General features: G+C 43.2%; 1 protein-coding gene and 1 long non-coding RNA gene across 11 annotated transcripts; one reads left to right on the forward strand and one right to left on the reverse strand.

Moving 5' to 3' along the window:
• The first annotated feature begins 13013 nt into the window (after positions 1-13013).
• Positions 13014-102521, forward strand: USP40 (ubiquitin specific peptidase 40). 10 transcript variants are annotated; one of them, XM_047086083.1, is made up of 33 exons: positions 13014-13106; positions 13437-13544; positions 14467-14684; positions 17472-17539; positions 18929-19042; positions 21715-21879; positions 23525-23671; positions 25700-25843; positions 27224-27352; positions 34012-34095; positions 35533-35640; positions 51337-51637; positions 54914-54995; positions 56742-56913; positions 59169-59253; positions 60353-60423; positions 61147-61466; positions 62755-62878; positions 64313-64370; positions 70532-70585; positions 71306-71394; positions 73003-73089; positions 78313-78349; positions 79942-80006; positions 81761-81835; positions 84490-84616; positions 86601-86695; positions 87982-88097; positions 92622-92687; positions 94881-95091; positions 95232-95327; positions 98869-98963; positions 100466-102521. In XM_047086083.1, exons 3-33 carry the CDS (start codon positions 14486-14488, stop codon positions 100575-100577), a joined length of 3696 nt encoding a protein of 1231 aa, XP_046942039.1. In that variant the 5' UTR covers positions 13014-13106; positions 13437-13544; positions 14467-14485; the 3' UTR covers positions 100578-102521. The 10 variants fall into 10 exon arrangements, with proteins under 10 accessions (XP_046942039.1, XP_046942040.1, XP_046942037.1 ...); XM_047086084.1 differs by having other exon boundaries at positions 14472-14684; XM_047086081.1 differs by lacking the exon at positions 13437-13544.
• On the reverse strand, positions 98158-99341 carry LOC124516641 (uncharacterized). The gene is made up of 2 exons (XR_006963079.1): positions 99028-99341; positions 98158-98916 (listed from the first exon to the last, which is right to left on the reverse strand). It is a non-coding gene; the product is annotated as an uncharacterized LOC124516641 (long non-coding RNA).
• Positions 102522-105041: the final 2520 nt, after the last annotated feature.

Genomic DNA, 105041 nt, shown 5'->3' on the forward strand with positions numbered 1-105041 from the left:
AAGTAGTGAGTATGGGGCTTGCCCTACCACATATTAAAACCTACTACAAAGCTATTATAAGCAAAATAGGATACTGGCACATGAGTAAACAAATAAATTGAGAGAATAAAACTGAGAGTTCAAAAGTAGATGCAAGGGCACCTGGGTGGCTCAGTCGGTTGAGAGACCAACTCTTGATTTCAGCTCAGGTCATGATCTCACAGTTCATGGGTTCAAGCCCCACACTGGGCTCTGCACTGTCAGTGCAGAGCCTTCTTGGGATTCTCTCTCTCCCTCGCTCTCTGCCCCTCCCCCATTCTCTCTCTCTCTCTCTCTCTCTCTCTCTCTCTCAAAAAAAAAAAAAAAAACTTTAAAAAGTAGATGCTAATAAATATGGAAATTTAAAATATGGTAAAGGTGCACTTCAGCTCAACAGATGAAGAATGGATTTCTTATTAAATGATGTTGGGACAATGGACTATCCAATTAGAAAAATAATGAAGTTAGATCCTTACACCATGTAAATTCCTCACGTAAAAAATATAACTATTAACACTGGAGGAATTAAAAACACTAAGACATAGTATGGAAAAAACTTTTCCAAGGTCGTAAAAACAATGAAAGTCTGAGAAACCTGTCACTATTTAGAGGAGCCACTAACTATAATATTTTATTCTGGATGGTATCTTGGAAAAGAAAAGGAAATTAGGTAAAAATTAATGAAATCTGCATATAATACAGACTTTAATCATAACTTATCAATATTGGTTCATTCGTTGTGACAAATGCATCATAAACAGAAGTTATTAACAATAGGAACCTGGACGCAAAATATATGGGAGTTTTTTCAACTACTTTTTGCAATTTTGTTGTAAATCTAAGTCTATTCTAAAATTAAAATTTTATTTTTAAAAAAGGAGACTCCACAGACTGGGAGAAAATATTTGTGGCGCATATATCTGATAAAGAACTTACATACAGAATATATAAAGAACTCTTGAACCTCAGTAATAGGGAAAAAAAATTTTTTTAATAGGCAAAGACTTGAACAGATATTTCACCAGAAAATATAAAGGTATGGAACAGGTACATGAAAAGGTGTTCCACATCATTAGTCATTACAGAAGTCAAATTAAAACTATAATTTATTTGCAAACCTATTAGCATGGTTAAAATTTTTTTAAATTAATTTATTGTTTCTAATTTTTATTTAAACCTAGTTAGTTAACATACAGTGTAATATTGGTTTCAAGAGTAGAATTTAGTGGTTCATCACTAACATATAACACCCAGTGTTCATCATAACAAGCTCCTTCCTTAATGCCCATCACCCATTTAGCCCATCCCCCCACCCACCTCCCTCCACCAACCTTCAGTTTGTTCTCTATAGTTAAGAGTCTCTTATGCTTTGCTTCCCTCTCTCTCTCTCTCTGTTTTTTTTCCTTCCCATATGTTCATCTGTTTTGTTAACTACATTCCATGTATGAGTGAAACATATGAGTTGTCTTTCTCTGACTTATTTCACTTAGCATAATACCCTCCAGTTCCATCCACATTGTTGCAAATGGCAAGATTTCATTCTTTCTGATGCCTGAGGAATTGTGTGTGTGTGTGTGTGTGTGTGTGTGTGTGTGTGTGTGTGTGTGTATTTCTTTCTTCCTTCATCAGTCAATGGACATTTGGGTTCTTTCCAGAGTTTGGCTATTGTTGATAGTGCTGCTATAAACATCAGGGTGCATGTGTCCCTTCAATTCTGTATTTTTGTATCCTTTGGCTAAGTACCTAGTAGTGCAATTGCTGGATCATAAAGTAGTTCTATTTTTAACTTTTTGAGGAACCTCCATACTGTTCTCCAGAGTGGTTGCACCGGGTTGCATTCCCACCATCAGTGGAAGGTGCATCCCATCAGGTGCATTCCCACCTTTCTCCATACCCTCGCCAACGTCTGTTGTTTCCTGTGTTGTTAATTTTAGAGCACAGCTGAAATTTGAAAGATGGACCACACCAATTGTTGGTGAGGGTGCGAAAGAGCTAGACCTCTTGGATGCTGCCAGTGAGACCTTGCAATAGTTTGGCAGTTTCTTGGGAATGTAAACAAACATACACCTGCCATATAACCCCAAGTTTGCCATTCCTAGGTATTTATCCATGAGAAAAGAACGCATACTTCCTGAATTGCTTATATTTTCCATTTTCCATATATGGTGAAGTTTTGACATCTTAAAAAACCTTCTGGCTGGGGAGACTACCCCTTCCCACACTTTCACTAGCACTAATTCTTAGAGATAGCAACGTGCCCAGCCCAGTGCACGACTTTAATATCCAAAGTAACCAATCTAGAACCATAGGAGGCAATATTCCCCTGCCATAATCATCCCAGGGCTAGAGACCAGGTAACCAAGGAATACCCCTATAGCTTATAGCCTACCAAAAGTATTCAAACTAGGCAGTCCTAAGCTGTTTGCCCTGCCCTGCCCTGCCTTGCCATTCCATGGCCTGGGTCCTCCCCTGGCTCTTCTGCGTCCTGAACAAACCTGGTACTTCCCCCACGTAGCCCTGCATGGCATGCCTGTTGTCTGTAGGACTTGTGAGTATAATACACTTTGTTTTCCTGAGCTTCTCCTGTGTCTCCTCTTGTGGCCGTACCTAAGGGAACACCATATAAGAGGACGCAGAACTCTGCCATACACAAACTGGCATATTGTGGAGTTATTTCTAGAGCCCTGTATCATGAGCCCTGGAGGGTGAATGGGGTCATAGCTGAAACGTCAACAATATTCTGGTCTCAAGGCTGTTGAACACAATATGCGATAGTGTTATGAGATACGGAGCCCTATGATCCCACAGAGGACAGTTAGATCCAAAACCCTCTGTAACTTCCTGACACTCCTGGGAGTTGCACATGCCCCCTGCATGCTTTCACTAAGATCCTTTGTGTTCTCTTCCAAGACTTTGACACCCTCTAATACTTATATCTGATAAAATATAAAATAAAAGCTACATACAATCTAATGCTGCTGCTGCTGCTGCTGCTGCTGTCTCACAGGGGCAACCCTGCATGCTCGCTCAGTCTAGTGTCTGAGAACTTTGTCTTCAGTGCGCGGCCACAAGTGGCCCTCTAACGGGGACCAGAAGAGTCTGACTGGTTCCTGGCCACGTACCTCGTCTCTCAAGTCTGACGAAGGGAAAGGACGTCCACTCATCCAGGTGGGAACTATGGCACTCAATGCCTGTGATGAGATGATAAGAGCATCCCTAATCTCTTCTGTTCCAATCAGGCGTGCAGAATCCCTTGTCTTCTTGTTTCTTTTACTTTCTCTTTCACTTCTGAAATTCTGCTTCTGCTCATCTGTCCAAGCTGACAGGCTTGAGCTCTTTCTCTGTCCTCTGGCCTTTTATCTGCCTCCAGGCTTCTTGGCAACACCTCACCTCTTCTGCCTTCCCCTCCCCCTCCACCTGTTTCTACATCATCTCAGGTACCACCTGCGTAACTCACTCCTCTACCATCTGGGTGTCTCTGGCACCGTGGGTTCCTCCTCTTTCTTCCCCTCACTGTCAAGGAACAAAGAACACCCCCTTGGACCTACACCGCCCACTTCAGATCTCCCCACCAATGTCCCAGGTAAAAATTGACAATGGTGAACAAATTTCTTGATTTTTAAATGGACACAAATGCAACATATTTGGTATTGTATTTAAAGTAATTTAAGTTTGTTGGTTTAACTAAGACAGACCTGTCTTTAGAATTATCAACATTAAATGTAAACCTTTTTCTACCTATGTTTACTGAAGGTCAAATAAGCTCGTGTTATCTCTGTTGCAATTTGTTAACAAAAAGATGACTTAAAATGATGGTTAATTCTGTCTCAAAAGTTTTCATGGGTAATTGTTGAGATAGCTTTCAAGGTTTTTGTAACCTGAAACTTTACAGTTTTGTTTGGATGATACACTAGATTAAATTCATTGGACATTTAGGCCTTTTCCAAATTGGATGGAATGCTGAAACACTGATTATTAAACATAGGTTTGTATTTTTAACTTATTGCAGAAAGACTAAGGATATTTGCATCTGTTAAAAAACATGCTTTGTGCTTAATTGATTCAGAAATTTGGCATCTAAAAAATTCTAATGCAGCAGACAGTTCACTATTGGTTACTACCTATTTTTCACTGGAGACTAAGGTTTCTAAGAGTTAAGATTCTGCCAAATGTAATTAAGACTGACGGAAATAAGGAAAGCAACTCTGCATGTAGAAAAGAAGGAGATATGTAAAAAAGATATAAGAAATGGGAACACATTTTTGTTGAATATAAAGTAATTTTGTCCTAAATGAGACTGGCTATTTGGAGAGAAATGGCTTGGGACAAAATCTAAATGCAAAGGAAAGTTGTAGACGTTTCATGAAGGGAAATCTTTGGGAAAAATTTTTTATATGTGGTTCAGATGGATTAGGGTTGACTTTATGAAGCATGGAGCCATAAAGCCCCTTGGAAATGTTGGCCTGATACCTTGCTTACTGAGTTCCCAGCAGCCTTACAAGGTGATAAAGAATGGCACTTCCTGGCAGGTGCAGAAACCTCAGGATATTTTGGTAACCTCATGAAGAGAAATTCACCCAAATCTACAGGTATTGCAGGCATGTCTGATGGCAAGTATTTGGCTTGGCTCCTGGCCTGGAGAGACTACTAAAAGTTCAATCTAGAGATTCCTTATAAAAAGTTCCAGCAAAGCAAACATTAAAAGATCTATATGACCAATCACCGTTCTTGCTAAGCTTATGTAAACAATAAGGCTGAGTTTGTTAAAAACTGGACTTGTCCTACAAACAAATTAGTCTTGATTTGGCTGTCTCTGGAAATGAGGGTTTTTAGAGAGAAAAACTATATTTCAATAATGCACATTTATGGATGTTACATTCTAGTTCTGATTGTCTTTAAATGTTTGTTGTTTGCCTAAACTAGACAGCTTGAGGTAAACTTCAGAAAAATATCCCAAAACTCACAGATAGACAATCTTTGTGCCCGTTGCTCTATGGCCCATTCAAACAGATCGCCACAGACATTTGAATCACAAGACCCCCCCCCAAAAAAAAACCCAAGAACCAAAAACCAAAAAACAAAACCATCTCATTACCTCTGCCTATTCACACTCCATCTGAGGATGCTTCAATACTGACATCTAAAACTCTTCTCGCTGGCAGACACTGGGTTTATAATTTTGCTCTAACCATTAACCCCTATTGTTCTTGTTTCTATTAAAGTGTCTCTTATTAATTACTTGATTGTTTACTAAACAAGACAGAGTCTATATGATGGTTAACACCACCTATTACACAATGAAGGCCTTAAGTGATTCTCAAAATAACATTCTATTATTGAACACTAAAATAACTCAAATGCATTAAACAGCCCTACAAAATAAAATGGCATTAGATGTTTTAAGTGCTACACAAGATGGAACTTGTACTCTCATAAAAACAGAACACTGTGTACACATTCCAGATTACCACAAGAATACGTCTAAGGTTTTAACTGACAAATATATAAACCGGTCCTTTAAATGATCCCTCTCTTTCCTTTAATAACTGTTTAAACTCCTAGACTAAAGAAAAATTTTTGCAACTGTCAAAGGACTCTTGTTTGAGCTTTTTCTTTTTGTTATTTTAATCGGGTTTTGCTGTTTTTTCCCATGTCTCTCCACCTGATGCCAAGACTCCTTCACTGGCACAACTTCAAGCCAACAGATGATCCTTTTGGCTCAAGAGAACACTCATATTATCAAGTCTAGATACAGCTGCCTGAGCCTTTCCTAACTCCTGTTAAATTCTCAACTGGCCAACCTTGGCCCATAGGTAGGGACATTTCTACACCCGCTATTCAGCAGGAAGAAGCTAAAGAGGATGAGACCTTCCGCCTTTGACAGCCTTAAAGATTTAAGGGTCAAGGTTGTTCAGGGGGCAGAAATGATGAGGGAAACAAAGGCAAGAGAAACGTAACACAAATCAAATCTCCTTATAGCTCGCAGCCCACTGATGCATGCAGAGTGTGACCTTGCTCAAAGAACTCATGGCTGCCTTACTTCCTTAATGTTTTTCTTTTTTTAGAGACTAAAAGTAACCTTATCTTAACATTAGCTAGCCCCTCAAGATCCTGAAAACCTTGCTTTCAAATTCCTTAGAGACTTATGCTATCCCCAGCCCCCACTTTATACAACAAGTCCTGGGATCAAATACATGGATATCTTAATCGGGTACTCGATTCACCCCTAAATGTCTCCACTGATAACCTAAAAACTAGGTTACAAAAACAATTATGAGAGCTTCAACGGGAAAACCAACAAGCAGTGATTGATGCTGTCAATGACTTTTCTCATTGGATCAACCCCAAAAACTGGTTCTCTGCGTTCAATCTTCATTCTTGGTTTACTACTATTATAGTATTAGTCATGATTTTGTTTCCCATTGCAGTCTTCAAAATGATGACGTCTCTCTGCTTCACATCACCTAAGGTGTTCTTTGTCGATACCCAGATGCTCACCCCTTCCTCTGCAACCCCTGTTCCTACAACCAAAAGACAAAAGCGGGAGATGTGGAGTTATTGCTAGAGACTGTATTGTGAGCCCTGGAGGGTGAATGGGGCAGTAGCTGAAACGTCAGCAATGTTCTGGGCTCAAGGCTGTCGAACGTGATAGCGTTATGAGATACAGAGCCCTATGATCCCACAGAGGGCATTAGATCCAAAACCCGCTGTAACTTCCTGACACTCCTCGGAGCTGCACGTGCTCCCTGCACGCTTTCACTAAGATCATTTGTCTTCTCTTTCCATACTTTGATACTCTCTAATACTTATATCTGATAAAATAGAAAATAAAAGCTACATGCAGCCTACTGTTGCTGCTGCTGCTGTCTCCTGGAGGCAGCCCTGCATGTCTGCTCAGTCTAGCGTCCGAGAACTTTTTCTTCAGTGCACGGCCACAGCATGTGAATATTCACAGCCACTTTATTTGCAGTGTGAAGAGCTGGAAACAGCACAAAGGCCTATCAACAGGTGACTGGATAAACAAATTGTGGTATGTCCATAAATGAACTGCTTCTCGACAGTAAAAAGGAATGACTTCCTGATACATGAAAGAACAACTACTCTTTTATCCTAGTATTTCAACCCACTGTCTTGTCCTCTCCACTTTGGTGACCACTGGCCCACTCTGTATAAAGTGGGCATACATGGGGGCGCCTAAGGGGCTCAGTCATTTAAGTGCCCAGCTCTTGACTTCAGCTCACGGTTCGTGAGTTCAAGACCCATGTCAGGGTCTCTGCTGACAGCATGGAGCTTGCTTGGGATTCTCTCTCTCCCTCTGTCTCTGCCCCTCCCCTGCTGGCTCTCTCTCTCAAAATAAATAAACTTTTAAAAATTAAAAAAAAAAAGTTTGCACAAATGTTTTCCACGAGGTCAACAGGTGGTCGAAGACAGTGGCTTTCAAAGAATTTGGGTGAGGATTCACAGAGATAATTTATATATAACATTCAAACAGTACACAGATATGGATCTCCTCATGACTCTGTTTTTTTCCATCTAATCCCATCCTATGCTATTTCTTTTCTTTTCTTTTACCTCTGTCTCCTTTTAAATGCTGATTACAATCCCCTCTGGATAGATTTTATAACCCACTAATAAGACATGACTTTCAGTTGGAAAGAACCTTTTTAAAAATTTTTTTTAATGTTTTATTTTATTTTTTGAGAGGCAGGGAGAGACAGAGCATGGGCACAGGAGGGGCAGAGAGAGAGGGAGACACAGAATACAAAGGAGAGCCCAGGTTCTGAGCTGTCATCACAGAGCCTGATGTGGAGCTCAAACCCACAACCCGTGAGATCGTGACCCGAGCCGAAGTTGGACACTTAATCAACTAAGCCACCCAGGCGCCCCATTGTTTGAAAAGATTCTTATTTATGGCACTGCATAACAAATACATTGTATAGTAAATGACACGGTGTAGATAAGGAAACTCATAATATGTTAAATAAAACTAAGTTTTTCAGGTCAGGGTCTTTTACCTGATGCCAACCATTTGGGGCAAAAATCCCAGAGTATTTGTAAAAGTAGCTATGAACCTTGACAGAGCTGGCCTTAAGCGATTACTGCTTATATCTATTACTATATCTGTGGGATCTCTGTGCAGTTTCTGGCCGGGGTGGACCTCTAGGTGTGGTGTCATTCCACTGTATGCAGGATGCCCTGTTGGAGAATGTCTGTGGGCAGTACCCAAGAGGAAGAGAAACTTCCACCCAAGCGCAGAATCAGGAATCTTGGGGGCTGAACCGTAAATCGACTAACCTGGTGTTCCCCAATCCATGAACCAAAAATTCTCCATCCTCTCACACCCAGGTCCCTGCCTGTCCCCTCCCTAATAACAGCACTTAGGATCTAGTTCCTGATCATTAGGATCTATGGAAAAGGCCTAGGTACAAACGTCTATCCCAGCGCTGTCCCCTAGAAATACAACATGAGTTACATACGTAGTTTTACATTTTGTAGTAGTCACATTAAGAAAACAAAAGGAACAGGTAAAATTAATTTTAATCATATATTTTACTTAACCCAGTATATGCAATATATGATCATTTCAACATGAAATCAAATAGGAATGAGATGTTTTATATTCCTTTTTTCATACCAAGTCTTTTAAACCCATGCTGAATGGGGAGCTTCCTTGGGATTCTCTCTCTCCCTCTTTCTCTAATCCCCCTACTCTCTCTCTCCCTCTCTCTGTCTCTGTCTCGAAATAGATAAATAAACTTAAAAAAATTAAAGTATTAGCTTTTAAAACATCCTTTGCCACTATTTAAAGTTTTAGCGAAGAAAAGATTTTAGATGATTACTTGAAAACAAGTATGTAGCTTTGTAGCTCTGCCCATTGCCTGGACCTCCGGCCGACACGTCAGCTGTTCAACCCACCCTGGAGACAACCTGTTCCATCTGTAGACATCCCAGACTTTGGGGAAGCTCTTTCTTATGAAAACAACTCAAAAGCTGCTCCCTGGTCCTGATCTATATATTCTGGAAGTACAGATCAGACTCTAATGGCATTCAGATCCTACTTCACTAGCTTCTAAAATTTAGTCTATCCAACTCTCGATTTCCCTACATGACCTCTTCCTTCTCTTCCCAAGTTTCCAGGCTCGGTAATGATATTTCCATCTATCAAGTACTTCAGGTCACAAAGTGTACAAGCCCCACCATTCGCCCCATATCAGACAGCGCTCAATCAGAGAAGTGAAGCCACCAAAGATACATATGGTCAAGGATTTGTTACAGGGAATTGATTTTATACTAAGTGGGAGCTGGTTGGACGATTTCTATAAACAGTCCTCATGTCTGATGCTGGAGCTTAAGGACAGCAGGGTGGGTCTTCAGAAAGGGTGGATGGGCGTGAAGTGGGGGAAAGCAAAGACAAGCTGGTACACACAAAAATGGGCTGAAACCCAGAAGAAGGGACTAGAAACCTGCAGTGTGCTCAGTGTCTCCAACCTTGATGACCGGCGGTCCTGCAGGAGAAGCTCACGCTCTTCCTCACAGAGCTAAACACACCTGTTCAGGCGTAGGAGGAGCCAGGGAAGGAGCTCACAGGCGACAACTTGTGGGAGCCACAAAATCACCTGTCCTGAACATCCGCACATAAGAAGACAATAATGGCTTCGGTCTCCCTTCCACCCTGTAATTTCAGGCAAAAACATCGGGGACACATCCTAATCAGGAACATCCAAGGAAGGGAATTCCAAGAAATGAAATCCAGCCTGACCCGCCTGACTCATTACAAAGCCACCACACAACCCATCGCCGCGTCCTGTCCTACCTCCAAAATAGATCTCCAATCTGCCCTCTCTCGACCTCCACCTCCGCCATTCTGCCACGATCACTTGCTTGGATGCCAGGAGTAGCCTCCTGACTGAAGGTTCTGCTTTCAGTCTCGCCCTGCAGACAGAAGCCAGAGGGGTCTTTTCCAACATCGATCACTAAGCTATCTCTTGCATAACACCATTGAATGCCTTCCCTTGGCCAAAAGGTGCTGCGTGAGCCTGGCTCCCATCCACCTTTTTTAACCAACTCCACTTATTCCCTTCACTCAGCTTGCTTTCTACATCTGGAACACGACAATTTCTTTCCCACCTCAGGACCTTAACATTTGCTTTTCTCTCTGCCTGGAGTCATCTTCCCTGGGCTCTTCATTTGTTAGCTCTCTTCCAAGAAGTCTACTCTGAGGACGACATCAGAAACAGCCCCCACCCTCATGCCAGCCACTCACTTTGTCACATCCCTCTATTGTCTCCCTGGAGCCACTTATCACCGTGCACAGCTCTCAAATAGCCTTTTCTCAGTTTCCTCCACTCAAAATTGAGCTCCATGAATGTAGGCACCTCAATATGTCAACCTTATTAATATTACATCTTAGATATCGAGCTAGCCCTGTGCTTGCTAGTGAATGCTTATTAAATATAGTTGATGCTTAGGAAATATTCATTGAAGAATGAGTGAAGGAATGAAGGAATGAATGGAAAAATAAAGGGAAACTCATCTCTCCTTGCCACCCTACCCTACCCCCACCGTGCTCTTTCATATCACTCCGTCTCATAACACCTGTTGCTGTCTGATGTGATCATGTTTGCTAGCTTTCCCAGTACTCTTGGTGTCCCAGATAATGTCAGCTGCAGCGAGAGCTGGTCTGTCAGGTGTGTCCATCGCTGGAGGCCAGCACACCTGCAGCCATGCCCAACACCCACAACCGCCCAGAGCGCACTTGCTGAGTGAAGGCTGAACTGTAGCGTGTGGGCCTGATCTGTGCAGGGGCATGGAAACAGGAGATCGAATCTAGTGTGTGGGGGGTGGGGGGGAGAGCTAGCAGGACTGTGGTTTGAATGGGGTGGAGTTATAAGGACGGGTGTAGATTCAAGAATGGCTTCTGGGTTTCTTGCACAGGCAGAGGGAGAGGTGATGGGATCACTCACTAACACAGAAGGGAAGTCGATGGGGGCAGGGGGAATGGGGAGATGGATTTAAACCCAAAGGTGTCTGCTGGGTTTGTAATTGGAGGGTAACTGCTGCAGGGGCGACAGGGCAGATACGGCGCAATCCTTGAGTTGGAGACACTGACAAAATGATCATACGTGACTTTGCGAGATTCACGGGTTACAGGAGTGTTACATATAATCCCAAAGGCTTAGTGAAAGAAAATGTCATGTCGTGTTTAGAGAGATGTGGAAAACTTAATGGATGAGTCAGGGTTTGAGATGGGTTTTCATTGGAAGGGAGCGAAGGGAGGATCTGAGAGGACAGATATCCCTCACAGAGAGGACAACGTGAAGCAGGCCACAGAGGCAAGAAGGCAGACAGCACATCTGGAACACTTTAAGTAGAAAACAGGTGAGTAGTGAGAAATACAGCATGAAGGGTGCTGGGGCCACAGTGGACTACAAACATCACAATGAGGAGTTTCTAGAGTAGACACTGGGGAAACGCTGAAGCTTCTCGATAGGAAGTGTGACCTCAGGGTGGATCTCCTAGTGACATGTAGGATGGGATGGATAAAATGAGATTCCACTGAAAAGGCGGTCATCCTAATGCAGGTGAGGCTCAGGGAAGGTCTGATGGGCAGAGGGGGAGCATAGGAAATGAAAGAAGTATTGTCCAGGCAACACAAATGGTCGGATTCATGGACAAAAGATGAAGTTTCAAATACAGCTGCAAGACTCTGATGCTGTATGAGAAGGATGATGGTGTTAAGAAATCATTCATTTATTCAACAAATATTTATTAAAAGCCTGTGATGAGCCAGGCACTGTTGAGGTGGCTGGGATACACCTCTGCGGAACCGAGAGCCTGTGTCTTCACGGAGCTGACCTTCAGGCGTTCATTCTGGGTCAGGGAATGGAAGTTTGAGGACTATCTACTTTTAGGAAAAGGAGGATGAAGCACAGCAGACAAGGGAGAAGGAGTCAAAGGCCAGAATATCGCAGGATAGAATATCATGGAACCAGGGAGCAGAGTCATGAAGAGGAGGCTATCAAGGGGGCAAGGTTACCCAGTGATGACTGATGATAACAGGGAACGGCCATTCCCACTGTGGTTTCCTAATCTTAACCTTTAGCTTCCTCCCGCTGGTCCTCTGCCTCTGGTTCTTCCTCTACCAACACTCCCTGAATAGTGCAGCCACACTCGTCTCCCTAAAATGTTCCAAGTACAGGGGCACCTGGCTGGCTCAGTTGTACAGCACGTGACTCTTGATCTCGGGGTTGTGAGCTCAAGCCCCACGTTGTGTTTCGAGATTACTTTAAAACACTAAAATCTCAAGAAAAAAGAAAAAGTTCCAAGTACAAATCCCTTAGGATTTACTTTGACACCCGCTTTGCCATTTTATCTATCACTATTGCTGTTCTCAATCTCTCAGACCTTCCTGCTGATGTAAAAACGGTGTTCTCCCTGTCTTCCTCGTTGATTCCCGGATGGAAGCTGGATAAGAGAAGAAGATGCCAGAAGTAGAGCCTGAACAGGCTATTGAAATAGTCCACACTGAAGGTCTCCGAGGGGACGAGAGGGAAATTTTGAGGTTTTTACGTACTCCTGGGTATGCTACTTAGACTTGGTACAGACAAAATAAACACTGAGGATGTCATAAAGGTTTACGGTTATGTGAAACATTTTTCCATGAAAGAGCGTGGCAAACTTGAAGCCCTACAGTTTCCAATGTGCAGGTAACTTGGAAATTAGCCATGCCAAAAGATTAGTTTGGATTGCGAAAAGCAGTCAATATAAGCTCTTAAAACGTCAACGCACGCGTGGCCGGCGGACCAAACTGACCCGCGCACCCCTGAACAGATGGCATCTCCAACGTAGCCCTCCCACCACGACTCCAGAACTCTGCGGGCAAAAGACTACATTGCCCATAAGGCGCCGCGCGGCGGGCCGGCGCTCTCGCGGGGCGTCCTGGGAAGCGTAGTCCGCGCGTTGCATAAATCCCTCACGCTCCGGGCCGCGAGACAGCGGCCCACGCAAGCATGGCTGCGCCCGGTTGGGGCGCGTACGTTTGTTTCGACCGTGGGTCTGGGCCGGCTCGTGGGGCTGGGCTTTAGGCAGTAAGTGAGGCTGGCGGCCGGGGTTCCCGGCGTGGGGACGTGGGAGGCGCACGGACGCTGTGGGTGGCACACCTGAGGACGGCGAGGCGAGGGGGCTGCCCGGGCGGCCTGGGGACGCGGCGCCCTCCTGGCGTGGCGTCAGCGGTGCGCGGCTGCGGGGACCCCTGTCTCTTTGCGCCCCTGGGCTCCGTGGTGGCTTGCAGGGCCTGAGGGCCTGGCCTCGGGCCCCGGCGTGGGGGAGACCGGAATCCAGACCACGAATTCGAGGCCGGACGTTCAAGTTCCATTTTTTTTGTGCTTTTTTTTTTTTTTTTTTCTTCTTCTTCTGAGGAACGGGTTGAAAAGGAATATATTGCATTTCAGCGCTTCCTGTCCCTTAGCAACTGTGCTAGGCGCTTTGTATTTCTCATCTCCAAGTGACCCTCCTCCACTCTCGAGGTGAGACCTTGAGCGGGTCCTGTAGGTTCCCAGACCTAATGTTGGCATCACTGGATACGTGTTGGGGGGGCCTTTAGGCTCGTTGGTTTTAATGGCAGTTTTTTCTCCCAGTGAACCTCCTTCCCGCCCTCTGGCTTTGGGACCATGTCCTAAACTGCCGTAGAGATGAATTTGTTCCATTTAATTCCTTCGAGTGGCATAACTTGGTACAAGGAGTGTGAGAAGCTGAGATTTCAGGAGGTGGTTGAACGTCCCCAGGCCCTTATTAACTCGCAAGAGTCTAGGATTGGCTTTGCCACCCCAGCAGTAGATAAGGGTTAATGAAGGGTTTTCTTTCTTTTTTTCACTAGGGATTCCAGTATGCCTTTTTACTTTTTTTATATACATGTTTTTGTTTATTTAGAGAGAGAGAAAACAAAACGTGAGTGGGGGAGGGGTGGAATCTCCAGTGGGCTCCAGGCTGATCGCTCAGGGAAGAACCGACCTGGGGCTGTATCTCACGACTATGAGATCATGACCTGAGGCGCAATCAAGAGTCAGACACTGAACTGACTGAGCCACCCAGGTGTCCCTCAATATGCCTCTTTTAAAACAGCTATTATTTATTGCGAGCCAAACCCTGTGCACCAAGTGCCTTTCTTAAATTCTCTCAATTGGTTTAAAGGACCTTGAGTGATAGGTGGTATCCCATTGTATATGTAAAGAACACAGGTTAGGTAACTTGCCTGCGGTAACACAGGCAGGGTGTCGTAGCAAGGATGAGAAAATCCAGGTCTTGCAGTCTCCAAAACCCCAAACTACTGGATAAATTTTGTAAGGAACGATTTAAAAGAGACATTCCCAAGCATAAGATAGGGAGATGTGTGGAAAATGTGTTTTAAAAATAAAAGCATTTGTGTAACCTGTCTTTTTTTTTTTTAAGGGTAGTATTTAGTGTCACGATGTTTGGGGATCTGTTTGAAGAAGATTATTCCAGTGTGTCAAATTATCAGTATGGAAACGAGAAGAAGTTAAAGACCAAGGTTTTGGAGCCACCGGCTCCTAGAGAATTCACCAATTTAAGCGGAATTAGAAATCAGGGTGGAACCTGTTACCTCAATTCCCTTCTTCAGACTCTTCATTTCACACCCGAATTCAGAGGTATGCTGTGTTACATGCATTTGATTAGTCAGTAATATGCACCCTTGTCTCTACTTGTAATCAATTGTGCAAAATTACAAAAGTATCTTAAAGTTGTATTCCACAGCATGGGTGTATTACTGCTGCTGAAAGACGTAAATTGGTAATTCTCTCTGTAGAGAAATGTGAAGCTTACATTATCTTAAATATATTCTGTGTGATCACGGTAGTTTTTTTTTTATTTTTTTTACAATTTTTTTTTTCAACGTTTATTTATTTTTGGGACAGAGAGAGACAGAGCATGAACGGGGGAGGGGCAGAGAGAGAGGGAGACACAGAATCGGAAATAGGCTCCAGGCTCCGAGCCATCAGCCCAGAGCCCGACGCGGGGCTCGAACTCACGGACCGCGAGATCGTGACCTGGCTGAAGTCGGACGCTTAACCGACTGCGCCACCCAGGCGCCCCGATCACGGTAGTTTTTAGTAACGAAAACAAGGCGATGAATTGCTTTTCTGATTCCTATAATTTAAAATACCACATAAAGACAATTTTGTCGTGAGTGCCAGCCTTCATTATTGTTATGCTATTTGTATTTTTAAAATTAAAAAAAAATTTTAATTTCACTAAAGTAATAAACACTCAAGTTACCTAAAACAATCAAATCCTGCCTTTTGGAGCAAGGACGGGATGTCCCATTATTTATACAGTCCACAAACGTTTATCTGCAATTCTGAAATCCAGAACATTCCAATAACCTGGTCTGAACTTGTTTAGCCTCAGAACCCAACCACACGTGAGGCTGTTTATAGTCTTAGCTGTCTCACTTGGGTGGATATTCATACATTTATTCCAGGAATGTGAACTCCTTAATTAATGGATACTGTTTATCCCAGATCCTGCTGGGGATGTAATGTGAACATATATAATGCTTTCTTCTTATTACCTTTCTCAAAGCTGGAAATTCCAAAGACCCAAGATGTTAGACAAGGGACTATGTGCAAGGAACAGAAACACACTCAATTAGGTCAATTAAAAGGGGGGTTTACTACAAGAATATAAGGGAATCTCCTTGAAACCACCTACAGGGAGCCAGCCTGACCTCACTGGACCCTTGATTTCTTGCCACTGTATTTCTCTTTATGTTTGTACCATTCTCATCTCTGCAAACTAGCTTCCTCCACAAGGGTCTTAGTCTCTTGGTTTCAATATGAACATTACCTTCACGTGGCCCCTACTGGGGCCTTGAACCACACAGCTGCATGACTGTGCCTCTGCTCTCCACAGTGTCTCCTCATGCTGAGGACAGACAACCTGGCTCATCCTGTATCCAGTATCTCATCCCCCACTTCCCATCAGTACCGAATTTAGCAAAATTTTTTGACATTTTCTGTTGCTTCTTAGCTTGGAAAGACTTCCTGCCTCCAGAGATTTAGTAAATATTTACCATCATCCCCTTCCCAGGGCCATTCTAATGGATGAAACTGCATGTGGGATTTCAGAGTGGAGCCATTTGTCCTTGACTCCATCTTCTCCGTAAACATATCTCCCTAATGTATGCAGTTATTCCACCATTAGAGATTTTCAGCATAAATTTCCGCAGATTCCTAGGAGATTAAAGTCTTTCAAACTTTAATACAGTTGCAGTAGAAAAGTAGCCTTGAAAAGAGACTGAGGAAGGTGATTGGTGGGCAGCAGTCCAGGTCATAGAGAGGGCACCTGAGCAAAGATAGGGCTGAATGGAGATGGCCACTGAGCAAAAGCCCAGGCCATCTTATTCTCAGCAAAGGAGGTCACTGGCCAAGCACATATCTTAGTGTGGACTGTGCATTCCTTATGTGGCTTAGCATGGATCCTGATGCCTACTGAAGAGGAGATACAGTTTTAGGAGGGGTAGGAATTGGCAGAGTACTGGGGGGAGAATAATTTTGGAACCTTCTGGCACAGCGTCTTGAGTAGGGCTGGATTGGTTTCCACTGTACTGGTTCAGGGTGACGGAGAGTAGTGGGAAATGATCGTAAAAGTCCTTGTATGGTTTTATGCTTTAACCTTTAGATTTGTAGCTCATTTCTTCCCATTTCCTGCCTGGAGCTCAGAAGGAATGTAGCATTCGTAATGGTAATCACCTGGGCAGCAGTGGTCTGCAGAGGGAAACAATACCCATCCCATCCATTTTCTCCCTGGAGTAGATCGAAGTGTCCTAGTAGGGGTTCCCATGTGGTTTGAATGTAGACTTCCCATAAGATTCAGATATGCCCCATTGAGCGACATGCCTAGACTTGGGAGTATAAAACAGATGTGGAGATTAGCACTCCAGGTAAGGTCACTACCATCTGTTACTACCCTTAACACAGAAAAGACATTGTTATACTAAAAACGAAGGGTGTGATCTCAGAGATCAAGGTGGTCTTTCTCTTCAAAGATGGTTGAAAGCCTCACATGTGGCTTATAAATGAACATGTGATACTTTTATATATTGTATGTTTCCTCATGTGGCTTTTGGGACCCACTGCCATAGCCAATAGAAAACCCTCAAAGATTTCTGATATTACTGTTTGTACTTTCATAAGCATCATTTTCCTTGTGGAGATCTTCCCTACTGAAACCTTAGCATGCCACTTTATAGAGTCAGTGGTTAAAAGTAATGTTATCAGGAAATAAAATGTATGGAGTCACAGTATAAACATTGCCACAGTCATACTTCAGAATCTCTAACTGATTTTATTTACTGGAGGCTTTGGCTTTCTAAAACAGTTTTCTAAAATGAAATAATGACGTTTCTCTATCACTGATTCTACCTTTTTGTTTAGAAGCCTTGTTTTCCCTTGGCCCAGAAGAGCTTGGTTCATTCGAGGATAAGGATAAACCTGACGCAAAGGTATTAAATCTGTGATTTACAGGTGTTTTTGTGGGTTTTTTTTTTTTTGGAGTATTGAGGAAAAATTTTTTTTAATGTTTATTTTTGGGACAGAGACAGAGCATGAGCAGGGGGAGGGGCAGAGAGAGAGGGAGACCTAGAATCCAAAGCAGGCTCCAGGCTCTGAGCTGTCAGCACAGAGCCTGACGCAGGGCTTGAACTCGTCAACCATGAGATCATGACCTGAGCCAAAGTCAGAGGCTCAACCGACTGAGCCACCCAGGCACCCCTGAGGAAATGTTTTTCTGAGTAAGGAATTAAGTTCTTTGCTCATAGAAATCCATAATTTTATTAATTACTGAATATTAATCTTTATTTTCAGAAAAGTGATTTGGCTCATACACCGTACTGGTAAGGGAATCTTCCTCCCTAAAAAGAATTATTTCTCCAAATATAGTGCTGGAGCGGCTTTATAGACACAACCTGATCAAGAAGATATTCGCAAATGACCCACACTAGCCTACCAAAAAATCTACCTAATACATATGTAACAACAACAAAACTTAGACACTGGTGCTGTTTTAATTTAGTAGTCTGGAAATAAACCACGTGAGGAATTAGAAAAGTGCATTTCTAATCGTGTCCCTCCTTGCCTAAACACCATTCAGAAGTTTATTGCTTTCAGGCTAACATCTGCACTTCGTAATAGTCGTCTTCTGTGATCCAGCCCAGTTCTTCTGAGACCACCTGTGTTTGAAGAGGCAATTTTTACCTATTTCCTTTTCTTCCCCATCTCCTGCACGTCATACTTTGTAACATGTAATAAAAATGTGGCGGCAATGATGTCAGATTGCCATAAAGGTGTCTAAAGTAAGTGAAGTCTTACTCTCACTTTAGATACTTAAGTCCAGTCTGCCCAAGAGGCTCTGAGCAACATTCTCTGCCTGCCCTAACCCGCCCCACACCAGATAAAGCAGGAAGCAGGTGAGGTGGGTGCAGCCAGCCCTGTGAGGTGTCCGGACTCCAGAGTGAGTGAAAATCGTGACTGGAAAATTCCTCCTGGGGAGTGTGTCTCTGAGAGATTTTAGAGAGGGAGTGAACTAGTAGAGACTGAAACTGCTGTCAGTAATTGGGTGGTTTCTTAGAACTATTTGGGTGTTAGTAATGATCGTGTACCGTGTCGAGGTAGAAAACTCCAGATAGCTAAAGCTTTTTGGATTGAATTAGAATCTTAATAAAAAAGTGAATCTTAGTTCACCCCGTGTAATAGTTATAAACTTCCTCCTGGTTGGAGTGAATGGACTAGGAGAAAGGAGAAAACTGGTTTGCAGTTCTTTTAAAGCTCCCTGCCCCCAACGACACTTAAAGGACCTCATTTAGAGATGCAGACCTCATTTGCTTCTCTTTCAGGTTCGAATCATCCCTTTACAGTTACAGCGGATGTTTGCTCAGCTTCTGCTCTTAGACCAGGATGCAGCGTCCACCACGGACCTCACTGACAGCTTCGGGTGGACCAGCGATGAGGTACGAAGGTCAGCTTCTCCAAGGAACAGAGTTATCAGCAATAAAGAGTAAATGTTGGTTTAATAACAGTATCTGACTTCCTTTCATTTTGTCTTAGGGTCTCAAGAAATAGATGAAATATTTGCTTTTCACGTTCAATAATGACAAGCCAGAAATCTATTTCTAGACACTTGCTCTATGCGAGATTTTATGAATGGGTGTGATTTGGCTTTGGAGAGAGGGTTGTGGACACAGGGAGAGGACACAGGGAGACTTGTACAGTCCCTGTCCTTTATATAGTCTAGTTGAGATCATGGTGTCTATTACATGGAAATTCTCATTTATGTAACAAATTGCTAACCAGCTTAAAAAGCGGCCGACAACAATTCTGTCTGCCTTGATCACATGCCTTTGTGTTTGAATCTGGGTATTCTCATTGGAACATTTGCTTCAAGGAAAATGGTGAAAACATTCTTAGCTGGTCTTTTCATTTTTCTGTCCTGCTTCCCTCCTGACTCCTCATTTTCTTCCCGTATCCTACTGTGTGTGCACGTTCTCTCGTTTTCTGTTGGAGTTTCTAAAGGGTACTTCACTACATGCAAACACTAAACATGTCAGCAGCGAGTAAAGGTGCTTGTTGTCGATATTGATGAGCTGTGATTTTTTAATGGAGTAAATGTATTCTTACAAGAGACAGGTGTGGGAGACTATTGCAGAATTTAAAGAGGCAATGACCAGAAAAATGTAACATTGCCTTCAAAAATAAACTTCGAACTGTGGTCTTCTAATGACGAGCAACTCCTAAACCAGATGATGCTGTGAGGTTGAAGAGGTACGGCTTGGGTTTTGAAGTGAAGTGGGGTATTACGCAGTTAAGTTTCTGGGTTAGAGCAGGCGCTTAGGGTCGAGTCCTTCTTTCCTTGTTTTAAAAATGACAGCTTTGTGGGACGCCCGGGTGGCTCAGTCAGTTAAGTGTCCTACTCTTGGTTTTGGCTCAGGTCATGATCTCTCAGTTCGCGAGTTTGAGCCCCACATCGGGCTCTGCGCTGACAGTTGCAGACCCTGCTTGGGACTTCTCTCCCTTTCTCTCTGCCCTCTCCCGCTTGTGCTTGCTCTCTCTCAAAATAAATGAATAAACTCAAAAAAATTATAAAAACATTTAAAAATGACCACTTCGTTGAGCTATAATTCACATGCCATAAAATTCACTCATAAGGGTACGAGTCAGCAGCTGTTCAGTATGTTCACAGACTTGTACAACCATCACTGCGGTCAGCTTTAGAACGTTTTCACCATCCCAAAAAGAAACCCCATACCCATTAGCAGACACTCTCCCCCCAGACCCTGGCAACCACTCATCTACTTTCTACCCTTATGGATTTGCCTGTTCTGGACATTTCACAGAAAGGGAGTCATACAACATGTGATCCTTTGTAACTAGCTTCTTTCACTTAAATCATGTCTTCAGTTTCGTTTGTGTTGTTCACATCAGCACTTCATCCATTGTTATTGCCAAGTAATATTGTACAAGAGGGCTATGCCACGCTGTGTTTGAATCTAGTCATCTGCTGATGGATTTTCCTTTTAGATCATGAGCTGCCACTGAGTTGCTGATTTCATACTCTTAAAGCAGTGAAAACCTTATTATTTATTACTTTCTAAATAAAACCTCTCAGGAAACCCTCTAGGACTGGTAGAGAGGGACTCTGAGGCACCTTTTGCAGCCTCAGAATTATTCAGAAACAGAGCCTGCAAACTTCCACACGGTCCCTTCAGAGCCAGTGATACTGGGGAAATTTACATGCTCTAGTATCTCAAAAAATCAAGAAAAAAGATCCTGGAGCCCACTTCTTGCTCCAGCTTTCATCCACTGTATCAGCTTCTTTTCACTCCCTCATGGTCTCTACTTCTGCACCTTTCATTTGTCCCTCTATCTCCTTTCTGCCTTCTTGTCCAAGTCACTCATGACATCTACGGGCCAAGTTCCAGGAGACACTTCTCTGTTCTGAGCAGGCTCTCGAGAGCACTCCCTGCTCCCCCCCCCCCCCTTAAAGCACCAGCTTCTGCTGCTTCCTGTGACTCTCCCCCGGCCCCGGCTCTTCCTCCTCTGCTCCACTTCTGAGTGTTGGCGTCCCCTTGGCTCTGGATTATCAGTTGTGCTTAAGGCGCTCGGTGTGTTCACACGCAGCTGCATGACCCCTGGTGGAGTGAAGCAAGTTGCTTCAGAATTTTTCTCAGCGCTGTGTTAGTTGGTCTGCATGTGCAAACAGTAAATTCTGGTTCTTTTCAAATGCTGGTAATTCGGATCCCCTGTTGTAAGGGAGATTTCGCTGTGCATACACTGCCGGCTCTTAGACACTGCTCTGTGCCTGCTGTGTTCTCCCTCCTCTCCTGTGGTGTGGCCGTGTGTGTGGTTTCCCACAAGAATGAAAGCACTTTCCTGTTTTCAAGTGAGTTGAGTTATATGTACACACTGAACACCCCTGTTCATGTTTTCGTTTTGTAGTGAAAGTAAAAACTGGTGATCTCTTCACCTGCTCTCCGTTTGCTTAGCCCAGTCATCCTGGTATTTGATCAAGGCTTAACTTCGGATTTCTAGATAAATCTTATGTTTTGTAACTAATACCACTTTAAAAATCTGTTTTTAAAAACCTGAAGCACAAAATCACATTTAAAAGTTACCTGTTTTATAGGAAATGAGGCAACATGATGTGCAAGAACTGAATCGAATTCTCTTTAGTGCTTTGGAAACTTCTTTAGTCGGGACCTCCGGCCATGACCTCATCAATCGTCTGTATCACGGGACCATTGTTAACCAGGTTGTTTGTAAAGAATGTAAGAATGTCAGTGAAAAGCAGGTGAATATATATACAAGAGTGTTTTAGTAATAAGTTATATCATAAATTATAATTCACATAATTAAATCTGTGATCTGTAATACCACATGAGGATTAAAGCGTTTGTTACTAGAAATAACTTTATCAGTTATTTTCTTTTACTCCAACTACACCTAAATCCTGAGTTTATGATTCAGATTTCTTCATATAAACTAAAAGAAGCAAATATCTTAAAACGTAGCTTTAATCTTTTCTTCAGTACTCTAATCTTTAGAAAATAGATTTGGGGAATGTTTATAGGTAGAGATCTGTGGCCTCATGAGCAGACCCAATTTCATGGTTGGTTGGAGTATTGTAACAAAAGTTAATTAAGGAAGTGATAGAAATAGAGAATACTAAAGAATGTTTACATTGACAAACACCTATAATTAAATATTGGATTTAGTTTATTAATATCCTTTAGAAAATTCATTTGTATGTGTGAGCTTATGTTGTCCATTTAATCTACTTGAAAATTAGATATTGGAAATTTGCTCCTGTAAATATAATGTCTCTGCTTGCTTTATAAATCTTATGCAGCACATAATTGCATCACTGAACAGTTGTCCCTTAATAGCCTCTTTTTATTATGGCAAGAGTTCTAGAAAATTGCTGTATTTGACTGTATGAGTAAAATATTAAATGCCATTTTCTAAATGTTGCATTAATTGCTTCTTTGGATATATGTCTATATTCTTTTCCTTTTTTTTTAATGGAAGAGTTGGGGTAAAAAAAAAAACTTTTTGGTCCTTTTTGCCTGTGCTGATAGAGGATTTGGTCAGCTTAATTTGGAAATATTAAGACGTTGTATGTCTTTGGATTACCATATGATTGACTTAACTAATAATTCACAAAATAATTTTAAGACATAATGTACATGAAGGCACCTAATAAGTTATAGACATCAACTTTTCATAGGTACATATTATAAACTACATATAAATGTTGCTTCTATGCCTTTAGATTTCCACCATGAGCTAGTTAGTACTGTTATTTTACAGTCCCTGTAATCCCTTAGGGCAATGCTGTTACACCCACAGAACTATGTATGATTGAAACTGATCAGATTTCACGTGTTTAGAAGTTATAAGTAAGTTGCAATTGAAATGCAGTTACAGCAGACTTGACAGACTGTTGTTTGCAAAATACTGTCCTCGTTTCAGAAAAATACCTTTTTATGCTGGCTCAAAATAATTAATTTTCTTACAACTCCCGTAAACCAGCCCTAGCAGAAGATGAAGAAGCAGGGTTTACATTAGAGGGTCCAGCCCTGCCTGTGCCATTCTAGCCTAGAGACAAGACAGAACTCGTAAGCACTGAACACATATGCTTCTCAGTCCAGATGTGTGTTCAGTGGCTTATTTCCAACTAAAGTAAGTTTCACTATAGCTGCCGGGAACTTACAGACTAGTTCGTGACATATTTTAGGCCAAATTACAATTTGATTTAGGGTAATATTGTGTGATGAATTTCACAGTATCCAATCAGGCCATCTGTCCCCTCATACTACGTACAGTGTTTTAGGGAAAAGTTATCTCTTATTCCCAGCATATGTAGGAGTTGGTGATATGTTTGTGAACCACTGTGAAATTGTTTTCTTTCAATATGACATTCATGTGTGTTTCAGGAAGACTTCTTAGATCTCACAGTAGCAGTCAAAAACGTATCAGGTTTGGAAGATGCACTCTGGAACATGTATGTAGAAGAGGAAGTTTTTGACTATGACAACCTGTACCACTGTGGGACTTGTGACAGGCTGGTTAAAGCAGCCAAGGTAAAGACAGACACCTGCCTTCTCTTGGGCGCCCCCTCCGCACTCGGCAGCACCAAGGTTTGTCAAGTGAAGCCAACTTGCGTGAGACAGTCTGGAGGATACACAGGAAGCCCCTAATTGCAACCGAGGAGTGAAAACACCTTTCCATTCCACAGATCTGTATTTAATTTTTTACAGTAAAGCATTTTTTTTAAGTTTTCAACCCAACAGTTCTCACAACTTCTTTCCCTCCCAAGAAAAATATATCTGTACCTCAGCATTTCTTAAAAACACCTTTTTTTTTTTTTTTTTTTTAAATAGACTGCCCATATCCTTGCTTTTGGCAAAGTCCCACTAGGAAGAAGGCGGTATGTTTTTGTTTCTGCCAAAAAGCTCATTGCGCTTTTCTTTCTTTGCCTCCTGCTGTGACAACAGACGGCCTCATTTCCTGCACATGCGGTTATTTTACGATATTGACAGATAACACCTCCCTGACTCTAGCAAATCGAATAAGCCCTTTCCTCCTCCCACAGAGGAGGGAAATACTCAGCCAGAGTGCTTCCTTTCTCACTGTGGGGATGACAGGAGGGCTAAGCCGTAGTGACTAAGCCACTGCTGCCAGATGATTCCATAGGCTGCCCGGTCAGTGGTTACTGAGCACTGGCTTCAGGAGCCACCACCGAAGATGGGTCTTTGCAGGTATTCTGTGTGACAGAGAGCACCATCCCTAGAGCGGACAGTTCCTAAATTTTCCAACAAAATGAGGACTGATTTCGATAACACATAATACTGATTTAGCTCCTGGCGGTTGTAGGTGAGAATGTAAAAAACAAATAAAAAACGAAAATCAAACTCCATGCCTGTAGCTTTTCACAATAGGATTTGAAACCAGTGTGAATGTAACATTCTTTAGTATGCATTTCCATTCAGCCTTTGCCTTTTTGTGACACACGGAGAGGTTCATTGTTTTGCTTATTTATTTGGTATTTCACCTTTGGTATCACAACTACAGTCTAGTAAAATAAATATAAAATTCAGAGGATGAAAGGTCTCGGAAAGATACGTAAACACGTTCTTTGTTTTGGTTGAACTTAATTAGCACATTAGTAAAACAAGAACCCTGAGCTCAACAAAAGCAGTTCTTGTATGTCAGTGGTATGTCATTGGTTTAATTTTTTTTCAATGGAAATTTTTTGATCTTGGTATTTTTTAAATTGCATCCTAAATTTCAGTTTGGTCGTGCTACCTAAATTAATGTAGATTTCCTTATTCTGAGCACAGTCACTTTTCTCAGCCTTGTTGTAGATGAGATACTCGGGTTTTTTAGGTGTATTTTTTTTTTTTTTAACTTCTTGGAAAATCTGCCATGTCATGTTGCCATTTTCTCACTTAACTTTTTAACCCCCAATTTGTGGAATTGTCTTAAATATATTTTTAAGAACGTTAGATATTTGTATGTAAGGATGATAATACCATTAACGATGATTTAACAGATGAGAAGGTTTTTTTGCCACTCCCTAGCCAGCATACCATTAGAGCTAAGACACTGGGGGGAAGCTGATGACTTTTAAATAAAAAGCAGCTTCATTTAGTGCTTTGTCTTAAAACAAGGAAACAAAAATATTTTTTTATCTGCTTTAAAGGGCATTCATTATAAAACCCCAATCATTGGGTCCTTTGTCCTGGGCGAAGGAGGAAGGTGAAACGCCAGGGCTCATGCAGGGAGGGAGCACTGTTAGAGTGGGGAGCACCAGTTACAACATGTTTGTTGGACAGCTTTGATTTTGGGATATCCGCGCTAAAAACATGAACTCGGGTTGTGACTTTTTAGTTGTAAACATAAGTAAGTGATAAATCACCTTGGGTCCCGTGAAATAGATGAGTTCATGTCAGCTGAATTGAATCCAAGGTGATGAATTTATGTGATTTAAGGACATTATTTCTCTTAAAACTGCATCATGGGTTGCCTTTTCAGATCTTAAGATATCTTACATATTCTTTTCTATAACTCTGCTTTTTAAAAAACTGTAAAAATTTTTCTTTTAACAGTCGGCCAAATTACGTAAGCTGCCTCCCTTTCTTACTGTTTCGTTGTTAAGATTTAATTTTGATTTTGTGAAGCACGAACGATACAAGGAAACTAGCTGTTACACGTTCCCTCTCCGGATCAATCTCAAGCCTTTTTGTGAACAGGTTTGAACTCTTTATTTTGAAATTTTTTCTTTTACCCTGTCAGGATTTAATCTTTATCGGCCTGGTTTTCAGTTGACTTACTGCAGAATCTTTCAACCTGGCTCTGTTAACATTTTGAGTTGGGTCATTCTTTGTTGTGAGGTCTATGTCCCATGCATTGTAGGACTTTAAGCCACACCCCTGGCCTCTACCCACTAGATGACAGTAGCATCCCACCCTCCCACCCCACCCCTAGTAGTGACAAAAATGTCTTCAGACCTTGCCAAATGTCCATGTCTCCTGGGGGGAGAGGGTTGGTAAAAATCAGCCCCAGCTGAGAACCACTGGTTTATTACAGTCCTTTTGAATTTCTGAAGTATGGTTTGTTCTCAGTTCTTTTTATTAAACTCTCCTTGGAAGATCTTCGAAAGGAAAATTTAAGAACAAAATTAGAAATGACCCTACATTAGGAGAGATTACCATTAATTAGTACTTTGCTATTTGGATTTAGTTTACATGAGATGCAGGAATGAATTACACATGTGGAAAGTGAACGGGTAATGGGAACTTTGCTAGAGTTGATAATCCTTGAGGCACGTAATTTGAAAACAAATTATTACAAGCAACCTACTTTATAAGCCATTTTAAACTATTGTCTATATAATCACTATACATGCCAACATCAGAGCCACGAGACTGCTGTGTTTCTTATTTACAAATCATTATTTATATGTTCATTAAGACCAGGACATTTATTAATTAACTACTGAATTCCTATGTATAAAAGTAATATTTCATTTATTCTTAAATTCAGATGGGCCTTCCTCTACTCCAAGCCTAATTTCTGAGCTTTTTGGGTTTTATTTTATTGGGACATACGGAATGAGCAGTTTTTCCAGCATAAGTTAATATACTTGTCCCCCTCCATTTACTGCCTGAATAAAACAGGATAATTGAGTTAATTCTTTTTTTTTATTTTCCAGTTTTACTGAGAAATAATTGATAGACATCACTCTGTAAGTTGAAGGTGTATATAGCATGATAAGTTTTGATTTACGTATATTGCGAAATGATGGCCACCACAGGTTTAGTTAACAGCCACTGTCTCCTATAGAAAAACTTTAGGCCCTTTTTAAAAAAGTAGTTTGTCACATTATTTTAACATACTTTGAAATAACAGAAGTGAAATAGGTAAAACATTGAGCACTTAGCTAGGAAATTGACCATAATTTTACTTTTCGATTTCTATATTAATGAAAAAAATTATCACTTTGCATCTGTTTGTATCTCTCATCTTTTGCCTGAACCAGAAATACTAGTTACTTTCCAAGTAAATAAGTTTCTCAGATAATTGGCACCTTTCAAGTAAACTATCAATGTTTATGCTCTTTTCTCTTATAGAGTGAATTGGATGACTTGGAGTATGTTTATGACCTCTTTTCGGTTATTATCCACCAAGGTGGTTGCTATGGAGGACATTATCACGTGTATATTAAAGATGTCGATCATTTGGGAAACTGGCAATTTCAAGTAAGCATAGAAATTAGTTTAGAAGTATCTTTGCACTTTTTCCCTTTTTTGGTCTTACTGTTTTGGTGAAAATGACCTTTTGCCATTTATTATATGTATTTACCCTAGAAAATTTTTATAGGGAAGCAAAGTTAATAGTTAGAAGTTTTAAATTTTTATTTCTAAAACGTTTCATACAGAAGAAAAACCAGCATAGTACAAACACTTTCTATATATTCTTCACCTGGATTCTTTAGTTGTTAACAATTCACCAAATTTGGGGCACCCGACTGGCTCAGTCGGAAGTGCACGTGGCTCTTGATCTCAAGATCCCCACATTGAGGGTAGAAATTACTTAAAGAGGGACGCCTGGGTGGCTCAGTCGGTTGAGCGTCTGACTTAAGCTCAGGTCATGATCTCACAGTTTCTGAGTTCGAGCCCCACATCAGGCTCTGTGCTGACAGCTTAGAGCCTGGAGCCTGCTTCAAATTCTGTGTCTCCCTCTCTCTGTGCCCCTCCCTCACTCGTGCTCTGTCTCTCTCTGCCTCTCAGAAATAAAGAAAACTAATTAAAAGAAAGAAAGAAATTACTTAAACTTTAAAAAACAACAACAATGGAGCACTTGGGTGGCTCAGTCGGTTAACCTTCTGACTCCTGATTTCAGCTCAGGACACGATCTCGCAGTTCGTGAGATCAAGCCATGCGTCAGGGTCTGCGCTGACTGTGGAACTTGCTTGGGATTCTCTGTCTCCCTCTCTCTCTCTGCCCTTCCTCCCTCCCCGCCGCTCCCCAGCTGGCCTTTCTCTCTCCCTCTTTTTCAAAAATAAACAAACATTTTAAAAACAACAGCAATTTGCCAAATTTGTGCAAACACACAGCTAACATCTTAGGAGTGCTGAACCATTTGAAATTAAGCTGAAGACATTCGGCCCCTTTACTCCTAAATACTTGAGTATTTATCTCCTGAGAACAAGGATGTTCCCTTACACAAGCATAGATCACAATCAGAAACTTTAACATTGAAACATTTCTACTCTCGAATAAAGGGTTTATATTCAGATTCTACCAGTTGTCTCTTCCAGATCCTTTACAGCATTTCTTCCCCACTCTAGTGTCGAGTGCAGGTCCCACGTTATACTTAGTTAGCACATCTCTTAAGTCTCCTTTAATTGGTAACTGTTCCTCGGCTTTTCTGTCTTTCATGGCACCAACCAAAGATGATAAAGATTTTCTTCTTGTATTGTCTTCTAAAAGTTTTATAGTTTTGCCTTATATATTTAAAACTTCTCAGTCTTGCGGCGCTTGGGTGGCTCAGTCAGTTAAGCATCCACTTCGGCTCAGCTCATGATCTCACAGTTCGTGAGTTTGAGCCCCGCATCAGGCTCTGTGCTGACAGCTCAGAGCCTGGAGCCTGCTTTGGATTCTGTGTCTCCCTCTCTCTCTGCCCCTCCCCGCTCACGCTCTGTCTCTCTCTCTCTCTCAAAAATAAACATTAAAAAACTTAAATAAAACTTCTCAGTCTTCCCAGAATGGTTTCCTGTGAATGTTGTGTGACTTTTCCCCCCATATAGGTATCTGGTTGCCCATTCCCATTTACTGAATAATCCATTCTTTCCCCACCAATCCCCAGTGCCAGTTTTGTTCTGTCAGTTATTTGTGTTATGAGTCCATTTGGGCATCTATTGTGTTCATTGTTCTTTTTTCTATTGGCAGGCAGATACCACGTTGTTAATTTCTGTAGCATTATCATTAAGTCGTGATCCAGGCAAGTCTCCCTGTATGTTGTTATTCTTCAGGAGTATTGTTACTGTTTTGGCCTTTTACTCTTCTACAGACATTCCTAGAACCAGCTTGTCAGTATTCTCACACATGTACACACCTTCTCAGAAGTAGTAGAGTTTTGAATCTAGATATGTAAACCAGATAGATCTTTTCATATTTTAGAGCTTCTTATAAAAAAGCTTTGTAATTTTCTTAAGATGTTCTGAAGGAAAGCACTAACTGAAGTCTTAGTTCCAATTAATTGCAGTGGGAAAAATCGTAAGGTGTAACACACCAACCCCAGTCTCTTGGCCAGCTTTCTAACGTGTAACTAGAACACGGTGAAATGTCAGTATGTAAGTTACAAGCCATCACGGTAGGAATAGGATGCTTACGACAGCTTCCTGACGATCAGACAATTGGGGTTGTTCGTGAATAGTTGGCCACACGCAGTAGTATCGCTTCTCTTAGTGCTGGCAGTGTTGCAGATGCACGTTCTACCTGTTGGTGTTTGCTTTCCAGAGCACCTGTCTGCATTTCTGATGCTCTGTCAGTTGTACTTGGATATTAAAAAGCATTTGGATGTTTAAAAAGTCAAACTGTTCCACCAAGAAGATGTTCTGTGGGGCTGTGGCCGTACTTTGTATTTCTTGGACTATTTGTGGCTAGCGTACGAAATGCAATTACCATTAGTTTATTGATTTTTACAACCAACCATCTCGCTAAACGCCTCTTATATTGCAGACATGTTTGGAGAAGGACTGGTTTGTGTCCCCCTTTCCAGTCCGTTACCTTCCATTTTGTTCTGGGCCGAGAGCGCCACGGAAGCATCACTCTCGGGTGCTTGTGCCACGTTTGCCAAGACGTTAGGTGTTGGGCACATTCCCAGTCAGGTGAAGAGAAGTTCTTCCGCCCTCATCTGCTCTAATTCAGCCCTCAGTGTGTCCGTACTTAGTTTGCGCTGATTCTTATCATACTACCTTTCTTCATGCTGCTGTCTTTAGTGTCCGGGGTCCCGTAGCAGAGACCTCTGGTTCTCTAAGCAGCCGTTCTCCCCCCACCCTGTTCAGACAATTAAATTAGCTCAGTTCCCTTCTCTCTAAAAGATGATGGTGAAGGTTTTTCTTAGTTTCTGATACAAGCTTGAGGACAGATCCAATAAATACCGGTGGTTCATTTATTTTTTTTCTCTTTGCCTTGCCCGCCGTGGTCTTGACTTCTTTTTTTCCAGCTCCACCCTCATCTGTGTAACCTTGTTTTCCAGTGTTGCCCTGTCTCTTCAGTCTGAGAGAGCACTCCCACTTTCTGCACCGGTCAGATGCCAGGGCAGGGAGCGTGTCTCCGCTCCCCTCAATACCCACGGCAGATTTTCTTCAGCCGCTGTCTGATTTCCGGCACTTTTATAGTTGATGAGATTTATCATCAGTCTTTGTTCTTTTGCAGTTTCATTTTCAAGTTTATCGTGGAGGTCACACACAGAGGTGGACTCCTGCAGTGCTGAGGTAGTGTGTCTCAAGCATTGATTCTGTCTTCCGTGTCTTCGTTTTGGGTTGTGTTTCCCTGGATATCCCTGCCCTTTTGTGTTCATTTCCTCAGAGTTAATTAGCTCTTTTCTAGCATCATTGGGCTCTTCTCCTGGTTCTGTTATGTGACTGGGGAAGAGAGACAGGCATTCTTCCGTTTGGTTTTGCTCTCTGCACTGCCTCTCTACGCTTGACGCTTTGTTACTTTAGCAAGGTCTTTCTTGGGGCTTAAAGAACAATCAGAATGCTTCCCTTTGTGCTTGGTATATTTTACTATTCATGCCTTCTATGAAGCATCCCGTTTGTTAAATTTTTTCCTTTGTTCTTTCAGAATCACTAGTTTTTTCATCCAGAGCTTTGTGATGTTCAAATAATGATTAATGCTTTAAAAATTTCAACCTCAATACGTACATCTGCACACTGCTTATCTTTGTATTGCCATTATGCTGAGAGATTGCTTGTGCCTAGAGACATAGGATTCCAAATATTCTAATCATAGCTACATGTCCTTTCTGCTTATAGTTTGGCAATTTCTTCTTCCTTTCAAGGAGCCGTTCTCTGCGTTTATGGAGTTCTTTAGTAGCTGCTGTCTGCAAAGGAATAACTTTCATGACCAATCTGACATAATTTTCATGAGTTTAAAGTCAGCTTTCCAGGGGTGCCTGCCTGGCTCAGTTGGTAGAGCATGGGACTCTTGATCTTAGGGTTGTAAGTTCAAGCCCCACGTTGGGGGTAGAGTTTACTTTAAAAAACAATAATTATGTATTATATGATATAATATAGTATAGTATAATAAAGGCAACATTTTAGTCTCCTTAGTGTATCTAGAAGATGATCCCTTTTCTTCTAGTATGGAGGCCATTAACTGCAAAATGTGACTCTAGATCTGGTTGTAAAAAGGAGCCTGATCTTTGCTTTCTGCTTCCTTTTTTTCCCCCCCCTGTTTATTTTGAGAGAGAGGAGGGGAAGGTTAGAGACAGAGAATCCTAAGCAGGCTCTGTACTGGTAGCGCTGAGCCCAACATAAGACTCAAACCCACAACCCGTGAGATAATGACCTGAGCCAAAATCAAAAGTCAAATGCTTAACTGACTGAGCCACCCAGGTGCCCCTGCTTTTTGCTTCCGGAGAGACCTTTTGCTTCATTGATGGTTATTGACATCACTTTGAATATTACCTTGCACATTTGAAGAAAGGGGTCAGAGAAGCCTTCACAACAACTCCCAGTAGGCAGCCCAGGGCTAGTTCCTACTGTCCGGACAAGGCCAAGGTTGGACACTGGCAGAGTGGAGGAGGACTGGGCCTAGCCTGTCGGTTACCCACACCAGCGAGACACGTAGGGGCAGTGCTGGCCTGCCTTTCCTCTTCTACCATTTTTAAACCTCTTATTCTTTAGTCATGTCTTTAAACATATTATTTTATTCTAATAATTGCAGTATCTGAAGACTTTGTAGGTCTGCTTGGATATCTACTGCTTCTATTTCCTTGGGATTTTGTTATTTTAGATTGTAGTCTTGCTTGATTGGTGGTTTTTTTAAGAACATGATTTACTGGAGTAATTCATGAGCTAGGTTGAAAGTGCCTTCCTCTGAGAAAGATAAGTTTTTGTCTCTACCACATGCCTAGGGTCCCTTCCAACCCTTAACTTTGACCTAGTGGTTTTGGAGCCATACCATGTGGGCCACAAACCCAAGTGGGGACTTGTGATTATAAATTTAGAGGCGGTGTTTTTCTACCTTCATCTAGTATCAAAGTAAAAGCAAGTTTCTCATTGTTTTTTATTGTGGGGTGGATTTTTCTAGGCCATGTTTATACTGAGAGGGTGGCTCTTTTCAGGTTTCTAGCATTTTGCTGAAGTCTGTCTATGTGGTATAATTAAAAAATACATATTTATATTCTGTCTTTGCCCCAGGTTCCTGGAATAGAGCTTGAAATTTCCTGAGTGTAGGCTTGTCTTTTGTTATTCATAATGAACCCCTTTCAGCCATATCCGAGTTCATGCTAATGGGATGACTCTTGGTGGGAACCTAGATACCTTCGAAATGAGGGCTGATCAGCAGCAGAACCAACCACATGCTTAGAGGGTTGGTGTTTTTAGCCCCAGTCCCTGACCTGGGGAGGGGCTGGTGATTGAATTCAGTCCATCGGTAATGCCTGCATACTGAAACTTTGATTAAAATTCTGAAGCAAGGAGACTAAGGGAGCTTGTGGGCTGGTGAACACATCCATGTGCAGGGAGGGTGCCCATCCCGACTCTACAGGGACAGAGGTTCCTGCTGTACTCAGGACCCTTCCTGACCTCACCCTGTCCACAGGGTGTATAAGTTCCTGAGTTCTGTGAGCTATTCCAGGAAATTCTCAAACCTGAAGTGGGGGTTGTAGGAACCCTAGAATTTGTAATCAGCCAGGCAAAAGCACAGGTGGCCTGGACCCTGCACAGGACCCCATTTGTGGCTGTTGTCTGAAGTGGGGACAGTCCTGTGGGACTGAGTGAAGTTAGTATCAGAACTGGATTGAATTGTAGGACACCCAGATGGTGTCAGAGAACTGCAAAACTGGTTGTTTGGAAAACCAGTCATTCAACTCCATACTTTTGGAGGTCTTGAGGCTTTGCCTCCCAAACCATGTCATGTATGAGCATCAAAGTGGCAGCTGCATCAGCCAGGTTGGATGGCTAGAGGCCTCAGCTCTGGATTTCCTCCCTGGATTCCCGTTTCACTTTTTCCCTCAGGATTTCCCTGATACTCTCTTGCTAATTCAGTGTGTGTTTTAAAAAGATGCCTTTGCTTTTTATTGTTGAGTTTACTTTATCCAGCATTTTTAGTAATTGGTAAAGATGATTATACTTAATGTACCATGTTGTTTTACTCTTTCTGTATTTTGGTCTTATGTTAATTGTTTAGGTCTATTTGTATTTATGGTTTTAAGTCAAATTAAAATGCTTTTGCAAGATGGCATGTACCAAAAATCCAATAAAAAAAAAATACCTTATTTTGATATGTTCCCAAATAACTTCATAGAATGGGGTGAAAACTTAAGACGACTGGGAAATAGAAGGGAGCCTGAAGCTGAGCTTGCTAGTGATTCACACACAACCTGTCAAGATTTGTAGGGTGCAGCTGGGGTAGTGCTTACTGGGAGAATGTCAGAACCTGCCGAGCGTGTGTTGTGCTGGAGGCTTATCTCATAATTCCATTTGTAGATAATGATCGAGAGCTTAAGTAGTTTATTCAGGATTATTCAACCAGAACTGGAATTCAGAGCCAGGTCTGCCTGATTCCAAAGTATATATAAGTTATTACGATGCTGTTACTATCCGTGGCACAAACATTTCTCTTTTGTTAATTACCTTTTAAGGGAGTAATGATAGAAACCTTTTTATTGTTTTCCTTTCTAGGAGGAAAAAAGTAAACCAGATCTCCAGAATAAAGAGGAGATTGATGATGATCCATTGATAATTCTAAAAGCAATCTTACTACAGGTAGAGTTTATATTTTCATGTGTGTGTATTACAGACATGCACATAGGTACATGAAATTTCATTGATAGAACTGATTCTGGTACTGTTGACAGTCTTTCCTTTGGGACATTCTCTGTGTCTATTTTTATAATTTTTTTATTGGAGACTTTCTGGTTATAAAAAATTCATATTTGTGGTAGAAAATTTGAGAGAAAAAATACTAGGAAATATATCAAGATAATAAAAATATAAATCAAATATCCAGTTATTGTTAATACTTTGATGTATATTTTTTACATTCTGCTTTTTGTCTGTGTTTATGCATATATGTATTGGGATTGGGTTATGGGGTTTTTTGGTACTACTGTCCTTTTGAATGGAATTGGGATTCACTTTACATATTGTTTTGGAATTTGCTATTTTCCCACGTTATCCTTCCTAATGCCTGTAATACCTGAAGTTATGTCCTCTTTTTCATTCCTAATACTGATACACTGATAATACCTCAAGTATGTGACTTTTAACGTTTGCGTAGTGCTGTGTTGTAAAGGTGGTAGGTCTCCTTTTACGTATTTATTCATTCCTGTGAACAATTTTTCTTAATTCTTTACCACGGACCTAGTCTGAGTCCTTTAACTGCATTGGTCTGTGGCCACTGTATTAGTTTGCTAGAGCTGCCGTAACAGAATACCACAGATTGGGTGGCTTAAACAACAGAAATTTATTTTCTCACAGCTCTGGAGGCTGGAAGTCCAAGATCAAGGTGCCGGCAGGTTTGTTTCCTCCCGAGGCCTCTCTTCTTGGCTTGCAGATGGCTGCCTTCTCGCTGTGTCTTCACATGGCCTTTCCTCTGTGCATGTGCATCCCCAGTGTCTCTGTGTGTCCATTATTTCTCCTTCTTATAAGGACACCAATCAGATTGGACTAGGACGCACCCTAATGACCTCATTTTTAACTTAATCACTTCTTTAAAGGTCCTGTCCAAATATAGTCATAGTTGAAATCTTGAAGGTTCAGGAGTCAATGTATGAATGTGGGGGTGGGGAGGGGGTACATTTCAGCCCCAAACAGTCACTTCCTATTCCCTTTTAGAACTGGTTTATATCTGGAAACATTCAGAAAACATATTGATAATCCTTTTTTGCGCTTAAATATCTCTTGTAAACATCCCATAAAATATCAGGAATTTACCAAACCTCAGAATACTCTTTGGATATTGGCTCCTTAAATGTTTGAACTTTGGCACAGGAAAGCGCAATTCAGGTTTTCTAAACTGAGGCTTAATCTACTTGTAAAAAACTTTTTTTATTTTGAAGTTGTTATGGTTAATCCACTTCCATGTTCAGCTGTCATAGGCACATTTAATTAGATATAATCTTATTGGCCCCTTTGAACTTGTAAATGTTACATTTACATCTCATCAGATTTTCCTAAATGATCTTGTGTTTCTTTCACAAGGAGGAGAGTAATCTGATTCCTGTTGATCAGCTGGGCCAGAAACTCTTGAAAAAGATAGGAATATCTTGGAACAAGAAGTACAGAAAACAGTATGGACCACTGCGAAAGGTAATACATGACATCTGTATAGGAGGTCCCATCCCGGGAAATTTTACTATGATCGCTTTGCAAAGGAAATTTGAATTAAGTGAAAATAAAATCACTTTTTTAATTTAATGGTTAAAATTCAGTTAAGTTACTTATTAAGTTATCAAATCAAATAATTTATAGAATCAAGAAGTAAGCAGAAAAAGAAGGGCTTTTAATACAACAGCATCATCACAAGTGCCCTCCTTAATGCCCATCACCCATTTAGCCCATCCCCCACACAACACCCCCTCCAGCAACCCTCAGTTTGTTCTCTGTAGGTAAGATTCTCATGGTTTACCTCTTTCTCTGTTTTCATCTTATTTTATTTTTCCTTCCCTTTCCCTATGTTCATCTGTTTTGTTTTCTTAAATTCCACGTATGAGTGAAATCATACAATATTTGTCTTTCTCTGACTGACTTATTTCACTTAGCCTAATATACTTCAGTTCCATCCACGTCGTTGCAAATGACAAGATTTCATTCTTTTTGATGGCTCAGTAATATTGCTGTGTGTGTGTGTGTGTGTGTGTGTTTACACCACATCTTTTTTATCCATTGATCAGTCAGTTGACATTTGGGCTCTTTCTGCAGTTTGGCTTTTGTTGATAGTAGTGCTGTAAACATTGGGGTGCACGTGCCCCTTTGATTCAGTATTTTTCTTATCCTTTGGATAAATACCTAGTAATGCAGTTGCTGGGTCATAGGTTAGTTCTATTTATAATTTTTTGAGGAACCTCCATACTGTTTTCCAGAGTGGCTGCACCAGTTTGCATTCCCACTGACAGTGTAGGAGGGTTCCCCTTTCTCTGCATCTTTGCCGATGTCTGTTGTCTCCTGAGTTGTTAATTTTAGTCATTCTGACAGGTGTGAGGTGGTATCTCATTGTGACTTTGATTTGTGTTTCCCTGATGATGAGTGATGTTGAGCATTTTTCATGTGTCTGTCAGCCATTTGTAGGTCTTCTTTGGAGAAATGTCTATTCATGTCTTCTGCCCATTTCTTAAGTGAATTATTTGTTTTGGGGGTGTTGAGTTTGGTAATTTGTTTATAGGTTTTGGATGCTAACCCTTTACCAGATTTGCAAATATCTTCTCCCATTCTGTGGATTGCCTTTTAGTTTTGTTGATTATTTCCTTTGCTGTGCAGAGGCTTTTTATCTTGAGGAAGTCCCAAGAGCTCATTTTTTTTTGCATTTGTTTCCCTTGCCCCCGGAGATGTGTCTAGTTAAAAGTTGCTATAGCCAAGGTCAAAGAGGTTGCTGCCTGTGTTCTCTAGCATTTTGATGGTTTCCTCCTCTCACATTTAGGTCTTTCATCCATTTTGAGTTTATTTTTTGTGTATTGTGTAAGAAGTTGTGCAGTTTCATTCTTCTGCATGTCGCTGTCCAGTTTTCCCAACACTGTTTGTTGAAGAGACTTTTTTCCATTAGATATTCTTTCCCACTTTATCAAAGATTAGCTGACAACATAGTTGTGGGTCCATTTCTGGGTTCCCTTTTCTGTTCCATTGGTCTATGTGTCTGTTTTTGTGCCAATACCATTGTGTCTTGATGATTACATCTTTGTAATACAGTTTGAAGTCCAGAATTGTGATGCCTCCAGCTTTCGTTTTCTTTTGCAATATTACTTTGGCTATTTGGGATCTTTTGTGGTACCATACAAATTTTAGGATTGTGTGTTCTAGCTCTGAGAAGAATGCTGGTTCTATTTTGATCGGGATTGCGTTGAAGGTGTAGATTGCTTTGGGTGCTATCAACATTTTAACAGTATTTGTTTTTCCAGTCCATGAGCACGGGATGTTTTTCCATTTCTTTGTGTCTTCAATTTCTTTCATAAGTGTTGTAAACTTTTCAGAGTACATATCTTCTACCTCTTTGGTTAGGTTTATTCCTAGGTATCTTATGGTTTTTGGTGCAGTTGTAAATGGGATTGATTCCTTGATTTCTCCTGCTGCTGCTTCATTATTGGTGTATAGAAATGCAACAGATTTCTGTACATTGATTTTATATCCTTGCAACCTTGCTGAATTAGTTCTAGCAGTGAAGTTCTTGGTGAAGTCTTTCAGGTTTTCCACATAGAGTATCCTGTCATCTGTGAAGAGTGAAAGTTTGACTTCTTCCTTGACAATTTGGATGCCTTTTATTTCTTTTTGTTGTCTGATTGCTGAGGCTAGGACTTCCAGTGCTATGTTGAACAACAATGGTGAGAGTGGACGTCCTGTTGTGTTCCTGAACTTAGGGGAAAAGCTCTCAGTTTTTCCCCATTGAGGATGATACGGGTCTGTTGTATATGGCCTTTTATGATGTTGAGGTATGTTCCTTCTGTCCCAGTTTTCTTGAGGGTTTTTATCAAGAATGGATGCTCTATTTTGTCAGATGATTTTTCCGCATTTATCGAGAGGATCATGTGGTTCTTATCCTCTCTTTTATTAAGGTGTGTATTACGTTAATTGATTTGCAGACACTGAACCACCCCTGCAGCCCGGGAATAAATCTCACTTGATTGTGGTGGATAATCCTTTTAATGTACTGTTGGATTTGTTAGGATCTTGTTGAGAATTTTTGCATCCATGTTCATCAGGGAATTGGTCTGTAATTCTCCTTTTTAGTGGGGTCTTTGTCTGGTTTTGGAATGAAGGTAATGCTAGCCTTATAGAAGGAGTTTGAAGTTTTCCTTCCATTTCTATTTTTTGGAACAGTTTCAGAACAGTAAGTATTAATTCTTCTTTAAATATTGGGTAGAATTTCCCTGGGAAGCCATCTGGCCCTGGACTCTTGTTTTTTTGGGAGATCTTGTATTTCTGATTCAGTTTCTTTGCTGGTTATGAGTCTATTCAAATTTTCTATTTCTTCCTGTTTCAGTTTTGGTCATTTATATGTTTCTAGGAATTTATCCATTTCTTCTAGATTGCCAAATTTGTTGGCATGTAATTGCTTATAATATTCTTTTATAATTGTATTTCCGTGGTGTTGGTTGTGTTCTCTTTCATTTGTGATTTTATTTGTTTGGGTCCTCTTTTATTTTTGATAAATTTGGCTAGGGGGGGTTATCAGTTTTTTTTAATTCTTTCCAAGTACCAGCTCCTAGTTTCATTGATCAATTTGTTCTACTGGTTTTTTGGTTTCTGTATCATTTGTCTCTGCTCTCATCTTTGCTTGCTGTCCTTTTTCCAGTTCTTTTAGGTGTAAGGTTAGGTTGTGTATTTGACACTTTTGCTTCTTGAGGAAGGGCCTGTATTACAATATATATTACTTCTTATGACCACCTTTGCTGCATCCCAAAGGTTTTGGACTGTCGTGTTTTCATTTTCATTTGCTTCCATTTATTTTTTTAATTTCTTCTTTAATTTCCTGGTTAATCCATTCATTCTTTAGTAAGATGTTCTTTAACCTGCATGTATCTGAGGGCTTCCCCAATTTTTTCTTATGGTTGACCTCAAGTTTCATAGTGTTTTGGTCTAAAAATATGCATGGTAAGGACCTCAGTCTTTCTGTACTGGTTCAGGCATGATTTGTGACCCACCATGTGATCTCTTCTGGAGAATGTTCCATGTGCACTCGAAAAGAGTGTGTATTCTGTTGCTTTAGGATGAAATGCTCTGATTATATCTGTTAAGTCCATCTGGTCCAGTGTATCATTCAAAGCCTGTTTCCCTGTTGATCTTCTGCTTAGATGATCTGCCCATTACTGCAAGTGGGGTGTTAAAGTCTCCTACTTTTATTGTGTTGTTATCAGCAAGCTTCTTTAAGTTTGTTATTAATTGATCTGTACATTTGATTGCTTTCAAGATAGGGGCATAAATATTTAGTAGTTAGATCTTCTTGTTGGATAGCCTCCTTTATTATGATCTAGTGCCTTTCTTCATCTCTTATGATAGTCTTTGATTTGAAATCTAGTTTGCCTAAGTATGGCTACTGCAGCTTCCTTTTGATGTCCGTTAGCATGAGAAATGGTTCTCCACCCCTCACTTTCAATCTGGAGGTGTCTGTGGGTGTAAAATGAGTCTTTTGTGAGTCCGCATATTGATGGGTCTTGTTTTTGTGACCATTCTGATACCCTGTGTCTTTTGATTGGAACATTTTAGTCCATTTACGTTCAGAATAATTATCAATAGATATGAATTTAGTGCCATTGTATTACCTGTAAAGTTTCTGATTCTGTGGATTGCCTCTGTTCTTTTCTAGTCTTGGTTGCTTTTGGTCTCTCTTTCCCTGTCTAAGGGTCCCCTTTAATAATTCTTGCAGAGCTGGTTTAGTGTTCACAAACTCCTTTAGTTTTTGCTTGTCTTGGAGGCTCTTTATCTCTCCTTCTATTCTGAATGACAGCCTTGCTGGATAAAGGATTCTTGGCTGCATATTTTTCCCATTTAGCACATTGAATATTTCCTGCCACTTCCTTCTGGCCTGTCAGGTTTCTGTGGACAGGTCTGCTAACCTTATGTGTCTGCTCTTGTAGGTTAAGGACGTTGTGTTCCTAACTGCTTTCAGAATTCTCTCTTTATCTTTGTGTTTTGCAAGTGTTACTGTGGTATGTCTTGATGTTGACCTGTTTTTTGCTGATTTTTTTTTTTTAACGTTTATTCATCTTTGAGAGACAGAGAGAGAGACAGAGCAGGGAAGGGGTAGAGAGAGGGAGACACAGAATCCAAAGCAGACTCCAGGCTCTGAGCTGTCAGCACAGAGCCCAACGCGGAGCTTGAACTCAAAAACTTTGAGATCATGACCTGAGCCCAAGTCGGACGCTCAACCGACTGAGCCACCCAGTGCTCTGAGTTTTTTTGCTGATTTTTGAGGGGAGCTCTCTGTGCCTCTTGGACTTGAATGCCTGTTTCCTTCCTCAGATTAGGGAAGTTCTCAGCTATAATTTGTTCAAATAAACCTTCTGTCCCTTTTTCCTGCTCTTCTTCTGGAACTCCTATGATACGGATATTATTGCACTTTATGGATTGCTGAATTCCCCAAGTCTGTATTTGTGATGCAGTGGTTTTATTTCCCTCTTCTTTTCAGCTTCATTATTTCCATAGTTTTATCTTCTGTGTCACCTATTCGTTCCCCTGCTGCTTTGATCTTCCTTGTGAATACATCCAGTCAGTTTTGCATCTCAGTTAGCATTTTTTATTTCAGCCTGATTTTTAGGTCTCTTATCTCTGCAGCAGGAGTTTCTCTGGTGTCTTCTATGCTTTTTCAAGCCCAGCTGGTATTATTATGACTGTTGTTCTAAATTCTTGTTCAGATATATTGCTTATATCTTTTGTGAGCAAATTCCTGGCTGTGGTTTCTTCTTGATACTTCTTTTGGGGAGAATTCCTCCACCTTGCCATTTTGTCTAGGTTTCTGTTTTTTGCATGTTACGAAAGCTTACATGTCCTGCTCCTGAGAGTAATGCTATGTTAAGAAAAGGGGTCACGTCCAGGCTGCCCAGGCCTAGCGCTTCAGGAAGCTCTCCGGTGTATGCTGTGTGCACTCTGCTTTGTGATTTGGCTTCTCTTTCCCCCAGGTCAGTCCTACACAGAGTTTATCCTTGCTTGCAGTGGGGAGCATTTGGACCTTTAACTGGGCATGCTTTGATTTGTTTGTTAAAATAAGACTGATTTTTTTAAAAAGCCTGATTCAAAAAAGGAACAAAAAAAAACAAACAAAAAACTGTAAGCCTAGTTCCAAAAAAAAGAAGGAAAGGGGAAAAAAATAAAAAGCCTGATCCACTCAACAAGAAAAGGAAACGAAAAAACAAATGAACAAATAACTATAAGCCTGATTCAAAAAAAAAAAAGCCAAAAAAAAAACCTGGTCCTATTTCCCCCAGAACTGAAGGTGATGCTTCAGAGCACTTTATGTTCCATAGACTTGGTGCATGTGGGGCTGGGGGGCGTGCTGGTCCTCTGGGGGAGAGTCTTGCCGTGCTGGCTCACAGTCAGACCTGCCCTAGTAAAGGTGCACCTGCAGGGGCACCTAGGCACCTAGGTGGCTCAGTCAGTTGAGTCTCCGTCTTTGGCTCAGGTCATGATCTCATGGTTTCAGAGTTCAAGACCCACATCAGGCTCACTGCTGTCTGTGCAGAGCCCGCTTCAGATTTTCTGTCCCCCTCTCTCTGCCCCTCCCCGACTTGCGCTGGTTCTCTCTCTCTCTCAAAAATAAAACATTAAAAAAAATAAAAAGATGCACCTGTAGGGGACAGGGTGTGTGGTTTGGTGTAAGCAGTTCCACCTTCCGCTGGTGGGGGCGCTGTGCTGGCCTTGCTGGTGGGCGGAGAAAGATGGTGTCACCTTGCTCTCTTCCCCAGAGAGGAGAGGGGCACTCACATCTGCCACTGTTCAGGTAGTCCTCACAGACCAGCGAACAATCTCCCCTTCTGTGTCCCAGGTTTCTGTCAGATCCGCGCTCTCAACCCTTCTGTGCCCAGGCCGTCAACACACAGCCTTTGGTTTATCTCTTGTGGTTATCTTTGGCACGCAGCTAGGATTCGGAACTCCAAATTTTAAAGGACCCTGCACACGCCGGATCCACTCCGCTTCAGGGAGCCTCGCATTCTTGCAGCGCTGCGCCTGGTGCCGGCCTGTCCCAGAAAAGCAGTCGCATGACCGAGCAGGTGCCTGGAGTTTATGGTGAAGCACAGCAAAAAGCTGCGGCCAGGTTATCCACCCTCTGTTTGCACCTTTGTCCCCTGGTGCTGAACGGCTGCTCAAAGGCACCAGCCAGGTCTTTTGTCCTTGAAGAGGCAATATATTCTCTTCCTAATGCACTCCAGGAAATGGAACGTTCTCTCCCAGTATAACCTGGGGCATCCCCACACTCCACTGTCCTCTCCCAGGCCTTTGCCCTCCTCCTCCCCAGGAGCACAGCTGCCCACCGAGATCAACTCCTGTGAATGCTGTAGACTTTGATAACCTCCAACTTTGAGTTCCACTCTGCAGAAACTGGTGATATAGTCCATTCCTCCTGATTCCCCAGTCACTGGGTTTGGAGGAGTGCTTTTCTTGCACGAACCCCATGAGGTGTCTCTAACCCCTCTCCCTTTCCTCTCCGCAAAAAGGGCTTCCTCCCTTCCATGCACCACAGCTCTTCTGTCCCCTAATTCATGTCACTGCACCTGCACCTGCCACATTTTCTCCCTCAAGATGTGCAGAATGTTCTCTTAATCCTCCAATTGATTTTCTAGGTGTGAATTCAGAATCATTTGATGTTGATCTAGCTGTTTTCGAGGAACAAGGCAAGGCCAGGATCCCCCTACTACTCCACCATCTTAACTCCCCCCCCCCACCCCAGGTTTTCCTTTAAAACAATTGGGTAAGGGCCCCTGGGTGGCTTAATTAAGCTTCCAACCTCTGCTTAGGTCATGATCTCATGGTTCGTGGGTTTGAGCCCCACGTCGGGCTCTGTGCTGACAGCTCAGAGGCTGGAGGCTGCTTCAGGTTCTGTGTTTCCTTCTCTCTGACCCCCCCCCCCCACTTGTGCTCTGTCTCTCTCCCTCTCTCAAAAATAAATATTAAAAATTTTTAAGAAAACAAAAAACAAAAAATAATTGGGTCAGTGTCTCGGTATTTTACTCTTGAGTATGATATTGTGCAGATTTTTTAAAAATATAAATACCCTGGGGCACCTGGGTGGCTCAGTCGGTTGGGTGTCTGCCTTCAGCTCAGGTCATAATCTCATAGTTTGTGAGTTCAAGCCCCACATTGGGTTCTGCTTTGCGCACAGAGCGCCCTTTAGATCTTCTCTCCCCCTCTCCCTCTCCCCTTTCCTCCCTCCCTCCCTCCCTCCCTCTCTCCCTTCCTTTTCCTCTCTCTCTCTCTCTCTCTCTCTCTCTCTGTCGAAAATAAACAGAATACTTAAAAGAAAAATATAAATACCTTTTGTAATTTTGAGGGAGTTAGCTTTTAATTCATAGTTGATCATTTCATCTTGAGTAGAGGTTGGATTTTATCAAATGTTGACTCAGTTTTGTGGGTTTTTTTTGTCTTGTACATACACCTTTTTTTCTGTTAATGTGATGAATTCCATTGATTGACCTTTTTAATGTTAAACAAATCTTATATTTCTGAGAATAATCCCACTTGGTCATGATACTCTCTATATTGCTGTCTTCATTTAGCTCATATTCGGGATTCTCGTGTCTGCATTTTATGATACGAGTCTTGATTTTCTTTTTTTGTAAAGTCTTTGTCAGATTTTAGTATCAAGGTTATATAGGACTCAGAAGTTGGAAAATACTCCTTTTTTTATATTTTTGGAGGAATTCTCTCAGATTGATAATTTTTTTCTTAAATGTTTGATGAAGCTATTGAGACCTGAAATTGTATTTTATTTAATTCCAGTGTAAGTAACATACGGTGTTAATATTAGTTTCAGCTGTGCAATATAGTGATTCAACAGTTCCCTGTATTCTCAGTGTTCTTCATAAGTACACTCTTAATCCCCTTCACCTGTTTCACCCATCCCCCCCAGCCACCTCCCCTCTGGTAACCACCAGTTTGTTCACTCTCATTAAGAGTCTGTTTCGGGGCGCCTGGGTGGCGCAGTCGGTTGAGCGTCCGACTTCAGCCAGGTCACGATCTCGCGGTCCGTGAGTTCGAGCCCCGCGTCGGGCTCTGGGCTGATGGCTCAGAGCCTGGAGCCTGTTTCCGATTCTGTGTCTCCCTCTCTCTCTGCCCCTCCCCCGTTCATGCTCTGTCTCTCTCTGTCCCAAAGATAAATAAACGTTGAAAAAAAAAAATTTAAAAAAAAAAAAAAAAAAAAAGAGTCTGTTTCTTGGTTTGTCTCTTTTTTTCCTTTGCTCATTTCTTCTGTTTTTTGTTTTCTTTTGTTTCTTCAATTCCACATGAGTGAAATCATATGGTTTTTGTCTTTGACTGACTGACTTCACCTAGCATAATAGCCTCTAGCTCCATCCATGTTGTTGCAAAGGCAAGATTTCATTTGAATAATATTCCGTTGTATATAAGTACCACATCTTTATCCATTCATCTATTAATGGAGACACTTGGCTGCTACCATAGTTTGGCTCTTGTAAATAACGCTGCAGTAAATACAGGGGTGCCTATATCCCTTTGAATTAGTGTTTTCTTATTCTTTGGGTAAATACCCAGTAGCGTGATTACTGGATCGTAGGGTAGATCTGTTTTTAACTTTGTGAAGAACCTCCATGCTGTCTTCCACAGTGGCTGTGCCAGTTTGAGCTCCCACCAACAGTTTACGAGGATTCCTTTTTCTCCACATCCTCGCCAACACTTGAGATTTTGATTTTAGCCATTCTGACAGGTATGAGGTGATATCTCATTGTGGTTTTGATTTGCATTTCCCTGATGATGAGTGATGTTAAGCATCTTTTCATGCATCTATTGGCCATTTGTATGTTTTTGGAGAAATGTCTGTTCATGTCTTCTGTCCATTTTTAATTGGATTATTTGGTGGGGTTTTTTGGTGTTTGCATTATATAGTTTTTTAATATATTTTGGATATTAACCCTTTATCAGAGATATGTCAGTTGCAAATATCTTCTCCCATTCGGTAGGTTGTCTTTTAGTTTTGTTGGTTTTCTTTGCTGTGCAGAAGCCTTTTATTTTGATGTAGTCCCAATAGTTGATTTTTGCTTTTGTTTCCCTTGCCTCAGGAGACATACCTAGAAGGATGTTGCTACAACCAGTGTCAGAGAAATTACTGCCTGTGCTCTTTTCTACGATTTTTATGATTTCAGGTCTTACATTTAGGTCCTTAATCCATTTTATTTTTGTGTATGGTTTAAGAAAGTGGTCCAGGTTCATTCATCTGCATGTGGCTATTCAGTTTTCCCAGTACCATTTGTTAAAGAGACTTTTTCCCATTGCATATTCTTGCCTCCTTTGTCAAAGATTAATTGGCCATATAATTGTGGTTTTACATCTGGGCTTTCTGTTCTGTTGAGACCTGAAATTTTTTTGGAGTAAGGTTTTTTAATTATAGTTTAAATTTGTTTTATTGTAGAGTTCTTTAGATTTTCTCTTCTTGCATTATTTTGGAAAATTTTGTTGTTTAAGGAGTTTGTTCCTTTATCTGTGATGTCAAATTTATTAGCATAAAATTATTCACAATATTTTGTGTTTTCTGTAGTGTCTATAGAACCTGAAGTTGTTTCTTTTTTTTCATTCCTAATATTAGTAATTTGTATTTTCTCACTTTTTTCCATCAGTCTTGCTTGGGGTTTATCAGGTTTATTAAACTTTTTCAAAAACTTTTGCCTCTTTTGATTTTCTCTATGGATCATCTCTTTTCTATTTCATTGATTTCTGCTCTTGTTTTTAATTATTTCCTTCCTTTTTCCTCTGGGATTTAATTTAATCAACTTTTTTCTAGTTTGCTGGGTTGGTATCTGAGTTGCTTTTAACCTTCCTTTTTTAAAATGTTTGTTTACTTATTTACTTTGAGAGAGTGAGTGAGTATGAGCAGGGGAGGGGCACAGAGAGAGAGAGAGAGAGAGAGAGAATCCCAAGCAGGATCTGCACTGCCAGCATAGAGCATGGAGCACAACTTGGGGCTCAAACCCATGAACCCATGAGAGCATGACCCAAGCCGAAATCAAGAGTTGGACACTCAACCGACTGAGCCACCCAGGCGCCCTTAAACCTTCCTTTTAATAGATGCTTTTTAAAGCTGTCAATTTCCTTCTCAGCACTAATTTAGCTGCAGCCAAATCTGACATGTTTTCATTATCATTCTGTTCAAAATATTTTGTAATCTCCCTTGTGGTGTGTGTGTGTGTGTGTGTGTGTGTGTGTGTAAATGTGTTGCCTAATTTCCAGATATTTGGGGATTTCTTTTTATCTTTTTGTCATATCCATAAATTGATTTCTAGTTAATTCCATTGTACTCTTGAGAACATGCTAACCCTGATTTTAATTCTTTTGAATTTATTGAGATTTGTTCCACACCTCAGAATATGGTCTGTGTTGCTGAATATTCAGAATTTACCATAAAAGTTATTTTCTGCAGTTGCTGGATATATTTTGTAAATGTCAACTGTGTCACATTGGTTGATAGTGTTCTGTTTTCTTCTCTGTCCTTACTAATTTTTCTGTCTTTTGGTTGTGTCTTTTGGTTTAAATATCCAGCTACAATGGTGGATTTCTCCCTCCCCCTTTTACTTTGGACAACTTTACTTCATGTACCCTGAAGTGATACCATTAGCTGCTTACACATTTTGAATTTTTATGGCCTCCTGACATACAGTGCCCTTCCTTTATCTCTGCTAATATTCCTTGCCTTGAAATTTACCTTGTCTAGTATTGATGTAACCTTGCAAGCTTTTTTATATAAGTGTGTCTCTTGCAGTGTGAAGTTGGCTCTTTTTTATTTGGGATAATTGTGATTTTTAAGTAATCTCTCCTTTTATTTAAAGCATAATTTGTTAGCATAAAGTTGTTTGAAATATTGCCGTGTTACCTTCTTACTGTCCATAGGATCGGATGTTCCCTGGTTCATTTCTGATCTTGATAATTTGGGTGTTTCGGCTTTCTTTTTCATCAGTCTTGCTAGGGGTTCATCACATCTATTAAACTCTTTAAGAAAGTAACTTTGTATGTGTTGATTCTTCTATGCTGTTTGTTTTCTATCAAATAATAGTTTGATAAGTTTCTTTTAATTAGAATGTGTAGTCCATTTGGTTTTAATGCATTAATATGGTTGAGTTTGAATTTACCATCGAGGTATTTGGTTTTTATTTGCCACCTGTTTTTTTCTCCTTCTTACTTACCTTTTAGATTAATCAGCTGGTTTTTAGTGTTTCATCTTTATCTCCTCTGTTGGCTAATAGCTGTATTTCTGTAGTTTTTTTTATTCTAGGGATCATATTATACGTAAGTCCGTATTACCAATTACAGATTCATCGCACACCACTTCATGAACAGTGTAACATGCTCACAGTGGTGTAATTGCATTTCTGCTACTGTCTTATGTTTTACCATTACAGGTAAACTCCACTCTATGTTATTTATTTTTATTATTATTAAATTTTGCTTTAAACACTCAGGCAGCTTTTTTTTTAATGTTTATTTTTTTGAGAAAGAGACAGAGCACGAATGGGGGAGGGGCAGAGAGCGAGGGAGACACAGAATCCAAAGCAAGTTCCAGGCTCTGAGCTATCAGCACAGAGCCCGAGGTGGGACTCAAACTCAAGCACTGTGAGATCGAGACCTGAGCTGAAGTCGGAGGCCTAAGTGACTGAGCCACCCAGGCTCCCCAAGCAACTTTTTAAAAAACTGAATGAAAAAATCGTGTTTTATGCTTATCCATTCTGTTGTTCACTGGTTCTTGCACATTCAGCCATGCATCTGGTATCACTGCCCTGGAATGTAATAGAACTTCAAGTCTTTTGAGAATGTCCCTCTTCGAGTCTTGGTGAAAATATTCTCGGCTCGTTTGATTGAAATTGCTATTTTGTCTTCAGTTTTTTTAAGGGATATTTTTGCAGGATATAAAATTCTGGTTTTATAGGTTTTGGTTTTTATTTTTTCCTTTCAGTACCTTAAAGATGACACTCCATTATGTTTTGGCTTCCATTATTTTGGTTCCGTGACTTGAACGTAATGTGTCCTTTTCTCTGCCAGCTTTTAAGATTTTTTTTCTCTTTCTTTGATTTTTAGCAGTTTATTTTTTTTTTGTTTTTGTTATTTTTAAAATTTATTTTGAGAGAGACAAAGTGTGAGTTGGAGAGGGGCAGAGAGAAGGGAGAGAAAATCCCAAGCAGGCTTCACACTGTCAGGGCAGTGTTTTATGGCTAAGCTGAAACCAAGAGTTGGCCCTTACCGACTGGGCCTCCCAGGCCCCCCATGGTTTTAGCAGTTTAACAATAATGTATCTCAGTATGGTATTCTTTGTGTTAATTGCTTTGTATTTGCTAAGTTTTTTGTATCTGTAACTTAAAGTCTTTCTTCAGTTTTGGCCACTGTCTTCTTAATTTATCGTCTGCCCCATTATCTCTCTTCTCCTTCTGGGACTACAGTTACATATGTATTAGAACATTCTGGATTTCCTCACAGATGTTAGATAACTGGGTTTTTTTTTTTCTTTTTCTGAAAATTTTTACCTCTCCTTCAATTTGGATAATTTACATTGCTTCATCTTCAAGGTCATTGGTTCTCCTGCTATATTTAGTCTTCCATTAAGCCCAGCTAGTGAACTTTTTGTTTAGATACTGTATTTTTCAGCTTTAGAATTTCCACTTAGCTGTAATGGAGAGTGTCCGTTTCTCCACTGAAACTCCCTATCTGAACCCACTCTGTTCATCCTTTCTTATAAATTAAATACATTTTTGAAAGTCTAATTGGCTTTATTAAGCTATATAAATTAAGTATTTGTAATAATTTCTCGGTATCATAATGTCTGGATCGTTTCTGGGTCTATTTGTATTAACTTTTTTTTTCTCTTGTGAATTGACCGTGTCATCTCTTGATTATGAAAAACACTGTCCTGTTTGCATGTCATTTAATCTTATATTGCCTATGGGTGCTGTTCTCTAAAGAGTTTCACAGTATGTCATACCAGGCTGTTAAATTACCTTTGAATCGTCTTGATCCTCTGGTAGCTTCGTTTTACAGTTTGTATGGTGGGCCTATTGCAGTGTTGCTATTAGTCCTGAGACATGCCTGGTCCTCCCTCTTAAGACAGAGGTTGCCAGGATATGGCCACTGCCTGTTTTTGTACAGCCCTGAGCTAAGAACTCTCTTTGCATTTTTAAATGGTTATTTTAAAAAGCTATATAGGTGCCTACATAATGTCCTCAAGTTTGCCTCTTAAGTTCACAAAGCCTAAGGTGTTTACTGTCCAACCTTTTACAAGTTTGCCAGCCCCCAGCCTAAGGCATGGCCCTTCTAGGATTTCAGTGGAAAGCCCGAGATGTTTGTCATACTCCTCTAACTTGCCAGGACCTTAGTTTCACGTTCTTCTATCCAGCAGCAGGATGCTAAAGTCTCTGCTCAGATAGAATCTGCCAGCTGTTGCTTCCTGTGGGGTTTTGTGCATCTTGGATTGTGCATTTACTGTTCAGGAGTCAGCCAAGGATTCTAGGGGGATTTGGAGTAGATTTGAGGCTCCTTTATACGGCTCTTTCACTTTCTAGCCTCTCTGGCATGTTCAAATTCTGTTTCCTTGGCTCAGTAAGACTCCTGCCCTTTGCTTGAACCCCTCTACCGCTACAAACTGGGAAGCAGTGGGTTAATGTAAAACTCATCGAGTTTGCTTCCCTTTGAAGGATTATGTCCCCTGTTTTATGCCTGTTTTTGGTTACTCTCCAAACATTTGTTTTCATTATTTTGTCTAGAGTTTATCATTTCTTTTTTTTTTTTTTTTTTTTTTATTTATTTTTGGGACAGAGAGAGACAGAGCATGAACGGGGGAGGGGCAGAGAGAGAGGGAGACACAGAATCGGAAACAGGCTCCAGGCTCTGAGCCATCAGCCCAGAGCCTGACGCAGGGCTCGAACTCACGGACCGCGAGATCGTGACCTGGCTGAAGTCGGACGCTTAACCGACTGCGCCACCCAGGCGCCCCGAGAGTTTATCATTTCTTATCAGGAAAGTTAGTCCAATAAAAGTTCTCTGCTGTTACTGGGACCAGATTGTGCCAAGTTTGAGGCTTAAAAGAATTAATCCTCAATTATTAAACAAAGAAAAAAATGGCTAACCAGAAAGTTCATTACTCAAAGTTTTCAAACTGTTATTTGATTGTATCTAAACAAATTAGCTACAAAACTATTTTACTATCTTTTATACACAGTGTTAACAATACTGTCTGGGTCATATACTCATTCCCTTCTGTTGGTGGTACCATCCTACTTTGATGAGAGAGTTGGCACTGCTGCACATTCATTCTTTCCAAGTGGAAAATGAGAGAGTCACCTTTCCATATTGACTGATGGACTAAGCAGATGTTGTGCATACCTCCCAGGTGGTTTCCTGCATAAAGTAACTTTGTGCTGTGAGGCAAGAAGATGCAAGGCCACACAGCAATCAGGGAGTGAGAAGGGACAAGAGTAGGGCTGAAAGAGGGGATAGGCAACGAGGAAAGAATGGTTTTTTCTTTCTAACCCTTTAGCGAGAATTTGATTAATAGTTTTTAGGATTAAGACTTAAGCCTTCTGTGCTTTGATTTCCTGAGCTAACCTGTCAGCTTCCTGGACAGACAACATTTCAATTTAGTCCATGTTAAATGAGAATTTCAGCTTATGATTATTACTTTATTCCTTTATTACTTTATTCCTTTATTACTCAGACAGAGTTTGTCTGAGTCACTAGTTTTGAAATTCTCTTCCGTAACGTTTCACTGTTGTGATTGCCTTTGTTTTATGCTCTGTTTATACTCTGTTTGAAACATCTCAAAAGTGTTTGTTCTGCCTAATCTATTTTAGTAAAGTACTTTTCAAAACTAGTGTTATTGAGGTATAATTAAAGTATTTTTTGGCTTGTGGCACGGCAGCTTTCTCCCTTGATGTGACTATTACACTGTTTAACACTGTTTAAAGGAGAGCACTCTGATTGTTATTAAATGTCTCATCAGGACTCAAACGGATTTTTTTTTTTTCCCTTCTTAGCTGAGTAGGCCAAAAATAAAGGTGAAGTTCAAATATTTAGTCACAGAAAGGAAGATGTAGTTTTTTATTTAAAAAAAATTTTTTTTATTAACCTTAGTATTTGTTTTTTGTCTCTCTGTAGTTCTTACAGCTTCATTCTCAGATATTTCTGCTCAGTTCAGATGAAAGTACAGTTAGTCTCTTGAAGAATGGTTCTCTCCAGGCTGAGTCCGATTTCCAAAAGAAGGATCAACACCTTTTCCAGATGCATACTTCAGAATCCCCAGGATTAAATGATAGAAACTCCTGTCCCCACTGGTTTGATATAAATGATTCCAAAGTCCAACCAATCAAGGAAAAAGATATTGAACAGCAGTTTCAGGGTAAAGAAAGTGCCTACATGTTGTTTTATCGGAAATCCCAGTTGCAGAGACCCCCTGAAGGTATGGAAAGAAAAATGTTCTATTTGTTTAAGTTGATGACGTTAGGTGATAAATATTTAATGCTGTTTGAATTTTTACCCTTTTAAAAGAAAGTTTACTCTTGGGCACCTGGGTGGCTCATCGGTTAAGCATCTGACTCTTGGTTTCAGCTCAGGTCCTAATCTCACGGTTTCGTGAGTACGAGTCCCACATGGGCTCTGCAATGACAGCAAGGAGGGATTCTCCCTCTCCCTCTCTCTCTGCCCCTCCCCCACTCATGCTGTCTCTGTCTCTCAAAATAAATCAATAAACTTAAAAAGTTTACTCTTGGAACATTTTTAAATATTTTCAAGATTAACAGGAGGAAACGCATTATGCAAAAGATATCTAACCGTCATTTTATAATTATATATTTCTATTTATTTTTTCTCCTTTAATAATATGAGGCCATAGTTAGTATTTCAAAATCGGGTGCTTGGATCACATAATGGGTTCTTGTTGTGTGGACCGACTTGCTTGTGATTGCCCTATGCTTAGGCTTGGCTGTGTCGTTTGGCCATGTGTTTGTTGCCTTTGAGTTGTAAGGGGCCCTAGTCTTGTTTTCATATGTCCCCTTTTCTTTTTTCCTTTCCCTCAAGATAATTAATGTAGTCTCTGAGCAATTGAAGTATCTTCAAAACATTCTTTGTTAAACCTTCTAAGACAGCTCATAAGACAGGGAGGTTAAACACTGAGACCCACAGTGATACATTATTTTAAAGTGTTTATTTGGGGGGGTAGGCAGAGAGAGAGAGAATCTAGTGCTCTGTCAACATAGGGCCTGACGTGGGGCTCAGTCCCACAAACCGGCAGATCGTGACCTGAGCCAAAATCAAGAGCTGGACACTTAACCGACTGAGCCACCCAGGCACCCCCACAGTGATACATTTTTAATTGAAAGCACTAACATGAATCAAAGTGTGTAGACTTTGGTCACTTCCCAAAGTCCACTCAAAAGTAAAAATCCTAACCAGGGAAGTTCCTTGGATTGAGGCAAATCTGTGGTTGCAAATGAGGACACTGTTCTTAGAGAATGAAAATAGTAATCGTTTTTATAAAGAACAAGAAGAGAGCAGTTACTAATTTGCACATGAGTCAAAGGAAATAAAATTTCTGGATCTAAAACTGTTACACAGTTATTCTGTTTAACCAGAAATTCTAGGCTTTATTTTTTTGAAGGGGGAAAAAATACGGTAATGGTTCTGATAAAAATACTGTGAAGGCAAAATTCACAGTTCTAGAAATATATATTAACAACAAAAAAGAACGTGTTCAGATGGAGTATTTCTTTTTCCCCAAATTGAATTTTAGTATGTGTATGATTTGACTAGGTACTAAATGATAGTTTTCTAGTTAGCTTATAAATTGAATAAAGATCTGGCTGAAATCTTAATGGACTTCTGGGGGGAATAAAGGGATGGAACATGGCAAAATGATTCTAAATTCACCTAGAGAGGTGAGTTAATGGAAACTGACGCGGGACCTACTGAAGGGAATTCACTCCATCAGTAAAAACCTGTTTGTAAAAGCTCTAGCAGTTCAGACAGCACAGTGCTTAATGTGGAGAGGTGGGCAGATCACTGGAGTAGAGCTAGCCCAGATACCCGTCTAGGGTTTTTAAGGTTTTAACCTGTGGTAAGGTAACTTTTCAGCTAAATGGGAGGAAAGGGAAATCACTCAAGAAATAGAGCTGGAAGTAAGCTACTAATCACTTGAATTAGCAGTCAGTGTAATCAAGTGACTGTATTCGTCGCTTGAATGAAATTCGAGTTCCTTTAATGTTTTTGTTAAAAGGGAACCTTAAAATGTATAAGCATATTTTCTTTTTCTTTCTTTAATTTTTTCAATGCTCATTTATTTTTGAGAAAGCAATAGAGTGCAAGTGGGGGAGGGGCACAGAGAGAGAGAGAGAGAGAGAGAGAGAGAGAGAGAAAGAGACAGAACCCAAAGCAGGCTCCATGCTCTGGGCTGTCTGCACTGAGCCTGATGTGGGGCTTGAACTCGTGAAACGTGAGATCCTGACCTGAGCCGAAGTTGGTCACTTAACTGACTGAGCCACCCAGGCGCCTCATATATTTTCTGATCTTAAGGTAGAGAAGACCTTTCTAAGCTTAAAAGGAAAAAAAGAAAATTTAAGGAAAAATGTTACAAACATTTAATAATCTAAAAGGCAAATGACAAGCCCTGTGGGAAACAGGAAAATATATGACATTTATTTCCAGTCTGCAGAGTGCTCTCGTGTATATTCCATTGTGCTTAATAGAAAATTGGGAAAAGGATATAAATAAGCAAATGTACAAAAGAAGAAAGAAGAGCAACCAATAAAGTGAAGGAAAAAAAATTCAACCTAACTCATAATCAAAAAACAGGCATTGAAACGGCAGTGAGATGCCACTTTTTTCCTGCCAAGTAAAATGTTTCTGCTAATCTTGTTCTCGATAGTTGGCACTTCGTCTGGTTAGGTATATAAAGTAGTATAACCGATTAGGTTATGTGTATTTAAAAACCTTAAACCAGTAATTCTGCAAGTTGGTCTTGAAATAATCAGAGTTGTGTATAAATATTGATGTTCAAAGATGTCAGAGATGTTCGTTACTCCCATTATCTTATAATAATGACTAGAAATCACCCCAATGTCTAACAGAAAAGATTGGTAAGATTAATTCTGCTATTTATAGAATGGACTACTGTGCAATCATTTAAAACTTTGGAGAAACACAAATGTGAAATGAAAAAGCATGTAACAGATTTGTTAAATACAGTGCCAGTCACTTTAAATAAGCGTGTGTATGTGCGCACATGCGTGTGTGCACGTACAGACACGTTGCGCAGGTACATAGAAGAGAGACCAGAAGTATACTTAATAAATTTTAGGAGTATCTCTTGGGAATGGGATTACAGGTAATATCTATTTCTTTTATATTGGAAAAATACTTTCCAGAATTTTTGCAGTGACCAGTTACTACATTTGTTATCAGGGAGAAAATAGTGGGTGTTCTTTTTTAAAAGTGTATTTAAAGAGAATCAAAGAAATGGACTCCTTCTACTAGCTTGGCTTAAAGAGCCATGTATCTTTCATTTGTCGTAATGTTTTCGTTTTTCAGATGGAAGAGCTTAGATCCATGAGAGGTTCGTGTTCACAGAGATAGTTAGTACAAGCTTTCCTAGCTCCCAGCACTTTCTACTTTTCCCTGCTGCCAGGTGTCCAGCCACCAGAGTTCGTGTAGTCAGCCCAAGTTAATGACGTTTTTTTCACAGCTCGAGCCAATCCAAGGTACGGGGTTCCAGGTCATTTGCTGAATGAAATGGATGCGGCCAACATTGAACTGCAAAGAAAAAGGTGAGTTTGACCTACTTTTAGAGTTCGAATGGTTTTTCTGGAGAATGAGGATCTAATTTAGGTCTTAAGTATTCAATCAGAAAAATTAAAAAGGAAAAAAAAAGTCAATTAATGCCAGTGTCTGTGTAGCTGCTGAATTTTTATAGTGAGAGTATCTTCTGCTTTGAAATGATCCTTCTCTGTGACAGCGAATGCAATCATGTCACACGAATGGCCGTTGCTGAGTAGGGATGAAGCCTGGGAACACTGGAGAACTTGGTAAACACACAGTCCACTAAATGAATTGTATCCTGGCCTGTCAGGTGGTGCTCTAGGTACAAAGAGCCCGCTGTGAAAATCACCCCTCCTTATTTTAGTTGTGGAGAAGTGACACGTAGTGACAGAAGACCGAAGGTGGGTAAAAGGAAGGAATGTGGATTCTGCGAACTCTCTGGCAGAAACCACTAACGGGTTATCCCAAGCGCAGTTTGTGAGAACTTGATGATTTCCTGTTCTCTTTTGAGGTGTCAGCTTGGACCCTGAAAAACTGGATCTTTAGTTGCTCTCTGACAGGGTCAGTGGGGTATTGGGTTAGGGAAATGGATGTTCTCGTGGTCTCCACGTGGCTGGCTCATTATGTAGCAGGGATGTGTTCAGCATTTTTATCATTGACTTGAAGCTGGGGGGAAAAAAGTGGCAAATGGATTGAATGGCAAACTGCTGTCAAAGGAAATCAAGACACTAAAAATATACAACCTAGAGTAAAACATCTTAAACAGGAAAGATAACCTGCATGAATGGGTGCACATTAGCAGCGGGTGTTCAGAGCAACAGTAGCAACAACGTAATGGGTTTAGCCAGCCAGCGCTAAGCTTTTTTATGTGAGCATCAGAAAAGCTAGTGCTGTCTTTGACCACATTAATAGAATTGTGTCTGGAGAACCTGAGCAGTGGCCTCACCCAGCTCTCCCTTGGCCAGATTGCCAGGAGTGGAGTAGCCAGCACTGGCCTTAGGGGAGCCGAGCGGATTCAGAGAAAAGCAGCCAGCACCAGGCTGCAGCTGAGGACCTTCGACCTGGGGAGAGTCGACTCTGGAGGATCTTGAGATCCGCTCTGAATATTTTACGGGAGGGTCTACGGGGTCTAGTGAAAGTAAGGGTGAGACAGAAGTTTAAAAATCTGGCACTTAACGCATCATAGGAAGAGGTTTCTAGCATATTTGTAACTGTAGTCTCAGGGTTGGAAGATTCTTTTTTTTTTTTTTTTTTAATTTTTTTTTCAACGTTTTTATTTATTTTTGGGACAGACAGAGACAGAGCATGAACGGGGGAGGGGCAGAGAGAGAGGGAGACACAGAATCAGAAACAGGCTCCAGGCTCTGAGCCGTCAGCACAGAGCCCGACGCGGGGCTCGAACTCACGGACCGCGAGATCGTGACCTGGCTGAAGTCGGACGCTCAACCGACTGCGCCACCCAGGCGCCCCTAAGGGTTGGAAGATTCTGAGCGTGGATACTTTTTCAGAATAATATTGCACAGTGTGTCTTAAAATTCGTTTTCCTTGGAATTCATGGTGGCAGAGCTGAAAACTTGCTATTCATTGAGAAACTAAAACGAGTTACTTTTGGAGCATGGAGGAAAAGGACATTAGTGATAATTAGGTAGAATAGAGAACTTATTTATATTGTAAATCAAGTATTTTTGTTTGGGGATGAAACAGTGTCTGTTATAAAAACTTAGCATTTGTGTATTTTTTATGCCTCTTTAAAGGGCAGAATGTGATTCTGCAAACAATAGTTTTGAATTGCATCTGCACCTGGGCCCTCATTATCATTTCTTCAATGGGGCTCTGCACCCGACAGTCTCTCAAGCAGAAAGCATGTGGGATTTCACCTTTGATAAAAGAAAAACTTTAGGAGATCTTCGACAGTCAATACTGCAGGTAATTTAGCCCTGCTTCCTCTTACTCATTGAGACATTAAGGTCCGTCTCAAGCTGGACTCTCCTTTTCAAAAACCCTGTTTGGGAGACAACTATTTCTTTTGCAGAGCCACTTAAAATCCTACGGCTGCCACTTCATGAGGGTTGCCCCAGATGTTCTCTCTGTGTACATCTTTCAGAGAGGCTTTTCTGCATGCCAACACCCACACTGTCCTGCCAGCAGGTTTTCAGGGGGAGAATCAAGCCTGGTATATTTTATCTGGGGAGAAAGAGTATAAGACTGTCCCTTTTTTGGAAAATTATTTGTTAAAAGAGGAGAAAAAATAAAGATGAGCATGTTGCCCAAAACCAAGAGCTAAACAAACAAAAGCATCTAACACTTCTCCCTTTCCTAAGTAGCGTTTCCTAAGAGCGTTTTGTTGTTTTAAATTTTTTTTAAGAGACAAAAAATTTAAGGCAAAAGAGAAGGCCAGACAGTGCGCAAGCAGGGGAGGGGCAGAGAGAAGTGGGGAGAGAGAATCCCAAGCAGGCTCCACACTTGTCAGCACAGAGCCCGATGGGCTCAAACCCATAAACCGTGAGATCACGAACTGAGCCAAAATCAAGAGTCGGATGCTTGACAAACTGCGCCACCCAGGCGCCCTGAGAATAGCATTATTACTAAAGCTTTTCAGTGAAGGAAAATCGCTCCTGGTGTGCAGTACAAACGAACCTCGTCGTCGGTCATTTCCTCTGAGTAACCAGTCCAGGTGTGCTTTACTGAGAACAGTGCTGCTTACTTTGCTTCCAGTGCCTTCATGTAGATCATGTCCTCTGGTTCTTAATCTCACGGCAACCCAGGGTAAGCTAACTCCATATTACAGGTGAAAAAATTGTGGTTTGGGGACATCTAATGGCTTGTGTATGGTCGGCCTTCTGGTTGTGGTAGAACTAGGCCCTGGTCTCCTTACTCTTTCCTTCCTTTTAATCACACCTTTTCACCTTGTGCTACTTCCTACTCAAGGAAAAGGGAAATAGAAAATGTAGGCATTAATTTCTTGCAGGAATAAATGAATTTTCTGAAAAAATGTATCAATTCCCAGGGCACCTTGGTGGCTCAGTCTATAAGCATCTGACTCTTCAGCTCAGATCATGATCTCATGGGGCTCTGTGGCAGCGTGGAGCCTGCTTGGGATCTCTCCCTCGCTCTCTGCCCCTCCCCCACTCATGCTCCCACTCTCACTCTCTCTCAAAATAAATAAAAAAAACACTTATCAGTTCCCAAAATTACTCACTTTCTCTTGATTTTCCTCTTGTACAAAGAAAAGCAGGCCAATGTCTTTTTTAACTTTAGTGGATTTGAATGATATTTAAATGTTGGATTCGTATCAGGATTTCTGAAATTTCCTAGTGTTTCTGAATTTTTGCATTAAAAGTTCACTCCTGAGCCAGTCCAGGCAGTGTTGTTGTAGGTAGGTTTGGGAAGGGGACCCCATCTAGGGGGACCTTTCAGATGGAAAAGACCTCTTCACCTTCGTAAGTTTCAAATTTGCTCCAGTCTGCTTTCTGGTGTTTTAAGTGCACATCTCTGTTATTCTGGAGGTAAGACATTGGCAAGAGGCTGCAGGGTTGACTCAGTTAACTAATCACCTGTAAAGAGGAGATTTCTTTTTAAGGGAGCTACCTTGTGGTATTGTGGAGAGGAATGAAGTAGGACTGACCCTTACAGGCGATGTTATCCTGGTGAGATGACCAGTCCCCAGAGTCTTAGATCTAGAAACTTAAAAAAAAAAATCCATGGTGATACTATTCTGTAAATTGGCAATGCTACTTTTTGAATTTATAGTGGGAAACATTCCTTTCAAGTTAACAAAAATGTTGGTGTGTGCTTTTCCCTGCACAGTGCTAGTGAAACGAATGATTCTTGCTCTTTGGACAAAGATTTTTGGGCTGGCATGCTATCAGTGTGCCTTCCCGTGGAAGTGGCCTTCCCCGTGAATTAAGTACAGTCGTTGGGGTGGTCATCACGTTCACTGTGTATGCAGCATTCTCCGGTCACTAATGGCTGAGATTAACCATCCTTGGATTTGGCTTATTTAGCAACGAGTGATGCCTCCTTGCCACGTTTTTGGTGCTGGGTGGGATGGATGTATTCATTTGCTAGCTCCCTGTTTCATCTAAACACATGTAAAATTGCACCGTGTGATTCTTTCACCTGGAAATGTGAAATTAATGTTACTTCCCATCGTTCTGTTTTCTTCCACTAATATTCTGTAGCTGTTAGAATTTTGGGAAGGAGATCTGGTGCTTAGTGTGGCAAAGCTTGTTCCTGCAGGACTTCACGTTTATCGGATGCTGGATGGTAAGATAAACAACTGAAATACAACAACTCATCGCATATATTTATATTTTGATCATCTCCTCTGTGATTGTCTTCTCTTAGCCGGTCTCTCCCCCTACTTGCTACTTCCTTAACTAGGCTATCATCACGTTGTCGGTTTTCAAAGAACTAATTTATCTGATTTATGTTCTATGTGAATTCTGCTAGCACAGACGTGGTTTATATTTTTTTTTTTCAAATTAAGGGCACCTCTCCACCAAAACAAGTTTTTGAGAGGCTTTGGATTTTTTTTTTTTTATATTACCACAGATTTTGTAGCAAAGCAGACAAAAATACTTTGAGAACTTAAAAGTATTTGCTACCTGTGAATAACAACTGAACAATAGTAATAGCAGGAGCTGCAGTGACATTTATTTTATACTTCACTGTGCTAAACACTGAGATAAGTTTTCTGTAAATTGTATCCTTTGATTTTCACAAAATTCTTTTATCTCCATTTCCTAAACAAGAAAACTGACGCTTGGGGATGAGGCACACAGGACAGATAGCTAATTAGTGCTGGGTCCCAGGCCATGTGATGCCTAAGCTCACTCCTGCACGGTGTTCATTACGGTCAGTGCTTCCCCTGCTCTCGTGCTCGGGAGGCTTACATAACAACAGTGCGGAAATGCTTACATAAAATGGAAAAAAAAAAAAACCGTAAGAGTATGATGAGAAGAATAAAGATAAACGTGATATCGGGACACCTGGGTGGCTCAGTCAGTTGTCTGACTTCAGCTTGGGTCATGATCTCGCTGTCTGTGAGTTCAAGCCCCACGTCGGGCTCTGTGCTGACAGCTCAGAGCCTGGAGCCTGCTTTGGATTCTGTGTCTCCCTCTCTCTGCCCCTCCCCTGCTCGTGCTATGTGTCTATGTGTCAAAAATGAATAAATGTTTAAAAAAATTTAAGATAAGAGTAATAGTAAATAATACCAGTATAATATTATGACTGCCTTTTCCTTAATTTTCCTTTATGAGAATGCTTTTTCAAACAAATATTTAAGTGTCTCAGGTTTTTGTTTTTGTTCAGTTGTCTTTGGTGATCATGACAGATGGTCTCACTGATGGCCTCTTCTTCCTAGGAGATAACCTGACACTGTGTGAAATGGAAATTGAGGATGGGGAAGACATCTTTGTATGGAATGGGGTGGAGGTAAAAACACATTGAAGAAATATTTGTGATGGTTCTGTTTTTTTCAGTTGTTGAATAAAACTTTATTCAGCATACGTGAAGGCAGCTAGATTTTAGAAAAAGTCTGAAATGTCTGATAAATTGTAGGTATAATCAGTGTTAGTTATATGCTAAAGAGATGTTTATTGAGTGCCTCCATCGAGCCAGATGCTCCATTCAAAAGTAAATAGTCCTTCATGCGTTCTGTTCCGTGTAAATAATTGTACTGATCCGGGTGCTGAAGTAGGGATCTGTGCATATTCCCTGAGGGAGTTCAGAAGGGGGCAAATACTTACACTGAGTTCTAGGAGTTACCTACAAGAGCAGAGTGAGTTTTCTAAGTCAGGAAAGGGGCAAGGAGCGTCTCACCCACTCGGTGGACTGCCCTTGGTTCATCTCCTGTATTTCCAAGGCTCTTTTTCTGTTGTTGTTTTTTCCCCAAGGCTTTATTACCACTACTGGGGACTCGTCCGTCTCTGTCTCCACTCCAGATTTCTCTCCTAGAAAGTAAAAAATGGCTAAGAGAAAGTTTCAATGGAAAAATCTAGAGTTGTTCTTCTGATATATACAAGACATTTGTGAAAATTGTATTTCACTTGAAAAGAAAAAGATGAGAATTCTTCAAGAGTAGTCTTTTACTGTGTTCTGTTGACTTGATCGTGGCAGATAGAAACTATACTAACACTTGTCTTGCTGTCATTGTAGGTTGGTGGCATCCACATTCCAACCGGTAGCGACTATGAGCCTGTGCTCATAAATGTTCTTCATCTCGCAGCAAGCAGCCAGGGGGAAAAGTGTCAGCAGTTGGTAGAGGCCCCACATGTGTTCCCATCCAATGCAGAAGTGCGGGCTGTGCTCACAGCCTTGGCAATGCCCGTAGCCGTCCTCTTCATCAGCACCACCGACTCTGTCGGGGAAGAGAACTGGGTCGCCATTCCCGAGGAAGATCTGAAGAAGACGTTCAGAGAACAGGGCCTCGGGAACGGGAGCTCGGTTCTCGTTCAGGAGTCTAAAGATGATAAGAGGTAGCTTGCTGAAACATAAGAGAATTCCTTTTTAAGAAATTTTAATTATAGTTTTTCTATCTCTTAGAACTCTAAAGCTTTATTTTAATAATGGTAAGAGTTCAGTATTTTCCTTTTGTTTCTAAACATCGTGTTTTGTGCACTGTATACAGGAGTGTTCTGGGTCAGGCAGCTTGGAGGAAAGATGATACTGAAATGGGTTTTTTTTTTTTTAATTTTTCCAGTAAGTATGGTCGATAATATAGGTGTAGATGAGATATAGTCTGGTTTTTTATAAAGCAGAATCTTCGCAAATCAGTTCTGATTAGCACTCACTACAAAACCGAAGGCACATTCTCACAAAGTTCCTGAATTTTTTCATGAGGAGGATATTAAGATACAGCTAAATTTGTCCATTTTGTCACAAGATTCCCAGAAGGCAACTCCAGTTTTCATCACAATCCTTTTTCTGACTCCTGAGACCCTCCCATCTGCCCAGATATGGCACTTAACGTCAGGAATTATAACTTCGGTCCCCATGAGTCACACGGATGCTCCGAAGTGCCGCGTCTCTCCGCTTGTCACCCACGTCCGTTGTGGTGCTTTTCCGTGGTCAATGCGTCCTTCACCGTCACCCACCAGCTTTCCGTCTACTGAGGACTTGAGGTTGCCATCAACAAATGAGTTCGCTCCTTGACCAGTGCCGCGAATATGCTTACATTACAGGCTCCGTATTGTCAGTAATGGTGGCCGTGACATAGGGCGCTCAGAACCGCTTTTATTTTGTATCACATCTATTACTACTGCTCTTTGGGACGAGTGTTTTCCAGGCATTTATTTCCGCACTTTGTTGATTTAACTTAAAAGTTTATTATACATTCCTTTATAACAAATAACATATGTGTGTTAGGACTTGGGGAACGGAGAAGCGAAGACCGAGCGTCCGTGCCCTGGGCCGGCTTCCCTGGTGGTTCCAGGTGCAGGTGTAAGCGCTCTGACACTTCTCTTTGAAAACGGTGGCAACACACAAGACGAAAAATGTGGCACCAGGTTATTTGTATGAGCCAAAGAATAGTTGGAGTCCTGAATACAGACCCTGTAGACCTACTGCCTAACGCTGCCCTAGAAGCATAGTCTGCTTTCTTAAAGCCAGCTCCGTACGCCCTGGTTACCTGCAGTCAGTCACGTCAGAGATGCCTGCGGAATTTTGGAAATAGCGCATAAGGGAAAGTGTTAATTTTCCGATCCTTTCTGACCTGTAGAAGTGCTGTGTAAAAACCCATTTTTTTTAATGTCTTTTTCCCTACAGTTTGCTGCTCAGACAAGGGAAATGGTTCACTGGTGCGAGTGAGACCAGCTGGCTCCAAGTTCAAAATTTATGCGAGGTGGAGTCTGAGGAGAAGCAAGTTAAAATATCAGCAACTGTGAACACAGTGAGTAGGTTACACCTCAAGTTTGGAGGACGGTTTTCTAGTCGGACAGAATTTGACATGGAAAGCAGTACCCAAGGTCTTCAGGACAGTTGTCTCAGTGGGCTTCTAGATCTAAAGAAATCAACTTTTGGGGGCACCCGGTTGGCTCAGTCAGTAGAGCATGCAACTCACGATCTCAGGGTCATGGGTTCAAACTCCCATGTTGGGCGTTGAGCCTACTTTAATAAAAAAAAGGGAGGGAGGAGGAAATAAAAATTTTATTACTAACATTTGATTACTGCTCGTTTACCTGTATCAGTGGCATATTTATTTCAAGAAAATATGGGCCGTTTTTTCCCTCCAGAGGCTGGAGTTAGAATATAGGATTTGCCTATTTAATTAGTTCATGGAATCTGCTGGCTTCGATAAATATAAAATGTTGTTTTCCTACGACCTTTTCTCTATTTTTCAAACCAGGCATATATGTTTTACTTTTGTGTTGTGGTGTTGTTGATCTTCATTTGCTCTACATGCTCTGTATAAAGCCAGCTGCTCTTAAAAGTGATTCTTCACTTTTCCACTTGAAGACCATGACCCTCATTTCCTTAAACATCATTCCAGGAAACCTCTTTTTATATTCACATATTCTCAGTTCATTGAGGTTTTTTTATCTATAACATCAAAAGAAACCTGTTAAAATGTTTTCTTTAAATACTCTAATTTCTTACGGTGCATTAATATTTGTTGGTACAGTAGAGGGGACAGTATAAGGCTGGTGTCCTGAAGCTCGAGAGACCTGCCATCCTGACCCTAAGTGAGGACTTTGGGGAGTCCTGGTTACTCAGTCCTTGTCCCTTCTTGGCACCTTCTGGGGCGCTGCTGGGAGGATCCTGTCCGTGATCGCTGACATCACTTTACCGCTGAATTTCCAGTTTTATGCCCTAGAGGCAATTAGCCTAAACCAAAAAGGAAAAAAAAAAAAAAACAATATAGATAAAATGATTTAAACAGATTTAAATAGTGCCCTTGGATTAGCATTGTACATTTTTATATTTTCTATGCTCATTGGCCCTGAATTCGTCATTCTTAACATAAACAAATACCATTAACTTTGTTTTCTTTTGTTTGCTCTCATTAAAAAGGTTAGTGGGTTTTCAGCTTTTTGCCTTTGTAGCTAGAATTGCTTTAAGTTTTTCCATAAGTGTCTTCTTTCTGCTCCAGTTAACATCAGTTTGGTAAAATCTTAACTATTAAGATCTGAGTTTTTATTTTTAACTTGGTAGAAGATAGAAAATGAATTTCAGGGATAGAAAAAAAAAATCTTTTTTCAAGTAGGCCGAAACCCTGTCCAGTGACTGGTAAGGCAGCTAACCTGTTTACGTGCGCACTGATGACCTCATGCTGTCCCCTCCCGTTGTTCTCCCGCAGAGTCACTAGTTCATTTCTCTATTTTAGGTGGTGTATGAGATTCGAATTAAAGCCATAAAGGAATTAAAATTAATGAAGGAACTAGGTAATCATTTACGTTTGCTTTCGGGTTTTGGGGTTTAATTTAGTTTTGTTTTGATTTTTGGTTGAAAAAACTGTGGGAATACAAAAAGTAATTCAGGAGTGCCTGGGTGGCCCCAGTCAGTTGACCGTCCGACTCTTGATTTTGGGTCAGGTCGCGATCCCAGGGTCGTGGGATCAAGCCCTGCATTGGGCTCCGCGCTGAGCATAGAGCCTGCCTAAGATTCTGTCTCTTGGCCCCTTCCCCCAGCTCGTGCATGCGTGTTCGTGTTCTCTCTCTCTGTCTCTCTCTCTCTCTCTCTCTCTCTCTCTCTCTCTCTCTCTCTCTCTGTGTCTTTCTCTCTCTCTTTGTCTCTGTCTCTGTCTCAAGTAACAGGGAAAATTCATGCACCTACCACACAAAATGGACAATTGTTAACATTTTGTCATGTGTTTATTGTTGTTTGAAACATTGCAAATACAGTTAAAATTCTGTGTCCTGCTCCTCAGACCTAGTCCCTCTCCCTCCCCAGATGCAACCAGTGTATCTGATTTGGGTGTGTGTCTAGTGTATGTGTTCGTATTGTGCTTCTATATTATGCTTCACATTTAAATTAATTCTGTCATACTGAATATAACATTCTGAAACCCACTCTTCACTCAGCATTAGGTTTTCTTTAACAGCTTTATCGAGGTATAATTTACATCCTATGAAATATGCATTTTAAGTGTCAGCGATGATTAGTAAATGTATGGAGTTGTACGGCCATCAGCATACTCCAGTTTCCAAACATTTCATTGCTCCAAAAAGATCCCTTATGCCGGGTGCCTGGGTGGCTCAGTTGGTTAACCATCCGACTCTTGATTTGGGCTCAGGTCATAATCTCACAGTTCGTGGGTTCGAGCCCTGCATTGCGCTCTGTGCTGACGGTGTGGAGCCTGCTTGGTATTCTCTCTCCCTGCCTCTCTCTCTGCCCCTACCCTGCTCTCGCTCGCGCTCTCTCTCTCTCTCTCTCTCCTTCAATCTCAAAATAAATAAATAAACTTAAAAAAAAAAAAAAAAAGATCCCTCATGCACCTTTTGCATTCCAAACCCCGACAGCTGTTCGTCTACTTCCTGTCTCTGTAGACTTACAGAGACATATGGTTTGTAGTCCCTTGTGTCTGACTTCTTTCACTTAGCATACCGTTTTTGAGGTTTATCCATGATTTAGCGTGTACCAGAGTGTGTTCCTTTATTGCTGACTAAATACTCAGTGGTACAGATGGATCACATTTTGCTTATTCATCTACCAGTTGATATACGTTTGCATTGTTTCTAGTTTTAGGGTTTTATGAATAATGCCACTGTACACATTTACATCCAAGTCTCTGTGTGGACATGTTTTCAGTTCTCTTGGGTAGCTATATAGGATTGTAACTGCCGGGTCATATGGCAAATGTATGTTTAACTTTATAAGAAACTGCCATACTACTTTCCAAAGTGGCTGAATCATTTACATCCCCACTAGCAATGTATCAGCATTGCTGTTTGTCCATATCCTTGCCAGTGTTTGTAAGTATCTTTTTGATTATAGTCATTCTAGTGGATGTGAATTGCTGTCATTGTGTTTAATTGATTTTCCTAATGCAGCAGTTGTGAGCACTTTTGATGTGCCTACTGTCTATCTAAAGGATTCTACTAAAAAGGTACTAAAATTAGCAAGCTTAGCAAGAAGTCAGGATTAATACACAAAAGTGTGTTGTTTGTTTACTAGCAACAAAAAAAATGGAAAATGAGATTAAGAAAACATTTACAATAGCATGAGATATCATGAAAAACTTGGGAATAAATTTAACGAAATATGTGCAAGACGTATATATATATACTTACGACAAAAAAATTTTGTTGTGAAAAGTCAAAGAATACCTAAATAAGCAGAGCACTGTATCGTGCTCTTGGATCAGAAAAGATGACATTGTTAAGAAGTGAATTCTCCCAAAATCGATCTGTAGATTGAATGCATCCTCCTCACTCAAAATGCTATTGGGTTTTGCGTGTGTATGTGTGTGTGTAGAAATTGACAGGCTGATTCAATTTATATGGAAGTGCAAAGAACCTAGAGTATCCTGACAGTTTGGGGGTGGGGGTGGGGAACAGAGTTGGAAGAGTTACCCTGTCTGATTTCGAGATTCAGTCCGAAGCTGTAGGCATCAAGACAGTGGGTGCTGGCATAGGAGTAAACATAGGGCAGCAAGCTGCCTAAGCCTGTAACCTGTTTCTTTGCAGTCAGTGAGCCGAGAATAATTTTCATACTTTTAAAGGACTCTTTTAAGAAGAATGTGGAATAGAGACTGTATGTGGTTTTGAACTTAAAATATTTATATTGGAACCACATTGAGAATCCAGAAATAGATACAAATATGTATAGTCCGTTAACTTTTTTAATGTTTATTTATTTTTGAGAGCAAGAGAGAGAGCATGAGGGGGGAGGGCAGAGAGAGGGAGACACAGAATCGGAAGCAGGCTCCAGGCCCCGAGCTGTCAGCACAGAGCCTGACGTGGGGCTTGAACTCAGGAACCACGAGATCGTGACCTGAGCCAAAGTTGCATGCTTAACTGACTGAGCCACCCAGGCACCCCTACCTAATCCGTCGACTTTTAACAAAAGAGCAAAAGTGTTTCCCTGGGGAAAACAAGTATATTTTCAAGGTAAGGTGCTGGATACTCTAGCTTTGCCTTATATCATGTAAAATACTAATTCTAAGTGGATCATAGACCTAAATGTTGAAACCATTTATATACAATTTCTAGGAGAGAACTTATGAGAAAATCTTTGTTACTTTATCATAAGGAAAAGATTTTTTAAAATCAGGACTCAACAGGCACAAACCATAAAAGAAAAAAACTAACAAATTGGCAATATTAAAATTTAAAACCTCTGTATTTAAAAGACATTTGAAAAGACAGGCCACAAACTGGGAGGAAAACAATTTGTGTAACACACATTGGACAATAGACTTGCATCCAGGTCACATAAAATGTGCTTGTACCGTAATCAGAAGACAGCCCAACCCCACATTGGGAGGACGCTTTACAAAAGCACGTCTCTCTGTGGATGACCAGGAAGCCCGGGGAAGGATGCTCGGTGTCATCAGCCATCAGACTGCAACCGTGACAACACAGCACCGCACACCCAGCGGGATGCTTACGGTCACTGGCAAACCCGGTGTTGGCGAAGATGTGGGGCTTGTGCAGCCCCCGCTTGGTGCTGGTGGGGGTGTAAAGCGGTAGCCACTTTGGTAGAGAGTCCGCTTAGTATGAGTTTGAACGTTCACTTACCCGTCCTAGGTGCTTATCCAAGAGAACTCAAACCTATCCTCACAAACACTATACGGTGTTCGTAACGAAAACGGGATACAGTCCAGAAGCCCACGCGCCCGTGAATGGGTGAGCTCACTACGGTGTAGCCTTCTAGAGGGATGCTGTTCATCAGAAAGAGCCGCAAACAACCACCACCTGCGAAACATGTAGACTCTCGGAGTGCAGAGCAGAAACTAGGCACGGAAGAGTTCGTATTCTTACGCTTCCATTTACATGAAGTTTTCAAAAAAGAAAACCTAAGCTGTAGTTACAGGGGTGGAAAATCGGATTGGGGGTGGAGGTTGACTGCAAGGTAACATGAGGGATTTGAGGGATGTGGCTAATCTAGCTCCGTTTGCAGGTGGTTGCTCACTGTTTAAATCAGACTCTTTGTACACGTAAACTGGATGTGTTTTATTGTAACCTGCACCTGAAATTGAAAGCATTTGGTTTATTAAAATGAATACTTCACCCTCTTCCGTGAAACCGGCCTCCCTGCCTTCACTCTTGCTCCCCTCCAAGCCGTTCTCCATTGAGCAAGTGATCTTCTTAAATGGATGCGAATCCGATCGTATCACTCTCCGCCCAGCTCTCTGGAGCCTCCTTCCCCGCCCTCTCCTCCAAGACCTGGCCTCCTCTGACCACGGCCTCCGACTTCTTTCTGGTCCCCTCCTCTGCTTATTCACAACACACCCCCCGTGCTGGCTTTCTGGGTTTCCAGTGTGCCAGCTGTACCGCACCTCACCCAACTTCTCAGGGCTGTCTCCTCCCTCAGCTCTGTCCCCTTCCCTCCTCTTCACTCACTTCACTCAGTTACCCCAGCAGAAATGTTACTTCCCGTCGTCCCGGAACACGCGGTCTGCACTGCTGTCTGTTTTGTCCTGATACCCCGTACCTCCCTTGTAGCGCTGGGGCCCTACCTGCACCCCTTTCCCCAGCAGCCGAGCCTCTGAGCACAGGCTCCATAGCTGTTCCGCCTCCCGCCGCACCGTCCGCTTCTAGAGCGGGTCTGGCACATAGGCGATGTGGCTCGTGGAATCAAATGGGACTATTTTAAGGAGGTGGTATTTAAAATGCATGTTTTTAAGTTGAAGAACTCTCCATAAGCTGTTTCAGTTGTCAAGAAACTTGTGTTAGAATTGTTTGCTAGCTTCATATTACCACCGTGTAACATGGAGAACTCCAGAATTTCAGAGATTTGCTGTGGTCTGGCAGAGTGTGAGCTGGGAAGGCCCGTGCTGTTCTTATCCTCCCAGCCCCCTACTCATATCTGGCCATTTAAGAATTCTGTCTGGACTCAAAACCTGGTGGGCTCCTCCCCACAAAGCAGGAATCCTCACCCCCACAAAAGTAGGGGCCTCATCCACTTAATAAGCATAAAAGTCACTTAATGTATTTTACACGTAGGCAGTGGGCACGAATGTCAGTTACCGTGGCTCATTACGTAACATCAGCCACCCGGCAACATGGTTCAAATGCCAGCTACACTGGACAATAACTGAGTAATTGCATGAAGTACGAACTTGGTACTCGCCCTTCATTGCACAGATCACTGCCTAAACAGCAGACGTGCCTCATGATCAGGGATTCATCTCACCGCAGCACAGCGTGCGATCTGTCCCCCCTTCTGTGGCGACCTGCGCGCTTTCTGCAGTAATGGCTAACCGATCGCTCCACAAAATGAGGGTGCAGCCAAGAAGGTACACAGAGGGATAGCAGTAGCTAACCGTGGGCACGATGGCACTGCGCAGCTTGAGACCAGATGTGCAGCCAGAGGACGTGAATGAATGTGAGGAAAGTGGTTGTGACAGAAAGGATGGCGACATTCCAGAGGACGTGGCGCTGGCAGAGAACCTCACGTCAAAGGAGCTCCTGGAGGCACACCTCAGTTGTTTAACCGGCCAACTCTGGATTTTGGCTTACATCATGATCCCACGGTTTGTGAGTTCAAGTACCGCATCGGGCTCTGCACTGCCAGTGCCATGGGATTCTCACCGTCTCCTCTTTCTCTGCCCCTCCCTCACTCAGGCTCTCTCTCTCAAAATCAATAGATAAAAAACTTCAAAAAAAAAAAAAAAAAAAGGAGCTCCTGGAGGACTTCATGAGGTTGAGCACAACGTAGGAAATTTTGGAAGCAGACCCAACTTAGATTATGAACGTTTGCCAGGGGATAGACCAGATGCCCCCTCCGGATTGTAAGCTCTCCGACAAGAAGAGAGCCCTGTGTAAACTCGTCTTGCTATGTTTTTTACAAAAAAAAAAAAAAAATACTCTCAGGGTCTCTAGTGTTTTAAATATTAGTTTTACTATTTGTTTTAATTTCACTATACACTCATAACCAACAGAGATTTAAATGTTTTTTGTTTTTGTTTTTTCTTTTAAATTTTTTTAACGTTTTATTTATTTTCGAGACAGGGAGATAGAGCATGAACAGGGGAGGGTCAGAGAGAGAGGGAGACACAGAATCTGAAACAGGCTCCAGGTTCTGAGCAGTAAGCACAGAGCCCGACGCGGGGCTCAAACTCACGAACAGTGAGATCGTGACCTGAGCCAAAGTCGGACGCTTAACCAACTGAGCCACCCAGGCACCCCTTTAAATGTTTTTTTAACGACAGTGCTGAAAGGTCACAGGACGTCTGCAGTGGCCCTCATGGCTACTAGGCTGGCTTTGCGCTGTTTCAGCTTGACTGGCACTCCCTCGGTGCTCGCTCCCGCGAAGTGAACGCTGCCTGTACTTGGGGGGTTTTGTCTTGTAGCTCATTGTACCTTTCTGCTAATTAACACAGTAGAGCATCTCTCCTTAGTTTGGTTTGGTGCACTAACCAGCTTCTTTTTATTTTTAGCTGAGAACAGCTGTTTGAGACCTATTGGTAGAAACGGGAAGCTTCTCTGTCCAGGTAAATCGCGGGAGCCTTCAGAACCTACGCACACTCGTGCCATCGGTCCTTCTTAACACTTAACTTCCGGTAATGCTTGCAGTGCTTAACATCCTTAAATTTACCTTTTGGAAACTAATTTTTAGGACATTTTATGGTCCCAGTGCCATCTTCACGTATTACAGAAAATCTTAACCAGAAATTCAGACACTTGTGTCATCTAAAGGAAAACGCCTGCCTTTCTGATAAGCTGATCCTCATTTTAGGCTGTTGTTTTGATCGAGTCCTATCTTTCTAGATTTATTGTCAAAGTGTTTTATTTGTGTTGCTCATTTTATTGTGAGAGCAGTTGTGAAACAGTTTTTGCTCTCGCCTCTGTAATGCACCTTGTCATTCGACTTAGATAATCAATGGCGGTCACTACAGCAGCTTTAAATGTGGAAGAGGCTGGTCCATCACCCATGAATCAGTGGGGAATATTTCGCTTTGAATCCGTGTAAACAGTGGCTCATAGATAGCTGCCTCTTATTTCTTAGCATTGTTGTGCAGATAACTTGAGAGTGTGGAAATTGAAAATCAAACTTAACTATCGTATAGGTAATCTTTTTACATGGAGTGCACCTCATTTTTTTTTCTTTCTTGACACTGTTGATTTGCAAAGAAATACTGGTTTCAGTATGTTATTTTGCCCAGAGAGGTAGGAATTCATAACACTCATCATGTTATCCACATTCTTTGTAGTGCCAGACAGCTACACCGTGAAGGAAGCGGAACTGAAGATGGGCAGTTCATTGGGACTGTGTCCTGGGAAAGCACCAACTCCCTCCCAGGTACAGAATCAGCCTTCCCAGAGTCAGAAGTTCTTTTTCTGTTTTTAAAGTTTATTTGTTTTTGAGAGAGAGAGAGAGAGAGAGAGAGAGAGAGCGAGCGAGCGTGTGCAAGGGAGGGGCAGAGAGGCAGATACAGAATCTGAAGCAGGCTCCAGTCTCTAAACTGTCAGCACAGAGCCCGACGCGGGGCTCGAACCCAAGAACCACGAGATCATGACATGAGCCGAAGTCGGACACTTAACTGACTGAGCCACCCAGGCATTCCCAGAAGTTCTTAATTTCATAATTCTTACCTTAACTACTGCAGCAGTAATTGTTTTTCATAGAAGTTTCTTTCTTAAATGGTACCTTTTATGTTAGGCATACATCCATATGGTTCTTCGTGTTTAAATTTTTTTTTTTTTTCAACGTTTATTTATTTTTGGGACAGAGAGAGACAGAGCATGAACGGGGGAGGGGCAGAGAGAGAGGGAGACACAGAATCGGAAACAGGCTCCAGGCTCCGAGCCATCAGCCCAGAGCCCGACACGGGGCTCGAACTCACGGACCGCGAGATCGTGACCTGGCTGAAGTCGGACGCCCAACCGACTGCGCCACCCAGGCGCCCCTGTTCTTTGTGTTTAAATCAAGAATATCCTGTCAGAGTATATTCATAAAGTTCTTTTTCTGTGGAAATTTTGTGTTAGGGGGGGCATCTAAAGTTGAGTGGCCACCTATTTGAATCTAAAATGCACCCTTTTCCCCCCACATTTTGACATCCGTGAGATTAGGATCCATCTTACAATCTGTAGCATCTGTGATTACTTCTGACACTGTTTCTCTGTTAGAGGTACAGAAAGTAATGAGTAATCGCCACGGCTTCTTAGATTGAATGAAAACAGCGTATTGATCTTGCCCCGAATTACTCTCTGCAGGAGTCTAATAGTCTCATAGCAGTTCTCTTTTTAATCAGTATTCATTTTCTGTGTAAGATATTAGGTCGACCTTTGCGAGAAGCCCTACCTTTTTTAATAAACTTTTATTACCATCCAAAAGTCAGTGTCCTTACTGTTAAGACTCTGTATCCAGGGAAGCTAGACTCCTGTCAGGATCCCTGTGGTTCCTGGAGCCACTTCATTAGTGTCCCAGCTCCCTCCTCTTTCATTCGTTCCTACCGTGAACTTTAGCACGTCAGAGTGCATGACAAGCTTGTGGCGGGGGAATGTGACAAGTAAGATTGAGTCTGAAAGGAAATGAACTGACAGATCAGATTCCCTGGACAGAAAATAAGATCACAACCAAATGACAGAGGAAAAACCCAGCTAATGCTTACAGTGTGTAGCAAATCCTTTTGAGGAGTGACTGAGAAAGAAGTGAAGATCATAGTGAAATAAATAATACCTGTGACAGACAAACATTGACATAATAGTACCTACAGGAGTAAAAACAATGGTGTGAGCATCTTACGTTTCTAGGTGGTTGAGATTATTGTTTAAATTGCATCTTTATTTGTATACAGTATGAGTTTTTTATTAAAATTCCATGGGCCATTGGCTTGTCTTTTCTGGAAGAAAATAACACATGTATAAAATTTTAAAATTTAGATTAAATCGCATTCATTGATCTTAGCTGTTCCTGTTTTTCACTGTGGGGAGTGATGTTCAGCCTGGTACAGAGATGGAGATCATCGTAGAAGAAACAATGTCTGCGAGAGATGTAAGTAATTTTACTATTTTTGGTGTGGGGAAAGGTCTGTGGGCGTTTGGTCTAGGGAGCTGTGGGAACCCGTGTTTGGGTTTTGAGGTCCTAAGGTTAGGATTCACATAATATATTTTAAAGAATTCTGTGCATTCATTAAAAGAGTAATTTGGGGAACTCGGAAATTGGTGAGCCAACCCAAAGTTTTAAAATAAGATGATTATTTTTTTTCTTTTTTGATTACCAATAATACTTGTTTATTACAGAAATCTGGGAGGACTTTAAGATACAAAACAGGTGAACATAAGGGAAGGGAAGCAAAAATAATATAAAAACAGGGAGGAGGACAAAACATAAGAGACTCTTAAATATGGAGAACCAACAGAGGGTTACTGGAGGGGGTGTGGGAGGGGGGATGGTCTAAATGGGTAAAGGGCATTAAGAAATCTACTCCTGAAATCATTGTTGCACTATATGCTAACTAACTTGGATGTAAATTTAAAAAAATAAAAATAAAAACTCTGGGCTATGTAGAAATGGATTAAAAGAAAAAATTAAAACCTCATTATCCTTTATCTCACTAATGTTAACATTTTGGCATATTTCCTACTGGTGTTTTTAGGTTATATTCATAATGACACGCACACTCATGAATGTGTGTGTGTATAGGCTAAAGCCAAACGAAGAGTTGTATTAGTGTCACTAAGAACTAGGACTTTCGGTGTTGGAGAATGGAAACACACATAACATTGGTGTAGTTGCATAGAGCCCGCACTCCTGAATTTGGATCAGAAGAGACAGAATGATCTTGGTGTTTTTAAAATTTTTTTTTCTAGCTCAGTCCCCTAGAACAGCTTAGATACAGTGACTGGCCAGGCGGGAGTGAGCCCCAGCGCCCAGATTGCGATTACTAAATACCATTTCCTACTAGAAGGAATTAGGGCTTCTTGAAGTAGCCATTGATTCTGTATCTAGGTCAGGAACATGTCTGGTGAGCCTGGAACGTCTTGTGCTCACAGAAGCAGTAAACTAGCAAAGACTGCTGGGAGCAGCAGAGAAGTTCCAGGGCCACCTTGGAAGAGGCTTCTGCTGGTCACAGATAAGACCGTTGGAGCTTTTGTAGGAATAATCGTAAAGCTGATGAGTACACATACCACATACATAAAATTCATGAGTTGAGAATGATCCTAAAAAGACCGTCTTCATTGGTTACACAGAGTGGACATGAGTGAGCCATAAGGAAAGGGATCGAGCGTTGTTCCCCTTTTTCTTTTGGAAACGATACTGCAGGGTAACCAAATAGGTAATGAGAAGGTTTTTTTTATAGACCTATCTCAGCTAATACAATGAAGAAAGAATTTTAGACTGTCACAGTTTTTTTTTTTAACTCCTAGGGAATTAATGGATCTAAACAATGATCCTGAAAGACCGCTAACAACCTAGACATTATAGAAGTTCCAAATTGATACCCATGCTCTTTTGGAAAAAAACAAACAAAAAAAACAACAACAACAACCAGAAAAAAATAGTGGACCTGAACTTTTAGGTCTGAGGAGCAGTGTATAAGGAATAAGGGGACAGAGGGATGTGTTCCCGCACCGCAGGACTACCATCTGCACAGTCCCAAGGTGGAAAACTCCTCTTCATGACACCGGTGGCAGGATGAGGTTAAAAGGGACTCGGGAGACTTAGGGGGAGCAAGGGCAAACGACTAAAACTTAGTCCCGGTTTAAGAGAAACTCAGGGAATTAGGGACGCCTCTGCTGGCTGTCGGTGGAGCACGCGACTCCTGATCTCAGGGTCATGAGCTCTTGCCCCACGTTGGGCATAGAGCTTATTACTAAAAAAAATGAAAAAACGGGGGAATGTGAACACCAACTGGGTGTTTGTTATTAAGGAATTCCTAAGTTTTTCAGATGTCATAATTGTTCTCGGTTCACGTTTTTTTTTTAAGAATGTTCATCTTTTAGAGATGAGTACAGAATGTTAATAAATGATACGATGGCTGACATTCTCGCTTCATAGAACCTGAGGGGAATATGGACACACCAGCCGGGCCAGGGCAGGCATGGAGATGGGGGGGGGGGGGGGGCTGGGTGTGGGCGGTTCGTGTTTACCACCCCTGCACGTGTTTGAAATTGTCAGTGGCAGAACATTTTTTGTTACCTTTTGTTACCTGCTGTAAATATTTTCCTGGTTTTTCATTTGCCCTGTAGCTTTTTGGTTCTTTTTAACTTCAAAGAAAAGAAACCACAGAACTTTCCAAAGTAGCGATGTGATGTGCATAATGTGATGTGCATATCTTCCCGCTCTCTTGAACCCGCTGCAGGCAGACTCCTTCCCTCTGTGTTGCTGTGCCCGGGAGCGGTTCTCACTTGTCATCTTCCTGCTCTCCATGGCGTTTTGACATGATTGATGCCTCTCTGTTCCTGTTTTTTCTTTAATGTTTGTTTATTCTGAGAGCACGAGCAGGGGAAGGACAGAGAGAGATTCCCAAGCAGGCTCCATGCTCAGCATAGAACCTGGTGTGGGGCTCGATTTCACAAACCTTGAGACCGTGACCTGAGCGGAAATCAAGAGTCGGACGCTTAACTGACTGAGCCCCCCAGGCGCCCCGGTGACTCTGTTCCTTGAAACACTTTTGTCACTGGCCTCAAGAGACCACAAGTCGTCAGGATTTCCTTCGCCTCACAGGCCTACCCCTTCACAGTTTGCTTTATGCTCTTTTTTCCCCTCGTCAGCACCCCAGCGCTCAGTTCCTAGACTGGACCTCGCCCCAGAGCTCCATGCTTGGGTATCCAGCTGCTCCCTGCTTGTCTGACCGTCATCCCAGATCACCACACCCCTGCTCTGTACACCTGTCCTCTCACCTGTCTCCTGGCCTCACTCACAATTCCAGCTTCTGTCGGTTGATGGTAGCGACTCCATTTTTCTCCTTGCTTACGCCAAAACACCTTGGAGTCGTCCTTGATTCTTTTCTTTATTTCACATCCGGGTCTTCAGGAAGTCTTTTTGGTTCTACCATCAAAATTTATCTAGGATCTGGCTACATCTCTCTCATTCCTTCCACTGCCACACCTTGGTCAGCTCTCATCTGGATTATTCCAACCGCTTCCTGATGGATCTTTGTCTTTCCAGCCTTGCAGTTCCCAGGGTCTGTTCCTACAGAGGAGTTGAGTGATCCCTTTACTGTACTCAAAGCCCTTCTGTGCTTCCCTGTCTCATTCAGAGCCACGGCCAGAGGCCCTGAGTGTTCACTCTGCTCAGCCACATTGACCTCCATGCTGTTCCCCAACACGGCCTTTACATCGGCCATTCCCCTCCTTAGAACACAGCTAAGGTGGATGTCTAGCTGTTTGTGTTTTTGTTTGTTTGGTGGTTTTTTGTTTTGTTTTGGTTTTTTTGCTTTTTGTTTTTTTTTTGAGTGTGCACACAGTGTTGCATCCACACGACTCCTGAAACAGAATGCTACGGGCACCAGTGACAGTCACAACAAAGTTTATTACAATGAGAGGCAAGGCCGACCGATCGGGACCAACACTCTTGATAAGAGTGCGGCCCCGAACAGCCGGGGTACAGAGTTTTTATAACCGATCACATCGTTTTATCATCACCTGGGAACAGAACAAAGAAACAGTTTCCAGATGAGTTAGAAACAGTTGCCTAATGAGGTGTTTACTTTAGACTTTCTGCCTCTAAGTTGCAACCAGTGGATCTCCTTGACCCTGCCTCTGATGCTCTTTTCTTTGAACTTTTGTTTCCTTAATTGGTGAAGCCTAATTTACAAGAGTATGAGGGGTAGTTTACCAGAGCAAAGCAAGGCTGTTATCTCTTAACCTTCAGTGTCAACACAAAGCAGTTATTTTTCAAGCTAAGCATTAGCCCTACACTACAATTTAACCCTTACAACAGCACACGTGGGTTGGGGAGAGGCAGAGAGAGAGAGGGAGAGAGACTAGCAGGCAAGTTGCACGCTCAGGGTGCAAGGGTGCAGGGTCGTGGGATCATGACCTGAGCTGAAATCAAGACTCTGAGCCCCCAGGCGTCCCAGTTTGTGTTTCTTAAATAATGCCTGTTGTGAAGACCGCAGTGTATTTTGCAGCTTCGCCCCATTCCCTGTGTGTTAATGTGATGTGTTCTCATTGTCCTCTTTTTCTAAACAGTCTTTGTTATTTTTAGTCCTACAGCTACTCGGGGATTCCCTGGGGGCGGGTTGGGCAGTGCTAAAGATCCTCCTTGGTCACCAGCCTGTGGTGGTCCCTCAGAAGTCACCATTGCCTTGGGAAGGTGTGATCTGACCACACCCGTGAATGTGTGTCCTTCCAGACTTTGGACATGCACGGACCAACATGGGGAGGTGTGTGTGTGTGTGTGTGTGTGTGTGTGTGTGTGTGTGTGTATGTACAGACGAGGGGCTGGGCTTCTTCGCATGGTTTCTTTTACATCATAAATGGGATCACGCTGCATGTATTATACTAGAATTTTCACTTCAGATATTTTAAAGATCTTTTAAGACCAGCGCATATAAATCTCCTGTATCCTTTTAGCTGTTTTAAGACCTCTTATAGCTTATTTAAATGTTCCCCTGTTAATGGATATTTTGATCCTTTGGTCTTTTTTTTTATTCCTTATTCTTCCTTCCACTCTGGTGTAGTATAAATCACGTTTTATCTACTCTTTTGTTCTCAGTTAATTTGAGAATGTTTTTTCCGTCAGGAAGTTGGGAGTTTCTATTTTTTATTATTATTTAAACTTGTGTTAATCACATCTCGCTTATTGTGTTGTGCTGTGGGGTCGCCACCTGCACAGATCTTTCTCTGTGAGTTTATAGATGGCCAGTGGTATTTCTTGAGTGCTACATAAAGACTAATCTCTCTTTGTAAGATTCAGTTCAATGTGTATCTGTGAAATCAGTCTAATCCTATCCAGTCAAAACCGTGGTGTTGGTCCTCACAAGCAGAAGGTCACACTATAGACCTGGGTGCATCTAAGTCTCAGATGCAAACACCAGGAACTTGTTTTTTCCCTCCTGGGTTTGCTCCAGCTCTTAGGAAGCAGAGCTTGCTTAAATCCTCTCCGTGGCTATGTACATCCTGATCTCTTCGGGAATTATTAAATGTCATAAAATAGGCCCAGAGTCCAAAAGGGGTATCTCTCACAGTACTGTAACTCAAAAACAGAAAACTAATGAACATGGTTTTTCTATGTGTGTCTGTGTGTGTGTGTGTTTTTTTTTAACAGTGTTTAAAGCTCATGCTGGAGAAGTCAGGCCTACCAGGTAAGTTACAGACCACGATGATGCAGTCTTATGTATATCCTTAGAATAAATTACCTGCAAGCCTAATGAAAGCTTTTCAGACATTTTTGGGCCAGGTCTGTTACACTTTACACCTCTGTGTGTACATAGTGAAGTCTCCTGGTTCATATTTGCAAGCTCGAAGAAGTCTGGCTGTGGGTTAGCAGACACTGGCACAGTTAGGATTTATGCCCTCCAGAATTACCCAGGCTGTTCACTGATGGGTTTTTTTTTTCTTTTTCTTTTTAACGTCATGGATTCAGAATTTCAGCGCATTGTGCTTCATGCCAGGATTTTTGTGCTAGAGACTAGGGAATGTAATACAAATGAAGAAAATAAATCTTTGAAGTAGGTACCTGGGTGGAATCACGCGAGCCAGCTCACAGGGGCATCACGCAGCTCTTCGAGCATTTGTGGTCCTCAGACTTCACCGGAGGGTAACCTGTGGTTCCGGTAGCCGGGAGGCAAGCTGACGGGCCTGCACAAGGGGCCCTGTCCTCGGAGCTTACACTCCTGTGCAGGAACAGTGCCTGTTCCCGTCTCACCGGTGACAGAGGCTGAGACTGGCTGCAGGGTTTACTCAGAGTCACATGGCAAGTAGCTGGGCCTCTCTGCCCACAGAACCCGAGTTCTTCCTTCCAGGTTATGCTTGGAAGTAATGGTGTTCACTTTCAGCTTCCTGGTGGTGTTTGCTTATTGTTTTTAAAACACACTTAGATCAAGTTAAATATTGCTGTAATTCTTACGGTATTTAAACCTAGAACTAATGGCAGGAGAGGGTCTGCAAAGAACAGTATTGTAAGGACTCAAACCTGTGGCCTGTGCAGGTGAAGTAGGAGATCCAGGTTTCCTCCTTTGGCTGCAGCTTCTCTGGGTGGGTGGCGTGGCTCACTCTTCACAAGACATGGCTGGTGCGTTTGTTTGTTTTTTCATAACCAGGATTTCCAGCTCTTGCTCTATTCAGCTTCCCTCTCCTCCTCAAAGAATTTCCCATTTCATCTCAATATAGGAAGCATATCGAGAGCCAGTAATCTAATTAAAGAATATTTTACGTTTTTAAGTGTTCATTTACAACAACTTCATTAAAATCCTATTTCAAAAACACTTTTTTTGTTAGATTAACTGATAACTGGATGGGAATAGTTTGTGCATGTTATCAGTTGCTAAGAGACACGAGCATATACTTTCAACCAAGACCATGAAATAAAACAACTTCATAATGATTTTAGAAGAGATTCTGTACTTGGGTATACGTGTACATCTATGTGTACTTGTGTGTGATGGGTGTGGACATGTAAATAATACAGGTATAATGTAAATATCGTGTAATCACAGCAAGCGTTATTTCTGTTCACAAGTATGCAGATCTTAGTGGGATGGAGAGCAAATTAACCAGATTGGAGGAACAACTTAATTTTTTTCATGGCTAGAAGAGATCATTTACTTTAAAAGTTAGTTAGTAGTTAGTAGACCAAATCTCATTTGATATTCATTTATCCAAAAGGGACATCATTGACAAACTCTTAAAATATACTCATCATTTTTTTTTCATACTGATTTTGATTCCTTCACAGGAGACACACGGCATTTACGGAAAATGGATTGGTGCTATGAAGCGGGAGAGCCTTTATGTGAAGAAGTAAGACTATTTCTACACATTTTGTTCTTTAAAATGATTGTTTATTTTGTGTTTCATGCAGGACACCTACCCCCCTCATGAATACATTCGAGAGAAAACTTTAATCGTTTTTTTTTAGGACACAAAAATCTGTACCTGGGTCTACTTTTACTTCTTTACTGTGGGCTTTTGACACAGAGGGAAAATCTCAGCCTCGTGGGAATGTTTCTAACAGCTGTGTTAGTCCTCTTTTGACTTCAGAGAGTTTGTCCCTAGAAATAATAGTTCCCCATTGAGAGACCGAGAACTTCAGAGAACAGAAAACATGTGAGCCGGTGAAAGAATGCAAAGCTACACTCTGAATTTGGAAACCTGAGTATTTTCATCGCCGTTGCTCTGAACGTTACCGATGGCAGAATTCATCTTCCCAGCCGGTCACTCAGGCTTTGGTCAAAACTGCATCTCAGGATCCATCCAGACTCTTCCGGTAGCCTTAGAAACAGTGTTATCACAGGCTAGTTGGAATCTGGTCAGCCGTCTTCTTGCTGATTCAGGTAGCATCAAACCATGGCTCTAAGGAGCCCCAAGATGAAGCTCTGTGAGAAAGCTTAGGCATTTGTGACCAGCCACTCTTCCCGCAGTCTGCCTCTGCGTGCTCTCTGTTCAGTAATAGGCGGTGGCATTGAACATCATCAGAAGGTTGACTCAAGCAGGTGGACTGGGGCCCTCCCACCGGAATACTCTTCGCTGTGCAGGGCTGAGCGAGTCTGCACAGAGAGGCCCCTCTGAGTCTTGGCCAGGAATCTGACTGCCCAGAGTAAGAAGTGGACCTCAGAGAATCTTGGGGACACACGGTTCGGATGTCAGAGAGCGTATCTGGTCATGTGGTCTCTGCGTTTTCTTCTCTGTTAATTCCCACATCGGTATCGGTTCGTCTAAAAGCCATCTCCGTGTCCTCATGACTGGCTCCTCCTCCCAGACCTGCTGTCTCCCAGCCTGGTGTCTTCAGCCCACAGTGGCGCCTCCCCTGCTTACCTGCCTCCTCCGTATTTGGTCTTGGCCTTCGGAGACCTCTCAACTCCTCCACTCCTTCCTGATTCTTCCCACCACTGGCTGCCTGGGCCAAGTTTTTTTCTTCTTTTTTGGCCTCTTACCTAAATTACACCAACCGGCTTCCCCAAGTCAGGTGTCCCCCACTTCAGTATGTCGTTCTGTGGCAGCCAGACTGGTCTTTAAACACCCTTCTCAGAAAACTTGAGTGCCTTTTTTCAAAGCACCTAAAAACTCCTTTATTTCTAGTTCACAGCCCTTCCACCTGTGACACCCCCCCCCCCCCGCCGCCCTCCGATCAGTTCCCTCTCCAACTGACACTCTAGTCGGCCCATCTCTCAGCTCTTCTTGGATTCTTGACATAACCTCTACCGTAACCCTTTTCTTCTCAGGAGAATTCCTTCTCTCGTTTCCTCCAGCTTTTTCCAAATCAAACCCATCCTTTAGGCTTAACTAGAATTTCATCCTGTGTAGCTCAGGCTCTCATCCTTTCTCATTCTGTCCACCTCCCCCCTCCCCTAATCTTTTATGATACCTCCGGTTCATACCCGATAATTTAATACGTAATGATACGCTGTTTTACAGTCTCAGTTTATTTCCTGTCTTCCCCCATAGCTGCCTTACTGTTTCTTTCTTTCTTGAATGGGTAGTAGAGGCATCTGGTGTAAAGAAAAGAACCTAATCTCTGTTGCTGTCAGAACTCATAAAGGAATTTCTTTCCCCAGGACGCATCCCTGAAAGAACTTACGATACGTTCTGGAGATACCTTGCTTTTAATTGAAGGAAAACTTCCTCTTCCGGTAAGATTTCGCTTCTGAATTGACATTTTATAAATCACAGTTACTGCTTTCAGATTACAAAGATGGCATATTCTCATCGTGGGGAAATACGACCCATCATGAAGAGAATGATAAGATTTGGGGTAAGTTCTCTAATCAGACAGCTGCCAGATTCTACATCTTTATAGATTTCCCTCTTATAAAATCAGTTTGTATACAATGTTATTTCCTACTTCTCATATTTCATTTCTTAACCTGACTACAACATCCAAAAATAATCATCATAGCCAGTGTATGCCTTACCATGGTTTAATTCATATATATTCCCGTTTTAAATTTTTTAATACTTAAATACAAATCCTCCTTAAAATTGTTCCAGAGTCAAAATCAGCAAGTCAGAAGGTACGAACTTTTACAGACTAGACACTGTCTGTATCTTGCCACGTTGTTTTCCCAGAAAGCTGCACCACATTGACATCCCTAATCAGCCACATCTGAGAGCTCTTAAATAAACACTGCATGTTACCACTTTTTTTTTTTTTAATGTTAGTGCAAGTGGAGGGGCAGAGAGAGGAGGACAGAGAATCTGAGGCGGGCTCTGCACTGACAGCAGCGAGCCCCAGGTGGGCCTTGAACTCAGAAACCGTGAGATCGTGACCTGAGCCAAAGTCAGATGCTCAACTGACTGAGCCACCCAGGTGCCCCCGTATTACCGCTTTTTAAGACCATTATTTGTTTCTTTGTTTTTTTAATTTTTTTTTAACGTTTATTTATTTTTTTGAGACAGAGAGAGACAGAGCATGAACAGGGGAGGAGCAGAGAGAGAGGGAGACACAGAATCCGAAACAGGCTCCAGGCTCTGAGCTGTCAGCACAGAGCCCGACGCAGGGCTCGAACTCACGGACCGTGAGATCATGACCTGAGCTGAAGTCGGACGCTTAACCGACCAAGCCACCCAGGCGCCCCTATTTGGTTATTTTTAATGTGGACACATGTAAAGGCAAAAGTTAAAAAAAAAATGATCCCAGATTCCAGCACTGAGATAACCATTTGGTTATGATTAGAAAATTCAAATACCATGGAAGGCCATAAAATGAAAAAGGTTTTCCCATATTTTTCTCCCCAGAGAGAGAATGAATTTACTTTCCCTTGCATATCCTTCCAAGAAAAAACTGATGCCTGTTTGTATGCAGAATGTTACAGAAGGATATGTGTGTTCCCTTCTAACGCTTACGTGAAGGGGGTCGTATTCTTTGCATTGTTTTACACTTGGTTTTTGTTTTTATTCACTTACTATATCTTGAGGATCTCATATCAGCACACACCTTATTCTTCTGCATCACTTCTTAGAATTCTGTTTTATTCCATGACCTTTAAAGTGAACTTTTTAATGGGTAATATTCATAATACAAAATTTAAAGTGTATAAAAAGCGGGGCCAGGAAAAGTAAGCATCCCTCCTGCCCTCCAGCTGCTCAGTGCCCTCCCTCTGTAGGCAACCAGTTTCCACTGTATCCTTCCAGAAGTATATACTTTTTAATGTACACATATGCACACACGTGTGTATGTGTATATACGTAGCACATACATACATGTTTGTGTACATGCATGTTTTTCTTTACACAAAAGATCATATGCAATTCTTTTTCTGTACCTCCCTTTCTTCATGAATATTTTATCTCCATATATATGTTACGTTAGTATACATACAGCTATTTCATTGTTTGATGGCTGTGTAATATAGTCCATTGTGTGGACGTACCGTGGTTTATCCAACCAGTCTCTTTTCAAGGTTTTAGGTGGTTTCCAGTCTGTTGATACAAATAACACTGCAAAAAATATCACATATGTGCCATTTGCACGCATGTATCTATGGGATAAGTTCCTAGAACTGAAATCACTTTGTCAAAGGTTATGGCCTACCATAATGTAACCGGTTTGTGGTTTTTGCCACCGTAAACAGTTTGCATCTGTGGCTTTGTGTACGTGGGCTAATATATCAGCTTTATTTCCTGTAGTTTGTATATAGGAATCCCAACTTAGAGCAGTAGGTTCTTCCTTCTTTGTAAAGTTCCTTTAGGAATTTTAATGAGTGAAAACTGCTTCTAACAGGTGCATTGTACTAGTGGAGCTCTTACAATGCCTGAAAATATTTGTACAGTTTATTCTGTTAAATATTTTGTTATCTTGTTTATACTTGTCATTTATTGTGGTAAGATACTACAAGTAAGTGTATCTACTAAGATACTTCTAAGCAAAGAACACTGGATCCCAGTCATCCATCCCAAAGACTAATTTTTATGACTTTAAACTTTTTTTTTTTTTTTTTTTTTTGGGAGAGAGCAGGAGAGGGGCAAGGAAGAGAGAGAATTGCAAGCAGGCTCTGCGCTGATGGCACAGAGCCTGACACAGGGCCCGATCTCACAAACCACAAGATCACGACCTGAGCCTAAATCAAGAGTCTGGTGCTTAACCAACTGAGCCACCCAAGAGCCCCGATCTTAAACTTTTGATTATAAAAACAATAAACAGATGTAGCGTATGGCAGTTAGTAATCTAAAAAGAAAAGTAATACATTCAGGAACGTTTTCTGTTATCAAGATATTTCTCTCTGTGGAAGTAGAAATTCACTCCATGCATGTACGTCACAGAAGTTAGAAATGCTCCATTCTTCAGGGTTTCCTGAAGGTGCCCATCTGGTGGTACCAGCCTGGGGGTCCCTCCGGTCATTGGAAGAGTCATCAGGACCAGGTGGACGGTACCCCTTCTCCAAGTGGGGTCTGGACAGCTACTTCCACCCAAGGTGAGAACAGAACAGTGGCAGCCAGTGTGTCCTAAAGAAAAGTAAAGTGACAAAGGAAGTGTGTGTCTTCAGCGTAAGGCTGAAAATCGAAACCTGTTTATTCCATAACCCATGCCATGATAACACTGTCCTATTTTCCTGCAGTGCTTTGTAACCCTGTAAAGTGCCGGCTCTTATTATCCTTATTAATCAGTGTATCAGATGTTTTCACCCCACAAGATCCTTATGAATTTAGCCCATTTATTGTAACAGATTGGGACACTGAGTCTTTAGTCCCCGCAGGGGCTCCTCTGCAGCCCCCACGGCAGAGACCACACCTGCCGGCTCCCTCCTTCCTGACCCCCCCGCCAGGTCCCCGCCCCTCACCTCTGACTTCTGAGAAGCCCGAGTGCAAACACTGTTTTACTCTAAGTTGTTCTCCACGGACAGAATTGAGCGCGCACATCGTGATGAGCAAGAAGTCACTAGCAGAGAGCTGGAATGTGTCGTAAAAAGATTTTCACTTCATTACAGAGAAAACACAAGTTAGTTTTCCTTGTAGCTAAATAAGGAATATATTTATGGTAGGACCAACTCTTTACATATTTTTTTCCTTTTGTTGTGTTTTACTTCATTATTTAGCGGTTCTAGTGCCTTGAGGTATTACACACTTAATATTTCTTTTTACCTTTTAAAGCCTCAGTACTGAAATGAACACAGATGAGTCACGTTGTTGTCTCCTTACTCTGAAGTCAGGATTATACGTAAGGAGCAATAAAATACTTCATGTTGAATTACCTCTGAAATTGGCATTAAGTTTTTTTGTTTGTTTGGGTTATATTACATACGCACTAATTCTAAAAATGCTTTGGTGGTAGAATATTAATTACATAGAGAATTGGATACAAACTTAAAAAGCAGTGTCTTTCTCCATGAAAGTAAAGAAAAAAGTTTTTTTTTGAATGTTTATTTTTGAGAGAGATGGAATACGAGTGGGGGAGGGGCAGGGGGGGTGCCCAGAATCTGAAGCAGGCTCCAGACTGCAAGCTGTCAGCACAGCACCCAACTCAGGGCTCGATCTGAGCCGGTCGGATGCTCAACCACCCAGGCGCCCCCAAAATAGTTCATTTTTTGATAGTCCTTCTATATCACAATATATGGGAAATATGTTTTCGTTCCTGAGAGTTTCCTAAAAGTATCTTCTGGTGGCATCAGCTCATGGTGTACTTAAGACAGAAGAACCACTCACAAAGAGCTTTTTTACTTAATTTACTTAATCTGATATCTTACTGTGTATTAGCACTGTGCCCAGCAATCAACAAAGCAAAAATGAGTTTTAAATTGAGTTACCAACTTTTGTATCTAGAGTTTTAGATAAGAGAACATTTTGGTTTTGCCTTTTTAAAACAAATGTAGAAAGTCCTTCTTACTGTCAAGGAAATTTTAGTCAGTAAACATTTACTGGCCATTTACTATGTGGCGTCCACCAATCCCAGACACTGGGAAGACCGACAGGATAGATGGAGAATGCCTGCCCTCTGTGGAAAATGACCATCGTCTTGGGGAGACAGAGTAGGAAAGCCATACACACAAGAAAACAGACAAAACGTGTTGGGGTGAGTGTCACGAGAGAAACAAGAAGGTAAAATAGTAAGGGCTGAGGATCCTACCAGTAAAGTCCTCTCTGAGGAAGGAGACAATGTGGAGAAGAATATTCTAGGAGGACATCACAAGCGTGAGACTCCTCAAACCCACTGCAGTGAGAGAACCGTGGCATTGTGCCCTGGTTGTGCATTGTGCATCCTCCCTCCCTGCCAGCGTACCAGGCGTGGCCTCCTCCCGTCCCAGGTCCCCAGGGACCCAATTTGAGGAACTCGGATTCATACTTTCTTGAATGGAGCTATACTAACCCTGTTTGTAATATCAAAACATGGCGTGTATTTCAGAAATAGGAAGCGAACACACGGCAAAGCTCCTCTCTAACCTCCAGCTCTGTCCCTCGTAGGCGCTCCAGGTGACCTGTATGCAGAGGCTTCCCTCCGCCACGTGGGGGACCTCGAGATCTCGGAAGAGGCCACCTTGCTGGAGCTGAAGTCCCAGGTCAGACTTGTTCCCGTGGCGCACGTTAGTGGTGGCGTGGCTTCTTCCAGTGAGATATTAATATCTTCTTCTATTTCCTTTTGCCTCACTTACAGTCTGTTCTGATATGGCATGTGTTATATGCCATGTTCAGTGGTAAGTACCCAACAGGCGACTCACGCATATGGCTCAGACGGCCCCTGGTGTTTGTTTCTGCCACTGGCCTTGTGCCTTTCATTTCCCCCCACTCTGACAGGCATGCTGTGTGCTTTCATTTCAATTTGTCCTCAGTGACTTGCAGCTTATGTTCATTTTGATGTCTGTAAGGAAACATGATTTATTGAAACATCTGTAAAGCATTCACTTTACCCCTTTATTTACATTGTTTTTGTATCATCGTGATCCATGTGTTAAGTGTTGTCCGTTAAAAGACGTGTTATCTGTCTCCCAGGTCCAGACATCAGCTTTACGGTAGGGTGTCAAACTGGATACTGTATCATTTTCTTCTGTATTGACATTAGTAGAGAAAGGGCATTCGGTCCAAATGGAAAGGCTGGATTGAAAACAACACAAAATGCTTAAGAAGCATCTTACTGTTACTGGGCATCCCTTTCTCTTAAAAAAAAATTGGGGTGTCCTGATCTTGACTTTCCTGTTGTGTCCTCGGCGTATGAAATAACCTTCCTCAGAAGCAGCAAATGGTCTTATTCCCATGAGGGACAGGAGGGGAGACTTTTTTGTCTTATATTGGATTGAGAGATACAAAATTGCTGTTTTTAGATAAAAAATGAATACTGGCCAATTTATATACTACAACCTAAATCTATAAATAGTTCTCAGCCCCTGCAAAATTAGTGCAGAAGTTGAGGCCTAGCAGTTGCCTCCAAAGATTCGGAAACATTTCAAATTCAAGTTCTTTCACTGACTGAGGAAACTCTGAAGAACTACGTTAACGGTAAAGAAAGCGGATGATGAACCCCTTGCTTTCATTGGAGCTCTTGTGAGTTATAGAAATTAATTTCTAAGTTTCATTTTCTAAAACATGATTTAAAAGGAGCTTATGGCTCAATAGAAAATTCACTTATCCCACAAGCTGGTTTCCCTAGAGAGGAATACAACAGTTAACTGGACTGATTTCATTCAAGCGATATCCCTGAGATTTTTTTTTTTTTTGATAGATTTTATCATTACGCGAGATACTCTTTCCCTCAGATGACATTGTGTAGGGCTTCAGTTTCATCCAAAACAATACATGTTGCGGGAGTGCTTTTTCACACCATTGGAGAAACGTCTTGTTTCTTTTCTAGGCCATGACCTTGTCCTCCTCTGATTTCGTCATCCCGTCCCCAGCCTTCCTTAGAGCCTGGACCTTGGAAAGTAAGCGCCCCAGCAGGCTTTTACGGACCAACCTGCAGCAACTCAAGTAGGTTCCCCCTCGATACTCTGTCTTCCGTTTCCTCCACCGCTGTGGTACTAGGTGGTGAGAGGCCGGGGGAGAAGGCAGGTAGCCTGTTGTCAGGTAGACGCTTTGAAGCAGAAACTCTGGGCCTTTAGTTTGCCACATTAAGCATAAATGTAGCTTTGTGTGTTTTTACTGTGCTTCAGCTACCGTGAACAGAATTTTGAGGTTTTTTTCAAGCTTTATTGAGATATAATTGACATGTTAGCACTGTGTAAATTTAGAATGATTGCCACCATAGCGTTAGCGAACACCTGCATCGCATCACATAATTACCATTTCTTTTTCATGGTAAGAACATTCAAGATCTGCTCTCCTAGCAACTTTCAAATATGGGATACAGCACTGTGAACGGGAAGAGCTGGGCTGTACGTTAGAGCCTCAGACCTCACTTGTCTTCCTCCCGGACGTTTGGACTCTGTGATCAGCATCTCCTCTTTTCCTGCAGCCCTAGAAACCGTCACGTACTCTCTGTTCCTAGGAGTCCGGCCTTTTCAGATTCCACATATTTGTGAGATCGTACAGGATTTATCTTTCTCTGTCTCACTCACTCCACGTTACTCGCATAATGTCCTCAAGATCCATCCATGTTATCACAGATGATAGGCTGTCCTTCTTTCTCATGGCCGAATGATAGTCTGTCGCTTACACGTATAGACACCACGTCATTGTCTGTGATGGACACTTAGGTGTTTCCAAATCCTGGCTGTTGTGAATAATGCTGCTGTGAATAGTACCTATTTGAGATTTTGTTTTCATTTCCGTGCATACCCAGAAGTGCTAGGTCATATTGGCAATTCTATTTTTAATTTTTTGAGGAACCTCCAGAAAATTGGCTTCACCAATTTACATTCCCACCAACAGTGCCCAGGGCTCCCTTTTCTCCACACCCTCGCCAGCACTTATCTCGTCTTCCTGATGCTAGTGGGAGGTGGCATCTCAGGGTGGTTGCGATTTGTATTTCCTTGATGAGGAGTGATGTTCACCTTTTCACGTGCCTTTTGGCCACCTGTAGATCTTCTTCAGGAAAGTGTCTATTCGGTTCCTCTGCCCATTTTTTTACTGGACTGTTTTGGAGGTTTCTTGCTTTTGGGCTTTCTGGGTTCTTTCTTAACCCTTTATCACATAGATGATTTGCAGGTATTTTCACCCATTTCATAGGTTGCTTTTTCATTGACTGATGGTTTCCTTTGCTGTGCAAAAGCTTTTTAATTTGATGCAGTCAGTCCCACTTATTTTTGCTTTTCTTGGCTTTTCCTTTTGGTATCGGTACCAAATCCAAAGAAGTCATCGCCAAGGCCAATGTCAGGGAGCCTACCTCCTGTGTTTTCTTCTAGGAGTTTTGTGGTTTGTGGCCTTTCATTCAAGTCTTTAATCCATTTTGAGTTGCTTTTTTTTTAAGTTTGTATTATTTAAATACACCATATTAGAGCACATGTCTCTGAAAATATCACAAATAAAAGATTTTTTTTCTTGTTTCAGCAAATTAGAAGTAGGGGGAAATTTCTACACAGTAGCTGCTATGAGCCTGATTTTTTTCCAATTTTTTTTTTCCATTCTTTTTTTTTTTTTCTTCTTTGCCATGGAAGTAGCAACATTAGGACGAGAACACTTACATGCATACGTACACTGTGTTTTACAGAGACACAACAAAAGCGTTTGCGATAGAGTGTTGCAAACGCCACATCTCTTTCCTTTATCTCATGTTCGGTTTTGATTGAAACACATTTCCTTACAACGCTTAAATATACAAAGAGTAAGTAGAATGTTGTCAAGGTAAAACACAGGGTACAGACTCTGGCCAGTGCCCTGCTAATTGTTAATGAGAGTAGAAAGCAGATTTGAATTCTCCTCTTAATTCTCCTAATTAGCTTCATTAGTCATTTCCCTCCTCCCATGCTCCCCCCACCCAAGATGTGCCCCCGTGGATCTTTTTTTCATTTTCTCTACAGTCTCTCCATCAGCCCAGGTTTGTGGGGTGCTTAATGTTCGTATTCAGTCATTTTAATACACCGGTAATGCGGGAAGGGCGGTCAGGTCTGACGGAGGTGCGGTGGCGTGGAGCTGGCACTGGGGCTACCAAAGCGACTGTCTACTGAAGACAACGCGGGATCCACCGTGATGAACGCGGTCTGAGTTGAAGGCACGCATCTGGCATTACTCTGACCTTCCAGCAGCCCGGGTCTGGCAGTAGTGGATGGCACTGAAGTGAACGTAAATGGCCACCGATGAGAGTTGTGGGTCTATCACGTCCACAAAATAAGCTGCCACTGATGTAGCGAAACCGATCTTCTGGGACCACGTAAGACACTGAGATGATGTGCATCGCCTCGGGCCCAGTTCGCGCGCAGGAATCGACTGTCCTTAAGCGCTGCAGGCTCCGCTGTTCCCAGATCACCGACCATAGTCACTTGTGCACGGGACCACACCGCCCTCGGTGTAACAGGACAGGGCTGATGTCGCCCCACTGCGCCCGGCCGCAGGGGCACGCGAGGCTCCAGCTGTGCCAGTAGCTGTCCGTGGCACAGAGCAGACAGTGGCCCGCATCTTGCCCCCCGCGGCCGGCGCACCGCTTCCGGGGGAGCTGCCGCCCGGCTTCACCACGGCCTGCTTTTCCCCTCGAGGTGGCGGCAGAAAGCGAGCGAGGCCGCTTGGCTTCCAAGGAAGAGTTTTTGAGCTGATTTTTGTGTGCAGCGTAAGAGAGCGATCAGTTCCGTTCTTTTGCACGTGGCTGTCCGGTTTTCCCAGCACCGTCTGTTGAAGAGACTCTCCTCTCCCCAGTGTGGAGTCTTGGCTCCTTTGTTGTAAACTCATGGGCCGTGCGTGCATGGGTTCATTGCTGAGGTCTCTGTTCTTCTCCACTGGTCTTTGTGTCTGTTTTTATGGCAAAACCATATTGTTTTGGTTACTGTAGTTTGAAATCAGGAAGGGTGATGTCTCCAGCTTTGTTCTTTCTCAAGATTGCTTTGGCTCTTTGGGATCTTTTGCGGTTCCGTACAAATTTTAGAATTGGTTTTCTGTTTCGGTGAAAAATGCCATTGAAATTTCGATAGAGATTGCATCGAGTCTATAGATATTTCTGGGTAATGTGGACATTTTAACAATATTCTTCCAATTCACAAACGTGGAATTTCTTTTCCACTTACTTGTTTCTTCAGAGAGTTTCTGTCATCAGTGTCTTCAGCATATCGATCTTTTGCCTCCTGGGTTAAAATCTCTTCCTGCGTATTTTATTCTTTTCAATGCTCGTAAATGGGACTGTTTTCTTAATTAGTCTTCCTGATAGTTCACTGTTAGTGTGTAAAACATTAAATGATTTTGTATACTGATTTTGTATCCTGAGACTTTACTGAATTCATTTATTTTAATAGTTCTTTGGTGTTTAGGGTTTCCTATATATGTCATCTGTAACTGGAGACAGTTTTACTTCTTTCTTTTTGATTTGAATGCCTTTCTACTCCGTGTTTCATTGCTCTCGGAAGGACTTCCAGGACTGTGCTGAACGAGGGCAGCGAGAGCGGGCGTCTTCTTACTCCTGATGGTAGAGGAAGGGCTTGCAGACTTTACCACTCAGCATGTTAGCTGTGAGCTTGTCATATATGGCCTTTATTATGTCAAGTTGCGTTTTGTCTCTACTCATTGTGTTGAGAATATTTATCAGGAAAGGATGTAGAATTTTGGTCAAATGCTCTTTCTTCCTCTCTTGAGATGATTAGATATGTACCCTTAGTTTTGTTACTGTATCACATTGATTGATTTGCAGATATTGAATCACTCTTACATCCCTGCAATAAATTCTCCTTGATCACGGTGTAGGATTCTTTTAATGTACTGTTGAATTTGGTTTGCTAAGTCAGGTTTTGTATCAGGGTAAGGCTGGCCTTATAATAAAAATTTACAAGTGTTCCCTATTCTGTTTTTTGAAAGAGCTTGAAGAGGATTGGTATTAATTCTTGAAATGTTTATTAGAATTAACCAGTGTGGGGCGCTTGTGTGGCTCAGTCGGTTAAGCATCCTACTTTGGCTCAGGTCAATCTTGCAGTTCGTGGGTTTGAGCCCTGCGGTGGGCTCTGTGCTGACAGTGTGGAGCCTACTGTGTCTCCCTCCCTCTCTCTGCCCCTCCCCAACTCATGCTTGCGCTCTCTCTCTCTCAAAAATAAACATTAAAAAATAAACACACACACACACACACACACACACCAGTAAAACCATCTGGTCCTGGACTTTTCTGATTCAGTTTCCTTGCTAGTAGTTGGTCTGTTCAGATTTTCTATTTAGTGCATACTAAGTCTAGTATGTTCCAAGACTTACCCATTGTTTTCCAGCCTGTCCAGTTTGTTGGCATCCATTTGTTCATAGTTGCCTCTCAAATATTGAGTGTTCTTATTTAGTATATTCTTTTGCTCAAGAGAAAACTTAGAATTTTCCCCAAAAAATCTAAAAACTTAAATGTCACTCAATAGTATTTTGTTTCATTTCTTTTATCAGGGAGTATAAACTGGGAAGGAAAACGGAGATCTGTCTAGAGCCCCTTCAGAAGGAAGAAAACTTGGGGTAAGCCATCCTATTCCATGTACATGTCTCGTCAGGTGGGTAGTTTCCTGAAAAACTGAACAATGTGATCAGTAGTGAAGGGTTTTTTCCCACTGCTTGAGTAGCATGGCAGCTTAAACCAGATTGTGTTCTGCAAATATGTCTGTATGTCTGGTGTCTGGAATTTAGAACTCAGTTTTCCATGAAAACAGTGAGTCACAAATGCATACTGACTCCGTAATGATCTCAAAGTGTAGGAAGCTGCTCATTCCCAGCTCTCACCAGTGCACTGAGATAGTCTGTTGTCAGACTGACTTAGCACAGCACCTGTCACTGCCCCCCCCCACCCTACTTTTTCGTCTTCGCAGTGCCTGACATATACGTACTGAATTATGTGTTACTGGTCTCCCACTGCTGGGATGTAAGTCTTGTGAGAACACATCCTTTGTGTTTTGGTCACTGCTCTTGCCGCAGTACCTAGAACAGTGCCTGCGTCGTGGTCACTAATTATTGAATAAAGAAACACCCCTAAGGGGTCTGTAATCAACCTTCCTATTTCTTTTCTCATTACAAGAAAGTCTTTTAGGGACACCTGGGTGGCTAGTCGGTTAAGTGTCCAACTCTTGGTTTCGGCTCAGGTCACGATCTCACAGTTGGTGAGTTCGAGCCCCACGTGGGGCTCTGTCCTGACAGTGTGGAGCCTGCTCGGGATTCTCTCTCTGCCCCTCCCCCGCTCACTCTCTCTCAAATAAATTAAAAAATATAAGATATTTTATAAGACCTTCTATCAGTATCATAAAATAGGTTGCTTCTACCTGATGTGATGGGAACACCATTCCTGCTGTTCATCCTGCTGTGTAGTAACCAGGAGCCCTCCATCGACAGGACTTTCATTTAACCCCTCTGCGTTTATAAAAGTGCATCCTTTTTTTTTTTTAATTTACCATTTTTTTTAACGGTTATTTTTGAGAGAGTGGGAGGGGCAGAGAGAGAGGGAGACACAGAATCCGAAGCAGGCTCCAAGCTGTCAGCACAGAGCCCAGCGCGGGGCTCAAACTCAGAAACTGTGAGATCACGACCTGAGCAAAGTCAGAAGCTTAACCGACTGAGCCACCCAGGCGCCCGTAACAGTGCATTCTTAATACAAACCATATGACCAGGAGTAGTTCCCTGGAGGGGGATTTCTGGATCAGATGGTATGGATATTTTACACTTCTTAAAAGTTAGGGTCCTTTCCGGGTGAGTTACACCAATTGCTGTTCCCACAGGCCGTGTCTATGAGTAGTATTACTTTGCCCTCAGTTGCAAGTATTCAGTATTGGTTTGAATGTTTGCTAAACTGATAAATGAGAAATGGTTGTCTTCTCTCATTTGCTTCAGTTCTTTGATTGCTGGTAAGACTGGGTATTTCTCAAAGGCTTGTAATAAGCCATTTGCATTTTGCGAGTGTGAATTAATTCATATATTTTGTGTGATTTTATAACGGGGTCATATGAAAAAGTGGTTTGTGAGTGCTTTCTCAGTGACACTGACCCTTGGTCACATCTGTTGTAAGTGGTACATGTCCCTTTGCAGACCAGGCCGTGCACTTGCTTGGGCCCCCTCCCTGGCGGCTCCCTGTCCTTGACCAGCCCCCAGAGTCCCACACCCCCCCACCCCCAGCCTCACCACACCTGCACCCTCCCCGTGCCGCTGCCCCCAGTTGTTCCCCCATCATGTCACCCCTTCTTTTGGTGAAAGCACCCACAAAACAGAAACGTGTCACTTAAAATCCCACATGGTCTCAGCACCCTAAACGCCCAGCAGTTGTGCCCGCTTCTCCCCTCCCCACCTTCCAGCTGGAACCCCATGTCCCGTACCACCCCACATGCCCAGCTCCTCCCATCCTTCTGCGTTTGTCTCCCTGGGCCCCTCTTCCCCGCGCCAAGCCTTTGCTCGCTTCTCCCTGGCTGCCCCGCAGCAGCTCAGCCTTCGGGCACCTGTTCCATAGCTCTGTCTGGCGACCTCGGCACACTGGCCCTGCCTGGCCCAGCGTGGGAGCTTCGCCCTGCTCGGGGCCGGATCAGCACTGAAGGAAGTCAGAGTAGGGAAGAGTATTAGAGGGTCTTGGGAAAAGCCAGGAGAGTGGGAGGGGAGGCTTCGCCCGTCACGCTCCCCCATGGATACTGCGTTCTCACTTTGTTCAGTCTGACACTCGACTGTTTTCTGGCACAGGCCCCACGACGTGGTGCTGAGAACACAGATGCGCATCCCCGGCAAGAGGGCATACTCCCCGCACGTGGACTTGGTGTGGGACACCGCCTGCGGCTGGACCGCCGGCTCCTTGAGGCAGCGCATCGCCCACTTCTGCTCTCTTCCCGTGGAGAAAATTGAAATCGCCAAGTACTTCCCCGAAAAGTTCGAGTGGCTTCCAGTCTCCAGCTGGGTAAAGTTGTGGGCCTTTCTCAGAGAGCCTGGGCCTCGCCGGTGTAGTCACTAGGCCACGTGCGCTTTCCCACAGATAGGGAACTTAGTGAGAACCTGAGATTGACTTTTCTTTATTCAAGATGCTTGATTTCTCTATAGAACCAGCAAATTACCAAGAGGAAGAAGAAGAAAAAGCAAGATAATTTGCAGGGAGCACCTTATTACTTGAAAGATGGAGACACTGTTGGTATCAAGGTAAGTTACTTAACAGCAAATGTACCACTTCAGTAAAACACCAAGATCAAGTGATCTTATAGAGAAGTTGTATCAGTTCTTCAAGGCTCAGATAATCCCGTCTTCTAGAAATTGTTTCAGAGAATGGGAAGCAGAAGAGAGAAAGCCAGGCAGCTCGTTATGAGGTCAGTAGGACCTCAGTATCAAAACCTTAATCTGGGTTTGACACACATGAAAAAAATGCTTTTGAAGTTGTGTCGTTCAGTGCGTTGCCGTAGGTTTTCGTAGGTTCCTGTATTAGGGGAAGACCTTTCCTTCCGTTCCTACTTTGCTCCTTTTCTTTTCATCCCGAATGAGCACTGTGATACCAAATCCCTACTGTGTCTGCACCTGTTGAATTAGCTTCACAGCTTCCCACCTCTCATCTGGTGTCCTGTTCCTACATCAGTGACAGAGCCACCTGGCTTGCCTCGGACAAACCTACTTTTCACACTGTAATATTTCTAGGTTAAGAATTAGTCATTTCGACCCTTGATTTAAGAATTAACTTCCAGATATTAAGTTGACTAAGGATTAAATTGCTGACTGATATTTTCACATCAAGGAACCAGTATTCCCTTACCCACCACTTGCATTCAGCATTGTAATAAACAGTGGGACCCTTCCCAAAGAACAGTAAATAAAGAAAAAATTGTGAGGGAAATAAAGGAAATTCTAAAAGGAAAGCATGAAACCGTTACGTGCAGTTCTACAGAGGAGATTCAAGAGACTGTACAGATAAACCCTCAGATCAAGAGAGTTGAAAAGACTGCAGGGTCGGTATACGTAAAACTACAAGGTACCCGGGAATGCATCCAGGCAAAAGATTTCGAAGACCTCTCCAGAGATCACAAAAACATTCAGCAGTATTGAAGCTTCAGTTAGACACACAGCAATATTCCACCTCACAGTACAAAGATAGCAGAATGCTTCCCACGTCTGTGAAGTTCGTGCTGGTCAGTAAGAGACATAAACTCACGAGCAGGAGCACAGGGCAGAGAGCTGAGGTGTTTAAAGACCACGGTCCAGGGGCACCTGTGTGGCTCAGTTGGTTGAGTGTCCAACTTAGATCACGATCTCACAGTTCATGAGTTTGAGCTCCGTGTCGGGCTTGCGCTGACAGCGAGGAGCCTGCTTCAGAGGCTCTGTCTTCCTCTCTCTCTGCCCCTCCCCCACTCATCCTCTTTCTCTCAAAAATAAACCAACAGTAGATAAGTAAATAAAAGACCACAGTCCGGGTGCTCACCTCACCAGGTACAAAGTGTCAAGGGCAGGCAGGAGGGGGGCACTTGAAACGACATTAAAAACGGATTATTCAGTAACTGGTACTGGGAAAATGGGTTATTCGTACAGGAGAAATTCTCATAAAGAGGGTCCCCAAATTTATTTGAGCTTCAGGCCCCGGAAAATCTGTATCCAGCTCTGCTCACACCAGATACATCAATACGAAAACTCAAATGTGAAAGGCAGTGATTTCCAACCTTTAGAAGATTTAAGAAATCCTTCTTAACCTAAGTCATAAGGGTTTTCTCAACATGAGAAACAAAAAGCACAGACCAAAAGAAAAGGACGGATAAATCTGCACTAAAAGTAAAAATTACAGGGGCACCTGAGGGGCTCGGTCAGTTGAGCGTCTGACTCTTGAGCTGAAATCAAGTCATGATCCCAGGGTCGTGGGGTCGAGCCCCACATTGAGCTCCGCACTGAGCGTGGAACTTGCTTGAGATTCTCTCTCTAAACAAAGAGTAAAAATTTTAGTTCATCAAAGGAAATGACAGTGAAAAGGCAAGCCACAAAGAGGAACAAGATCGGTCACAAGGATGATGGCCCAGAATGTGAAGGACATCTGTAAGTCAGTTACAGAAAGACAGCCCGACAGGGGAGACCGGGGTGAGGATGAACACACCCCCCCCCCCCCCACCGCCCCGTTCTTGGAAGGAGACTGGCCAGGAAGCAGGGCCTTTGAGGTGAAGCAGCGGCCGCCTCTGGCAGGGGCGCACGCGGGCTGGCACCGGAGACAAGTCCACGCCGGGCAGGACGATGCTTGTGCGCAGCAAACCCCGGCCATTCCTAGACACAACCTGAATCAGCTCACACACGAGTGAGGAGACGTGCGGAGGGCTCACCTCAGCATAGGTCGGAAGAACTTCAGTGATCCTCAGAAAGGGGACAGATAAAACGAAGAAAGGTATTAACGTGGTGATCTAGAACACGGCAGTTAAAATCCGTAAGTCAGGGCGACGTATGTCAACGCGGACAGACCTCCAATTAGGGTTGAAAACAAAGTCACAAAGTGGTCATTTACAGGAAATGTAAAACCCTGTAAAGTGCGGAGGGTCCCAGAGGGCCACAGTCCTGGGTAGTAATCGGGGCGGAGGGAGGACGGCAACAACCAGGCTCACCTCCACGGAGCACTGGCCTCTGACGGGCGGGGGGCCAGCGGCGGAATATGAGTTGTCCTTGGAAAACAAATGTGCAAATGTGGTCAAAGGTCAGTGGTGTTAATAGCGGTCACTGAGCAGCTTTTTCATCTACCCGGCACCGTCCACGTGTATACGTTCACCTCCATTTTTCCCTGTGACCCCCCCCGTAGGAGTAGGGGTCTTGGGACGCACTTACGTAACTGGCTCCCAGGCCACACGCCTGCAGTCTTGCAGGTACCGCTCTGAGGACGTGGACATCGGCCCGTTACCTCTGTATTTCCTCTTACTTTGCAGTCAGCTTTTCTCAGTTTTTAAAAAGCACATCATACGCCACTTACCCGAATAAAGGTTCCTCGTGCAGCACTTACTGGAACAGAAATCGTATCGTATTTGTTACTTTTTCTCACCTGAGAGCTACTTGTAAAAGCAGCAAAACCCTCCTGCGTGTCCTCAGTATCTTACCACGTAGCTGCCCCTCCCAAAGGCACACGACGGAGGTGGTCAGCCACACAAGATGGTGGCAGGTGGCGAGCGTCAGAATGGCCACTTTGGGATGCACATGTTCCTGTGAGCACTGCTCAGCGTCAGGGCCATGTGCTGTCGCACAAGCGACGTGTCCCCATGTGCTGAGCCGGGATGGGGGCAGGGGTGGCCAGGGCTCATGGCGAATGATGTCCACGTACGAAGCCGATGGCACGTGCCAGGAGTGGAGAGGTCTGGTCTCTCGGGAGAACGTGGGAACAGCATCTGGGGACACCGGAGAGTTAACAGACGCCCACGGTGTCACTGTGGAGGTGTGCAGGTGGCCGCTGTGACAGGATTTCTGAAACAGCTGTGCTCCTGGCCGGGGAGGACCCTGTGCCTATGTCGTCCTCTGTCCGAGCCCCTGTGCCGGCCGTCTGTGGGGCTGTGTGCTCAGAGGCCGGCGCGGCATTTCCACTGCTGGCCGAGCATATTTCCAGCACCAGCATGTCTTACGTTCGTTGTTTAATTTACGTCAGTTCAGATATCCTTCTGTTGATGTATTTTTTTGCATACGCCTTAAAAGTAGGCTAAGAAGAGATCCGGAAACATTGTTCCTTCATTATTTTGAAATGTAGAATCTCCTGGTTGAGGATGATGAAGATTTCAGTACCGTCAGAGATGACCTGGGAAAAGAGACACAGAAGCAGCTCGCTCTGGGAAAACAGAAAAGGTACGGCCAGTTTCTCTCACGCGGGCAGCGTCCCCTCGAAGGCCCTGATGGCAGCTCTTCCCACCTGTGCTCTTGATCGAGGCTCGGACAGAGATCCTTCTCCGCTGTCCATGCTTGTACATGCTCCTTTGGTCACCTCCTGACAGGCTTTCCGGGAACAGGGACACAGCCCGGGCGACAAGTCACTAGGAGGAAACCCTCCCCCCGCACCCTGGTCTGGTCTCCCGCCTCCTCTCTGCCACTTGCTGGGCCTTTTCCTCCAGACGCCGGCACCCTTGGGTCTCCTGGACAGATGAGCACCGCCATCACAGAGCGGCTCCAGCCTCTGCCTGCCCGCTCACTGCCCTTCATCCAGCACCTCCCTGTTCACGCCAACCCCGCGCCCTCCCCGCTCTCTCCCCACTCTGCCAATATGGACTCTCTCCTTCCTCTTCGTGGAGCTCACCTCTCCCCCCGATCCCCTTCCCCCCACCCATAAACCAGGTACACTTACCAGAATCTGCTGGAATGTTCCATCAGTATTGATACTTGAGACTCCATGTGCCTGAACAGGGCTCTCACCCCCGTATCCGTGTCACCCCCATGCAGGCCCGATCAGGGGCCGATCTGCTCCCTGCTTCCAGGCTCCTGAAGTCTGAGTCCTCAGCTGGCTTTTCCCTGTTCTGATCGCTTCTTACCCGAGTTACTGCCGCAGCCTTCGACGTAACCCACCTGCCCGAGCCCCTGCTCACCTCCTACTCTTCACCTCCTCCTACCCGTCCCCGCCTTGGGTACCGATGTGTCAGGCATGCTGCCAGGGGCACCCGGCAGGGCCGGAACAAACCACAAGGAAGAGAGGGCCAAGCGGGAGGCAGTGTCACTCTGGCACCACACCCACAGCAGTCCACGGGGCTGGACGTTTCAGATCCTTGTGTGTGTCGAGCTTAACACGTTGATTCAAAAGGTAAAGATCACTCTGCCATGAGACGTTTTCATCTGGCAGATTGGAAAAGGCCCCAAGTCTGACCCGCTGTGTGGACAACGTGCAAAAGCCCATTGTCCTGACACAGCGTTGGCGAGGCGGGGGCAGGGGAGGCGTAAATTGAGGTCCTCCGACTGAACAGTTTGTAAATACCTGTCAAAATTGCAAACACGCGTCCCTGTGGCCCGTCGTAACTTAACCCTAAGAAGTTGGAACGGGGGTGCCTGGGTGGCTCGGTTGGTTAAGCTTCGGCTCAGGTCATGATCTCACGATTCGTGGGTTCAAGCCCTGCATCAGGCTCTTTGCTGACAGCTCCGGGCCGGGAGCCTGCTTTGGATTCTGTGTCTTCCTTTCTCTCCGCCCCTCCCCCGCTTGCACTCTGTCTCTTTCTCTCTCTCAAAAATAAACATCTAAAAAAGTTTTTTTTTTTTTTTTTTAAAAAGCTGGAATGAATTTCAGAGTCATTCCAAATCCCCCAACCTGCTGAGGCCTGTGTTGTCCACGACCATGAGTCTATGACAGTCTCTCCTGTCTCCCGCAGCCAAGAAACCCTCCGTGTGCAGAGCAGTGACGTCTTCTCTGGTGTCAAGACGCCTGCCCGGCCCCGTGCACCAGAAGCGTCTCTTTCCATCCACGTCGGGAGTTTCAGATAGTGCGGGCAGCCAGCGACGTCCCCGTGGCCTCCGCACCCCAGCGGTGCCGGTACCGGCGGGTGGTGGGCATGGGCGCGCTGCTCCCCCCACAGCTCACCGGGTGCTGCCGTGCGCGCACGCGTGTGGTTTTCCGCCTCCTGCGGATGGGATTCCAGACCCTCCGTTTATTACGGGCAGAGGGACGTTCCATCCCCGGCCAGACAAGCGCGCTTTATCACGTGGCCGAGCTGCACCCCCACCTGGGGGGCTTGCACAGACCTGGCGGTGTCCCACAGCGGCTGGTCACACGCTGCCCTTGCACCACACCTGACCCCGGCTGCCGTCTGTATGAGAAAGTTCACCCGTTCCCCGTTAACTGCAGGCACGGATAAAGCGGCACGTCGCTACCCTCCGACGGGTCCGCTGTCTGAAGCACTCACGTTCTTCTGTCTTCACGGTTCAGACGAGGTCGCCCCCGCGTCCACAAGGATTCTGACAGCTCAGCTCACGCCGACGGGCCGGGCAGGCTCACGCTGGGACACAAAGGGTGTTTCTGGCCCCCACGCGGCATGTGATCCCCCCTTTGACCGGAGTTAAAACCGATTCTAAAGCGTTAGCTCTCTTTCCAGGATGAGGAGACAGGGTGGCCTCTCGGGCTCGGTGGACGCTGCTGAAGAGAAGGAAGCCTCGGGTGTGGCCACACCGGTGGCAGCTCGGCAGCCCTGAGGTGCCCTCCGCCCCGTGTCATCCGTGATCAGAGCCTTCTCGCTGCTGCTGCGAACGCCGGAGCCTCTGTGTCCGGAAGCCCGGCCGCGGCAGATGGGCCTGGCGTGGGCTGATGGTCCCGAGTTTCCTCAAAACAGAAAACCTAATCCAGGATTCTGTTCTCCCTAATTAAGCTTGGCTAATAAAGACCTCAGCGGTATTTGTGACAGACCTACATCTGTCCCCGAGCCCGTTGGCCAGGACACTGGGATGGTGCACGCAGATTCCAGCTGGGCCGGAGCAGGGTTCCCGAGAAGGTAACGTGCTCTCTTACCTCAGATGAGGCTTTGCGGCAGCTCTCGTCGCGAGGCCATCGCCTCCCCTCCCCGCCGCTGCCGACACCGCACTCGGTGGCGGGAGGACAGGTGCAGGCCAGCGTCCCAGCCGCGGCATGAGCCGTGTGTCCACAGAGCTGGCTGCTTCCGAGCGGCCTGGCCCCGCCCCGCTCCTAGCACGGTCCCAGCCGCCGTGGGAGACCTGGGCCTCCGTGCACGTGTCTGGCGTCGGGCCCCGGGTCGCGTCCCCGTTTGGACTAAAGCGGTGGCGCCGTGAGAAGCCAGACCTGGACCGCAGGCTGCTCTCAGGCCCCAGGGGCTGGATCTGCCCGAGGGTGTCGACGGGCTCCACGGATGCACCTTGCGCGGCCACCAACGCTAGACGCGAGGGGGGCCGTGGCTGGAAGCCCACCCCTCGGCGTAGAAGCTGTTCCGTTCACACGAGCTCCGTGGTCGGTCCCTTCGTGGTAAGGTCATAAAATGGTGACGTAATAACTAAAGAACTTGGCTGTGGAGAAGCCCGAGCCCTCGCCAGACGGTGCCTTCGTGGGCCCGCGGTGAGCCTGCCTGCCTTCTGTCCATCCTTCTGTCCGTCCTTCCACATGGGGGTGGAGTGGGGCCCCGGGGCGGCTGTGAGACCTTGTTCAATAAACCATTCTTCACTGTCATCTCCACATCTGATGTGCACCTGTTGTTTCCTGCTCCAGCCGCTTTTGTTCCCAAACCCACTTCAGAGGCTAAATAAACGTTTATATTTAGAAATGCTGTCTCAGTCCTGCCTCAGAAATTTAAATTCTGGGGACTCCTGAGGAAGACTACCAGAAGAAACTGCAAGTTTCTGGAGAAGGGGCAGTGGTGGTTGCATTACAGAGAACATTTATTCCACTAGGACATTTTTCTGGCAAAAGGGGAGGGGAGTGGGGCACCAGAATTTCTCGATGATCAAAAATCATGCCTTCGAAGATGGCAGTTTCTCTCTGGAAGAGACTTCATCGCGAAGGACCATAGAGGCCACCGACAGCCCCTCACATTCTGTGCTCTGTGACATGCCCATCCGGGGCACGGGTCAGCAAAATAAATTCACCACGGGTGTGTTTACATCCTGGAAATTCTCTCACCTCCCAAGGCAAAGTGTACCCGAAAGGAAGAGCTATTTCTGACTCCATTTCCTCCTGTGCCCCCCACTCACCATGGCGAGAGCAGCCACTCACCACGGCGGCCCGTGTCACTGGCTGCGCGGCATAGTGGCCGGGACCCTTCACTTCCGGGTGACTGAACCCAGGCCAGGCTGTTCGGGCAACGCCAGGAGCCCTCAAACGGAGCCGAGATCAGGCCCACAGAGGGGAACCGCTGGATGGTTCGGGGCTGACGGCGTCCCACCTAATACCCGTGATTCCTCCACCTACGCCCAAACCACACTCGCGTCCCCCGACCCCATCCCGAAGGGAGGCGGCTCGGTTACACGCGGTCCCTGCTCCCGTCCCACGTCCGAGGCCTCCAGACTTCTCACGGTTCGGCAGCTGGTGCCTAAAAGAGCCCTGGAAATCGGGGCGGAAAGTAGTGTACACGGGGGGGTGAGGAGGACCACAACTGAGGCTCTCTTCGGAGGCCACGAATGCATCGGGCAGGACCCGCGCAGCTGGACAGCGACCCGTGAGCTCCCCGTCCTGCCGAGGAGGCAAAGCCTCGCTCGCCCTGCCGCGCTCCGACCTCGGGGTCAGCTGTCCCCATGGGCACACCTGACCTGGACGTTGGAAGGGCTCTCCTTTGGGGTGACGCCACTTGGGCACTCCTTCCTGAGTGTGCACGTCCTGGAGGCCTGGCACTGATGACCTTGCGGCCGAGCGACCGCAGGCTTTTGCCGGCCAGCGAGGGACTTGGCGACACGATTTCTAAGAGTGCTCGGAAGGCTCGTGGTCAATCCGCTTCCATCAACAAACGTGAGCGACAGAGCCTCTGACTCCCAGCCAGCTGCTTTTCCTCTACGAGTTTTGCAAACCTGGTTCGCTTTTGGGATGAAAACCGTGAATGGGCTGTGCCTCAGTTCCTGCCTGATACGGACACACCGTCCGACACCGCGGCCCGGGCTGGTAGGGTCAGAGCAGCCTCCCCTGGCGTGAGCAGGCCCCCGTCCAGGCCACGCTCTCGGACCCCGGCTGCAGAGAGGCCTCCACGCCCCACAAACACCCGCCCTGCGTGCGCACCAGTCTGCCCCAAAGCTTTCTTCGTACCACTTCACCCATCCCCGGGGGTCCCCCTTCTCTGGCCTCACACCTGTATAATAGGTGTAACTCGTGTCTATATGCTTTCGCTTTGGCCTTCCAAATGCAAAATCTTTATGGGAGGAACGCTACAGGGATTAGGTTCAACACAGAGACAAGACACATGCAGTTCTCACATACAAGACGTGTGGCAGGTACAGGGAGGGGGTTGTCCAGGAGCTTCGTGGAGACCATGGAGATGCAAGGAGTAGGCTTCCAACCTCGTGGCCCAGGCTGGCTGCTAGAGCTCCACCCATCAGGTCCACCCTCCAGGCCAGCAGCAGGAGGAAAAAGACAGGCATCCATGTTTTAAAGGAAACTTTCTGGAAACTTCAGTTAGTATTTGTATGTCTTTCGCCCAAGCTTGGTCACATCACTAAGGTCAACTGCAGAGGAGGCTGGAGAATGTGGTCACACTTGCAGGGGCGCATTTGGGCACAACGCGTCACCCAGATGGCGCGGGGATTCTGTTAGTAGGGCCGGAGACAGGAAACTGATGTTTATAAGCATCAAGCAGTGGCTTCTACAAATGCCAAGAGAGTCTGAGGTCTAACGTTCAAGATTAGACGACACGACAGAAGGGTTGGGACTTGGGCAAGCGGAAGCCTCGGGCACAAAACTTGAAGCTGCCCAAAAAACTCAGTAATCAAGACAGAGCAGTACTTAATAACATTTTTAGAAATCAAAATTAATGCAGAAAAATCCATAACGAACAAAGTATTAAAATTTTAAACCAAGATCAATACAAGTTAAAAGTCCTGCCAGCCAAAGTCCTGCAAGCACATGCCCAACCCGCCGTGCCGGCTGCGTCCCCAGCACCTCCCCTTAGCGGGGAGGACGAACTCAGTCGGGGTCAGAAGAAACCACGAGAATCCAAGTTCTCCATTCCATAAAGGATTGTCGGACACAGAAGGGGGGGGGGGACACAGAGGGGGGTGCAAGGTGCTTAGATGTGCCTCAATTTCCTCTCTAGCCCCCCTGCCCAAAGCTTAATTTCCCCCGCGCCACCCTTCGCTATCACGGGGCGTAGACGTGGAGCTGGGAGCCAGCAGCGTGGCCCCGGTGCCTGTGCCAGAGGCCAGAGTTCAGGGGATCGAGGCCACCCGCCACCACAGAGCCACCGGAAACCAACCACCAGAAACAGTGCCTGGGGCCAAGGACAGCCCCTGGGTCACAGATGTCAA

This window comes from Lynx rufus, unplaced genomic scaffold, assembly GCF_022079265.1.
Source record: "Lynx rufus isolate CCGP_SWC_20201006 ecotype Redwood Valley unplaced genomic scaffold, mLynRuf1.p SCAF_2, whole genome shotgun sequence".
In the NCBI taxonomy this organism is placed as follows: Eukaryota; Metazoa; Chordata; class Mammalia; order Carnivora; family Felidae; genus Lynx; species Lynx rufus.

Coding starts and splice junctions, on each gene's coding strand:
- USP40 (XM_047086083.1), top strand. CDS start 14,486: ATGTTTGGGGATCTGTTTGAAGAAGATTATTCCAGTGTGTCAAATTAT. Junction 81,836..84,489: donor AAGGAAAACTTCCTCTTCCG/GTAAGATTTCGC, acceptor TCCATTCTTCAG/GGTTTCCTGAAGGTGCCCAT. Junction 98,964..100,465: donor GCTCTGGGAAAACAGAAAAG/GTACGGCCAGTT, acceptor TGTCTCCCGCAG/CCAAGAAACCCTCCGTGTGC.